Source organism: Polypterus senegalus, chromosome 1 (assembly GCF_016835505.1).
Source record: "Polypterus senegalus isolate Bchr_013 chromosome 1, ASM1683550v1, whole genome shotgun sequence".
NCBI lineage: Eukaryota > Metazoa > Chordata > Cladistia > Polypteriformes > Polypteridae > Polypterus > Polypterus senegalus.
Genome location: NC_053154.1, coordinates 67,003,925 through 67,148,103, shown reverse-complemented (window position 1 = coordinate 67,148,103; position 144,179 = coordinate 67,003,925). Strand labels below are relative to the sequence as shown.

The following is a 144,179-nucleotide window of genomic DNA, read 5'->3' as shown; positions in this document are numbered from 1 at the left end:
ATGTTCTTTTTTAATCTTTCTCTGACAATTTTACAAGAAGACGTGCAATTAAAAGACAGAATCAGGCTAAAAAACAGACCAACTGCCCAGTATTTGCCAGGACTGAATATCTTCTTATATAATACGCTACCGTGGCTGTTCGTTTGTCTGTCCAGGGTTTTAAATCACCTGTAGCTCGTAAACCGTTTCACCTATTGACTTGAAATTTGTTACACATATACTACATGATGTCTACTATGTCCGCTTTCAGGGTGATCATTTTTATTACTCTTTTTATTTTTATTTTATTTTATTGTAGAATCAACTCTCAGCAGTGCGCAGCAGGGCGGCCATGTGGCGCATGTGCATGGGCGCTCTTCTCATTCCTTACCACCTTCGCTAATCATTCTTGAGGCAGATTGTATACTTAAGTGCTAGCTTAAGTGACAAATTAAAGAAAACTTACTAAGTAATTGCAACATAAAAACTAACTTACTCAGTTTTAACACGAAAAGATGCAGACGAAAGAAGTGAAGAAGCAGTGGGCCGCTAGGGTGGAGAAAAGAAGAGCTGCACAGGAAGCAGCAAGTGCATCAACCTCTGAGCAAACAAATGCTAAACAGAGACAGAGAAAGAGGATGAAAACTAGGAATGCTCAAGTCAAGTGTATTCACTGCACGTTATCGTGCAGTACGCCATTACTGGTATAGTATAATTTGATTAATTATTAAGTCAGCTATTAACAAGAATATGAGCGATATATTGCATAATTTAGCTATTGGCTAACCAAAAAAGCCTGATGGTCTGAATGGTCTTCTGTCATTTGTCAAACCTCTTATGCTTCTGTAACTTCTCCATAATATAAACTACACAAATATACTATTACTATATATATATTTAAATGGACCAATTAAGGCTGATATATATACAGTGCATCTGGAAACTATTCACAGCGCATCACATTCATCCACATTTTGTTATGTTACAGCCTTATTCCAAAATGGATTAAATTCATTTTTTTCCTCAGAATTCTACACACAACACCCCATAATGACAACGTGAAAAAAGTTTACTTGAGGTTTTTGCAAAGTTATTAAAAATAGAAAAACTGAGAAATCACATGTACATAAGTATTCACAGCCTTTGCCATGAAGCTCAAAATTGAGCTCAGGTGCATCCTGTTTCCCCTGATCATCCTTGAGATGTTTCTGCAGCATAATTGGAGTCCACCTGTGGTAAATTCAGTTGATTGAACATGATTTGGAAAGGCACACACCTGTCTATATAAGGTCCCACAGTTGACAGTTCATGTCAGACCACAAACCAAGCATGAAGTCAAAGGAATTGTGTGTAGACCTCCGAGACAGGATTGTCTCGAGGCACAAATCTGAGGAAGGTTACAGAAAAATTTCTACTGCTTTGAAGGTCCCAATGAGCACAGTGGTCTCCATCATCCGTAAGTGGAAGATGTTCGAAACCACCAGGACTCTTCCTAGCGCTGACCGGCCATCTAAACTGAGCGATCAGGGGAGAAGGGCCTTAGTCAGGGAGGTGACCAAGAACCCGATGGTCACTCTATCAGAGCTTCAGAGGTCCTCTGTGGAGAGAGGAGAATCTTCCAGAAGGACAACCATCTCTGCAGCAATCCACCAATCAGGCCTGTATGGTAGAGTGGCCAGACGGAAGCCACTCCTTAGTAAAAGGCACATGGCAGCCTGCCTGGAGTTTGCCAAAAGGCACCTGAAGTATTCTCAGACCATGAGAAACAAAATTCTCTGGTCTGATGAGACAAAGATTGAACTCTTTGGTGTGAATGCCAGGCGCCACGTTTGGAGGAAACCAGGCACTGCTTATCACCAGGCCAATACCATCCCTACAGTGAAGCATGGTGGTGGCAGCATTATGCTGTGGGGATGTTTTTCAGCGGCAGGAACTGGGAGACTAGTTAGGATAATGGGAAAGAGAACTGCAGCAATGTACAGAGACATCCTGGATGAAAACCTGCTCTAGAGCGCTCTTGACCTCAGACTGGGGTGACGGTTCATCTTTCAGCAGGACAACGACCCTAAGCACACAGCCAAGATATCAAAGGAGTGGCTTCAGGACAACTCTGTGAATGTCCCTGAGTGGCCCAGCCAGAGCCCAGACTTGAATCCGATTGAACATCTCTGTAGAGATCTTAAAATGGCTGTGCACCGACGCTTCCCATCCAACCTGATGGAGCTTGAGAGGTGCTGCAAAGAGGAATGGGTGAAACTGGCCAAGGATAGGTGTGACAAGCTTGTGGCATCATATTCAAAAAGACTTGAGGCTGTAATTGCTGCATCCACAAAGTATTGAGCAAAGGCTGTGAATACTTATGTACATGTGATTTTTAATAAATTTGCAAAAACAAGTAAACTTTTTTCACGTTGTCATTATGGGGTGTTGTGTGTAGAATTCTGAGGGAAAAAACTGAATTTAATACATTTTGGAATAAGGCTGCAACATAACAAAATGTGGAAAAAGTGATATGCTGTGAATACTTTTCGGATGCACTGTATATATATATATATATATATATATATATATATATATATATATATATATATACAGTACTGTATATATATATCTATACTAATAAAAGGCAAAGCCCTCACTGACTCACTCAGTACGTAGAAAAGAAGGAAGAGCTCCCAAAGAGTGCTGAAGAAAAACGACGAATACTTTATTCGCGAGATACAAGTTTAATGAGAAGACACGAGGTATACATGAGACTTTGGATCACTTTGTAACGGAGTTAAAATTGCTGTAGCAAGAAACTTTTAAGTGCCGGGTCTTAGCTAACATTAAATAAAGCCGTGGACATCGCGAGATTGCACGAGATAGCACAGGCACAGCTCAGAAGCTTCGATGCATGTACTCCGAGTGGCTCACGTGAACTTACTATGAACGCAGTAAGCAGAGAAAGCAAGACCTCTAAAGACCGCGGAGACTTTTGATCACGTGAACGTGTCTGCAAAAAGTGGCGTTTCCTGCACTGCAAAAATACTACAAAAGTCGGGCAGCCGGCGCGCGCGTGCGTGCGTAGCTGTGCCAGCCTTTGAGACACTGACTGCGCTTCTGCCTTAAGTGAAAGTAAACACTTTTAATTTTTTTCCTCCTTCCCATGAGCTATAGCCCAGACAACTGTAAACACGGGATCCCATTTCTAGACTGCGGCAAACTAATATTAAGGCGCTTCACACTTTCTTTTACACGTATACAATTATGAGGTTGTCAGGTCGGATTATGAAGACACGCACAGGAGTGGAGGACTGACAGTGCCATCTCGGCCAGTTAATGGCAAGGTCATCTCTCCTGTCTACACGAGACCACCGTGACGCTCATATCGTCAACGAAGACCTCTCTCTACACTATATAAAAGAAAAAGGCAACTTTCCTTTCTTTACACCGTTTTTTCCTTTTATCCCAAACCAAAGCCTTTCTCTCGTAACACTGCAGAGGACACAAAAATGATTTTCTTTTAATTGCTGGTAATGCCGGTAAGGCACATTACCAGAGGCAGAAATTTGGACGTTCACACAGAAAATGTCATTTCTATACCACAGCCGTCATGTAGCGCCTTTCAAAAGGGATCTACTACCGAGAGATGATCCATATACATTTTAGCTGCTGTTAGTACTACTTACCTGTTGTGTTACACAGTCTTTAAAATGTAGTTTACCCGAAACCACTCCAGTGGTGCTCAATGTAGCTTTACTTCTTAAAACGTTAATGTTTTAATGTTTAATAGTCGTATACACTACATTTTATTTTTTTTCCTTGCACTCAGTGACCAAAGCTATACACACACATATAGACACTTACATATATATACACATATATATACCTGTATATATACATATACATATACGCACACACACCTATCTACATTATATATACACACACATACATACATACTTACACACACACATACAGTATATATAATTTGTGTGTGTGTATGTATGTATGTGTGTGTATATATGATGTAGATAGGTATGTATATATATATATATGTGTATATATATTTATATGTGTATATGTAGATATGTATATAGATATGTATCTATGTATATATATATATGAAGATATGTATGTGTATATATATGTATGTATGTATGTATGTGTATATATATATATATATATATATATATATATATATATATGTAGACTCAAACCGATTATGACAGCAGCAATCCAAGCTGTGAGAAAACAGTAAAAAGGAGGCGTGTCAGACGTCGTGGTACATTTTCTGATGCAGCTACCGAAAACAACTTCGTGACGCTGCCGCCAAATACACAAAACAATTACTTTGACAATCATGTTACGTACAGTATAACAGTACTATATACAGTATAACAATATGATCATTTTTTTCTCAAGAGCCACAAAAGAATATGCCTGATTATGTTCTGGAGTGTGTCGCCCTCTGCTGGACATTTTTAGTAACTAAAGAACACAGAACATCTCCAGCTGACATTGGAAGTCCATCAATCTGAGACCGGTGTATGAAACAAATGCAATCCAACGTGTTACGACATTGAAATCGAGTGCACGTGCTGCATTTCATTTTGGCACAGCTTTATCGTGGCATAATTAAAAACATATCAACTAAATAATTGATTGCTTTTCACTATGGCAAACCATTTTCAATCCAGTTTAGAATGAAATGCAAAAGCATACTGATTTTGAATTCATGTCCAAATATCATGTTTCATACCAAAAATGTAAAAGCAAATTTGTTGCAATTTGCTGAGCGGCCGTTCCAAGTGCATCGCATTTCAATTCAAGACCATGCATTAATCAGGTCGAAACTAAAAGTACAGTAATTGAAAGACTAATCAGCATGAAAAGGAGGGGCAACAAGGAGTCGATAAGGCAACTCATTAAAGAGGTGGTGGTGTAAATTAAGATTTAATTCTGCTGTACGTTGAAAGAAGGGAAAAGCCATATAATATCTGGTTATCACAAAGGGTTATGATTAAAAAAGATAATAAAACCAAGCTCTGTGACAATAACACATGTTTCACTATATAAAACTACTAACAACCCACACCTCAAAACTTTAACCACACTGCTTAATTTAACATTTATTAAAAGAAATAAACTTTAGACAACTTAAAATAAGAGTAAACTTTTTTCACGGGAGCTAACACAGTTTTTTGTCATTTTATTGATCAGTCCGCACGCAGTCCACAGCAATGAAACTTATGTTTGCCGCCAGAACACAGAAATGCTTAGGAAGTGGAAGGCCTCTTACCCTACATGAGAGTTGGTGGGTCACAGTCTAAAGGACCAACAATGGTCTGTCCCCCAGTGGGCCCACCTTCTGCAGGTGGAGCTGTAAGAGTCTGATTCATGGTGGTGGTGGACAAATCTTTGGCTACCACAACTGGAAGATACCAAAATTGGACCCCATTTTTATATAATATGAAGGGGCAAAAAGTGTATTTTTTTTGTGTGTGTGCAGGAAGAGAAGTTGTTACTAGATGTACCCACCAAGTTCATCACATAACACACATATGTATAAACTCATACTGGGCCTAATTAAAGTCACTACTACTGTGCAGGTCTGTTAGAATAAGGGATATTACCAAAACAAAAATGGGGAAAAGGTGCAAAGTGATCAGGTTCAGAGTGGAGGTCTCTGGAGCTGTGACACATTGTTACACCATGACACCCAACAAATGTATCATCATTAAATTTTTTTATGTGCAATTTTCTTTGAGTTTTGTTTCACCAGAAGTGGTAGCATAACTGAAGCTCAGGTAAGATAATTTGTGTATTCAGTTCTATAAAATTAGATTTGTATCATGGTGTGGAGCATGGTGACATGTTCCATGTTGGCAGAATATGCAAGTAAGAATTTCACTGTACTCTGTACACACGATAATACTTTTAATACAAAACCTAACCCAAAAGCAGCAGCTGCTGCAATCGTCCAAGAGCCATGGATGTGATCCAGCTATCTGCAGCCTGAGATTAGCAGAGGGTATGATGAGATACGAGATTTATGGCATCTGCATAGAGAATATCTGTTTCCTATACACTGTGACAGACTGTCAAAGATGCAGCTTGTGGGTCGGGCAAAAAGGGCCACAGAGGTAGCACAAGGGTCACCATCTGTAGCAAGAAAGAACAGTCACTGTAAAAGTCAATCTCTGAAAAAGGGTGAAATGCCTTATAACCATAAAAGGTGTCCTGAAACTGAATACTGTGGGCCACCATACAAAGAGGGGACTGACTGTGCGCTAATCTTAGTCCTCCAAGACACTAAATCATAGCCGAGAGTCTCTTTGTTTTATCATGGAGGTTAGGTGCCATTGTGGGAATTCTATTCTGTGCATACTATGCCTTGTGAAAGTATTCATCCTCCTTGGTGTTGTTCCTGTTTTGTCGATTTACAATCAGAAATGTAAAAGGATTTTACTTAACAATATAGTCCAAATTGTTGAAGTGGAATGAAAATAAAATACCACATGTATATATAAAAAATCAGTAAAAACTGAAAAGTTGTTAGTGCATATATATTCATCTCCTTTGTTATGAAACCCCTAAATCACTTCAGAAGTCACATAATTAGTTCATTAGGGTCCACCTGCATACAATCACAGTGTCACATGGTCTGTCACATGATGTCTTTATAAACTGACCTGTTCTGAAAGACCCCCTGACTAGGCAACACCACTAAGCAAGCAACACTGAAGATCAAGGAGCACTCCAAACAGGTCTGAGATAAAGTTTTGGAGAAGTAGAGATCAGGGTTGGGTTATAGAAAGATCTCCCAAACTCTGATTATCCTATGTAGTGCCATCAAATCCATTGTAACAGAATGGAAAGAATATGGCACCACTTACAACCTGACAAGAAAAGGCCACCCACCAGATCTCACACACTGGGCAAGGAGGACATTGATCAGAGATGCAACAAGACACCAAAGATAATACTGAAGGAGCTGCAAAGATCCACAACTGAGATGGGAGTATCTGTTCCATAGGAACACGTTTAGCCGTACAGTCCACAGAGAGGGGCTTTATGGAAGATTTGCCAGAAAAAAAGCCATTGCTTAAAGTGAAAAATAAGAAAACACATTTGGAATTTGTCCAGCAGTATGTGGAGGATTCCCCAAACAAATAGAAGAAGGTTGTCTGGTTAGATGAGATTAAAATTGAACTTTCTGGCCATCATGAGAAATGGCATTTGTGGCACAAACCCAACATTTCCCAACACCTTGAGAACACCATGCCCATAGTGAAGCTTGGTCATCATGATGAGGAGAATTTTTTTCTTTGACAGGGACAGAAAAACTGGTCAGGATTGAAGGAAAGATGAATGACACTAAATACAGGGCAATTCTTGTGGAAAATCAGTTTCAGTCAGCCAAAGATTTAGGAGTGGTGTGAAGATTCACCTTCTAGCAGGACAATGACCCTAAACGTACTGCTAAAGCTGCACTGGAGTGGTTTAAAAGAAAACATTTAAATGTCTTGGAATGACCTAGTCAAAGCCTAGACCTCAGTCAAATTGAGAATCTGTGGCATAACTGGAAGATTGTTGTTCACCAATGCAACCCACCAAATCTGAAGGAGTTGGTGCAGTTTTGTGTTGTGGAATGTACAAAAGTCCCAGCGGTGAGATGGACTTTGGGGGGACAATGCCTATGCACACTCATGATTTCTGTTTTTTGTCTTAATTATTGTTTGTGTCCCAATAAAAAAATATTTTACACCTACAAAGTGGTAGGCATATTGTGTAAATCAAATTGTGCTAACCCCCCAGAAATTCATTTTAATTCCAGGTTGTAATGCGAAAGACAGGATAAACACCCTCAACGTTCACAAGACACTGTATAAGACAAAAAAAACCAGAAGTTGCATGAGAGCTCTGGTGGTCTCTGGGCATTGTAGATTATCTCCTGACCCAAGAAGTGACTGAGATGGGTTCTGCCAGAAATAAATGCATGAGTAAGTGTTCCCTGTTAATGACCATAGCTTATAGAGTCCCAAGTTGAGCTGAGGGCAGCCAGAGTGAGAGGAAGTGTTGCTTTACTACATGTTTATTGCATGGATTTGTTGTCTAATGTGGGCAATGCTACAGTCAGGCTTGGAATTTGTTATATTTAGTTTGTTTTTATTTTTTTACAACTTCTGTGTTCATCTCTCCCTTCACTTACAGTATGGTGTATTAATTTTGCATATTGATATGCTGCATTCTTCTAGGCTTCATTGATTGAAGGTTAGAGCACCCACAAGCAGACCCCCCAACCCTTTTACGGCATATATTTACGACTAAATGAGCAAAACATAATATGCAAGATTCACAAAATAACGAAACTCTGACTGTCCCAGGACAACCCAAACACCAGTATCTTCATGGAAATGATCTGTTTTGGATGTGATGGCACCTGGTACTTCAGATTTCACTGCCTCTTAGATCACAAGGAGAGCCCACAGCGTATCTGGCAGCACAAGGCAACTAGATGTTCAAACTATTTGGAAATGTATTATTAAATGATCTGTGCATGTTGTGATTGAACAGAATAAATGGAAAGCCTCCTCAGATAGTAGCTAATTTGTAGATTGCAGTGAGATACTGTAGGTGAACATGTTTTAAAAGGGGAGAATGTCAAAGAGCAGTCTAAATCAGGGATACTCAACTCCAGTCCTGGAGGTCCGCGGTGGCTGCAGGTTTTTCCTTTAACCAGATTTCTTAATGAGAACCTATTTATTTACTACTAAAGCAATATTAAGTTAAGTCGCTGGTTACAATTCAGAACCCTTAATTGCCTATTATAGTCTTAAACAGACGGATTTAGCTTTTAGTTTTTGCCCGTTTTCTTAACCAGCTTTTAGTTAATAATGAGGTACAAATGATCACGATTTCATTTAAAATTTGTAATAAACAAAGCGGACAAGCATAAAGGTTCGGGGTTTTTTGGGCCCCTTATACAGTGGAACCTCTAGGTACGATCACCTCTGTATATGAGAAATTCAAGATAAGACAAAAGTATGAGCGAAAAATTCGGATCTAATTACAAGCATTGGCTCGCGTAACAACCCACGAGCCAGGCTGTGGTTAAGCGTGACGCGTTTCCCGATCCGCCTCAACTTGGGGATTCACCCAAGCTGACGCTGCCAGCTCGTCAGCTCACTCAGTGTTCCTTGTTCTCCCGTAGCGTGAGGATCTACGCATTTGTGCGCTTGTGATTTCATTGTTTCGCTGTAGCAGTTCGCTGTATGAGCGTATCCAAAAATATCGCAGACATGCAGACGGAGAATAGGAGACGATTGCCCTCAAGAGGAGAGAGAGAGAGAGAGAGACAGACAGACAGACAGACAGAGAGAGAGGTCTGTGAGCGAGCGAGAGATAAGAGAGAGAGAGCGCGGCAGCGAGAGAGATAAGGAGAGAGAGAGAGAGACGCGTGCGCGATCGAGAGAAATAAGGAGAGAGAGATGCGCACGATAGAGAAGAACCATCAGCTCAGTTATGCTCACATGACGCTCAGCAGACAAAGTGTATCCATACTACTTATATTGCAAGACATCGCTCGTTTTATCAAGTCAAAATTAATTTAAAAATTTAGCTTGTCTTGCAAAACACTCGTAAACCAAGTTACTTGCAAACCGAGGTTCCACTTGTGTATATTATTTATCAGTGTTATTTGTTAGGAAAATTGATTTTTATGTTGATATTTTTGGGGGTGCGGAACGGATTAACTGGATTTCCATTATTTTCAATGGGGAAGTTTGTTTTAGATACGAGAAATTCGCTATACAAGCTCAGTGCTGGAACGAATTAAACTCGTATCTTGAGGTTCCACTGTACTCTAAAGCAAAATAATTCAGCAGTGTTTTCTCACAAGTACAACAGACAGGGAAACAAAGGCAGGTCAGGCAATTTATAGTGGCAGACAGGAAGTGATGAAATGATGGGGAAAGCTGTGATGAGTGATGGGTAATTGATGTCATCATGGAGGGACTGTCGCTACCCGATCTGTGTGCCTACCCGATTTGCGCAAAGTAGGCGTATTAAAAGCCTAACATGCCATAAAGTGTTCACGCATGCGTTAAACAGATTGGGCAGCACCGTAAAGTGTGTGATGACGTAGCTTTTCAATACGCACGCGCATGCAGATCGGGCTGGCAACGGGGACCAGGTAGTGACACACACCACATGCGCTTAATGAAAAAAACATTAAAAACAAAAAAATCCATTTTATGGCATGGCCCGATCGGAACTGTGCATGCAGTACAACTTGACATTACGGTGTATTCATTTTAGTTCCACATTAGTTGACCATAATGAAAATATTCATCTTGCAAAATAAACGAAGCAGCCTTTGTGGTGTAACGTTGATGTCCAATATTCAATCGCCGTAAGAGGAAGCTTAGGTGTGCACAACTGATAAGCCCCAATTAGGGCGAAACACATGCTGTGTACTCTTTGTAGTATTTGGCAGGTACTATATATATATATATATATATATACAGTGGAACCTCGGTTTGCAAGCATAATTCGTTCCGGAAACGTGCTCGCAATCCAAAGCACTTGTATATCAAAGCGAATTTCCCCATAAGAAATAATGGAAACTCAGATGATTCGTTCCACAACCCAAAACTATTCATATAAAAATGATTAATACAAAATATAAAGTAAAATACATAATACAAATTAACCTGCACTTTATCTTTAAAAAGAATCATGGCTGGGGTGAGTTTCTAAACTCATGTAGGATTCCACCCAACGGGACGACACGTGGAAGAGCGTCCCAAAGCAATCGCAGTCTCCCAGCGCTGTAGCAGTTCGCCATATAAGCGCATCCAAAAAGATCGCAGACATGCTATAGGCGCCTGTCGTCAATGGGTCATACAAGGAACATTATAAAGATCCCGCTACAATAAATAACAACGCTGTTGCTGTTTCAAGCTGTATAAAGCTGGTGTTAAAGTACTGAGACTCAGCTTCGTGTTTTGGGGAGCAAGATGGGGACTCGCACTTCACAGAGCACACACACACACAGTCACAATGCTGTAGTAAACAGTATACTCTCGCACGGATGTTGACTATAAGAGTGAGGCACACAGACTCAGACGGAGAATAGGAGACGATTGCCAGAGAGAGGGAGAGAGAGAGAGAGAGAGAGACGGGCGAGCGAGCAAGCGAGATAAAGAGAGAGAGAGAGAGACGCTGGGCGAGCAAGCAAGATAAGGAGAGAGAGACAAGAACCATCAGCTCAGTTGTGATCACATGATGCGCAGCAGACAAAGTGTATCCATACTACTCGTATTGAGAGACATCGCTCGTTTATCAAGTTAAAATTTATTAAAAAATTTTGCTTGTCTTGCAAAACATTCGTAAACCAAGTTACTCGTAAACCGAGGTTCCACTGTATATATATATATATATATATATATATATATATATATATATATATATATATATATATATATATATATATATATATATATTGTGACAGATAGGGGGTGCTATCGCTCCCTTGAACCCTTGTCCATGACTCCAGACACCAGGTAAAAGTCCAATAAGTGACTTTATTAAACTTCCACAGTGCACAAAGCACCCTCTCCTCCACAATACTCATAAACCAACAATAATCAATTACAAATACAATCCTCCGACTCCCAGACGCATTGCCACCCTTCCACCCAGCTCAGCTCGCCGTCTGGGAGCTCCCACAGTCCTTTTAAATACCCGGAAGCGTTCCAATCCCCAGTCCATGTGACTCTCAATCACTTCCGGATCAGGTAAAAAGTCCTTTTCTTCACCCCAAAAGCACGTCATTCCCCTTGTCCATGTGTGCTTCCGGGGCGTAGGGAAAATACCCGTTGTTCCTCCCTGCAGCGTCTCCGAGTGGCCCCCATGGCATCCAGCAGGGCTGCGTATAAAAACTACAATGTCCATGATGCCCTGCTGGTCTTCGGGGAACCTCCATACTGCAAGGAGGGCTCCACCTGGCGGCTTGGGGGTATTGGCGGGGATAAACGGCCGGCCATACACCACAATATATATGTATATATATATATTGTAAACTTGAACCCGGACACAGACAGACGGACATTGTTGGATCCACCACACACTGTTTATTTACAACTATATTTACAATCACATGCACCTCAAACCCCAGTGCCTCCAGCACCGTTTCCCCAATGTCCAGGCCTCTCAGTTTCAATGCCTTTCTCCTGGCCGCCTCCAGTCCTTTCTCCAGCTCCGTCTCTCTTCCACCCGACTTCCGCCATCGACTGAAGGGAGGCGGCCCCTTAAATAGGAACCCGGATGGGCTCCAGCTGCTTCCTGGCACTCCTCCGCAGACATGCCCCAGTGTGGCGGAAGTGCCGGCTGCGCACCCGGAAGCCGTCCTGGTATCCCCTGTCGTCTTCGCCCCAGCACTGCTATGCTCCAGGGATATCCAGGCATCGGGGCGCCGCCTGGCGGTGGCCACGGGTCCTTACAGGGCTGGACTTCCAAGCCCTTTACCCGAGGCCCCCAACATAACCAGGGTGGACACCCCCTTGTGGTCTGGAGGAGGCACAAGCCCTCCTCCAGTCCTCCTGGGAGTCCCGGCCGAATACCACTATATATATATATATATATATATATATACTCACTCACGTAATAAATTGTATAAACTTTCCTTTCTGTTTTTATCTATTGTTGCAATTTCTCTCTTATGAACAAATTGTGTTTGTTTAAAAATATCTTTAGACATCAATTATTATTAATAAAATTGCCATTTGTCTTAAGGCATCAGGTTTACAAAACCTAATGTATCCAACCAATTTTATAGAAATATATGGTTCTTTTTCAAAAAAAGAGAAGAATTAACACTGTGTTGTAAGGCATTGTGCTGACTGTCCCTGTCTTTAGTGCTTTTTACTGTCAACTTATTAAAATTCTTTAATTCGTTCTCAGTTGTGCAATCAGGTCAGATGCTGAAGAAATGAAGAGCATAAAGCCAGTGGTTCAAATCCTCATTCATTCCAATGGCTATTAATCTTACAGAGAAGTTTAACTTTATATCCACAGACTTAAATTAAGGAAGTGAGCAGTTATCACTTGAATTAAAATATTTGATCTATTTTTTAACAGTAAGTGCTTGCTGCTATAGTTCATATTTGTAATTTGTTTGTTCTTAGTGATGAGTTTTTAATGTTATTTCAAGGCGTCTCTGTAAACCCGCTGTGAAACCAACTTACCTATTAATAAAATAAAACTGAACTGAATTTAACAGCTGTAAAATAAAATATTCTTCACTAACTGAGCAGAATTTAAACAGCATGAAATAGTTCAATTTATGATGAACACCATGTGGACAGAGGGTAGTGATATTCTTTCTTACAAGTTTAATCAACATAACACACCGCTGTTTGTGTGCAGGCTCCTCATCTCATGTGAATGGTTTTATTCACACATATTGATACAGAGCCAGTTCATTTTCATAACTTTAAAGAAAGGAAATACAATACACTTATTCATACATTTTTTATTGAAGAAATAAATGGCATGTTTAAAAATAACACAAGTGAAAAATCTGTGAACAATGTTTTTCAAAAAATAATTATACACACACCCATATTTATATGTATATAAATTCAGTAATCAGAAAGATATATAAATAGTAAATGCCTTTAACTAGAACACAACTACAGTGAAAACGGCCAACTAGGGGAGGTGTTAAAAATTATTAGGGAGGTTTAGAACACAATAAAAGTGAATCATTAAATTTGTCAAAAAAGGAAAAATGCTACTTTAGCTTTTTGAACAAGATGTTACTCAGAGTCAGAGTTATTATCCAGCAATATTTCATAAAAAATGTATTCTATTTAAACTGACATTTTTCCTGATCTGTCCCATAACATTTGTTCACTAATAATATTTCTATTTCACCTTTGTTTATAAGTGTAGCTCAAATTGCTCTACAAAAATATACAGTTACAAAGAAAATTGAAGGCATTATAAAAGTAAATGAGAAGCAAATGGAGGGGTCCTTGCCCTTTGCTATAAATACACTGCCTGGTCAAATGGCCAGGGGCAAAGACAAACTTGCAGCCTTTAAGGATACTGGAGATAATAAACCTCGGGGGTCCCAAGCCAAAGCCCACACAGCTCTATCTGCAGATACCACCATACATAATTGTGGCCATCTTAGTCCAATCACAATTCCATTTCATTACGTCATGTGAACTTTTCTTCTATCACAGGCAGTTGAAGTTGATGTAACAGACGGTGGATACGCAAGGGGGCACCATTGCAATAAACTAGAAAAAGACAACAGAGAAAACCACGGAGGTTAGTGCCTAGTGCATCCATCCACTTGCTAACCCACTGAATCCGAATACAGGGTCACGGGGGTCTGCTGGAGCCAATCCCTGCCAACACAGGGCAGGAACCAATCCTGGGCAGGGTGCCAACCCACCGCAGGACACACACAAACACACCCACACACCAAGCACACACTTCAGGGCCAATTTAGAATCGCCAATCCACCTAACCTGCATGTCTTTGGATTGTGGGAGGAAACCGGAGCGCCCGGAGGAAACCCACGCAGACACAGGAGAACATGCAAACTCCACAGGGAGGACCCGGGAAGCGAACCCGGGTCTCCTAACTGCGAGGCAGCAGCGCTACCACTGCGCCACCGTGCCGCACTTAGTGCCTAGTGCAGACCTTACAAATTGTACACAGTACCATTTCTAATCTATTACAACCAATGCAAGTAATTAAGAAAAAGACGAATTAGAAAAGTGGGCTTGTTGAAGTTTTTACGAAATGCTTGACATTTGTAGCCTCGCACTTCTCTATTGGCAAAGCATTCCAGAGTACAGAAAGCTGCCAGTTTTTATGGTTGATCTTGAAATAAAAAGCAAAGCAACGTTTGAGAAAAGAATTGTTGGGAGCAGACACCCAAAATACACGCAGAGTCTAAAATACTCAAAGCTTTCTAATTATTTAATAGAACCTTGAAATCAATTCTATGTGAGACAGGCGGCCAGTGTAATGAGACTGAGACAGTTTTCAGAAGTTAAAAAAAAACAAAAAGGCCAATACCTTGTGATCACTTGGCAAGGGCACAGCACATCAGAGCTGCCTGGCTCATACGCGCCGATTATTGTGTTTAAGCAGAGCCGCTCCCTGTTCTTTGTTCTCAGTCAGACGTGCGTGCTTTACCTGCGCTCTCTTTGTGCTCTATAGCATTTTGTGTGCTTTTGCAGTTAACTATGGCTTCTAAGCAAGTGAAGAGTGGTGAGAAGAAAGTTTTGAAGAAAACTGAAATTGAAGTAAAGAAAGAAATTATTGAAAAGTTTGAGTGTGGCGTTCGTGTTACTGATCTTGCCGCCCTGTACAAAAAGTCAAAATCTACGATTTCGACTATTCTAAAGCAGAGAGAATCTATTAAAGCAGCTGATATTGCAAAAGGAGTTACAGCGTTAACCAGGTAGAGGCTTCAAGTGCTGGAAGAGGTGGAAAAACTGTTTACCAGTTTACTCATTTATCAATTTGAGAACCCTCATGCTTTCAAGCAGCACAATGTAAACAAAGCCAGACTGCCAGTAATGTGGAGGGCAAACATGAAGGGTTGGGTCACAAGGACTTTGTTTTTGAAATGGCTGCATGAGGCTTTCACTCCCACCAGCTAAACAGATAAAAACACCAGAAACCCAAGAAATCACAAGAGAGAAAACACCTGAAGGAAAACATCCCTCCATTGCGGAGGCAGACTCTCCCTCCTCTCCACCCAGTTCCTCCTCACTTCATGCCAGAACTTGACTCATGCAAGGTTAGTTTTCTTGGTGGTTTTTGTATTACAGATTTTTCAAAAGTTAATTTTTCAGTTCGTAGCGTGAATTGTTGCAATGTTACTTTTCTCTTTTTTTAAATGTTCGTTTTTTCCGCTGTGCTTAAAACTCATTTTAAAAAAAAGTGTTTACAGCGATCGGGCTGTAAGGCTAATAGCGTGATCTCCTGCACTGTTACTTTTTTGGTTGCTTGTGGTTGGTTTTTAAATTAAAGTTCAGATTTGTTCAAATGTTCCCCTCTGTTCAGAGAGAGAGAGAGAGCGCATGCTGCAGACAGAGAGGGAGGGTGTGTGCTGAGAGAGGGAGCGCGTGAGCGAGCCAGCTCGTGTAGCTGAGCAGGGAGCCTGGGTGTTGTGTCAGTGTTATTCAATGTTTTTACATTAGTTTACTATTACACTGTGCATTCTATGGTGTAATTAACTATATTTGTGCTTAATCTTTACATATATATTTACATACAGTTCGTACGGTCTGGAACGGATTAATTGTATTTACATACAATCCTATGGGGGATATTGCTTCAGTTCACGACCAACTCGGTTTACGACCAGAGGTTTGGAACAAATTATGGTCGTGAACTGAGGTTCCACTGTACATTACTTCTGAAACTGGAAGCCTCAGTAGTCTTACCTGTAGAAATAGCAAATCTAACAAGAACTGCACATCATCTCGAATTGGCAATCTTAAAAGCAGAAGAAAACAACATCCAATTGTGTCTCAGAATTCGGGCACACTGGCATCTGTTCAGCCAAATGGAAGGCTGGTTACCACCAGGCATCCTGTAGGGCCAAGAAAAAAAAATACAATAAAGGGGCATTGTTTTTCTAACTGTAGCAATAAGAAATAAGTTATTTCAAATGAGCAAGCCTTCTCCATTATATTCAGTTAAATGTATGTGAACTTCTATAAGCTTATAACACGTGACAACAGCAGGTGCCCAGCCTGTCACTGTGCCACATCAGACGCACACCACACTTCTCTGATGGCTTTGGATATACATTTTAAAATTGCCTGTTTTCAACCATGGAATTTTTTTCTACTAAATAAGGTTAAAGAAATCCATTAACAATTTGTAATGCTATTATCTGCATCCTGCTTTCTTGTAATAACTAAGTTGTTGCTATTCTTGTATGTAATTTAGCCTTCATCATTATTGCCTTTTCCATCAATATGATGTTCTTAAAAAAAACTGTACATATAATAGTATAAAGTTCACAGACACACATCGCATTTCATTTCACTCCCTCTTCATTCGACTGGAGTTAAATTTTTCAGGCGACACATCTTCCAAGGCGTTATAGAATTCAAAAGTTGCCATCTTTTCCAGTAACAAGCCCACTTACATACGGAGATAAACGACAACACAAAAATGACTTGCAGGTACAAGTCAAACCTGACGAATGATGTGTGTCGTAAAACATTGAGACATGCGCAGAACAAATCAGGCAGCATCGTGAAATGAATTTTAATTAAGCAGAGAGCGCATGCGCGAGACAAATCGGATGGGGACTTGTGTCGCAAAGTAAAAAAATGCCGATCGGGTAGGGTTCCTGCTTAAAATTCTGCTTATGGTTTATAAAGCCTTAAATAATCTCGCCCAATCTTATATATCGGAATGTCTGACATTTTATATTCCAAATCGTAACCTCAGATCCTCAAATGAGTGTCTGCTTAGAATTCCAAGAACAAAACTTAAAAGAAGTGGTGAAGGCGGATTTCTGCTGCTATGCACCTAAAATCTGGAATAGCCTGCCAATAGGAATTTGCCAGGCTAATACAGTGGATCACTTTAAAACACTGCTGAAAACACATTACTTTAACATGGCCTTTTTATAACTTCATTTTAATCGTAATTTAACTTAATCCTGATACTCTGTATGTTCAATTCATCATAACAACTATTCATGGTGGCTCTAAAATCCGTACTGACCCCTACTGTCTTTTCTGTTTCTTTTTCCGGTTTCTTTGTGATGGTGGCCTGCGCCACCTCCACCTACTCAAAGCATCATGATGCTCCAACAATGATGGATGGATTAAAAGGCAGAACTCTACATGACCATCTTCATCAAGTCCTTCTGTGAGAACCCTAATTCCAAAGAGGACTGTTTCATTTATGTTAGGTAGAATGCCCAGAGGGGACTGGGCGGTCTCATGGTCTGGAATCCCTACAGATTTTATTTTTTCTCCAGCCGTCTGGAGTTTTTTTGTTTTTTCTGTCCCCCCTGGCCATTGAACCCTACTCTTATTCGATGTTAACTAATGTTGATTAATTTTGTTTTCTTATTGTGTCTTTTATTTTTCTATTCTTTATTATGTAAAGCACTTTGAGCTACTGTTTGTATGAAAATGTGCTATATAAATAAATGTTGTTGTTGTTGTTGGTCGTAATTGTAAAGCTCTGTGCATGTGTGCGCAAATCGGGTAGGCACCGCAGATCGGGTAGCGACAGGGACCAGAGTTAAGAAAGGAACCCGGAAGTGAGTTGTACCAAGAGTCTTCTGGGAATGGTTATGGCAGCAGCACTTCATTTTTTCTGAAGGAAGAGAAAAAGAGAGGTTAGTACCCCGCCTTTGCCCCTGGCACAACTTGTCTAGGCACCCTTCAGGTCCTTAAGCCGCTCCCCATGCGCTTGTGCATGACAACTTATATATATGCATCAAGAAGAATCAGAGATAATAAAATGTTTTGAAATAAATGAGAAGCAAAGAGAAGGGCCACAAGGTACAAATCTGTTTTAGACCACAAAACACATTGATATTGTTCTCAGAAAATGAAAATCTGCAATGTGATAGACATTTGTCTTGGAAGAATGATCATTAGCGCTTCATATAATTCAGGGGTGTCCAACTTCTGTCCTGGAGGGCCACAGTGGCTGCAGGTTTTCATTCTAACCATCTTCTTAATTAGTGAGATGTTTTTGCTGCTGATTAACTTGTTTTGCCTTCATTTTAATTGACGTGACTCAGACCCCATAGTTGTTTGTTTTTCCTTAATCAGCAGCCAAACAATAATGAGACACAAAGCAAACCTATAATGAAACACAAAGCTAACCTGAAAATAAAGAAAACTGAAGTGTATTGGCCATGTTGGTCTGCTCAGGTCATCAAAACTTCTTGACGGTGATCTTTCAAAAAACAGAAAATCGACAGTCTGCTGTGGCAGAATGAGAGCAGCAACAAGTCATGATATTCAATAATGCCTTTAATTAACAGCAAGAATTGGCTTCTCATTAAGAAACTGGTTGGAGTGAAACTGGATGGAGTTTGACATTCCATTGGTCACCTGTTGGCTCGTTTCACATCTCATTTCTGCTTGGCTGCCGTTGAAGAAACAAATCAATTTGGAGGACTGACTTCTTAAAAACAGGGCTATTAATTTGAAGGGAAAAGAAGTTAATTAGCAGTGAAAACTGATCACTGATTAGGAAAAGGGTTAGAATGAAAACCTGCAGCCACTTTGGACACCCCTGAAATAATTAAATACCGAGTTTGGTTATCTGCTAGGCCTGGTTGAAACAAAAACCTGGCACCCACTGTGGACCTCCAGGACCAGAGCTGAGTATCATGGTCTGGACAAACGATCTTTCAGTCAACCCAATTCATAAGCAGAAAATCAAATCAAAATGTAGAGCAAAATTGCACACCAAAATCCCTTTAGGGTATTCAGGACACCTTAGTCAAGAGGTCCTTTTAAAACGCCAACATCCTCTTGCTGAATGTAGTAAAATCAAAGAACTGCCACATAAAGAAAGAACTGACTTTTTAAAACCTAAAGGTGTATGCTTTTGTTGTCTCAAACAGGGACACCTTGCTAATTTTGTTAATTATCTGTTTATTTTTTCACTTGGAATCACACAAATTTGGTCATGAGTTATGACTCATTCCTGAGCATGCTGGTTTGTTTTGTAGACATGGTGTGATAACAATATAAACACACTTTATATAGCAACAGCTATGGCATAAACATCCCATGAACAACCGTGCAACAGAACAACAACAGCAGACAAAATGAAGCCATGATGGCATCACAACAAAGCACTAAAATATTGACAGAAATGGGAATTGCAGGTTGGAATACCCAGAAGCTGATCTTCCATTACACTATGTGCATCTTCAGTGAATGAGCAGAATGTGATGTGACTGATGTACAAAACTCGTACTGTCCCAATACAACCCAAACACCAGTAACCTCAATCCAGTATAACTACTTCAATGCTCCAGTCAACTTGACAAATAAATCAAGCTAAATAAACCCAAACAAACTTAACGTGTACACAACAGCAAGGCCAGTGATGCTCATTAGCAAGTAGCTGTTGCAAAGAAAGTTTTTGAAGGACGCCTTCTCTTTGGTGCCCACTTAGCTAAACTGAGCAGGTTATGAAAAAGGACAGATGCATTTAGATAGGCATTTGGAGGACATAAAGTTTTATATGGGTATTTTAACTAGTGTAGGGTTTACATATGTGTAGATTCTAATTCTGAAGTTAGAGTCACATTCCTTTTTAAAAATATGTTAATTATGATTACTGTCTATTTTTTATTTTCCACTATGCCATTTTGAGCTGAGTCACATGACTGTGTTCATTGCGACAATGACATCACAGATTATAACTTATAAAAATGAGTGACCTAAACACTAATCTGTATCCCTCAGTTGATGCATTAACTCCCTCAACTTTGGAGGGTTAGCTGGTTTTCATCCTCAAGTAGGCCCTGTTAGGGTTTTTTACATTTTTGGCTTCAACCCCTTTTTGACTTTGAATTCCAGCTTTTCTTGTCCTTTTGGTTCCTATTCTCCGTGCCATTTGAAGCCCTAGACGGATTGGACAGACTTCACACCTTGTTGTCCATAGTGGTTAGTCGATATCATTAGAATTCGATGACCCTTAAGTAGCACAAATGTGTGTATAACGCAGACTTTATGGAATTCATGCCCCTTGGTGTATGGAGTGTGTACACTTTTACTTTAGTAAACGGTGCCCAGAGTGTAACAGCTCCCACTCAATATCATCAAGAGTTCAATGACTTGCTGGGTGTGTCCCCCTCGGTGTCTGGAGTGTGCCCCCTTAACTCTCATAAATAGTATCCCTCAGGGGATGGCTCCCTAGGTGGCCACCTATGTCACCTAATGAATCTGCCTGTTTTCCTGGTTCAGTTTTTGAATCTCTACTCTGTTCCACTTTGTCTCTTAGTATAGAAATGTTCTCCTGGTGCTTCCTATGAAATGACCAAGGAGGCTTCAATGAACTTTAACAGCATTTTTAATAACTGCCAGCAACAACATGCACTTGAGCATAGACACACAACCAAACTTAGAGCTCGTCTTCATTACTCCCCCAAGTCTACTGTAAAGCACACAGTAAACACACAATGTCTTTTAACTACCGTAAGACACTTTCCTTGCTCCAAACACCTCTGACATCTTGCATGTCTGTAACCCAATATACGTCACATGCATTTGGGCTAACTCTCTTAGAACAGCAAAGTCCTCAAGGTTTAGTATTTCTGCTTCAACAGACAGAGAGACAATATACAGTAGAGATGAAGTGCAAATAGCATCACCAAGTTTCCCCTTAGGACACTGGACTTTTTCTACTGAAGTCCTGCTCTAGAATCACCCTTGGAGTAAATAAGTTCTCAAGTCTTTCTCAATAAGAGCTACAGAGAGCAGAAGCTAAACCAAGACAGATTGAGCAGAGAGCAAGTGCTGACCCTGTTCTATAAAAGAAGGAGTGGATATTTTGGTATTTTCTTCTTGGATGTCTAGGGTCTTGGATGATAGTTGGTGCACAGATCTGTCAGTTAGCTATAGGGTTCCTTTCCTCACTAATGCCTTAAGATGTTGGATATGTTTGCAAGAGTAGCACTCCATTGTGACTGACACTGTCGTATGAAGTTATAGAGACCCAAATGTGTGTTCAGTCAGTTCCATAGAACTCATCCTTTAGTTTCCTAAAGAACTTCATTTGCCATGAGCTGGTTGTGTTGGTGTAAATGTGCAGTCTGCTCTGGAGCTGCAGTGAAATTCTCAAGTGCTGTGCCAAAAAATAAGACAATGCAACTACATCTCTCTATTATAAAAAAAAGATGCGATTTTCTCGGAGAAACACTTATACGTTCCACGAGAATGTTGGCACAGTACACATGCAGAGCAGGTTAGAGGTAATTGAAGTACGAAAATTCAAAAGTCTCAAAAAAAAAAGATCGGAAAGATCGCATTAGCGCAAACAAATGGAAATTATTACTCTGTGAAATAACAGAACAACGAAAAAAGATAGAATATATTGTTTGGATTTAAATTTTAAGTCAGAGAGTTGCAGATCGTCTAATTCGTGTTGCCATCAGGGAAAAAAAAGTAGTGTTTCTTCCCAATGAAGAGGTGTATCCACGAGAATGAAAAGGTTCCAAAAATGTTGGTGCAGTACACATGCAGAGCAGGTTAGAGATAATGGAAGTACGAAAATTCGAAATTCTGAGACAGAGACTTTTAACATGAGATTCTTTCAAATCACACCCTACTTACAACTATTTTTAAACAAGACCACGGTCATCTAACCTCAGTCGTGTGAATGTTTTCGTCAGACACAGTTCCTGTGCTCTCAGCCCTTAGTTGTGTGAATGCTTTTGTCAGACATACTTCCTGTGCTCTCAACTCTTATAAATTTTATCAGAACAATAATTTTATATGTGCTAGATGACATGTTAATGGCTAAGTGAAGAAGAAAGAGCATGGACAAACATTCCAAAAAGTCATTTTATTTATTAGAGAGAAAGAAACGATATTCACTCACAGGCAGTTATACGTTGTGTTGTCACGATGTAAGTTCAAACAAGGATTTAAAATTCAATGTGATCTTAAAGAAAAGTTCATTCCAAATATTGTTTTTACTAAAGTTTTAAAGTAAAAGTGAAAACAATGCATATGTAACAATTCCCATGAAAATAACAATCTCTTTAAATTTTTTATCCAACACCCAGGGGTGGGCAAACAAAAATCCAGTCCCTGGATTAAACCCTTCAAAAGATACCTTCTCAAGATTTTCATAATTTTCTTCATTTTTTTTTGGTCTATTCTTCTTTTGTTTCAGTTAACAGGTTTAGGTTCGGGGCTGCATGCTGATGCAGTGGTTTGTGTGGCTGCCTTACAATTTTATTGATTTTGATGAGTTTGAATTCCAGCCTGTGTGGAGTCCACATGTTCTCCTTCTGTCTGCATGAGAGTTTCACAATCTGGGGTGCCACAGCAAAGGGTCTGAATACTTCCATGCATGAGAGATTTCAGTTTTTGATTTTTAATACATTTCTAAACTTTTCTGAGAGCATGTTTTCACTTTGCCATTATAGGCTATTAAGTGTAAAGTGATGGACAAAAATGGCAAATTTATCCAATTAAATTGAAATCTACAACACATTAAACCTTGCGGAAAGTGAAGGGGTCTGAATACTTTCTGAATGTACTGTAGGTTATTTGGTAAATCTAAATTGTTCACGGATGTGTCCACTGATGGACTGACATCCCATTCAGAGCTGGCTCCTGTGTTGCACCGAATGCTGTGGGTATGTGCCAAAGCTTCCTTTATCCCTTAACTGGATTAAACAGGTTTTATAATAGATATGCAGATGAAGGTGATAATGAAGAAGACAATGATGTTAAATGCAATGCTTCAGACATTATAATGGCTAATGATACTGTATATCCTTTGTGAATGTGTCTATTCCTGGCCTTTGTTCTATAAATTAATAAAAAAAAAATATCCCATGAGGTAGCAGTTATGACACAAAAACTCATCTCAATTTATATTTTTAGGGAATTACTTATGATTCAGAGATTAGATGGAATGGAAACCAGTAACTATTGTTATTCTGCAAGAAGGAGAAGCTGATACCCCCTTAATGAATTAGGTAACCATTTACATTATGATGCAGGGAGGCATACATGCTATTAAACTATGTACCATTAAATCTGACTAATTAGCTTAAAATGTTTTAATTAGGTGATCACAGTAACAGACATGCCTATTCATTAAACTGTGACTAAAGACTGCAGGATTGTGATCGCAGAGGGTGTCTGTTCTTGAATATGACCAGCAGATGTCACTGTCCGGCAGACAAGCACTGCTTCACTCCCCAGACGGCACATGTTGTTTTGTATTTTGCAAGATAAACATGTTGTGTTATATTTCAGACAAGAGCATTTATTTTTGTTCAGTGGAAGGTGAAACTACTCTTCATCTGCTCTTGTGCACCACTTGCCAGCTCATTTGTGGTGTATTCTACGATATCTTTCATACTTTCTGTAGAATATAGAAAAATCTGTTTAGGATAAGTGACATGAACTGCTGCTGCCACTCTCATCCCTGGCCTGTAACGTAGGATATGACAATGTTTCCATGGTAACCAGCTAACCCTTTCTTTTTCTTTACATGGTTACAAGTGCATTTCTTTACAGTGTTAAACTACTGAGCCATAAGAGCCAGTCTCCAAATCATATTTTCATTTTGACCTGTTTTTAGAGGCACAACATGGCAGCACAGTGGGTAACACTGTTGCCTCACAGGTCCAACATCCTGGACTCTGATTGCACTCCTGGGTTGTTGTCTTAATGAAATTTGTAAAATCTTCACTGTTTGCATTTGTTTTCCTTTCAAATTCACAAAGATTTGTTGATAGATTAATTGGGGACTCAAAATTGCCTTTTTTGGTAGTGGTGGCGGAGTTAGTAATGGAAATGTCACGTATGCAGAATACATTGAAATTGTCATTGCGTGTCCTACCAACATGCAACAAGTCACCATGGCAACATGACAAACAAGAATGTAATAAACATAAATTTATTGCAACTAACACAGTGGTTCTCAACCTGGGGGGCGCAAAGTAATAAAAAGGTGGGCGTGAAGATGTGAAAAAAAGAAAACAAGAATCAAAAATATGAAAAAAACATCTTTTGAAACCAAAACAAATGAACTTAAACTACATTCTGATACTAGAACTATAAATATAGAGTTTGATAAATGTCGATAAAAGTTAAGTAGGTATAATAAAATATGCGTCTACATTTCAAAAAAATGTTAGGGGGGGCGCGATTAAAACTGTTATGAAAACTCGGGTCGCAAATATTTAAAGGTTGAGAAACGCTGAATTAACAGAAAACACAAATCAGCTTGCCTGCGTGCCTATTTCCATGCCACTTGTTCCATTACATTCCCAGTTCCCAAAAGTTTTTGAAAAAAAAAACAATGAGGAAAGCTTCAGTATAATTTTTAAAGCCTGACTTTAGCTGAAGATAAAATTCACTCTTGGAACATCGAGAATGCTGGTGTTTGAAGTTCTGAGAATAGTGACAGACATTCCAAAATATAGAAAGGTTCAGAGCCTTACAGACTGGGAGGCAAACGCTAATCTTCTTATATAATACGCTACCATGGCTGTCTGTTTATCTGTCCAGGATTTTGAATCACATGTAGCTTACAAACTGTTTGACCTATTGACGTGAAATTTGGTACACATATACTATGTGACACCTACTGTCCGCTTTCGGGGTGATTGACCTCTGATGTCAAAGGTCAATCGAGTAAAGTTAAATCAAGTGTATTCACTGTGTGGTTGCATGCAGTCACCTGCAGCTCCCAAACCATTTGACCTACTGACCTGAAATTTGGTACACATATATGGTCAACGAAGGTCAAGGGTCAACGGAGTATGGTCAAATCAAGTGTATTCACTGCACATTATCATGCAGTTAGATAACTACTGTTGTGACTGACTGCCAAGACAGAAAGAGTGGTACAAGAGAGTCAGAGGGCCCAGCAGTATGTGCTGTGTGAGCCCTGTGATGAACTGGCACCAAGTCCAGAGTTGTTCACTGCCTTACACTCAGTACTGATGGGACCTATTGTTATGCTGGCATGGATTAAGTGGATTATGTTTTCAAGTTGAAATATCAGAATGTCTCACTCACCCCACAACATTCAACCTGCTTTGGCACCAGCTGACAACCCCTTGTGCAAGCCCTGTTGCCTTTTCTATGACATACTAAGCTATCATAACTGTTATTCATTTGTTTCCATGCGATATCTCAGGCACATGGCTACTTACTTCTGCACTAATGTAATCTTTAGTTAAATACACACAGTCAGAAGGCTCTTTGCATCCATTTATTAAGAACATAAACGGGGTTATGCTCGTACCATTCTTTCCTAAGCACTGGGCTATAGTAAGTGCTAGACGATACATGCAGACTGGGGTCACGACTGCCTCACCCTGTTGTCCTGCAGACCTAATAGAGCTGGTAGACATATTCTGTCAGGCAGGCTCAGCTAGCAAGTCAGCAGAAAATGGAAACACTTACAATGTATTTTCTGCAATGTCACATTTCGAGTGTGTATTTTTCTGAGACAGACTTGCAGAGTGACTACTCTTTCATGTCCATGGGTTTTACGTACAGATCCAGCTGTGATGATTTCATTCAAATCATCTTTGTGCACTTTCATCTTGAGCCGCATCTATCTCATCATAGGAATGTCTTCTTTATTAGCTTCTAGCATCAAATGTGTCTGCAAGGTACTTGGATAACAACACAGAAGCAGAAGAAAACAATACCTTTATATAGTGCATTTCAAGACACTCAAAGCACTTTACATGGGGCAGGGAGACAAACCACCACCAATGTGCAGCATCAATCTGGATGATGTGACGGCAGCCATTTTGTGCCAGCATGCTCAACACTCATTAGTTATTAGGTGGTGAAGGGTTAAGAGAGAGAGTTAGCCTATTAGAGACAGGAGATGGTTTGGTGCCATTTTTGAAGCTGTGGCATTAATATCCACACTCAGACCACAGGGTAAGTACCCCTTGCTAACCTAAGATTTTCCTAGATAGTACTGGCTTAATTTGTAGGACTAAATGATCAAAGACTGTATGATCTAAACCAGCTTACACACCAACTGAAAGGACTGTCAAAGGCTGTTAATGAGAATGGTGTGATCTGTGGCAGAGCTTCTTAAACTATGGGTCATAACCCAAAATGGAGTCACTGCTGATTATATGGCAATGGGTTGCATATTGTTTGTGAAGTGTGTTGTAGAGGGTCGCTGCAGGTTGTTTAAGCAGTCGACATTATTCCACTCTGATGATCAGTTGCAATTCTTCAAGGTTTTGGAGACACTAAGAAGAGCAAGATTGGGTTACAAGAAAAAAAAAAACCATAAGAAACTTTAATCTACATAGTCGAATGTAGTGTTTAAGTCTACCAAAATGTCGCTCAGGGGAGTTGAGTTGATACCTTCTGTCTTCTCAGTTGGGACTGTCAGAACCTGCTCCTATGAGGTGCACAACTCATAAATGATGCAGTAGAGCTCACATTTTCTGCTTTTCATTTCATAATTATGAGTTGTGCAATCAATTGAGTTGAATTAAATCAAAACAAGTCCATTTAAAAACAAACACACAAACAAGCAACAAGTTTATTTTGTGACCAAGAGCATTACATTTCTTGTTATTACTTTTCTTAAGATTATCCCAAAGGGCAGAAGGACAAATCAATAGTTCATCAGCACTGTGCTGATAGCAGTTAATGCAGATGATTTCACTGTGAGCTTGATATCCAGACTCCTCCTGTGGCATTCATTGCAGCCCCCTATAAGGTTTTGCTTCAACTATTTGGTGTTGCCTTGTTATTAAGCGGCAGTGTGGATTTTTTTTAATCCTCTTTTACTGAGTATTCCAAGTGAAAATTTTAGCTTCTCCACCATCTCCAAGGTATAGATCCAGCTCTATCAGCTCAGTCATTGAAGTCTTCTTGCCATGCTCTGTACAATGTGAGAGGTGAGGATCTTGATGTTTACATCAGGGCATAGGTAGATGTGATGCTCACCAAAGAAGAGTCCACTTACCTGAAAGATAATTCTTTCCAAGGTTGACTTTTTTTCTGAAAATGTGTGATTAGAAGTAACCTTAGCCCTTTGTGTCTTTATCTAAGCATACTTGCCCACCTAGCACTGAAGATGCATGAGGATGTAGAAGTAGATGTCCATAAACATTTGAGTGTCCTTGCCTTTGTGTTCAATGGTGTATATACTCTATAACTTCACAGTCCTCAAGATGTAGGCCAGTGTGCAATCCTCATTCTAAGTTTCCTGTTGTAACAAATACAATCAGTATATGAAAGTGCTGGGGCTTCAAGGGGTACACCTTATTCTTTATGACGGATGCCCAATGACCTTATATGACCACAGAGATTAATGGCCCTTGATTTTACATCTCATTCAAAAGAAAGCGCCATGTTTACAGCACTGGTGCATTGGGACCTACAATCAGACCACAGGGTAAGCACCCCTCCTGGTCTCTTCCAGCAACAACCCAATCTTTTTCTTAGATGGACTCCTATCCAAGTTCTGGCTGGGCCCATGCTTAGCTAATGGAGGGTCATTAACAGCTGAGAACTTATAGCTGTTGGTTGAAGAGTCTTTTTTGTCATTTTATAATCTGACAATTTTCTTCAAGCTGTTGTATGAGACAGACATGCGACTGTTGTGAAATTAACTTTCCTTCTCATTCTAAAAGAGAGTTGAAGAAAGGCTGAAGTTGAGAGTTAACTTAAACATTATTTCGGCATGTCTGTTAAAGGGTACATATTGTAACTCTGCTAATAAAAAAACAGAGAAATGATAAAGGGTTGGTGTACCCCATTTAATTGGTTGAACTCAAAAAAGAAAGTAAACGAAACAAAGGAATTTATGTCTTGTGTCCCTGTGTTTTTTGACTTGAAAGGGTTTTTTTTCCACCATGTAGTTGTCTTCGCTAAATGAGCATGGCCAAATAGGCGCCAACTTCTGGTACCTTCACTGTTTATGTAAATCCCCAAACTCTGGTCTGTGGGGAAGTGAGAGGAGGTTGTTCATGATCGCTTTCGCCATGATACGGTGGGTGGTTGTCTTACCTTATCACAGCCAACGAGACACTTGCCAATCACTTGCTAATAACAATGTGAAGCCTTCCATTCATTTCCTGAACTGTCTTATTCCATCACTGAGTATAGGGGGACAGATTGTAACCAGGTAGCACATGGATACTCCACTGCAGTATTTTTCCATTGTTGAACAACACCTTGTAGTGAAATTTCTTTGAGCAGAACAAATGAAATCTGCTGAAATTCACCAAAGAATGTTAGCTTGTGAAGAACAGTAAACTGTGTGAGTATCCATCTTGCGCAAACTTTATGGTACCCATAAGTCATTATGCACTATGCGATGTGCAGATCCATAGCTAATATTCAAATGTGCAGCAACAGCGAGCGATATAATCTGTCAGTCATCTCTGATAAAGTCATTTGCTATGTCGGTATTTGTGTGTGTGATGTTGATGGTCAACCAGATTGAGCTTTGTCGGTTACACTAGTTCTTCCTACTTTAAAACTTTCTAGCCATTCATGAACTTTTCGTTGAGTCGTGATGTTTTCACTTCTGTATTGAGCCCACATCCTTTGGTGAATTTCAACAGATTTCACTCCCTCTGCTCAAAGAAATCTCACTAAAGAGTGTTGTTCAACATTGGAACAATACTGCAGCAGAGAGTCCATGTTCATTTGACCTTGGCTTCAACTAGATTAATGGCAGAATGCTATGCTTTTCAAACTACCCATAAGCAATTGCAAACGTGTTACAGTATATTGCGTCAGCTTCTATTCAATGAGGTATATAATATTATATATATTAATATTATATTCATTAATAATAAAAATAAAAATATGCTATGATTTTTTTTATATTTATTAACCTTTTGCCAAAAGTAGAGTGTTTTGTGTTCTTACATCAGATCTGAAAGAATCTAACATTGGTTCTGTCTATTTGTGAATAGTGGATAGTAGCAAAGTTATGGTGGGATCCTAATAGAAGAAGTTCAGTAAAACATTAATCCCATGCAGATGGAAACTAATTGTGTGTTCTGGGTTAAACAAACATTCATTTTACTGAACAGGCTCAATTGTTAGTTTTATGTTCTTGGAACAGGTTTGGATTTGTGAGTTTAAGCCTCATGAGTATAGGATGTGTGTCAGGAGTTTCTAGAACTGGTAACAGTATAAAATAAAATAACATTCACAATTCCTTTGAAGACAATTGGAGTATTTGGGCGTAAACCAACCCTAGACAGGGTCTAGTCCATCATAGGGCACCCGCATTAGACCATTTGGGAATCACCATGTAACCTAACATAAACAGATTGGAGGTATTGGAGGCAAACCAGCACAGAAACAGACAAACAACTCAAAGATGATAATGTGCAGCCTCCAGACTGAGAACAATCAACAGATCCATGACAGAGCAGCACTGACCACTGTGTCACCATGGTAGCTACACTTGTCTTGGGAGCAGGCTTTAGAACCCAACATCCTGGTAGCTTTCTCTTCATTTCTATTCACTTTTTATCATTCTCCATGACTGACCTCTTAGCTCCTATCAAGTACCTGGAGAATCACCTGTCAAGCAGAGTTCAATATTCTTTGAGAATTAAAAAAAACATACTGAGCTTTTCTGTTTTCTTCTCAATTTTATATCCCTTGGAAGATTGAGAAAGTTGGCCTCCTTATTACCACATAGACCTGGTGTAGGTTCCACTAGCTTCTGGTTGATTTTACAGCTCGTTTTCCTTGTCCTATCTTTACAGTGTATCTTGAGGAGAGAAAAGAGAGTAAGCTCCGAGGGAGCATTACAATGAGACCCCTGTGCCACTAGAGTGCTCAGTCTAAGAAAAACTAGCAATCTGTGACAACATGATATAGGACAGTCTGTGGTGAATGCTGCTCCAAGTAAAGACTTATAATGTAGTTATTTGCATTTATTATTATTATTATTATTTTAACAGGAGAGGCACTGACATGTTAAGTGGTTCACTCAAAGAGACAGTGAGTCAATGGTGAAGATAGAATTTGTAATTTACAGTTCAACACCTTAGCCACCAGGCCACATAAGATGCTACTACATTTGTTTGGGAGGACATCATGGTAAGTCATTCTGAAGTATTTAGAAAGACAATGAAGTCGCTGTCAGCACATTTTATTTATTTGCTGCTATTATCTCCCTTTTTTTTAGAAACAAACTTGGGCAGATTATCCACATTTTTGATTTGTATTTAATGCTAATGGCTGCAATTCCATTTATTTCAGCTCACTACTCATAAGATTAAAACAAGATAAACCAGAAACTATTTTTCGTTGAACATCAAAAACTCTCTCTTCTTTTTAGCTTTATATACAGCGCCTTTAAAAAGTATTCACCCTTAGGAAGTTTTCACCTTTTATTGTTCTACAACGTTAATCACTCTTTAATTAAAGACTCTTTAATGCCAAAGATAAAACCGATCTCTGCAAATTAATAAAGCTGAGCTCTCATATTTTATTTATACATTTAAACTAGTGAACAGATAGTGAGATAGCCAGGAGAAATAGTTGGGACATCAGTCAATGGTGGGCATCTAACCACAGAAATTAATAAAAGCTAAAAAGTGTGGCAACTATCACAGCACAAAAGGATAAAGGGTCTCGCCAGCAAAAGTATCATCTCCATTGGCAGGGGTTCCATAATGATCTATTGGATGCTGCTTGTTTTTATTGCATCCTGACCAGAAGGGGTGAGGTCATCTCAGGGTTGAAGAAGGTGGGCACTAGGCGTCTTCCCAGGGCTACCTATCAGAACTGCGGGTAAAAAAAGAAGATAGTAGCAGTGACAGTGCTCCCTCTCATTGCAAGGTGGTACTGCTTGCCTCAACAGAGCCAGGAAGGCGATCTCCAGGTAACATGTGTGGCAACATACTGCATATGTATACAATATTTATACTGCATATACATATAGTCATATGTGAAGAATAACTTAAAAATCAATCAGTTATTTCAAGAGGTACGAACCATTAGAAATACTAGTAATGTCCTGGCTGTATCTGTCAACCAGTTTAATGGTATCTTGATAAAAAAGGGAATCTTTTGACTAGTTGTGCATACATATGTTGTCATGGAGGACACAGGTTGTTCCTAATGGCATGGAGACTTAAGGCACGCTTGACACCAGTATTCTCAGGTTACAGTGGTGCCCAGGGCTAATTCACCCCAGGGGTCCATTCCCGATAGTATCAGCGTATCGGTGGTGGCCTCTGGTCACTGATGATGATATAATCATCAGTGTGTTGACCATGTAGACACCTTAGTTGTGTTGTAGAAAATGTTGCCAGGCTCGAGGCAGGCAGTCTGTAAAATGATCTTGGTTACGTTTGATCTACTTGCTTGGACAAGATTTAAAGTTATCAGTTTTTAACAGTCCTTCTCAAAGACATACCCTGTAAACTTGTAAGCAAAATAAACCTTTACAGGTGCAGGACATATATTGCAATTAAATTACTCAAAGTGTAATTTTGCCATTTTGACTGAGGGGTCTATGTACAGAGCTAACATGGGCTGAGACATAAAAACCAGCAGTAATATTCACAAAATCAGATTCACACATTCAAAGTCTTTGAATCCTTCCCTGGCTCTTTTTGTTGTTTTTTCTCACGTAAATGAAAGACGAAGCTCTTTCTTCTTCTGTGAGTGGCACTACAGTCCTTGCCAGGCTCTCTTTTACATGGCGAGAATGCTTACTGGGTGTATCCCATGGCTCCTCTAATTGGATGGGCGTTAAATTGAAAGAGTCTGGTCTTAGCTGGTCTAGGAGTAGTGTACCTGACACTTTTAAAGAAGTATTTACAAAGTGAAATGCTTGAAAAAAAAACCATAATGGTACTTGCCCTACTACAACAATTGGGAAGAAAATCATTACAATACTTTGCTTTAGAGAGAGAGGGTGAAGGCTAATGAAAAGGCGTATGCGGAGCTGTATGAGAAGCTAGACAAAAAGGAAGGAGAAAGGCACCCTGTACTTATTGGCAGAGGGACCGAGTGGGGAAGGTCAGGGTGATAAGGGATACAGACGGAAATTTGCTGATAAGCAGGGAGAGTGTGTTGAAAAGGTGAAAGGAGTATTTTGAAGAACTTATGAATATAGAAAATTAGAGAGAGTGTAGGTTGGATGAAGTGGAGATAGTAAATCACAAAGTACCAGGGATCAGCAAGGCTGAAGTGAGGAAAGCTATGAGAAGGATGAACAGTTGAAAAGCAGTTGGCCCGGATGATATACCAGCAGGGGCATGGAGTTGTTTAGGTGAGATGGCAGTAGAGTTTCTAACTAGATTGATGTGTGTAGAGATGCAGTAACTACAGGGGTATAATGTTGATCAGCCACACCATGAAGAAATGGGAAAGAATGATAGATGCAAGGCTGAGAGGAGAGGTGGCGATCTGTGAGTGGCAATATGGTTTCATGCCAGGAAAGAGTACTACAGATGCGATGTTTTCTTTAAGGGTGTTGATGGAGCAGTACAGAGAAGGTCAGAAGGAACTGCATTGCATATTTGTTGACTTAGAGAAAGTGTATGACAGCGTGCCAGGAGAGGAGTTATGGTACTGTATGAGGAATTCAGAAGTAGCAAAAAAGTATGTGAGGGTGTTACAGGACTTGTATGAGGACAGTGTGATTGTGGTGTGATGTGTAGTAGGAATGACAGCCTGGTTGAAGGTGAAAGTGGGATTACATCAAGGATCGTCTCTGAGCCCTCTCTTGTTTGCAACAGTGATGGACAGGTTGACAGATGAGGTCAAACAGAAGTCTCCATGGACTATGATGCTTACAGATGATGTTGTGATCTGTAGTGAGAGTAGACAGCAGGTTGAGGCGAGCCTGAAGAGGTGGAGATACACACTGGAGAGAAAGAGAATGGAAGTCGGTAGGAGTAAGATGGAGTACATGTGCGTAAATGAGAGGGAAGGCGATGGAAGGGTGTGACTGCAAGGAGCAGAGGTGGTGAAGGTAGACAAATATAAAAACTTGGGTTCAACAGTTCAAAGCAATGGAGAGGGTGGTAGAGTGGTAAAGAAGAGAGGGCAGGCAGGGTGGACTGGGCAGAGAAGAGTGGCAGGAGTGATTTGAGATAGAAGAGCAACGACAAGAGTGAAGGGGAAGGTCTATAAAACGGTAGTGAGACCAGCTGTGTTGTATGGTTTGGAGATGGTGGCACTGACGAAAAGACTGGAGGCAGAGCTGGAAGTAGCAGAGTTGAAGATGCTACAATTTTCACTCAGAGTAACGAGGGTAGACAGGATTAGAAATGAATATATTAGAGGGACAACACAAGTATGACAGTTTGGAGATCAAGTGAGAGAGGCTTGATTGAGATGGCTTGGGCACGTGCAGAGGAGAGATGGAAGGTACATTGGGAAAAGAATGTTGAGGATGGAACCAGCAAGGAAGGAGAAAAGAGGAAGGCCAAAGAGGAGATAGGGATGTGGTGAGGGAGGACATGAAGGCAGTCGGTGTGGCAGAAAATGACGTCAAAGACATAGATAGAGGCAGATGGTCTCCTGTGGGGACCCCTAAATGGGAGCAACCAAAAGAAGAAGAGGCTCAATCTTCCCTTCACCGTAATTCCCTTCCCTTCACAGTAATTACAAACATTTTATTGCCAACATTTTGTAGATAAGGATGTGCATGAAAAGTCTGTCTTTGTTCTAGAGGAAAGTCATCAAAATTGATAAGCTAATCACTTCTCAAGTTACCTGTTACTTCTGTTGCTGATTAATTTCTTTCTAAATAAATATGCAGGTAAAAAGAAGCCTATTAGTGAGAATAAATAACATAGAATGATCTGACTTTATTAATTATTATTATTATTGCTGTTGTTGGTGATTGCATTTATTTCACAGTTTTTTATTTATTCTATGCATGCAATACATTTGATTGCTTGGTAAGATGATCGAAGTTTACAAACAAATAGAAACAACAAAATGACAAACTAGCAACATGCTGTATCAAGAAACACCTTCATTAATTGTGAGTTATTATAGTTGGGAAAAGCTGTTAGAAGTCAACATGAGTAATGTGGAGTATCAAATGCTGGGTCTTAGCAGACTGGGACATTTCAGAAAGAAGAGGCATGGAGATGTTTAGGTGAGATGGCAGTAGAGTTTCTAACTAGACTGTTTAACAAAAATCTTGAAAGGCAAGAATATCCCTGAGGAGTTGAGAAGATGTATATTAGTACCAGTTTTTAAGAATAAGGGAGGTGTGTAGGACTGCAGTAACTACAGTGGTATAAAGTTGATTAGCCACACCATGAAGATATGGGAAAGAGAAGCCCCTTTCTCAGCTCAGAGGGGGAGTAGTGATATGCCGGTATTAACATCAATGTCAGCTCTTTTTGGTGAGACTGAGCTAATCTGGGCCTGCCGAGTGAAAGGTGGAGGCTGACTGGTTGTGAAGGTGCACTATAATGGAGAAGGAGGGGTTGATGAAGACCTTTATGTAGGTTTGTGCAAGTGTCTTGAGAGGTCAGAAAGAAAAGGAAGGTAACCTGGATTTAGAGTAGTTGTAAGCTTTTAAGAGTTAACTAAATATAAGAATTTTCTTAAAATTGGCAAATTAGTAGAAATAAAAATCATTGGTTTGCCCAGGGGAAGGCAATGGGATTGTCCAGGAGCTCCGAGTCTAGTTAAGTTGATATCACATTATGTGAGTTCTAGTCTTGCCGACTTTGATTGCTGATCTCATTGCTGGACCTGTCAAATAAAGCTACTGTCTGATGACTTACCAGCACAATTGTGTTTGCCCCTTCTCTGACAGACAATAACGTGCTGTGTGATGGAGCCAGTGCTTGACAAAGGATTAACAGGTATGGCGAGTTCTCTTCACACTTCTATTTTTTTTCATTCTGTTGTTGTATGTAAAACACAAAACATCAGACTGATGAGCCTCTCTTCTGTTTACAACGTCCAAAACACTTGCATTAATTATTCCTCATTGCTGCAATACATTCATTGTTTGCCGCACCCATGCACCACTAGAAACACAATCAGTCTTGTTAGATTTTGTCGGTTCTCATCATGGAGTAGTTGGAGAGAGTCAGTGGCTATGCCAACTGCCTCCAACTCACTAAAATTATACAAATGAAGGCTACGACTGAAATGGGTCACATATCACGCAGCCTTTACACAATACATCTGCTCAATTAGTTATGTTTTCTTACAATTTGGTCATACAGACAAATATTTTTCACTGGAAACAATTTTAATTTGCTTGTAAATGTGGCCATTTCACACTTTTAGTTATCCTTTTTTGTTATGTATTGAAATAAATGTTGTAAGAGCCATTTTCCTAGTTCTATAAAATTCATGAATATTTTACTAGACGATAATGCATAAAATATGGGAGGTTAGATACAATAGAATTGTGTTGGTATTTTCCTTTCATTTTCTAACAGCTTTGAGTGAACAATGTTCTCCAGTTAGTGTCTAGCCTTGCCTTGTGTAAGGTATAGAGGCATACGGTTTTTAACCGTGTTCATGCTTGTGATCGTGCTTGTGCACGTGTCCGTGCCTGGGCACATGCCTATGTGCCAATCAGCCTACGGGCCTTTTGAGAGTGAAGTAACTCGTAAAATAGCACTTTAATTTAAGTGTTGAACCGTATGCTTAAGGCATACAGAAGGAGAAATTAAGAACCTTTAAGTATAGAAAGAAGTAAAGAACTTTAAGTATAGAAATTTCTGGCCTCAGTGTCTATCATTAAATTTCTGCCTTCATCAGCCTTAAATTACTGGACATAATAATTATTGCCCAAGAATGGGCTTGATCTCTTTGCTTGGATGCCTAAAGTATTTCAGAACTTTGACTTGTTACTTATGCCACAGGATATTTCATCAGCCTCTTAAGCTGACTTCACAGTAAACAACATTTTATAATGGGGTTTGTCAGATTTGCAGATCCTGCTTGCTGATCTCATGCTGCATCATGAAAACTCAAACAACAGAAAATCCCAGCCCATGTCACATTTACTGACTGACTTCTGATCTCCCAGCACAGTCAGGCTCATCCCTTTTCCTGGCAGCCAGTAGTGTGCTGCCTGATGGAGACAGCGCTGCACAAAGTGTTAACGGCTGCAGCAGGTTTAGCAGCAATCTCTGTACTCCAATTGTTTTTACATTCTGTTATGGTGTATAAAATACGAGACATCAGACAGACGAGCTTCTCTTGTGTTTGTGAGGTCTACAGCTCCCATGATGCCGGACAGAGCCAGTGCTTTACAGAGGGTTAATAGCTGTGCTGCATTCAGCTTCACTCTTGGCCCATTTTTCATTTTTCCATTCTGTTATATTATGGTATGTAAAACACAAGACATTAAACTGACAATCTTCTCTTCTATTTATGATGTTCAAAACATGTGTGTTCCTTATCCCTCACCACTACTTTTTATACATTTAAAACCAGCTGAACTCTCATTGATTCTCAGTTCTCACATGCAAAGAGGCCGTCCCTTCAACCAAAGAGAAAATCAAACCTGTTTGGTTTCAGCATAGCCAGTCACAGACTAGCTGGTCTCAGTTGTCAGGTATATCACATGTAAAAAGCGCTATATAGCGCCCGACCCGGCACAGACCACGCAGAGGCACGTGTACAAAACACAGGCTTTATTCTTTTTTTTTTTCAGCCGTGGGGCACATCTTCCCCGTGTCCCACAGGCCCAACACAGTCCCCAAAACACAAAGCACAAACTTAAACAAGCTTTCCTGCCACCACCACTCCTCCCAGGCAACCTCGTCCTCTTCCTCCCGATTCTGGCCACGAATGGAGGGAGGTTGCCTGCTTTATAGCCCACCCGGAAGTGCTCCAGGTGCCTGACCAGCTGGTCTTAATTGCACCTCCGGGTGGGGCTGGTAAGTTGTCCATTGTGGCGGCTGGCTCTCCGCAGCACCCCCTAGCGGCCACCCCATCTCCCAATCGGACTGTGGTGGACTCCATGTCCCATGGAGCCACGGGGGAGACTGAGGAAGGACCCACTGCCAGGGAGGCTGCCCCCAGGCGCCCCGGGGGAGGCATTGCACTGTCCATGGTGGCTCCCCCGGGACGTATGCAGCAGTGGCATCCCGGCCAGGCATGGGACCTGGCTGTCCATCACACACATTAGACGTTCGGCTTCATGACAGTGTGCTGCCGACTGTCTCCAACTGGCAAAGATTACGGAAATGAAGGCTATGATTGAAAATCGCTGGAAAAGTTTTTTAATGTGACATAGCCTTTAGAATAATTCTAAAATACCCAAACATTAAAGCTTTCATTTAAGCGTCACAAGGGTTTTTTTTGTGCATACCACTTGCAGCGTGGAATATATGAAGTCTGCTTTCATGTCAACATGATTTAATGATACGCATTATACACATTGCTCTCATGTCCCCCATAGTGTCACACAAATATGAAAGCAGTACTAAGTTTGTCAGCTGGGCACTTATTGAAAAGGTCGAATTAACGGTCAACCTCTTCACTAATTCAATGTGTACTTGGTGGGTTTGATTCTCAGCACACTCACGAAAAGGAGTGTTCATGCCAGCAGTTCTCAGAGTGTTTTCATTTGTGTTAATGTGCCAAACCACTGCTATCTTTAAACAGACCTAGAAATGCAGGCTGTGGATGCACACATGAGGGGATTCCTGCCTTGTGTCAAATGTGCAGGGACAGACTCTGACTCCCTACGAACTTGTGAGGGAGAAAATAGATTCATTGTTGCATTGACGGAGATGTCACGCACTATAAAGTTTAATCAGCTAATGGATAACAAAGTTGTCCTAATTAATTTGCAATTAAAGGTGTCCTGTAGATGTTTGCCAATGAAAGAAGACCACTAAGTCCACTGAAATCATTTGGTTAGATGTGACAAACCAATGTATTACCTGGCAAAAAAAAAAAAACCAACAAAACAAATTGACCACTTGTAAAATAATTTTTCTTTGATTACAATTCACAATTTTCATTACATATTAAAAATAAATAAAAGGCACATTTTTATGAGGAGCTGTTTTTGCTATGGAGCCCTGCATCATACTTAATGCTGCTGGGAGCATTTACAGGTCCTGTCAACAAGTTAATAGAAAAATGTACGGTTATGTATACACTTGTACACCAGACATTACATTTCAATATATTTTAACAAAGAACTCTTCTCATATTTGAAAAATTAAAAAATAAATTCATTTAAATTTTCATTTCAATTGATCATAACCATAATTAGGAATACATTCTTCATTAAACCAGCTTTCATAATTGTAAACATTTCCGCAGGAGTACTTCACAGAGGTGTCCAGATTTTATAATTTGGGACACAAATTGAACATAAAAATATTTTGAATGTGAATTTTAACTGTGAGCAATCCAGACATCTATTTTACCAATAAGAAGCCATTCACTTTGAGATCCCTTAACCTTTACATTAACACAGTCAACTTTGTTTGGAATATTTTTGTCCAGATCGTTCACTTCCAGTTTCCCTTCTTTAAAATCACCGATGCTAACAAACGTTTTACAAGTTCTTTGGTCATTCTCCCCTACCAGCTCCCAACCGATTTCAGCATATCCAGATTGCAGGATGTCAGCTTTGTGCTCCTCTGATCCTGTGATAATCCGGACCTTTTGCAGTTGAACAGATTGACTAAAGATGACCAAAACGTAATTTCCAGGTATCAATGTCTTTCCCCAGAAATACCCAGTTCCATCATAGCATTTTTGTGGTAGGTTTTCTTCATAGATGGTAATATCAGTTCTCAGCACAGCTGGAGGGTTATCTCCAGTCTCTCCATAAAACTCTTGAAACTCGTCATCTTTGAGTTTATTTGGGTTGTCCTGGAATGAAGAGAAGGAGCCCATGTGCTGAAACAATGAAGGTTTGAATCGGATCATTTCCTTTTGTGCCTTGGATTGGTGGAAGTGCTCCAAAAGCCAGTCGCATGGCATTTCATCATAAAACATCAGCAGAAATCTTGCTAACTTGGGCAAGTCCTCATTGTGGTAGAGTTTTCCGATATAACCAAGTTTTGAGAAAGTGATGGTGGCCCAAGCTCCTTGTAATCCGGATACATGCTTTTTAATGCTGGTCAGGAAATTCTTTGAACAATACACATCATCTTCTAAAATTAAAAAATACTGGGACAAAACTGTACAGAAATTGGCTAGAAAAGCATAGTCCGCATTTTGCTTGGATCTGTATTTGACTCTGTCTTCGGGGTCGTTGAAGTTTCGTTTAAGTCCTTCTAATGATGGGTACAGCTCCTTGGAACAAGAGATAACAATAAGTCTATGTGAGTCAATGTGTTCCTGAAACTTGGATGAAATCTCTTTGGCAATTTGAATGTTCACTGATGAGTCAAAATTGGCCAAGAAGACCACAAGCACCATTTCATCTTGCTCTTGAGGACTCAGTTGCTTGAAGACGGATTCAATTGTATCCATTAGGTAATTTTCTTTGTTCCTTTTAATTGAAGATATTCCAATGGACAAATATTCTTTAAGGAAGAAAAAAACAAGGTCATTAATATATTGAAATTCATGTTGCAGCTTATAAGGCATTTGTATTTCAATTTTAGGAAACACCCACATATATAAAGGTAGTAGTAAATATTTGCTATCAATCTGCAGGACATCCACTTGCATCATGTTGATTAATTTTCCGGTTGTCTTTTAATAATACAATGTATTGTACATTCAAAAGTACATTGTCAGCTGCTGGATGAAGATACCATCATTTTTATTTTATTATCTATTTTGAACTGATGGTCACTCAAGTAATCACAAACAGGTTTTAATTGAAAGGTAAGGATTAATTTCCATCAGAAGCAAGAATTAAGAACAACAGAAGAGAGAGAAACAAATGAAGATCAAAGTTCATGGGCCTATATGTACAATATATATATGAAAAAGTTTGGGACCCCCTCTCAGCCTGCATAATAATTTACTCTACTTTCAACAAAAAAGAGAACAGTGGTATGTCTTTCATTTTCTAGGAACATCTGACTACTGGGATGTTTTCTGAACAAAGATTTTTAGTGAAGCAGTATTTATTTGTATGAAATTACATCAAATGCGAAAAAGTGGCTGTGCAAAAAATGTGGGTCCCCTTGTAATTTTGCTGATTTGAATGCATGTAACTGCTCAATACTGATTACTTGTAACACCAAATTGGTTGGATTAGCTCGTTAAGCCTTGAACTTCATAGACAGGTATGTCCAATCATGAGAAAAGATATTTAAGGTGGTCAATTGCAAGTTGAACTTCCCTTTGACTCTCCTCTGAAGAGTGACAGCATGGGATCCTCAAAGCAACTCTCAAAAGATCTGAAAACAAAGATTGTTCAGTATCATGGTTTAGGGGAAGGCTACAAAAAGCTCTCTCAGAGGTTTAAACTGTTAGTTTCAACTGTAAGGAATGTAATCAGGAAATGGAAGGCCACAGGCACAGTTGCTGTTAAACCCAGCAGGTCTGGCAGGCCAAGAAAAATACAGGAGCGGCATATGCGCAGGATTGTGAGAATGGTTACAGGCAACCCACAGATCACCTCCAAAGATCTACAAGAACATCTTGCTGCAGATGGTGTATCTGTACCTTATTCAACAATTCAGCGCAGTTTGCACAAAGAACATCTGTATGGCAGGGTGATGAGAAAGAAGCCCTTTCTGCACTCACACCACAAAACAGAGTTGCTTGTTGTATGTAAATGCTCATTTAGACAAGCCAGATTAATTTTGGAACAAAGTGCTTTGGACTGATGAGACAAAAATTGAGCTATTTGGTCATAACAAAAAGTGCTTTGCATGGCAGAAGAAGAACACCGCATTCCAAGAAAAACACCTGCTACTTACTGTCAAATTTGGTGGAGGTTCCATCATGCTGTGGGGCTGTGGGGCTAGTTCAGGGACTGGGGCCCTTGTTAAAGTCGAGAGTCGGATGAATTCAACCCAATATCAACAAATCCTTCAGGATAATGTTCAAGCATCAGTCACAAAGTTGAAGTTACGCAGGAGTTGGATAGTCCAACAAGACAATGACTCTAAACACAGTTCAAAATCTACAAAGGCATTCATGCAGAGGGAGAAGTACAATGTTCTGGAATGGCCGTCACAGTCCCCTGACTTGAATATCATCGAAAATCTATGGGATGATTTGAAGCAGGCTGTCCATGCTCGGCAGCCATCAAATTTAACTGAGCTGGAGAGATTTTGTATGGAAGATTGGTCAAAAATACCTCCATCCAGAATGTAGAGACTCATCAAAGGCTATAGGAGGCATCTAGAGGCTGTTATATTTGCAAAATGAGTCTCAACTAAGTATTGATGTAATATCTCTCTGTTGGGGTGCCCACATTTATGAACCTGTCTAATTTTGTTATGATGCATATTGCATATTTTCTGTTAATCCAATAAACTTAATGTCACTGCTGAAATACTACTGTTTCCATAAGGCATGTCATATATTAAAAGGAAGTTACTACTTTGAAAGCTCAGCCAATGATAAACAAAAATCCAAATAATTAAGAAGGGTTCCCAAACTTTTTCATATGACTGTATATAAAATATATATGTATACTGCATATATAGGGGTGGCACGGTGGCGCAGTGGGTAGCACTGCTACCTCGCAGTTAGGAGACCTGGGTTCACTTCCCGGGTCCTCCCTGCGTGGAGTTTGCATGTTCTCCCCGTGTCTGTGTGGGTGTCCTCCAGGTGCTCTGGTTTCCTCCCACAGTCCAAAGACATGCAGGTTAGGTGCATTGGTGATCCTAAATTGTCCCAAGTGTGTGCTTGGTATGCGGGTGTGTGTGTGTGTGTGTGTGCCCTGCAGTGGGCTGGCGCCCTGCCCAGGGTTTGTTCCTGCCTTGAGCCCTGTGTTGGCTGGGATTGGCTCAAGCAGACCCCCATAACCCTGTCTTAGGATATAGCGGGTTGGTAAATGACTGACTGACTGCATATATACAGTATATGCCCATACATTCGTACATATCCTGTGGCATGCAAAAGTTTGGCCACCCCAATCAGAATATGTGTTACTGTGAATAATTAAGTGAGTAGAAGCTGAAATGATCTCCAGAAGACATAGTTAAATACGAAACTCTCTTTTCAGCATTTTAAGAAAGATTATTGTATTATTTTGATTTTCTACAATTGTAGAGTGAAAAAAATAAAAAGAGCCCCATGCATAAGGTTACAATAAAATTAATAAAATAAAAAAAGCAAACACTGAATCTAACTACTTGGCTGCTTCAAATGGGGGCTACCAATATTCAGATTAGAACAGAGAATAGCATGATGGTGCAGTGGTTAGCACTACTGCCTCTCAGATGTAGCGTTCTGGATTTAATCCCCACTGTCAGAGTGGAGTTCACACGCATTCCCCTCTTTCTTGTTAGTTTTTATTTCCCAGGTTCTTCGGTTTTCCAGTAACCTGTGCAGTCCTGCCTGGTCTCTGTGTTTTTGTTTTAATTATTAGCATCTGTGTATGTTACATTATGAGTTCTTCATGATGAGCTGCACCGTGATCTCCTAATTATTTGAGTTCTCTGGATTCTGAAGCATCATTGAAGCATTTTTGGCAATAGATGGAACAATCAGCAACTTTTCTACATACATTGAATGTGACAGGCTGAATCATGCTTGCTTGTAATTTATGAAACAAGCACCAACTTGATAGTCTGCCCAAAACAGGAAAAAGTAGCTCTACTAACCTAAATACCATGTATAAAAAGTTTCATTTTGGGCTGCTTGTTTTTACCTTACAGTCAGGACAATGTTATGAAACACCATCGTTGTATGATTCTGAAGAATGAATGCCATTTTCTTTTGACTGCTAGCTGCAGTAGCAACAATAAAATCATTTTGTATGAACTCTAACAAGTCAGAATTCTGGAAACTCGCAGATAATAACAGCTGTTAATGAGCTGTTAAGATATCATCAGACTTTGCAAACACTTCCGTAAATTCTCTGAAGATGCCCCTATTGGCAGAATCTCTGCTCTTATCATGTCCGCTGGAAAATAACTCCTGACACCAAAGTAGTGAAGATGGGTCTACGATACACCTGTACAGCCCTATTGTTCTCACTACTCCATTGTGTTTGACCACTTGAACTTGTGCACCCTTCTCAAAGACACGTTGCACTGTCACCCTGCCTGATATGTACAGTCAAGCAGATGCACTTAAATTAGGGGGTCTTACCCTTTTTAGGAGTCAACCCTTTTTTGGATATAAAACTTCTTACAACCCACCTCCAAAAAAGTGTCTCCCTAAAAAAGGATTGCACTCCTTACTTGAACTAAGCACAGTAAAAAATAAATCTACCCTATTTTACCATCAGTTTCATAATACATTTTGACAGTATCATATACACCTAGCGTGCTTATTGGTGAATTATGTACGCTATTGATCAAAATCAAAACGTTAATCCAAAAGGCAGGCTCAATTATGAGACACAATGGCGACCCATTGGTGGTTGTAGTGAAGAAGAGAATGAAAACAAAACTGAGTGCCATTGTGAACAATGCTACACATCCCCTCTCTGACACAAAAACATGGAGGACTTTCAGCCAATTAATTAATTAGCAGACTTATGTTTAGACACTCTACAGGGGGCTCCTTTATACCAACAGAAATAGGCCTGCATAATGCCTCATTGGGACTCTTCTCTTATCAGAAGTCACAAGTTTTCCTTTTTTATTGTAATCCTTTGTGTTTAATTGAGGGGGGTGTGATATAGCGGGTCTGCGGCACAGAATAAAAGGCCAGTTTTTAAGTAAATAATCTAGAGGGGGCATGGTAGTTTGGCCAGAGCGGTTCTCGGACGTGATGTGCTATGGGCGTTTCCTCACTTATGTGCACAGGTGAGGAATCGTCCACATCCATAATTGATGCCGGGAGCTGCTAATCACCACACCTGAGCCACGTCCCTATTATATATAGTAGGAGCGCGAGTGTGGAGGGGAAAGAAAAAAAAAAAAAAGAACGGAGGCTAAAGGAGGAAGAAAGGGAAGCTGGAAGTGAAGAAGCCGGTGGGTGAGTGAGTGAGAGCTGGCTCACTATAAGAAGGACAGGCAGCTGGGAGAAGTGAGCTGGCATCCAGGGCAGTTTGATTGGGTCGCTCCTGCTGAGCACTTGAGAGGAGCAGGAGCAACTGGAAGATGGTTGGCTTGCCGCAAAAGGCCGCAGGAGTCAGAGATTTGGGATCGGAATCCCAGAGTGAACGCCCTGGCCATTGGTGGAACCCAATTTTCGGTCCTGGTAGTGGTGCTGTATGGAGCCAGAAGACGGAAGGCAACCAGACGTGGAGAAAGTCAGCTGCAGGTAGGGCGACTCCCCTGGTGCATATCCCGGATGGGAGAAGCAGGGGTCCGCCAGCTGAAGAAGACACCTGGTTTTGTTTTTAAAGGAATGCTTCCAGCTATTGTTTTAACCTCATTTTTATTGGAATGATTTTAACCTCCACATTTCACTTGCTTTTTACGGATTTTTTATTTAATGATGTTTTGGAGCACTGCACTTTATTTGAACACTTTGTTTTGGTTTTATTGTTTTTAAATAAAAGCACTTTTGCACCTTTCCCCTTACTTCGTTTGTTGTCCTCATAGACCAGCTCATCCAGTTACATTATTGATGGTGTTGGGTTTGAGAGGCTTCCTGAAGAGAAGTGGGAGCATGGAGCAGAACCCACATTTATCACAGGGGTTTATTGTTTCCTATTTGCTATAATATCCCTTCAGTTTCTGTGAAAATCTAAAATTTCCCCTTGAGACAGATAAAAGTACTCTTTTTCTCTCTCTCTCTCTCTCTAAAGCACTATCTGCACTGAAAAATCCATGTATGAATTTCTGGTAGGACTCTCTACAGCAATGCATTATTCACTGGCTGTTCATTTTTTTTTTCCCTCACAGCTTTCAGTTTATTTCAAATGCTGCTGTAAGAGTCATTACAAGAAATACAAAGTACAACCACATAAGTGCAGTTCTTAATTCTTAACATGGGCTTTAAGGTATGCTTAGGGCTGATTTAAAAATCCTCCTTCTTGCATACTAAACTCAAAATGTCATAGATCTTACTTACATATCTGAACTTACTGAATGAACATTAAGATCTCAAGATTCCAGCCTAGATTCCAAAATTAAAAGGATAGCAGTAGGATTTTGAGCTTTTAACTAGAAGGCCTCAAAGCTGTGGAACAATCTGCCTGCTGATAAGAGGTGTCCCTTCGGTCTCATTTTTAAATCCAAATTGAAGACTCATTACTTTAGTCTTACTTACCCTGATCAGAGCTGCTGATTAGCTGTGCATATTGCATCTGTTTATTGGGACCGTACAAATTATGAAGCATTATATTAAGAATGGTTTCTCTTCTTAGTGTCCTGCTGTGGCACCTGGTGACACTGCTTGACTGCAAAGCCATTTTCCTGCTCATGGGGACATATCTGTGATACAGGGGCCTTGAGGTCCAATGACACAAAGATTCTGTTGTCAGATTAGATGGCCCCACACTGGCTTACTCTGTAGAAGGCCAAGAGGGGGCGGCCGGCCAGTTGGCTGTGGTCTCCAGGAGTGTGACTGTGTTTGACTTTGTCTTTTGACTTCATTTAATAGCCAACTGTGGACCTTACTGGTGGTTGTTGTTTTTTTTTTCTTTTTTCTGTTATGAACTGGCCATGTCTCACACACATCATTTAATTTAAAATGGCTTTGCTTTGTTGTATGTTTAATCTAATTTGTATCTATTTGTGTGTGCTTTATGTAATTAGTAATTTGTATTTGTATTTTACACAGTGCACTTGATTCAGCACTGTGAGCCTGCACTTGGTAAAGCACACTCTGCAAAAATAAACTGAATTGAATTGTAGTCAAGAATTGGTAGACGTTGCCTGGGTGCTCTTTAGGTGGAACAAAGTAGATAGATAGAAGTGAGTCACATTTGGCCATAAGCTGATGGTGAAAGAGATGCATGCTGTCCAGGAGAATCAACCCCAAAGTTGGAGGTATTCATGACCTCACAGAACAGGATGGTGACTCTTATTATGGGTCCCCCAGAAAAAGAGATTTGCATGGGGCACTCAATTATTGGGGGTCTGAAGTCAGGTTTGCTACACGGACAGAAGATCTTGTAGGGTGTGTTGCCTTCCTGTGCCTGTGCAAGTGGGAGACCTCCTGGATGGTTGGATAGGCTACTGGCCAAAGCAAGGGCTGGCACCAGCTGTCATTGTTTACATGGGTACAAATGACATAGGTATGGGAGGGCTGCCAATTAACGAGTTGCGTGATAAGCTGAGGAGCACAACTGACAAGATGCTCTTTTTTGAAATTCAGCCTGTTCTACATGCCTGTCCAGGTAAGACTGAGAAGATTAGAATATTTAAATCATGGCTTAAATCTTAGTGTAGGGCATAGGTTTATAGGACATTGGAACAGGTGGGACCTGTTCTGCCATGACAGGTTAAATTTGAACCAGAGAGGCACCAATGTACTGGGGAGGCATATGAGTAGGACAGTCAAGGATTGTTTCAACTAGGCAATATCCATTTAGTACGGGCCAAGTTTATAACTACACATAATGGAACACACAATTGAACAAACCCACAATAGAAAAGGTTATTTTGAAATTACGAGTCCACAGTTAATAACCAGAAATAAAAAAAAATATGTGTCTTAATGCTGGAAGTATCAATAATAAAACAGACAATTTGGCATTAGAGCTAGACACACATACAGTAATTCTAATATAGAAATAACACAAATCTGGCTAAATCCAAGAAATGGGAATGACATTGATACTGTATAATATTCAAATATTTAACATTACAAAAAAAGCAAAGATTGGAAAGAGAGGCAAGATTAAAAGGATGAAAGTACATCCATTTATACTAAGGAAAAATTGAATGCATGATTGCTTAATAAAAATATGTGGATTGAGCTAAAAAAAGCCTAATGGAAACAGGCCTGATATTAGGAGTGCATTTTAAACCCTAAAGAAGACAATGGTTCAACACACATCTTTTTAATATTAGAAAAGTAAGTTTGAAGGGTTGCTTTGATTGACCAAATATTAACTGTGCCAACCTTACTAACAAAGGAGCACAAGAACAGGAGCTGTTAAGCGTAGTCAGTGACTGTTTTTTTAGCACAGTATGTAAAAACACCAATGACAGGAGAAGCTTGTCTAGATTTATCATAGTGTTGTATTCATTAGGTGATTGAACTCTTAGAATCTAGTGATCATAATATAATACATTACACAGTGTTTTGAAAGAGAATGGTCTGGTACCACTGACCAGCCTTGTAGGAATGTCCGCCCAATCACTCCTTCAATTAAAAAGGCCTCCTGACCAGTTAAGGAACCATTTATCTCAGCCGGGATGTCAGCCAACCCATGATGTCTGCTACAGTGGTATGCTGGTATCAGCTTTCTTGAACTTTTAAGTATCTAGACAGTCAAGGTGCAGTTGTAAAGGCATTTTACATACAATGCAGAAAAGGTTCATCCTGAAATTTAGGAGCAGTAAGAAACTAAAGAGAGCTTCACAGGGGGAATCAGTAAGGAACTTAAAAGAAGTTCCAAATAGAAAAAAAAACAGCAGTGTAAGGAATAGAAGACTAGTGACTCCAGGGTTCACTGTAGCTTATGTAAGGAAGAGAGCAACCACTTAAAAGGATATCAGGGAAGACAAAAGTCATTTGGATAGAAATATTGGAGAAAATGCAAATGATGACCTAAAGAGTTTATTTTGGTATTTTAGTAGTAAAAGAATATTCAAGGAGGTAGTGAAATGTACAGGAAATGGCAAGGCTGAGCTAATACTGTATATATAGACTATGCAAACAGTGAAACAGCAAATCCTTTAAATTCAGATTTTTTCTGATGTCTTCACATATGAAGAAGTCCATAACCTCCCAGCAGTCACAGAGCCTATTGAAGAGTTACTCAGTGATCTTGTATTCATGTGTCATGACTTCGGAGAAAGTGTGGTATGGCAATGGAGAACAACAAAATGGCAGCACTCATAAGGTGAATAAATCAGCATTGCAAAATAATAGTAAAATAACATAACTACTCTTTTAATAAAAAAGGGAAACAAAACAAAAATGAATCCAAAAAGAATAACATTGAAACCCCTAGGAAAATATTAAGAAGTCTAAGAGAAAATTTTCAAATCCTCATAGAAAATGTAACATAATCAATCATAAATGCTGGGTGAGTAACACACACAACAATGATAATATCTGGACACAGTATTGCTTTAAAATGAACTTTTCAACAAGAACACGGGGACATAAGTGGATGTTAAGGGTGAATTTCACATAAATATTGGAAATTGTTTTTTTTTTCCAGACCAAAAACTAAAGATACAAGGAATAAGTTACCAAGTAGAGTGCTGGATTGTCAAAATTTAGGGAATGTGAAATCTCAAATTAATGTCATTTTTGGAGAAATGAAGGGAGCCGAATTGGTAAGTCTAATCTGCCTGAATAGCCAGAACATGGGGGAAGTTTGAAATGGAGCAGTGACATGACAAAGAAGGTTTAATGTTTATACCATATTTTGTACTGAAACACTACATTTCAGCTAAACTGTAAACCTACGGAAATGGTTTTGTAGGCCTAGTGGACAACATACAGAAGTGATTAAAGACATAGAGTCTGCAGTGATGTGCACAAGTCAAGAGACGTTATGCTAAAGGTGTTTTTGGGGTCAAATCTGTGCATAGTCACCATGTAACAAAGTCATTATTGAGAAGAATTCTTGTTTACCCCTAGGGTAGTCAGGAAAGTGAATTTGATGACAGGGTTAGGGGAAGTGCCTCAGACAAGTTTGGCAAGTGATTCTATGCAGGGCTCTCTCAGTCAACCCCCATAGGAAAGCCAGACTGCCTAACTGCCAAGCTTCACCTTAACATATGGTTTTGGGGACAGGTGTGAAGGTTTTCTCTGCCCCATTGGTCTGAAGTATGGCTGTTTGGAATTGCCTTGTGTTAGATTCCTTTAAGTAACATGACGCCCTATTGGCTGTAGGGGTTGGACAGAAAATCTATAAATTTGCTTGCTTTACCCCCCTCTCTCTCTCTTATCAAATGATCATGGAGCATCTCACACACCATGAACTGAAAAGGACAACACAATGAAGAGCACAGCTCGTCAGCCATATTGAGACAGGCATGCGGCCTGTTTTGAAGAAAGCTGACCAAAAATGATGACTTAACTAGAGACATTTTAAGTAACTAACAAATCTGTGTGTCGCCTTAAACTGCACATCAGCATTTATCAGTTTGTATGGTTGCCAATATTCAAATGTATTTGGCATATTGTTATTATTTATGAATATTATCAATAATACTTATAATTATTTAAATTATAACTTAACTCCTGCTTTTCTTTTACTACACCTAATTGCCTGAGGTTATAGATGTAGAAGGGAAGGTGGAGAGAAGTTATATACTATAACAGGCATGTTAAACACATGGCCCGCAACAGAAATCTGTGCGGCCCGCATGACAGATCCTAGTTAGCACTAAACTTGTACAAAATGATTACTATCGTTTGTGATTGAATCATTCTGCATCTTCGGCGTTACTTATTGACTTTTCTTACTTCTGCCTTCTGACAAAAGCACGTTTTCCCATGGCATTACGGTACCGGAAACGTCATCTGCTAGTATAGTTGCAGCCGCGAAGTCGCAACTGAAGTGCTAGGCTGTGGTCCGCAGAGAGAACTGCCAGCAACGGAGACTCACTCAGTGAAGGGCTACAGCAAAAAGGGCGGGGCTTTGCAGTGGCGCAGAAAGAGGAGAGAGACCTCGGTGAGAGACTATTACCACAAAGTATTTTTATGTTTCTGACAGTTTCCCCATATGACACGAGTCCACAGAAATCTCGTTACTACGAAGTACATTCAGCAGCAGATACTTTCATTACAACAAAGTGACCTTGAAATGCTTGAATGAATCATCCACAGAGCAGTTAGTTCTGTAGACACAGCTCAGTTGTGGACATTTGCACAACGATCCCCAAACAGAAACACTGTAAAAAATGTTCTTTCTTCGAACTTTTCTCGTACTATTTTTTGCTGTTTTTGTTTTGTGTGGTTTTAAGTGATACCTTTTCCTTATTGCTCGTCAATATTTGAAAAACATCCATTAGAATTTAACTCATTATCAGCCTTCTATAGAAATGGCATACTTGTTATATGCAAAAAAGAAGAAAAATCTCAGGTTGCAAACGTATGCGAACTGCTGCATTTGAAGATGCTGAAAACCACGTTTTTATGCGGTTGCAGTGATGCTTGCTCAAGAATCATTCATATTAATGTGGCACTCATTCAAGAATATATGAGGTTTTTAAACTCTCTTGGGACCTGGACAAACATTCTCACATGCAGCAATAGCGTTTCGGGACGCACTTCGTCGTGTCGTTCCCGTTGGGTAGGAGGGGATCACAAATCGCAAAAGAGTTCAGAAACCTCACAATATGAAGAAAAAGAAAATATGATTTGGCTTCTGATTGATAACGGTGCCGACCACAACATGCTTCCGCACTTAGATAATGTTCACGTTGAATTCCTCCCACCCAATTGCACGGCAGTGCTTAAGCCATTGGATTTGGGCATCATTCGCACCCTTAAAACGTATTATTGCAAGGAAATGCTGAGAAAAATTCTCGTCAGTATAACTTGTAGACAGGAGAAGATTAAAATAACACGAAAGAAGCTATTGAAGCTGCTTCCATTTCCAACATCCTATCTTTGTGATGCACGTTTTCTGCAGTGATAGCAACCAAAATGAGATTACAGAGTAGACTGAACATAAACAACACACTTCGCGTGTCACTGTCTTTCATCCTCCCCAGATGGGATCGTCTGGTTGCAGGAAAACAAGCTCAGGGCTCTCACTGATTCTGCATTGTGGTAAGCTGTATAATTTCTATTACTAAATTATAACTTAACTAGCCAACCCGCAGCATAGCATACGGCGCATAATTATGTATTGATGGGTGAACACCTCCTGAAAGACACAGTTGTCCAAATGGGGTTGGTTTTGAGGATACGACTGTAGGTGAATGAAAAGATGTAACTCTGGAGAGGGCAACATACAATACAGTGTTTTACACGCTGCATTTAGCGATTCACATTCGCGACAAACTGTTTTACACGCCGCATACAGCGATTCACATCCGCGACAAATATGATTCTTCTTAGATGGTGCTGTCGCGTCCACCCACACTCTCGAAGCATACACACTGCCTGGTAATGTGCCCGCTCACAAGAGCAACTAACAGAGACCCGCCCACCAATTGTAAGACCATGGGACACCCCTCGCAAACTGTTCTACACACCGCATACAGCTATTCACATCTGCGACATGATTTTTCCTAGATGGTCCTGTCGCGTCCACCCTCACACTCGAAGCATACACACTGCCTGGTCATGTGCCTGGTCGCATGCCGCATCCACCCTCGTTCTCGAAGCATACACACCGCCTGGTCATGTGCCCGCTCGCAAGAGAAACTCACGGAGAGCCGCCCACCAGCTGCCTGTGTGTGTGCCTCTGTCTGTCTCTGGCGCTGCCTGTGTGTGTGTGCGGCTTTCTCTTGCGCTGCCTCTGTGTGAACCGGTCAGGCACAGAGAAGGTCAGCTGCTGAGAGAGCGTCTCGACTGTTGCAGGGGCTGCATTGTTAAAGCAGGTGAGACGGTAATGAAACAGAGGTACAGGGCTTATTGGGTTTTAAAGACTGCTTCCTTCATTGTGTTTTAACCTCAGTTTTAAAGGATTGTTTTAAGGATCCCTCTCAAACTGTTTTACACGCTGCATATAGCGATTCACTTCCGCGAGAAACGTGCCTCTATGAACAGTCAACGTGGCTCAGAGTTGCATGTGGACTCTACGACAGACAGACATAAATGATGCCGGTTTTCCTGTGTCATCACGTCCAAGTTGGTGGGCGTGGTTCTGTGAGTTGTCGTCGTATCCAATGGTCTTAGAGTTGGTGGGCGTGGCTCCTTCCTGTGTGCGCCATGGGCGTCTTACTTGTCGGTGGCTTAGTGAATCCACGCTCCTTTCGGCGTGCTTTCTATGGGTGTCCTGCCTTAGTGAATTATATATATATAGATAATAATAGAAATGTAATGTAAATTGTGTATAAAACTACCAAACGAACCCACCCATAATCACCCCATAAACTCCAACCCCCAACAACCCACCGGTCCCTGGAAAAATTTGCTTCTAGTAAAGCGGTCCTTGGTGTCAAACAGGTTGCGGACCACTGGGCTACACTACTGGCTGGGCTGCTGAGGCTGAGACTGGCCACTGGGCAGAACTGACCATCACTAGTAATAGCTTGCATATTTTCACGTTTTTTTGCTCTAGTTTTATGTAGTTGTGTGCTAGTATTGTAACAAACAGTTACTGCAGACTACAGCTGCAGATCTGAAGTGGACGCGAGAAGTTGATGAGTTGTTTATTAGCACATTTTTGTGATTTTGAGTTTGTAAAATTAGTGTAGGTCAGGCGGCTTTTTGCATATCGGCTTATTTTACAATATAAACTTTGAAGTAAACTTAGTAAAGTAAAATTCGATTTTTGGAGGATTTGTTTTCCAACTTGTATTACTGAGCAATGAATTCAGTGAGCGTTTTCGCGATTTCAGTTCATACGAACAGGACTTAGTGCTCTTTACGTCACCATACTCTTACAACGTTGAGAATGCGCCTGAGAATATCCAAATGGAATTGACTGAACAGCAGTCAGATATTATTCTGATGGCAAAATACAATGAAGTTGGTGTGCCAGGCTTGTATGCTTACCTGCCACCCTTGTATGTGCAGATCCATAAGTTGGCATCGAGAGTACTGTCTATGTTTGGAAGCATTTACCTTTGTGACCAATTGTTTTTGTTAATGAAAGCTACCAAAACCCCACATCACTCAAGAATTACTGTCAAGCACCTTTCATCCCTCATAAAAGTTGCAGCTGCACAAGATTTCAAGCCTGATATTGAAGAACTGGTTACTAACAAGAGATGCCAAGTGTTGGGACAAAAGAAATAAATCTCACACTGTAAGAGTCCTATATAAGCAATGAATATAATATAATGAATGTGATATAATAATATAAGGACCTAGCTAAGAGGCTAAGACTCTAATTATATGCTTTTGTTCGGAGATTGTATGGAAATAAATTGCTTTTCTTTAAACTTTAAACTCTAAGTGTTACATTTTTTAAAGTTTTCAGTATTGGAAAGAAAGCTACAATAACTATAATAGTATAATAGTATTTGTTACAGTGCGGCCTGCTGACGCACGTATGGCAGTCGAAGCGGCCCACCAATGGTAGTGAGTTTGACATGCCTGGTCTATAATACCTTCTAAACAGTGGCAAGTCTGTGGGATTTGAGGCATTCTGACAAAGGCTACATATTAATAATACAAAAGGAGAAAGTAGAATAATATATTACTGTACCAAGACAAAACATTAGGTATAGCTGGCATGATTTTGGGGTAACCATGTTATGCACCTTGTTTGCAAATACTGTTTTGATGTATGTGTGTGTTTATGTATGTGAATTTTAGGGCACCCAGGGTACAAATGGGGTGGAAATAAAACATTGTTTGGTTGCTGAATGGAATATAACCAAAAAAAAGATTTGAGACTTCATGTGTGTCACGAGGACACCTGCATGTTTGTTAGTGCTGGTAATAGTGAGTCCCTAATTGGAGTGTTAAGGAGTGATGGGACGTGCATGCGTCATTCATATGCACTTATTCGTTTAGGATCTTTGTGTATGTATGTTTATGTTTGCTTACAGGGGCAAAAGTAGGCCAACCCATAACGGATTTGACAAATTGTATTAGAGTAGCATTGTAGACTCAGAAATGCCTAAATTTATATTAAAAGCAGCACTCTTCCAATGGAATGGCAGAGGCAAGCAGGCTAAAGCTAGGAAATGGAAAACTGTAGTGCAGGTAGAGAAAGCAGAAGCTGAGCTGAGCATGCCACAAAATGGAAGTGCTAGAGCAGGAGTGACTGAGTTGGAAAGAAAGTGCACCAGTTTAGGAGTTGGTTAGAATGAAACAGGAGAAGCCAAACAACAAAGGATGGGGGTGGTGCAGCAGGAAGGTTTACAAGCTCAGGCAGCAAGTCAGGAATGTACAGGGGTGTGAAGGTGCTAACAGCTCTGCTAGGCCCAGCATTAATTAAAAAGCACATACACTTAAGTTCAGTGATTCGAAACATGACTGACCAGTTGTTTAAAAAGACAGCCTATGAAACTCCCTGCAATAAAATGGAGAAAAGTAAGCTGGTCTTGAGTAAAGAACAAAGGTCAGTTTTAGGAGAGATGCTGGATTTGGCACTTGTGTTTTGGAGAGGTTTTAGCCAACACTTTCAGGTAAAGTTACCATACAATACAAAGAGGACTGTTTGACTAATGTTAGGTAGATTGCCCAGAGGGGACTGGGCGGTCTCTTGGTCTGGAACCCCTACAGATTTTATTTTTTCTCCAGCCTTTGGAGTTTTTTGTTTTTCTGTCCACCCTGGCCATCGGACCTTACTCTTATTCTATGTTAATTAATGTTGACTTATGTTTATCTTTTATTGTGTCTTCTATTTCTCTATTCATTTTGTAAAGCACTTTGAGCTACATTTTTTTTGTATGAATATGTGCTATATAAATAAATGTTGATTGATTGATTGAAAAGGACAAAAAAAGGAAAAGGAAAATAGTTATTTCTGTTTCAGTTTTATGACCTTTTGCAATAGTGCTACTTCTGTTGTAAGGTTTTATGGACTTTGGTTTGGTACAGGTAATAAATGGTGAAAGCAATTGGCAGAGTAAAATCCATGCAGGAGACCAGGTTACCTCTAGCACATTGAAGCGGGATGGCACTAGTGGTCAAGTTGTACCAATGAATGCCCAGAAACAAAGCTGAACATTAGCACCAGATTGACAACCAAGAGGAGGGATGGACAGAAACTGCTTTGTCACCTTCCATGTTGCAGACCTGCCTACATAGCGGAACGAATAAAGAAGCTAGGAAAAGACATCACGCAAAGACTAAAGACATGCTGTGGTACAAGCAGAAGACCAGTTGGCCAATTCTGAACTGAAGTGTTTAGCACAGCAAATATGCATATGGTGAGCAAACAACTCTAGTGGTGGCCTACAGGGGGAATGATGAGGGTTGTATAGCTATGATGTCTCATGGTGGTGATGCCAGCCTAAACTGGTAAAAGCTGATGGCAGTCAAAGGGTGCACCATGGGTTGAAAAGCACAAGAGGCAACTAAGTCAAACCCAAATGCGTGAAGAGGTGCCACAAATATTGGTTTGTGAACAGTTTATGCAGTGGCACATGTGCTCTCACTTGGGCAGAAGTGGTTGTACTGGCACCTGTGGTATGTTACCTTTCAAATTTTGATGTTAATTGTACAGGTGCATATGCTTAAATAGGGGTCTAAATAGCAGTATGGATTAAGAAAATAATTCACACAATAGACTTAAATTGCAGTGGGTTAGGTTAGTGGAAGGTGTAGACTTATCTTATTTTGAACCACCAGATCTAATGACATATGAAGACTGAAAAAAGCTAAAGAAACAGTTGTAGCAAACTGGAGCAAATACAAGTCATCAGCAGCACATCCAAGTTCTTCAGATTGTCTTTGAAATAAAGAAGATATGTAATGGACAAATGGTCACGCACAACTATTAACATTGGGAGAGCAAATACTGCAACGCAAAACACAAATTATTCAACAGACTCTTTAAACAATTAAGACTGTTTAATTATAATATAAAGACAATGTACAAAAGATTTATCAGGGTGGAGTGTTGTGGTGTGAAATTCTGTATATAAGTTGATAAATATTTTGTATGTCTTTATTTGTCACTAAGGCAATGAATTGTAATACAGTATTAGTATTTAATTAGTGAGTAGCATTCATGTTTACTCCCTAGGATTAAGTCAGAATAGTGAATTTTACAACAGGGTTGGGGGAAGTGCCTCAGACAAGTTTGGCAAGTAATTCTCTGCAGGGCTCTCTCAGTCAACCCTCCACAGGAAAGCCAGACTGCCTAACTGGTAAGCGTTACCTTAACACATGGGTTTGGGGATAGGTGTGAATGTATTCTCTGCCCCATTCGTCTGAAGTATGGCTGTTTGGAATTGGCTTGTGTCAGAAGCCTTTAAGTACCATGACACCCTATTGGTTGTAGGGGGTTGGACTGAAAAATCAATAAATTTGCTTGCTTTACCTCTCTCTCTGTCTCTACCAACTGATAAAGGACAATCTCACACACCATGAACTGAAAAGGACAACACAATGAAGAGCACTGCTCGTCAGCCATATTGTGACAGCCATGCGGCTTGTTCTGAAGAAAGCTGACCAAACATGAGACATTTTAAGTAACTAATAAGGCTGTGTGCTGCCTGAAACTGCACAGCAGCATTTATCAGGTTGTTTGTTTGCCACATTCAAATGTACTTTGCATATTGTTATTATGTATGAATATTATCAATAATACATTATAAACCTAAATAAATAATACATTATAAACATTGTTAATACATTTAATAAAAATATATTATAATCTATACTAATAAAAGACAAAGCCCTCACTCACTCACTCACTGACTCACTCACTGACTCATCACTAATTCTCCAACTTCCCGTGAAGGTAGAAGGCTAAAATTTGGCAGGCTCATTCCTTACAGCTTACTTACAAAAGTTGGGCAGGTTTCATTTCGAAATTCTACATGTAATGGTCATAACAGGAACCTATTTTTCTCCATATACTGTAATGGACGTTAGCTCGATGGCCGTGGGGGGCGGAGCTGCGTGTGACATCATCACGCCTCCCACGTAATCACGTGAACTGACTGTGACTGCAGTGCGTAGAAAAGAAGGAAGAGCTCCCAAAGAGCGCTGAAGAAAAACGCTGAATACTTTATTCGCGAGATACAAGTTTAATGAGAAGACACGAGGTATATACAAGACTTTGGATCACTTTGTAATGGAGTTAAAATTGCTGTAGCAAGAAACTTTTAAGTGCCGGGTCTTAGCTAACATTAAATAAAGCCGTGGACATCGCAACATCACACGAGAGAGCAGCTCACGTGAACTGACTGAACGCAGTACGAGTGATCACTTCCATGCATCAAACCTGATCAAAAACGCATTACACAATTGACAAGGTGATGGCTTTATATGCCGTTCGTTTATAAAACAGCGGAGAAGCTGTGTAAAGGCTGTTTCACAAAAAAACAGCGGAGCGTCTTATATGAGCAGGCAGTCAGCTAAAGAAGGGAATCAATAAATATCTATAATTGTAATAAACAAACAAAAAATAACGTACAAGCCGCGGATTAAATAAAGGAAATGGGTACCTGAACAGTAAAGTAAGTCTCGAATAGCTACACAATAACTATAAGAATCGTAATAAATGAACAATAAAACAGTACAGAACCGCGAAGCAAGGAGAAACGATGGCCTTATATGGCGTTCGTTTATAAAGCAGCGGAGAAGCTGTGTGAAGGCAGCTACACAAAAAAACAGCAGAGCCACACTCTGAATGTATTCCTGGCATCACCATTATACCCTCTGATCTCCCATTTCAAATGAAATGCCTCAAATTTCCAGTAAGGCTCTGCTTCCTGATGACAATTAATAAGTCTCAGGGACACACCCTACAAAAGGTTGCGATTTTTTTGAGGCAACATTGCTTTCCTCCTGGACAAAACTATACATTGCATTCTCAAAAGTAATCTCAGTGCACAGCTTGGTCATATTACAACCGGACTGCTGAACTGACAACGTGGTATACAAAGAGATCCTTAACAGATAGTTATTGGTATATTTTCCCTCAGTTTAAAAGGTTTTCTTTTCTTCTTAATAAAAATTTAAACTTTATTTGCCATCAATAATTGTTTTGGTAAAGCCATACTCATTGTAATCCTCCTTCCATTTTCTAATTTTTTCGCGACTAGCCATGATTAAATGAATGGTCAAAAAGTAAGAGCAAAGCAAGGGTCACTTATTGAGGCAGGCAAGCGACAGCTCAATAGCTCGCAGGCTCGATGAAGTGCGCGTCAAGTCAATCTAAAATACGCGATCAGATTCGAAAAAATATATCTTTTCAAGTTCTATTTGGATATAAGTAGGTTCCATTTAGTCGACAGAAATATCTTTGGTAGTAATGTAAGTTGAATTTAGTCTTTAAATTTCTATGGTGAAGAAAAATTTATGCAATGATGACTAAATTTAAGTTACATTCCTACCAAACATATTTCTATCGACTAAATAAAAATTACTTATATTTAAAATTTAAATAGAACTTGAACAGATACAATAGTTCATAATACGTACACAGCCCTAAGTGCACGTAAGAGAGGAGTCATCCGTTTTAACAAGCAGCGTATTCCACTGATACGAAATAGCCTGCCCATTTCATTATTTAGGACTGGATAGATAAATTAAGATTTTGTACAAATGTTTTTAATTTTTCTTGCTCGATGGATTCTGGCACCCCCAGCAACAGCTGCTCGCACCCCAAAGGGTGTATATATATATATATATATATATATATATATATATATACAGTGGTACCTCGGTATACGTCTGCTTTGGAATAAGTCCAACTTGGTATACGTCCTGTTTGGACACAAAAAATTTTGCTTGGTATACGACCTTTGTTTGGAACACGACTCGCGTGCTAACCTTGTTTACCTCTCTCAAGACAAAGCCACGATTGCCCACGAGCGTTAGTGCGCCAGTTGCTAGCATTCAGTGAACAACCCGCACTATAACTCTCTGTGAACTTTCACGTGTGTGATATAGCGGGTCCACAGCTCCTGTCAAAGTCCAGCTTTAAAATAAATAATTGCCGCGCTCACAGCTTGGTGAGGGGGCGTGGTGGTGGTTATGTGGCTGAAGGTTGTCAGGGCGATTAGCGATGTGGCCGTGTCTCACCAAAGTGCACTTGTGAGGGACCGTCCGCATTCATGATTGTTCCTGGGGCTGCTTATCTTGATAAACAGAAGCGCGAGTCAGCTAGAAGGGGAGCAAAAAGAAAAAAAAAGATGAGAGAGAGAGAGCGAGCGAGAGCGCGCATGGATGAAGTGGCTGAAGCAGGCAGTGCAAAGGTCAGCTGCAAGTTGGGCGACTCCCCAGTTGGGAAGCAGGCACCTGGCTTCTTGGGGTTTTTTTTTCAAAGAATGCTTCCTGCTTTAAACTCCGTTGTGTTTAAGAAGACTTTTTTGTATTGTTTTTAACCTCCACGTTTCACTTCTGATTTTATGGATTATTTATTGGAACTTTGGAGACTGCACTTTAATTTGAACACCTTGTTTTGTTAATTGTTTTAATAAAAGCACTTTGCACTTTTTCACCATCCCCTTGCTTTGTTGTTACCGATGAGGTTAGCAGTGAGGCACATTACCAACGTTGTAGGGTTCAAGGGCTCCCCGGCAGCAGATGGGAGCATACAGCAAACCTGCATCGTCACAACGTGATTTTGTGCTTTTTTCATGTAAATTTGAATTGATTGTTGAAAAGTATGAAGGTGGCATGCGTATCTGGGACATGGCTGTTTTATACCGGTTGCCGAGAACAACGGTATCTACGATTGTGAAAAACAAAGATGTTATTAAAAAGTAAAGTGAGGTAAAGTTTTCATTTATTTCATCTAATTGCTTTTGTATTTATGTATTTTAGTATTAAGCAGTGTTTAAATTATTTTATACAACCTCATCAATGTAGAATATGCCAACAGCAATAGGAATTTTTTTTTCATGGGAACGGATTAATCATTTTCCCATTATTTCTTATGGGAAAAAATTGTTTGGTATACGTCCTGTTTGGTATAAGTCAAAGGGTATGGAACAGATTAAGGACGTATACCGAGGTTCCACTGTATATATATATATATATATATATATATATTTATATATATATATATATATTGTGAACGCTGGCCCGGACACAGACAGACAGACATCATAATTTCCACCATACACCGTTTATTTACACACTACTATTTACAAGTTTATCGTGCAGTCCAATCCCAGTGCCTGGTGTGGCGGAAGTGCTGGGCTCCAGGGTTCCTGGACGCCGCCTGGAGGTGGCCACGGGCCCCTACAGGGTTGGGCTTCCAAGCCCTCTACCTGTGGCCCCCCACATAACCAGGACGGACGCCCCCTCGCGGTCTGGAGGAAGCACAAGCCGGAGCCTGGCCGGGGACCACACGGGATATTCCGACATCGGGGCACCGCCTGGCGGTGGCCACGGGTCCCTACAGGGCTGGGCTTCCAAGCCCTGTACCCGAGGCCCCCAACATAACCAGGACGGACGCCCCCTCACGGTCTGGAGGAGGCACAAGCCCTCCTCTGGTCCTCCTGGGCGTCCACAATATATGTGTGTGTGTATATATACGTAGATATGTATATATGTAGTTATGTACTCATAACAGTGACAAAACAATTACATTGACAATCATGTTACGTTATTTTCAAAATGTTTCCTTTTCTTTTTCATTACTTCTTTAACACACTACTTCTCCGCTGCGAAGCGCGGGTATTTTGCTAGTCTATACTAATAAAAGGCAAAGCCCTCACTCACTCACTAACTCATCGCTAATTCTCCAACTTCCCGTGTAGGTAGAAGGCTGAAATTTGGCAGGTTTATTCCTTACAGCTTACTTACAAAAGTTAAGCAGGTTTCATTTCGAAATTCTACATATAATGGTTGATAACGGTTGACAACATCCGCCATGTTGAACTTTCTTATTTACTGCCCCATCTTCACGAAATTTGGTAGGCGGCTTCCCTGCGCTAACCGAAACTGATGTATGTACTTATTTCGATGGTATGACACCACTGTCGGCTGCCATATTGAACTTTCCAACGTCATTAATTCTCCAACTTCCCGTGTAGGTAGAAGGCTGAAATGTGGCAGGCTCATTCCTTACAGCTTACTTACAAAAAGTTAAACAGATTTCATTTCAAAATTCTACGCATAACGGTCATAATGGTTGACAACGTTCGCCATGTTGAACTTTCTTATTTATGGCCCCATCTTCACGAAATTTGGTAGGTGGCTTCCCTGTGCTAACCAAAACCGATGTACATACTTATTTCAGTGGTATGATGCCACTGTCGCCGCCATATTGAACTTTCCAATGTCACTAATTCTCCAACTTCCCGTGTAGGTAGAAGGCTGAAATTTGGCAGGCTCATTCCTTACAGCTTACTTACAAAAGATAAGCAGGTTTCATTTCGAAATTCTACGCGTAACAGTCGTAACAGTCGACAACGTCCGCCATGTTGAACTTTCTTATTTATGGCCCCATCTTCATGAAATTTGGTAGGCGGCTTCCCTGCACTAACCGAAACCAATGTACGTACTTATTTCGGTGGTATGATGCCACTGTCGGCCGCCATATTGAACTTTTCAACGGTCTTTGTTACTTATGGACCCATCTTCAAGAAATTTGGTACGCGGGTTCCCAACGCTAACTGAATCCTACTTACGTACATATATACGTCCATAGCCTGCAGCTCGGTCACCGTGTGAGGCGGCGTTGGGTCCCCCATCCCAACGCCTCCACGTTGTTAGCTGCCTGCCTATATAAGGCCGTCCGTCGCTCCGGTCTCTACATTCCCTTCCTTGCTTCGCCACGGGATTCACGTCTCCCTGCTGACAACTACAGCCTTTTTATTTAATCCACGGCTTCTCCGCTGTTTTATTGTTCGTTTATATATATAGTTATTGTGTAGGTATTTTAGACTTACTTTACATTGTTCATGTACCAATTTCCTTTATCCTTCCAACCGTACCCCCATTAACATGTCTATCGAGGTGATCACCATTGATCAAAGAACTGTCACTTACCGAGTGGTTTCCATGCCCGGAGATGGCACCTACCTTTTCCATTCTCTGTGTTACATATTGAACAGCCATATCAGGCTCCTTCTTGATATCCGGAGGAACATCGTGTCTTATGTATTGAATGACTGGGACAGGTTCAAGGTGTGGACTGATGACAGTACAGGAGATAATTATACTACACAGGAGCACTATAAGAGTGAAATGCTTAAGCCCTTCACCTATGGTATTGCATGTGAGTTGATGGCTGGCGCTGAATTGTTTGGTTGTCGCTTTCAAGTGTACGGAAATGGCCAAATATTTTACACCTTTCGACAACCGCCAATGCCTCTTAAACATCTTAGACTCACAGGTGACGATTTCAGTAGTGGACACTTTGATGTTTATGAATGTTTAAACTCTCAAAAGCTGTATGTGAAGTTATCGATGAAACCAGTTATATGCTTACAACGCTTGACAGATGCCGAATGTCATTTCAACACACGTCCTGCAAATACTGTCGTCATTGAAACAGATCATGAAACTCAAACTGATTATGACAGCAGCAATCCAAGCTGTGAGATCTGAAACAAGATTACTGTTCACATGGCCAACTGTACGTTGCATACTCAAGAGTAAGCTCATCGCACAGTTTGGTCATATTACAACAGGAGGGCCGAACTCAAAATGTGGTATACAAAGAGATCCTTAACAAATAATTATTTGTATATTTTCCCTCAGTTTAAAAAGGTTCAATTTTCTTCTTAATAAAAATTTTAAGTCAGTACTTCGCCGCTGCAAAGCGCGGGTATTTTGCTAGTACCTTATAAACAGTGGCAAGTCTGGGAGATTTGAGGCATTCTGACAAATGTTACATATTAATAATGCAAAAGGAGAAAGTAGAGTAATATATAGGGTGGTCCAGATCTAAACATATACTTGGCCAATAAAGCTGATTCTGATTCTGATTATGCAATTTTCATTATGCTATAACTTATTAAGTTTATTACATAGAGAATTCACAAAAAAATCTTTTTGTTGTTAATAGATGGCAGCACCTGCCCTGCATTCCAAAATGGCGTGGAGACGGTTGCCAGTCGAACAGCGGGTGTGATGTGTTTGCCTTTTCATAATTTCATAATTAGATCTGGAACACCCTGTATTACTCTACCAAGAAAAAACAAGAGTTTAAACAAACTACCTCTTCAACTGTAGACTCTCGTTGTAAGGAACACATTAGATAGAGATGTAGTTGAGGTTAGCACATAGAGGACTTTCAAATCTCATCACTGTTTAGAACACATTACCAGAATCACCTTTGTCATATCATGTTGGGATGAATGTACTGCTCAGGTGAAAAGCGGAAAGACAAACAACAATTTGTTTTCAGTATAGTGATGGAAAAATTCAAACTGTAATGCTTACTCGTTTGAGAGGATGGAGGAAGTGAGCCCAATAAAATATTATATGGAATTTTAAGAGGATCTAAAACGTCTTCCTTTGTGGAAAAATGTAAGCTCTCCTTTTTTTGTCGGACGAAAATGTTCTTCTCTTGTGGGGTGCTCGGATGGCGATCGTCAACCTGAATGAAAAATAATAACTTGTTAGTTTTAGAGTGTGTCCAAAAGAAAAGACAAATAGCAGATGAATGTTATACCAACTGGAAAAGCAGAGCAGACTCCTTGCACTTTTACATTATATTTATTCTAAAGTTTGCTGGCTTGTGGAAAGAAAACAGTGATTACTGGAAGTTCCTCAAACCATGCAGAGAAGGATTATAAGAATTTTGTGGTTTTTAAAGCACATCAACCTGAGTTGAGAATTCAGTCAGTCACTCAGAGTCAAGGTGGGTGTACAGTGTTCATGCAATACATTATCTCATATTCTTTAACCCCTAACTTCATCTGATTTTCAATAACGACAGACTTTTAATAACCAATGTCTCCAGCTGCATCATCCCATACAGATAGATACATTTTTACAAAAAAATAGGATTGAAAACATATCAACCCCCACCCCTGAGAAAGAGAGCATGGCCAACGGACTAAAACTTAAAAACAGTAAAAAATTAATAAATTGATGAGTTTATTAGGCAGATACAGATAAATGGAGAAGAAAAAGACATGGGGAGAGAATCTACTTCCTGTGCTTTAAGAGCTTATTCTAAAATATTATTGATTAGATCCTGCCTAAATTGGTTTTGAAAAAGGTCTGCACAGATCCTATAAGTGAGAATTAGATTTTTTCCAATTTCAAATAATATAAAACATCAGTTACCCACTAACTTCTTCCAGTTTAGCAAAATAAGTCTGCGTGCCAAAACTGTAGTGAATGCAATCACAGTTTGTTTGTCCTTCTCTGCTTTAAGCCCATCTGGGAGAACACCAAACACAGCTGTTAATGAGTTAGGAGGGATTGTGACACCAAGGCACTTCAAAGTTTTTGTCCAGAATGGTGTTAATTTGGTGCAGGCCCAAAACATGTGACTCAGTGAGGCTGGAACTTGATTGCAGCGTTCACAGGTTGGATCTTGCTCTGGAAACATTTTGGACAATTTCAAGCAAGACAGATGTGCTCAATATATAATTTTCAGTTGAGTAATTGTGAATTCTCTGCATTGCTACCTTCCACTCCTTTTTTGATATGTTGAGTGAGAGATCTTTTTCCCACTGTTCTCTTTGATCTTTGAAAGGTAGGGACGTAAAATCTTTTTATATATTGCAAAAATGCTGTCTGAGTCCTCGAGAGTGAGCAATATTTTTTCCAGCATAGAGGAAGGTGGGAGATTGGGAAAATCGGGCAGGTACTGTTTGACAAAACAAAAATTAAATTTGGAATGTAATTGTTCATAGGATGCAAAGATATTGTCTATATAAAGATCTCTAAGCAATTTAATCCCAAATGTTTTCCAGATATTAGAAACTGCATATGTTTGCGAGGGTTGAAAAAGGTGGTACTCATGCAAAGGTGCCACAGATAAAAGATTCTCCATCTTAAAATGCTTTCTGCATTGGTTCCATATTCTGAGTGAGTGAAGCACAACTGGATTATTAGTATATTGACGATACCTTGCATTTATTAGGACACAAAGCAGGGAATATAGAGAAGTACTGCAGTATTTCTATTGTGGACCAAGCCTGTGTATGTTCATTTATTTGTGTCCAGGTTTTTATAGCTTGTATGTTTGCTGCCCAGTAATAAAAATGAAAGTTTTTCTTCTGCCTTAGGTCTTTGTAGGGTCGCTCTTTGAATACATGGATGATTTGAGTTCCAAATAAATGAGGTTATGGTTGAATCTAATTGCTTAAAAAATTATTTATTGATGTATATTGGAATGTTTTGAAATACAAAAGGAAGTTTAGGAAGGATATTCATCTGAACAACATTAATTCTTCCAGCTAGAGTGAGATAAAGGGATGCCCATCTATGCAAGTCTTGCTTAATTATTTCCATATAGACGGCGAAATTTTGTTGATAAAGAGCTTTATGTTTACTTGTGATATTTACCCCTAGGTATTTAAACTAACCTGCAATGATAAAAGGGAAAGTGTCCAATCTAATATTGTGTGCTAGAGAATTCACTGGAAAGAGCACACTTTTATTCAAATTAATTCTGAGATCAAAGATCTTTTGAAATTCTGTAAGTACTGTTAAGACTGCAGGCACATAATTTTGTGGGTCTGATATATACAGTACCATATCATCTGCATATAGAGAAATTTTCTGTTCCAGTCCTTCTCTGATAATCCCCTTTATCTGATAAGCATTTCGACAGTGAACTGCAGTGGTTCAATGACGATTGCAAATAGCAGTGGTGACAAGGGACATCCCTGTCTGGTACCCCGTTCTAGTTTAAAGTAGTCTGAGCAAATGTTGTTAATAAAAACTGAAGCTTCTGAATTGGTATACAGTATTTGATCCATACACAAATATTCGGGCAAAACCCAAATTTCTCTAATGTAGTGAAAAGTTAGTTCCATTCAATTATATCAAATGCTTTTCCTGCATCCAACGATAATAGTAAGTCTGGGGTGTTTGACTTTGTAGGTGAATATATTACATTAATCAGGCATCAGAGATTGGAAACTAAGTGTCGGCCTTTAATAAACCCAGTTTGATCTTGTGATATTACCAAAGGAAGCACTTTTTCCATCCTTCTAGCTAGGACTTTGGAAGTATCTTAACATCATTATTCAGAAGTGAAATTGGTCTGTATGATGCACATTGTAATAAGTCCTTATTTTGTTTAGGAAAGATGGTGATTAATGCTTGGCGAAAAGTTTGAGGTAGAATTTGATTGTCTCTAGCTTCTGTAAATGTTGCTAATAAGAGGGGAGCTAGCTGAGTGGAGAATTTCTTATAAAATTCGACAGGGTAGCCATCAGGGCCTGCTGCTTTCCCACTCTGAAGTGACTTTATAGCATCTAGTAATTCTGATAGCGCCAGAGGTTTATCCAATTCCTCTGCAATAAAAATATCTATTTGTGGTATCTGTAATGTATCTAGAAATGCATTAGATTGTGTGTTGTCTTCTTGGAACTCAGTAGAATATAAGGATTTATAGTAGTCTCTAAATATACTGTATGCATTATATTTTTATGGTCAATGATTTTATCTCAGTTCGTGTTGGTGATTGCTGGGATTGCATTGCGAACTTCTTGCTTGTGGATTTGTTGAGCTAAGAGCTTATTAGCTTTCTCTCCGTGTTCATAGTAATGATGTCTTGATTTAAAAATGAGTTGTTCAGTTTCTTTGGTTGTTAAGAGGTTGAGCTCTGAATGCAGAGCCTGCCTTTTCCTATGAAGAGCCTCACTTGGACACCTGGCATGTTCTTCATCTATTCTAGTAATTTCGCTGGTTAGCTCTGATACCTTCTTGGTTTCTAATTTATTTCTGTGGGAAAGATATGAAATAATCTGTCCTCTTAAGAAGGCCTTTAGAGTTTCCCAGAGTATTCCTGCAGAGACCTCTGAGGATGTATTTGTGTCTAGGAAGAAACTGATTTGTTTGGATATAAATTCTGTACAGTTTTCATCTACTAATAGAAGTGGGTTAAGAAGCCATCTGCGAGATGAGTGTGTTGGGCATAATGATTTTAGCTCCAAGATCAGAGGTGCATGGTCAGAAATAACAATAGCGTCATACTTGCAAGATTTAATCGCAGGCAAGAAATTATTATCTATAAAGAAATAATCAATTCTTGAGTAGCAATGATGCACCGGTGAGTAGAAGGAATATGTTCTTGAGTTTGGGTTTAGAAACCTGCAGGGGTCTGATAAATTGTGGTCAGTTAAAAACTGTGTAATTGTCTTTGCAGTGTTAGATGTCATTCCCCCGTGACAGGAGACCTATCTAAGGGTGAATTTAAAACACAATTAAAGTCCCCAGCAATTATAATTTTATGAGTGTTCACATTGGGAATGGATGTAAATACATTTTGCATGGATTCCTTATCATCGACACTGGGTGCATAAACATTTATCAAAATCACTTTACAGTTAAATAAATTGCCCATGACAATCACAAATCTCCCTTCAGGACCAGATACTACATCTGATACCATAAATGAGACTGTTCTATGTATGAGAATTCCCACACCTCTAGTTTTCTTTGTAAAGCTGGAATGGAACATTTGGCCAGTCCAGTCTTTTTGCAGCCAGAACTGATCCTTGCTTAGTAAGTGGGTCTCCTGTAAAAATACTATTTTAGCGTTTAGACCTGTTAAGTGAGAGAATACTTTCTTTCTCTTTAATTCATAATTCAGGCCTTTAGCATTCCAGCTCACTAAGTTAACTGTCCCATCATGGAGACATTGATTCTGAATTTTTAATGGCATTTTGTAGTCTTAACTGGTGAGACAGCTTTAACCTTTATTTCCAATTTTTCCCAAGAGTTATTGCCATGCAGCCTATTTTTACATTGGAAGTTATAATTATAGGGATTAAAAGGATAGATTAGATATAGCTTGCTCTCTTTTTCTACCCCCCTTATCCCGCCCCCCCCATTTTGCCTCCCCACGTGAGGCTGGACCCCACTTCACAAAGTCCCAATCCTCTGACATACCTAGAGACAAAACAAGCCCCCCCAGCAGCAGCATTTGAGGATTAAAAGGTAGATATACTCCTCCTTGAACCGTCACCTTATCGTGGTGGAGGGGTTTGCGTGTCCCAATGATCCTAGGAGCTATGTTGTCCGGGGCTTTATGCCCCTGGTAGGGCCACCCAAGGCAAACTGGTCCTAGGTGAGGGATGAGACAAAGAGCGGTTCAACAAACCTCCGATGAAGAGCAAAAACTTTGGATGACATTTTCCCTTGCCCGGACGCAGGTCACCGGGGCCCCCCTCTGGAGCCAGGCCTGGAGGTGGGGCTCGATGGCGAGCGCCTGGTGGCCGGGCCTGCATCCATGGGGCTTGGCCGGGCACAGCCCGAAGAGGTAACGTGGGTCCTCCTCCCCATGGGCTCACCACCTATAGGAGGGGCCAAGGAGGTTGGGTGCAGTGTGAGTTGGGTGGTGGCCGAAGGCGGGACCTTGGCGGTCTGATCCTCGGCTACAGAAACTGGCTCTTCGGACGTGGAATGTCACCTCTCTGAAGGGAAGGAGCCTGAGCTAGCTGCGAGGTCGAGAGGTTCCGCTAGATATAGTCGGACTCACCTCGACGCACAGCTTGGATTCTGGAACCAATCTCCTTGAGAGGGGCTGGACTCTCTACCACTCTGGAGTTGCCCCCGGTGAGAGGTGCCGAGCAGGTGTGGGCATACTTATTGCCCCCCGGCTTGGAGCCTGTGCATTGGGGTTTACCCCGGTGGACGAGAAGGTGGCCTCCCTCCGCCTTCGGGTGGGGGGAAGGGCCCTGACTGTTGTTTGTCGCGTATGCGCGAACAGCAGTTTGGAGTATCCACCCTTTTTGGAGTCTCTGGAGGGGTTGCTAGAGGGCATACCTTCTGGGGATTCCCTCATTTTGCTAGGAGACTTCAATGCCCACGTGGGCAATGACAGTGAGACCTGGAAGGGCGTGATTGGGAGGAATGGCCCCCCCGACCTGAACCCGAGCGGTGTTTTGTTATTGGACTTCTGTGCTCATCATGGATTGTCCATAACGAACACCATGTTCAAGCATAAGGGTGTTCATATGTGCACTTGGCACCAGGACACCCTAGGCCTCAGGTCGATGATCGACTTTGTGGTCGTGTCGTCGGACTTGCGGCCATATGTCTTGGACACTCGGGTGAAGAGGGGCGGAGCTGTCAACTGATCACCACCTGGTGGTGAGTTGGCTTCGATGGTGGGGGAAGATGCCGGTCAGACCTGGTAGGTCCAAACGTGTTGTGAGGGTCTGCTGGGAACGGCTGGCAGAGTCCCCTGTCAGAAGTAGCTTCAACTCCCACCTCCGGCAAGAACTTAAACCACGTCCCGAGGGAGGTGGGGGACATTGAGTCCGAATGGGCCATGTTCCGTGCCTCTATGAGTGTGAGGTTTTCTATTGCCACTAGTATTCACCCCAGAGTGCCTTGCAGAAGATACCATGGTGTACACAGTTTCAAATCAACAAAGTACATGAGCACATGATTGGAAAATTCCTATGACTCCACAAGTGCAAGAGCAAACAGCTGGTCCACTGCTCCATAACCTGGACAGAATCCATATTGCATCTCCTAAACATGAGGTTTAAATATCACTGTACTCACAGCAAATTGGTCTAAGTGGAGGGGCAAGACAAATAAGAGTCCACAAGCCTCCTAAATTTATTGTGGAGAACTTCACAACCAACATAGATTCTGGAACCCACTCCTGGAGACTGGCCTGGGAATGTTGCTCACCAGCGAGTACTTTGTAGCTGAGTGACCTGCATAACCAGGCCGGGTTCAATATACCCACAAGGCAAAGCGTTAATGCCAATCGGACGACAGGCAAGAGCAGAATGGACCCGGGGATACTAGACCTTGGCAACATCTTGGTCTCGGAACGTGTTAACCGCAGTTACATCATCAAATTCCCTTGATCATCTTTACTAATTCCAAAGAAATTTGCTGTATCCTGAAAGTCATCCATCCATCCATCTTCTAACCCGCTGAATCCGAATAGGGTCACGGGGGTCTGCTGGAGCCAATCCCAGCCAACACAGGGCACAAGGCAGGAACCAATCCTGGGCAGGGTGCCAACCCACCGCAGTCCTGAAAGTCAGCTCCTTAATAAATAAAAGCGTTTCAAATTCTTATAAGCAGCAGCCTTTTTAAAATAACTGTAGTATAGCACATTTTTGGGTTATTTTCCTCCAAATGGTTTTGCCACAGCAGGATTCATATATGTTTGGAGTAACTGGTATTTAAATCTTAAAAACCTCACAAGTAAAGATTTGTGGAAAGTAAAAATGTGGACAAGTTGTAAGCTGCTGCAACTGGCATGAGAATTAGCACCCCAAAATCTGAAGTCATCATCCAGAAAAGAGTTTAGTTTAGTTCACTGCGGATCAGGATTGGGCATCTAAACATAGAGAGTTGCTTACTGAAAAGGTGCATAAATTAACCTTATGAGAAGTCAACACCATACAATTATATAAAAGGAATTCCATCGTGAACCTGGAAAATACAAGGCAGTTGGTTTATCTTCTAAAACAGGTAAATTCATAAAACACAAAAGATGGCATGTAAGGAAGACATGCAGTCATCTGTAGTGAATCTGCTGTGAGGTTTTAGGTGTAACAGTGACCAAATCGTGAATGTGTCTCATTGTTGGCTTCATCTTAAAGTAAAATTATTTTCTTGCTTCAAAGAAAATTGATGGATGGATGGGTTATGTAAGTGTAAGAAGCATTTCGTAAGTAAGTAAAAATTTAAAAGCTTCTAACTTAACATTTTTGTTTGTTTTTTTTAAACTTACTTTAGTGGTCACTTCTGTGGTCAGTGGTGGTCCAGTCTGGTTACCTGAATATTAGACAACAGCTCCCCTGGAGTGGCCCTTATTATCTCCACATCCATGAGCCCCAATTCAACTTAAAGGTGAAAATGTCTTAGGAAGCTCCCAAGTGGCCAGCTATCTTCTGACACCAAGGAGATCTTCATAGCATATCTTTCACTTTGTCAGTCCTCACTCCCAAAAGGCATAGTGGGCCCTACCTCTATGGTGCAATTTACTAGCCTGGAAGCCTTCTGGGTTTTTGCCAGTCCTCTCCCTCGACAGAGTCACGCACCCGTGTCTTTCACTGGGTGACATACCCTCTAGCGTTCTTAGGAAGTCTCAGCTTTCCTCCCCAGACTCAGCTCTCACTCTGATGCTCTATCACCTCCACTGATGTCACTTTTAGGGCACCGAGTACGATAAGAATGACCACCTCCTGTCCTGCCTGCCCACACCAGTATCCAGTGGTGCTCTTGGATTGCCAGTCTGTACCCACTTGCTTTTATTGCTTCTCTTGCAGAAGTTTTGCTACGTCATGCTAGCAGTGCCCTTGTGCTGGGTACTCCATTTAGTACAGAGAAGTGTTTTTGTGTTCTGTTGCATGACGGTGTGTAATTAAATGCTATTTTTGTTTAATTTTTCCTTTAGTAGTGTATATTTGAAACATATACAGCACTCTGATCTTTTCAGTGTCTAATAAAAAATTGTTTTATCTACAAATGCATTAAACTCAACAGATTTGTTGTCCCTTTCCTATAATTTGGGGCTTTGTGGGTAAAAATAAAGAACATCCTGAGGCTGCCTTTTTGAAGTTGGCCATTTTCAAGTGCAATTTGTCTCAAATCTCTTTGCCATTTTAGACACCTAATGAAGAAGGACAAGAATGTTTTCTTTATAACAGTGTCTGTCTGTTACAAATATTAAGTGGTCTGCTATTAATTTCAGAGCATTTTATGTTTGGAGAAATTCTTCCGTATCTTGTGCCCACTTACCTTTTGCCAATGAAAGTCCCCTATCTGTGGTGTGCTTGGTGTCTCCTCTACAATAGAAGTTTTAATGTGAATATAGGTCAGCAGAATAACCAGGCCTAAAAACAGAGCAGCAATTGTCGACCGCCGGCAAAGCCATGCGATTACGAGACGGATGTTCTTGACCATTTTGTTGTTCTTGTTCAATTTTGCATCAAACTGAAAAAAATAAATAAAAAGTGCATCAGAAATGTGTAACAAATGGAGGCCATATCCAATGTGCTGCTGTAATTCAGTTTAAACAACAAACGTGCATTGTTAAATTTTGGACACACTGCTGCCTCTTAGCTCTAGTTTTGACAGCGTAATTATCATTTTTCTCCTGAGTTTACAGCTATTTCTAACTTCTAAGAGATTGGCAACTTTAAATTGTCCTGTTGGGAGGAGTGTGGGTTTGCACTTGAGTGGATCCATTCAGAGATTTGAACCCCATCCAGGAATGATTCCAGCCTTTCACCTGATAATTATGGGATGGATTCTGCAAGTTCAGGAAATGAATGAATGAAATGGACAAGAGCAATGAACTTTGTATCATGAAACTCATCAAAATGGACACTTCTTCTCATCTCAGAAACCACACGAATTCCCCCCAAAGAAACAGATACTTACTTCACCTTTAGAGTTGGAAATGGGGGCTGCGGACTCCCTACCACCCAAAAATACCTGGCAGGCTCAGGAATTAGCTGGATGTGTTCATAAACTTATTTAGTAGCTTCTGGTTTTTCATATTTAGCACTCTTTTACAAAACTGAAATAACAATGCTTCCTATGACTTACTGTTTCGATGAGGACCTCCAAGAAGGTCTCTGCGCAGCCCATTTAAGAACACGTTACCTCTTATAGGTTTTCTTGAAAAACAAAAATCCCATTTATTACTTCTCTCAACCAGGATTAAACCAAGGAAGGCATGGGATGAGGTCAACCCTAAGCATTTTGGGAGTGCTGTGGACAATTGTTATCTAACTATTTACTCCATCAACCAAACCTTGCTTGAAAGGGAAGGAGGAGCAGAAAGTTCAGGGTAGATGGGAACTCAGGAGACTGAAGAGAGAAAACAGCAACCAGCGATATTTATGTTATAAGAAGGCAGGAAAAAAAAGCTGAACAGAGCCGGTTAAAAGGAAGACAGGGCTTTTCTGGATTGTTCTGAGATGTGCTCGATAACCCATGTAACAGAGTGAATGGTAGGGCACTGTTTCTTATCAAATTTAAGCTCACAGTAAGACATTAAAACCTTCCAGCAACATAGAGTAGTGATGGGCCTTTCGATTGACTTACTGAATCGTTTCTTTTGAACTGCATGTTTAAATGAATTGATTCTTTTGGTTTATTTGACTCATTTTTAGAATTAGACACATCACAAATTTATTATTTAACTCTTTCAGGGCAGATGTCGACTTTTGTCGAAATTCAGGGCTAGAGGGTGGTAATCCGCTTATAAACAGCCACAAAACTCATTGTTACATTTTAGTTCGACTTTCTTTGCTAGAAGGAAGGTTAGCTTTGCTGATGTGACCTCGATTCCTTGCACGTGCACAAGTAGCGAAGAGCAAACAACCTCTAAAATGGCATTGACATCTGTCAGAAGACCAAAGTGAAGGCACAGAGCAAAATACCCTGTGGACAATGTTTTGCGTATTATCCCTGAATCAGACTCCAATTTGCCAGACTCAGATTTTAATGCAAGTGATCTGAAGATCGAGATCGGAAACACAAGTGAGGTACTGGCATTGGCTGATTGTGTTGCCGAACACGTTTGTGTAGCTCATGCACCTAAAGCAATGTTCATCAGGGAGGACTGGCACTTACGATGAAATGATTGTGGAGCATTGCGACTGTTGTCACCATTCACCCACCACCAGCTAGACAGCCAGACCGCTGTACATTCCTACTGGATGTCAAGCCACCCCAGAGTCAGAGATGATGAACATGCAGTGCCACGGCATGCAGCAACAGACGTTTTATGTTGATTTCTGTGTGAAACCGTTGCTCTGTGTGCTTTTCAGAAAGTGGAGTTTTTTGGAAAAAATATTAAGCCCTCAAAGAGTTAATAATTAAGGCAGAATTTTGTTTTTAAGTGTTAATGTGCTCATAGGCATGCTCATCTGGGAACCATCTCCCTGGCTCCTTGAAGGCGACATCTCATATTGACCTAATGCTTGTTGAAAGGCCCCACTTAGCCATTTTTGATTGTTAGGGTGAGACAAGTCTCTTTTCTGTTACTCTTTCATGGGCCTTTGTGCCATCCTTTTTTTGTTGTTTATTAGCAAACAGGGTAAACTGGTTGGTACTGCAACCATTTTTTGGAGCAGACTGGTTTCTCTTCGGTCATGTGCATCTTATATATAAGCGTCTACGCATGGAAGTGTGTGTGTCTGTCTGGCCCAGAAGTGAGAGGTGGAGTCGGGGTAAGGAGGAAACAGAAAACTAAAAGTCTATGCATGGAAGTGGGTGTGTCTGTCCGGCTCGGAAGTGAAAGGCTACTACACCATGAAGCCCCAAGTTAATGAGTCGGGAGAAGAAAGTGACTCTCTTGCCAAAGTAAAACCGCCGAGAAAAGAGAGAAACTCTTACGCAAGCAAGACGAGGACGTCAGCAAAATGAAACCTAGGAAAGAGATGCTCAGAGTAGTTTCTTTCAATTACCTGACATGTCTACATTTGATTTTTTTTTCTGACGACTTCAATAGTTTCTAGGCCCCCGGCCCGTGATTTGATATTATCCTGTTTCAGGACACAAAACATAACAACACATTTAAATGCATAATTACATTACAGCAAATGATTATAGTATGACTCGTTCTTGGGTAATGATTCAGTTTGAACTCAAAAGAATCAGATAAAGATACATGCACTGCACAATCAATGCACCATCAAAAAGTGTGCACTAAAGCAAAGTTCAATGCAATTAATTTTTAGAAATTAGAATGAGATTTTTATAAGGTTCAGTTTTGTGTGACTAATTTGTACAAAGGGACATAAATATATTAGTTTTGATATTGTTCATACACTACTCAAAAAATTAATGGAACACTGCATCATCACAGTCTAAACACCAACTCAATGAAACTTCAGGTATATCAGTCTGTCCAGTTAGGAAGCATAAGCGATTATGAATCAACTTAACTTGCTTTGGTGCAAATGAAAGTTACAACAGGCGTAACAGCAAGACAACCCCCAAACAGGGAATGGTTTTGCAGGTGGTGACCACAGGCAATTGCTCTCTCCTATACTTCCTGACCGATTCTTCTCTAGTTTTGCGTTTTGCTAGTGTCTTCGTCACTACTGGTAGCATAAGGGGGTAACTGCAGCAGATTCAGGTTGCACAGGTAGTCCAGCTTTTCCAGGATGGCACATCCATATGTGCTATCTCAACAAAGTTTGCTGTGTCTCTCAGCACAGTCTCAAGAGCGTGGAGGAGATGCCATAAGATGGCTGTTACACGAGGAAAGCTGGACAGGGCTGTAGAAGGGCATCAACCCAGCAGTAGGACCAGAATCTTCTTCTTTGTGAGAGAAGGAACAGGAAGAGTACTGTCAGAGCCCTAGAAAATGACTTCCATCTGGCTACTGTTGTGCATGTTTCTGACCAAACTGTCAAGAACAGACTCCATGAGGGTGGCATTAGGGCCCAACATCCTCTAGTAGGACCTACACTCACAGCCCATCACCATGCAGCTTGATTGGCATTTGCTAGAGAATAACACAGTTGCCAGCTCTGCCATCAGTGACCCATTTTCTTCACAGATAACAGCAGGTTCACACTGAGGACATGTGACAGATGAGAAAGAGTCTAGAGATGCCGTGGTGAATGTTACACAGCCTGCAACATCATGCAGCATTACCAGTTTGGCAGCAATGGTCTGAGGAGTTATAACCTTGGAGGATCACACAGACTGCCATGTGCTAGGCAATGATACCCTGACTGCTTTTAGATAACGGGATGAAATCTTCAGAGCCACTGTCAGACCTTGTGCTGGTGCAGTGAGCCCTGGGTTCCTCCTGGTGCAGAACAATACTCAGCTTCATGTGGCCAGGGTGTGTTCCTGGCAGTTTCTGGATGACGAAGACGTTGATGCCATTGATTGGTTCAACATTCCCCAGACCTGAATCCAACTGAGAACCTCTGGGATGTTAGGTATCGATGCATATGACATTGCCAAGCAGCATCACAGACTGTCCAGGAGCTCACTGATGCCCTGATCCAGGTTTGGGAGGAGATCTCCCAGGACACCATCCACCGTCTCATCAAGAGCATGCCCAGACGTTGTCATGCAAGGCATGTGGAGGCCATACACACTGTTGAGTTACATTATGAGTTGCCATGATGAAATTCATGCAAGTTGGATTAATCTGTGATTTTAATTTTTGACTTTGATTTTCAATGTGATCTTGAATCCAGCCCTCAGTGGCTTGGTGATTTGGGTTTCCATTGACCGTTGTTTCATCATTATGTTCTCAACAAATTTCACAGCATTACTCAGTGAAGATTTTTCACTTGACTATTTTGTTCATCAGGATCAATTTCATGATTTAAATGTTCCCTTTATTTTTTGAGCAGTATATTATCAGTTTAAAATAATTAAAATAATGAATCCTACAAAACAAAACAATTAAAATATTCTGATATAAATGTGTTATTACTGTATTATACTTGTGTGATGAATGATAGAATCATTATTTTCCATGGTATGCAAGGGAAGGACATTACAAATATTGTTCATTTTTCAGAAGGTGCAAGGTGGGGTAATTCATAAAAGCAAAGTTACCTTCTTTGAACTACAACAACAACAACAACATTTATTTATATAGCACATTTTCATACAAATAATGTAGCTCAAAGTGCTTTACATGATCCTCACTTCCTTGTTCTACCTGTTGAAATTCAGAGTTTGGGATCAAGAGTTCAACAGGAAGAGTAGCTGAATGAGCATGACATACATGCAAGACCTAAGAAGAATCATTTTTACTTTGAGAACATCTTCTTCTTCTTTTGGCCACTCCCGTTAGGGTTTGCCACAGTGGATCATCTTTTTCTATATCTACCACCTTCATGTTCTCTCTCACCACATCCATAAACCTCCTCTTAGGCCTTCTTCTTTTCCTCTTCCCTGGCAGCTCTATCCTTTACATCCTTCTCCCAATATACCCAGAATCTCTCCTCTGCACATGTCCAAACCAATGCAATCTTGAATTTCTGACTTTGTCTCCAAACTGTTCATTCCTAATCCTGGCCATCCTTGCCACACTCAATGCAAATCTTAGCATCTTTAACTCTACCACCTCCTGTTCAGTGGCATATTTTTGGTCAGTGCCACCGTCTCCAACCCATATAACATAGTTGTTCTCACTACCATCCCGTAGACCTTCCCTTTCATTCTTACTGATACCTGTCTGTCACAAATCACTCCTGACACTCTTCTCCACCCTACCTGCACTCTCTTTTTCACCTCTCTTCCATACTCCCTGTTACTCTGTACTGTTGATCCCAAGTATTTAAACTCATCCACCTTTGCCAACTCTACTCCCTCACCATTCCACTGACCTCCCTCTCACTTACACACATGTATTCTGCCTTGTTCCTACTGACCTTCATTCCTCTCCTCTTTATACCATATCTCCACCTCTCCAGGGTCTCCTCAACCTGCTCTCTACTATCGCTACAGATCACAATGTCATCAGCAAACATCTCAGACCACGGGGACTCCTGTCTAATCTCGTCTGTCAGCCTGTCCATCACCATTGCAAATAACAAAGGGCTCAGAGCCGATCCCTGATGTAATCCCACCTCCACCTTGAATGCATCCTTCACTCCTACCGCAGACCTCACCACTGTCACACTTCCCTCGTACATATCCTGTACAACTCTTACATACTTCTCTGCCACTCCCGACTTCCTCATACAATACCACGACTCCCATTTATACCATAGCAGAACAATTTGAAGAGGCCTTAATCCTCTTTCATCTGGTCTCTTGCATATATAATAAACTGACTTTGAGAACACATTCCATTAAGTAAATGTATTTACTGCCATGTGTACATAGTACAATGAAATTCTTGCTTCTTTGTCTCCCACTGACAAATGCGGAAGAATATGTGTAAACTTGTAATATTCTCAAAACTATATTTCAACCGTGCTTAAATGGGTGAATCACCTGCCATTTATTTTAAAATTAAATTTACAGAAACTTTCTCTCCAAAACAAAGAGTGAAGCTTTTGTTGCTTCCACACTAGTGGCAGTAATTTAATACTGTGACATGTAGGCAGCTGCCGGTGGACTGTGATGGAGCAGAATGGTTGGCATATTTTAAGCGATGAGGCTGACTTGTGCTAGTGAATGAGTGGCAGAAAGAAATATTTAAAAAGAAAGGAAGAGCACCAAGTTCCAGGTAGCTGGGAAGTCAGAACATTGAAGACAGAAGACAGCACACCCAGCAGTATTTGTGTTATAAGAAGGGAGGAAACATAAACTGAACAGAGCAGGTTAAAAATGAAGAAGTGCCTTTCATTGTGGTCCTGAGATGTGCTCCATAACCCAAGGAACAGATCCAAAGATAGGACACAGTAAACGTTAAAACCTTCCAGCAACACAGACACCTGTGTGGCTTTGTCACACTGGTTATTACAATACCTACAATGGGTAAGAAATGTGACGTAATGTGAAATACAAAATCAGGCAAAAAAACTGTCATGCTGCTGAGTAGCCCTACAACCTGTGATAAAAAGGGTCTCTGAATCAAACACTAATGGTTCTGGATTCCCATGAAGATTTAATAGTAGGGCGGCATGGTGGCGCAGTGGTAGCGCTGCTGCCTCACAGTTAGGAGACCTGGGTTCGCTTCCCGGGTCCTCCTTGCATGGAGTTTGCATGTTCTCCCTGTGTCTGCGTTGGTTTCCTCCCACAGTCCAAAGACATGCAGGTTAGGTGGATTGGCGATCCTAAATTGGCCCTAGTGTGTGGTTTGTGTGTGTCCTGCGGTGGATTGGTCCCTGCATTGTGCCCTGTGTTGGCTGGGATTGGCTCCCCGCAACCCTGTGTTCGGATTCAGCGGGTTGGAAAATGGATGGATAGATTTAATAGTATAGTTTTTAAAGATACTAAATGGTGCTGCCACACCTTAAGTACTGTACATGACCCGTCACACATGTAAAGCTTTTATGGTGTTGACAAACTGCCATGCTGGCCTTGGAGATGATAATCTATTAACTCTGCTAACCAGAACAAAAATAATTTTTCGTTAGATTTCTTTCAAGCATGCCAGGCACTCCCAATACTGCATTTGCATTTTACATTAACCAAATATTTGGAAAGAGATTTAAAACAAATAGTGCACCGTACATCAAATGCAGAATTCAATGGGTGACTGTCAGAATGACCAATTTGGGAAGTTTAAATACAAGGAATGTAGGACACTTTCCATTTGCACCGCCTCAGATCAGAAAACATTTCAACCACCAGGAAAATTTCTCTACCTTTTTGTACTCTGTTGCATTGGGAAATGGACAAGTTTGAGAAGTGTAAAAAGACTACGTGCGAAGAAATGGCATTGTCCGTAGGATTAACAATACAAGGTGACAGCTTCCTAGAAGTAGGATGATATCAGCTCAGCTGGTCCAAAGGAGTTGGAGTCATGAAGAGAGTAAGACACTTCTTGTCTAGGCTTACCGAGAGAAGTACCCTTTGAACAGACACAGCTGTGCTCCCCGATGCCCCTGAGTGAGATGATCACATTTTAGGTGGGCACGTGGAGAAAGAGGTTGGAAATTTTACTTAGAAAAATACAAAAGATGACAGGTTCCTGGAAAGTAAGTAAAAGAAACAAACTCCTTATGGTATATGTCATAGGTTCTCTAAGTGTCATTCTCATTCTTATATTTATCCATCCACATTGTGAAGTAGGTGACCTCAAGAGGGTCATCAGAAAAAGACCAACCCTGGATAAACAGTCAGATCCATTCACACACAGGTTAGTGTTCCTAGTCCACCTAAAGTGACACCCTTGATCACAGTGCTTTCCAAGCCCAGATTCAGGGAATCCAAGTGGTTGCATTTTTTTCTTTGTTCCACCCAGTTTCACAATAAGTGAGTCATTTTACCCCCGGCTGATCTATTTGTCTAATAAACTGGTAGTGACTTCCTTTTTTTCTGCATTTACAAAAAGAGACGCAGCGTGTGATTTAATTTTATAAAAAAGCTACACATATTTACGCCGTTACCGTAGTTCGTAATTCCTTTTTGTCACTTTCCCATCCTAGTAATGACCATGAATAATGTATAAAGTAGACACCAAGGCAAATCAAATGGAATGACAGAAGGCTTGACAGCAAAACCTACAAAGTTATAACGGTAGATGACACAGTCTGAAGCTGTGAGCAGATGGCCATGGAGGAGAGGATGACAAAAAGTCCAGCTGGCTTGGCACCAGTGAAAATCAACCTGCAAGGGTTCAAAGGCCTAATGACTGCCCATCACCCACTAGACATCCTACCAAGCATATAAATGGGCAGAAGTAATGTGTTATTGTTATAATGTGCCATCGTACAAGATCAGATGTGGTGGGTCTTCCAGCACCTACAACGGCTGCTTTGTACTTTGTTCAGGTGGCAGTGGTGCAAGACGTCACCACAGAAAAGCAGAAAGGAAATCAGAATAAGTCAACAGAAAAGGCCAATTTATAGGAAAACGACAGAAGAAATTTAAGAGCTTAAAATTAGGGCAAAAAATTATGTGAATATTTCTAAATTTATTATGAAAGTAAACCTTATACTATTGCTCTTTTCAAAATACAGCATATGAGAATTTTGAGAGTTTCTTTCAAAAATATGAACTGCAATTAGCCATAAAGACTCCACAACCAATAACTAACGATCAGGACATCAGTTGGTGCGGGTTTTACACTAATTCACTTAAACTCCGCTATCTGTGAAAGCCGCTTCAGCCACCTCAAGCCAATGTAGGCTCAGTTTTAACTCCCTGACAATGTAAAATGCTGTTAGAAACCTGACATTTTATGCACAGTACATGTAATTACATTTGAATCTTAGTGTTTTTGTCCAAAAACCACAAAAAGAGGTCAACATAATCGAGCAACATCAGTCTGGGGGACTGTTTGAGAAACAAGTGATACAGGACCAGGTTTCAAAATCGATCACCATAAGTGAAGAGCTTAGAACCAAAATATAATTTGTTATTACAAGTCCTGACAACTAATAATCGTTAAAAAGAAATTCACCAAACAAGAGTCTTCTTTAACACACTGAGGGAGTCAGAGTTTCTAATGTTGGTGGGCAGCTAGCTCATTTCAGATGAACAGAGTTTGGATGTTGTTCATCAGCAGGCCGGAGAGGGTGAGGAGGAGCATCAGATCTCATAAGTGTCTCCATATATATATACGTGGTGACCCAATGACTACTGAGTAAGCAAGCATCAAGGATCTGAACTTAAGATGTGCTGCCACAGAGTGCCAACGTAGTGATCTGAAAAGAAGCGTGTCATGTGTTCACCTCAGCTGGTTGAACATCAGATTTATTCTATTATGACTGCTATTTTTGAATGAAAAACAGAACTACAGTAGATAGATATTCAAAAACATTCTTGGGTTAAAGTGGATGTGTTCAATAAATTTTAAGTCTTTGATTTCACCATTGTACCAATGCCCCATAGACTCCATTTTAAAGTACAAGGACAGACACAATATTGTTTATAATTTATTTTTAAAAAAAGTTAAAATTTTCTATGGCAAATGAACGATTATCAATAAAGTAATCTTAACTTGAATAATGCCAAACTTATCCTTTAATGGTCTATAACATTTTCAACATTTGTTGTGGCCTTTGAGTCTGGGTAGCCTTCAGGTGTACGTCTGTCTGTTAAGTCCTACAGCTGCCTCGTAAGAAGGAAAAGGTCAAACTGACACTGCAGTTGCAGGAATCAGCAGACCGGCCAGCATGGAGTGCTAACACTCAAGTCCAAACAGGTCACAGATAGAGTGCAGATGAGCTTGTCAACCAGGCAATTGTCAGACTGAGACATCACTAAAGGATTCAGCCAGGAAGAAATCATCTATTGAGGTAACACCAAGCTGTGATCCTCAAGAAAGTAGAAGACAGAGATGATGGTATCAGACATTGTCCAGAATGAAAAAGGACCAGTTAGACATTCAAAGCAACTGGGAAGTGTCAGCAGGGCTGCTGGACAACTTCGGAGGATATAAATAACAGAATGGCAGAATGGCCAGAATGACATATGGAAGATACCGCTGACCAAATTCAACTTCCTGATCAACCTGTGCCAGATTCATGGCTCTGAAGCAAAGTACTCCATCTGCAATACTTCAAATGCAAGAATCCATCAGATTCTTTTGAGCCGCTGGACCAATGAAGTGTTGTGAAAGCTAGCAGAGGTTCAAGAGCAAACAAAGGTTACCTTATCCCACAAAAACATTTAACACACATTCTTTAACACACTGAGGGAGTCAGAGTTTCTAATGTTGGTGGGCAGCTCATTTCAGATGAACAGAGTTTGGATGTTGTTCATCAGCAGGCCGGGGAGGGTGAGGAGGAGCATCAGATCTCATAAGTGTCTCCATATATATATACGTGGTGACCCAATGACTACTGAGTAAGCAAGCATCAAGGATCTGAACTTAAGATGTGCTGCCACAGAGTGCCAACGTAGTGATCTGAAAAGAAGCGTGTCATGTGTTCACCTCAGCTGGTTGAACATCAGATTTATTCTATTATGACTGCTATTTTTGAATGAAAAACAGAACTACAGTAGATAGATATTCAAAAACATTCCGCTGGACCGATAAAGTGTTGTGAAAGCTAGCAGAGGTTCAAGAGCAAACAAAGGTTACCTTATCCCACAAAAACATTTAAATTACTTCAGCAAGCAAGAAAGAGCAGCCTAGGGCAACATATGTTACTGTGGTAAAGGGCGTTAGGGGTTTGAGGCAGCGTATAATTTTTAGCCCTTTGAACCCCGGTAGACTATTTAAATAATATATCGCTGTTACGCTACTTACTCAAATTATGCTGCTGTATTCTTAGCTGCAGGTCATTTGGTTTTGTCTCGTATGTTTACAGAAGAAAATGGAAAGAACTGAAGTTGAACCTTAGCATGGGAGCAACTCAAAACAACAGAAGTGCAGGCAGCAAAGAGAGCTTTTGTTTTTCATTTCATTTTTCATTCCTCGCTGAGCTTACCTAGTGACATCTGCATTGTGGTGTGACAGGTGTCCCACCCCAGTCACACACCACACCTGGTAATGTCTCCGGGGTGAGTTGCACCGCGTCTGAGGGAGATTGGGAATTTGAATCAGAAGTGAGAGCCCCATAGGGATGGGGAGACATGGGAGGACTGATTGGCAGTTGGTGGAAATCATGTGAAGTGTTCTTATGCACTGCTTCTTGCACTGAAAACTGTTCTTGAAGTATATCAGTCAAATGTGCAGTTTTGGCGTTAAGTTCTTATAATAGACATTTAGAAAATGCTTTAAACTATGAGAATATAAGTGATAGGGCTTGTTCTGGATATCAATCTTTTGTTATAACACTGTGTCTTATCGTCATATAATAACATTTTACCAATTTTGGTTTTCAGAATTGAAAGGAGGAGGCTAGAGTTATAGTGCTAAAATTTAGAGGAAAGCGAGGTTCAAAGGCTTAAACAGAAACAGTGTGGCTCAGGCTCGATGGACGTGAGTGCACACTGCTGCAAATTTGGGAGGCCGCAAGGTGAACAATGGGGAAATTAGCTGATTGCATGTTCACAAGCAAACAGGATCAGCTCAGCTGGCTTTCTCACTGACATTCCGCGGGTTGTCAAGCAAAGCACCTGCACCCACAAAGGATAGACAGAGATCAGAAAAGAAAGAAACAATGGGAGAGAAAAACAGAGAAGGAAAAATAAGGAACAAAGATTAGGAGTGTGAGCCGGTACACTGGACTGGAGGCAATGGCGATCGGGAGGCCTCTTGTTGAGTGAGAGAAATGGCACTCCAGGAGCAGGTCACTCCTGCTGAGCATTCAAGGAGCATGAGTGACTACTGGCTCCTTGGATTGTCCTATGGGTGTCAAGAAATGGTGGTAGGATGATGGAGCTGAGATTTGGTCATCCCTATGGTGACCAGCTGAGCTGGCCGGGACAGAAGCCGATAGAAGGAAGGAAGCCGTGTCCTAGCCTCACTGAGAAGACCTGATGGGTGAGCAGAAGTGGCAAGAGAGAGTGAGAGAGAGAGACGCACTGGACCCGCCAGTACAAGATAAGAGATTTCCATTATATCCTTATGATCTTATTCTTCATTTTAACATTTCTTTTTGATTTATATATTATTTAAGAGGAGCGCTCTGATTTTATTTTGGATTATTTATCTAGTTATTAAAGAACTGCACTGCACTTTCTTGGACACGGTTTTGATTGCTGTGCAATAAAACGCACACAATACCTGCACCAGTCTTGTTTGTGTCCTCATTGTGCAAGTCCATCCTCAGTTTCATGACTGTCAACACCCTGGGAATAAGAATATGCCAGGCTGTGGGAAACCCAGGGCATCACAGGGGCCAGAAAGGAAAAAAATCCTTGTCCCTGCAAATGACTGGTCTATGAGAATAACTATAAACTGGCAGCTTTAGTTTCTCATTCCCACTTTTATTATCAATGCCAAGGCCATGTTCAGCAACAGAGCGCTCATTATAATCAGGTTGACTATCCCGTGGTAGAAAGGGGTAGAAGAAGTCCATGAGTGGAAAAGCCAGAAATGGTCAGAGCTGAAGGCTGATTGACTGGAGGCAGAATGAAGGCCATCCATCTACACAGCGGTGGTCAAGGCCCTGTGAGAACATTCATCCAACCGAAGCTGAGAGGGGGTTGGTTTGACAGGATCAAAGCTAAAGAAGACATTGAAGGAGTTGGTTGAGGAGGAAGACAAGGCGCAGTTCTTGTTGTGGCCAAGAAGGAGAGATAACGCCTGGGGAACACAAATTTGTGAGAACAAAAGAGGGCTTCACAAGAAGAGCTAGAGAGACTTTGGTGGTAGTCTCGGAGATGGAATAACATCTGGAAGAAATTGACCTTGAAGCCATCTGTAGTGAGGATGCCACTGCTCTGCCACCAGAAGATGTCCCAGGATTAAAAGGGCAAAGCCTCAGTGAGGGTGGCTGCCAGGTGACAATCCTGAAAGCAACAGGCAACAATGCCCAACATGCAACCCATGCCTGGGTTTCTTCCCACAACTCAAAGACAAGCAGGTTAGGCAAACTGCTGCTGCTGTATTTACCCTGATGTGAGTTTGTGTGTGAGTGTGTTTACCCTGGTGCCCTGTCCAGAGAGTGTTCCTGCCTTGTGCCCATTGCTTGCTCGGGATAGTCAGGTTTGGAAGATGGATGGATGGACGTTTAAAGTCGGGGTGCCAGAGCAGTTCCAGTGTCCAGGTTTTAGATTGCATACCCTACATTCTCCATGTGTAGTTTGCATGGTCTACCCAGGTCGGTTTTCCTCCCACATAAAGCCTACATGTGCAGATCAGAGTAACTGGCTGTTCCAAACTGGCCATGAGTGGGCCCTGATCAGATGAAATTATTGAATATGTATGTCTACAAACTGCCTTTCATTTTATTGTACATAACAATTTTATGTTTATATATTTGTTCAAAGAGAAAGAAACTATACAAGAACTCAGTAAAAGTTCATTACTTTGAATTTTATGTAAGAACTGGATCTAATTTTTGAAATCTTTACGGCCACTGGCTTCCAAGGATGACATTCAGAAAGAACATGTGAAAGTTGTCTATGACTGGGCACAATGTACAGTACATCAGAAATGCACCCATCTCATATTGACAGGATGACATTTTTATTGTTCTTTTAAAAAGAAGACAAACGAGTGCACATCAGCCTGAAGCAAGAGGAGCTTACCTGGAGCGTGTCGCTTGTTTTTCCCTGTCCGGCTGTCTCTTTGCTCTGTTGCGCTCTTGGGAATGTTGAGGGGAGTCACATGGCCCAGGTGTTGATTGTCTCACTGGTGGGATTTGTGCACTCAGAGGAGGAGGAGGAAGGGCACTGCTTATCATCACCAAAGACAAGCTAAGGAGATACAAGGGGAAAAAATGCATCTGGTAAATGTGAAAGGCACTTGATTGGTGCACAGTTTTGGGTGGTTCGAAGGATGATACAAATATTAGAAGAATGTCACTTATGCTCACACACATTATGCTCTATTGTTAGAAACAAAGTCAAATTTAATTACATGGCACCTAAAAATGGCTTCACAAGAATTAAACCAAACAGCAGATTAAGACGCAAGAATGGAATATGAAAGGTCGGAATGAAAAGGAAATACATAACCAAACAAAATGCTTACAAGACTGAGCATACAGTTACATACGAAAGCTTACAAACTTAAAATGGCCCGTTGATGCAACTTAAAAGCAAGCATACAAAAAATGCATTTTTAGTGGAGATTTTAAAGTATCAGTCGTGGCAGCTGGGGTTATCGAGAGGGGCACGCCGTCCTTAGGCCTGTGGCCCACAGAGCTTCAAACATGTCCTCGGAACAGACAGAAATAATTCATTCAAAAGACCTGAGAGACGGAGAAGATGAGTAAGCAAAACGGAGGTCATCAGGATAAGACAGAGCTGGCCCGTGTAAAGCTTTACACACAATACAATATTAAAATCCACCCTGTACCTCACAGAGAGCCAGAGAATTGAAGCCAACACACGTGAAATTAGATCTCTTCATTTGGTGCTAGTCAAAACTCATTTGGCAACACTTTGGATTAAGTGTAGGCGCAACAGTCAGGGATGAGTGGTAAACATGGAGGGGATTAACTGTACACAAGTCCAAGCAGGATGAAACTAAAGTATTAATAAGCTTTTGCAAATCATTAAAAGACAGAAATGGTTTAAACTTTTATTAGATATGAAACTGGAGTCAAAAGTGACACCACGGTTTCAGACCAAAGCCCTGACATGTGAGGTTAACGGATCTATGCTGATGATGACACAGCTGGCGGAAGTTGGAAGGCCCCAAAAAGAATAATCTCTGCTTTTGATTTGTTTATTTGGATGAAACTGGATCCAATTCAACATTTAATATCCTCAAGGCAGCTAAAAAGAACAGTGAGAGCAGCCTCATCATCGGATTTCAAAGGTTGGCAGATTGGAGTATCAACTGTTTAACAGTGGTATGGTATGATTTACTTGTTTAGAATACAGCAAAGTGGCAAAGTATGCAAAAAAAAAAATAAAAATGGACCAGGAACAGACCCGTGAGGTACCCCACTGGTAACAGGGGCTGTGGAAAATGACAAGTGACCAGTATTGACACGATCCCCTGAAGTCACCTAAATGCTCAGAATGTCATGATCAGCCATGTTGAAGGCAGCACTGAGGTATGTTATGTGATCTGTGAAGTTTATTTCATGGTATTTTAAATCAGAAACCATCCCCACTAGGCAAGCCAGCCGACAGAGAAAGAAACTGATATTGCCAGGCAAGCAAACTGATAAAAAGACGAACAACAAACAACTGGTCAAAGCTCAGGCAGGCTGTTAAAGGAGAGGAGGATGTCCAGTGGTCTACTGGTCAATTTATGGTGAAGTAACGGTGTACTATTTTCTATGCATGCTAAGCCAACACAAAAATACACCCATGTTTGGAGACTGCATGTTCGAGTTTCAGGAACTTTGAACTGTACAGAATGAGTAAAAACTCAAACATTGCTCTGAACATGGAACCTCACCTATTGACGATGATGCCTGTACTTCAATGGCTTCCTCACTGCCAAAGATAATGAACCCTTTTTCCTGGGACCCCACTCCAGTTCTGAGCTTTGTCAAGAGCTTCCGTCAAGTTATTATTTTTTGCAGTGTAAGCCAACATGAAACAAAAGCTAAGTGATTCTTTGTCTTCTGTAGCCTAACACGACCGCTGTGTTGCTGGGGAGGGATACTGTCATTTCTTTTATATCTATAGAGATTCTGGTTAAGTAACTTGCTGCACTTATTTCCAGGGAGCGTATGCCCCCTGCTGGATACAAGCACTCATACATACAGTAGCATTTAATCAGCTGCGAGCCACACAATATTTGTCAGAAGGCACATTTAGCACCATGAAATGGTCTGAATCAAGAATGAGGCCTATAAAGAGATCGGTTCAGATCTAAAAAGGGCTGCGATTGAGATAGAACAACATTTTCAAAGATTGTGGAAAGATGTGGTAATTTAGAGATGGGATAAGAGCTCAAGGTGAACAGATGTTGAACTATCCCGTGTTTAAAACAAGATCGAACAGAACCTATTATTAAAGAAACAGTTATAATAGACAAAACACTGAAGCAGATTATGTAAAATACTTCTTCAGAGAAATCAGCATTCACACTAAGTACGACATTAGACGTTAAGGATCTGGATAACAGAAGTGGGAAAGTGTAGGAGGGTGAAGAAATGCCTGAACCACAAAAAAAAACAAATGATTATGTTACAAGAGACCTAATGAGAATTAGTCAATGGTAAAATGGACTCTCACTCTCACGCACTCTCTTTTTAATGTTTATAAATTACCTGGATAAGAATATAAATAACAAGATGATTAATTTTGCAGATGATACCACACTAGTTGGAAAGGCTGATAATCTAAAATGAGTCAGATCATGTCAAAAATACCTGAACACAAGATGGTTTGTACATTTTTAACGTAAAGAAATGTGACATTTTCCAAGTGGGAAGAACATCATATTAGATTTCAATATGAAGGGGCAGGTCTGGAACTTATAAGAAGGACCCAGGAGTCATAATCTATACCCTGCCAGTGTACAGAAATACTCAAGAAGGTTAATAGTGCATGAGGTTATATCTGTAACAAGGTCTACACAGTACAAGTCAAAGATAGTTATTCTTAAACTATTTAACAAGATGGACTTCATTTTGGTGTCCGAGCTACAAAAAAAAAAGACATAGCAGCACAAGAGAAAGTCCAGAGAAGAACAACAAGGCCAATTCTAGGACAGCAGAGAGTGTGAGCTATGAGGTAAGCTTAACGAAGCTGAACCTTTTCAGTTTAAGCAAACAGAGATTAGGAGGTGACATGATTGAAGTGGTTAATTTATGACGGGAATTAGTCCGGTCCGGTGGATCCCAGATTTTACTGTAAAATGTGATCGGTCACAACACAGGAACATGGCTGGAAGCTCATTCAGGGTAAATTTTGCACAAACGTCCATAACATTTTTTTTCACACAAATGACAATAGACAATTGGTGAAGTAGGACTGTAGAGTCCTTGAAAACTCGATTTGAAATTATACTGAAGAAATTAAGTGAATTAAATAAGAGATAATGGCTGAAAATGACTAAACAGAACAGTGGGTGCATCATAAACAGGAGGAAGAAGTTTAGACATTATGTTTTCAGTTTTAATAATGAAAAAATGTACGTTTGTGGCAGTTATTAGATCAGATTAATATTGTGTTCTCAGTGTCCTAGTTCTTGATATTTGAGCAGACCGTCGCTTGGAATGTCACTGGATGTCTGTGTTCTTTCTCCATTCTGCTTTAGTTCAGGCCTGATTGAGAGAATGAGTAGCATTGCTAAGACATGGCTGCATTTTTGTGTTTCATTTTCTTATTTTTAGAGGTGTTGTACTATTCAAAATGTCTAAATAATTAAAATTGAATCGACTGAGCAAATCTTTAATGTTAAAATGATGTGGAGAGACTTCAGTCATGCAAGTGTGGAGAGAAGCCAGGTGACCACAAGGAAGTAAACGTTGTAGGTTAACATCAAATACACAATAAGGCTGTGATCAGGAAGGCATGCGTTATTCATTTCAGCATTGAAAACAGAAATCCCATAGGAGGAAATAAGTGCTGCTTCACGTTCACGTTCGTGGGTGGGACCTGAAGCAGGCTGTGTAAGATTAAAAGATTTAAAACAAATAAATAAGAAATTCTCTGACCAGGGGCTTGGAAGGGCAGCAGAAATGAATATTAAAGTCTCTTATGATTAAAATACAGTCAGATTGGTCAAAATTGACAACAAAAAAATCCCCGATAGAAATCCTTGGGTGAACTAGAAAGTCAATACACAAGGGTCCGGAGTGCTGTCCTGAGGCCATTCCACCTTGATCAGCTTTAATAAACAGCCACTGTTAGTAAACGTCAGATAAAACAGTTACTGAACAGCACAGCCAGAACAGAGATCTTGAGAGAGCTAAAAAAATAAACAAAAAATACAGTCGGTGCAGAGAGAGGACTTCAGTCGTCCACATTTAGCCAAGTCTCCATTAAAATGCAAGCAGCATGAAATAAATATGCCATTTTTTGATAAAGGTTAAGGCTCTAGCTTATACAGGATCATCTTAAACAAAGCAGAACCACTGACTGATAGAAGCAAGGAATTCAGCAAGTGAAGATTTCCAAAAACCACTCCAACCCCTACATTGGCAGAACTGCAGCCAGTAAGACTGGAGCAGCAGGTTCACTGTCTGACATACCTCAACTCCAGTAAATAAAGGACCACCAGGTTCTGATGGTGCTCAGAGATGTAAACACGATCAAAGCCAGCAGCACCACTGGACCTGAGAAGCACTTGCTGATAATGCGTGAGGCTGACCTTGCGCCATTACAGTGCTTCAATATAAGGTTTCACCCTACTGTTTTTGACAGATGCCCAGAGATCGTTTATGACCACAGAGAGTCAGGACCTTGGTTTTATGCCTCATTTGAAGGATGGTGCCATTTGAATAGAAGAGTGTCCCTGTCACAGCATTGGGATATGGAGATCCAGACACAGACCACAGGGTAAGCGTCCATTGATGGCCACACCAACCAAAGCTTTTCCTGGTTGGTCTCCTGCTCAAGTACTAGCTAGACCCAAACATGTTTACCTTCAGTTACCTCTTCTGAAGTGTAGGTGGTATGGTTGCCAACATGCTGACATAGCCTTAAAGGACGGGATCTCTAAGACAGCTCCCAAGCTGCCTATCACAAATGGGCCGGATAGTCTTCCCAGTTGGTCACAGTGTGCTGGAACATAATATGTTGAAGAAAAATGACTGGTCTTCTACCCATTTTCCAAGTCTCTACCTCTCGCAACTTGGGATTCTCTAGCCCAGGCTCTCTGTACAGTGGTAATTCAAATGCGATGAGCCTGCTATGAGATAAAGACCCCATGACAGTCAGAAGTCCCATTACTCATTGGAGGGATTGGATTGGAGAGCTGAGAGTCACGTGTGCTTTGCAAACGCTAGAGTCTGTTGAGAGTTGTTGGTTTGTTCTGCGGTGTGAGATTTAAACAAAAAAAAAAAATACTGTACATTTTGCTCTTAAAAACTTGGGTTTTGGTTGCCGCTAAGGAACCGTGTGGGAATTTTTAAAGCTTTTTTCCCTTTTAGAAGGTTTTTTTTGCTTTTTTTTCGCCCGCACAAGAGCAAAAGTAGCTGGGTGTTTGGAAGTGCGCTTGGAAAAGTTATTTGTACTTGTACTTGTTCTTTTTCTTGTTATCTGTATTTTAATTAGCATCGAGGCGGCAGGGTAGAAAGCAGCAGTAACTGATATCGGCATTTGTAAATAAATAACGGCGCCGTCGTAACAGCGATTCCTTAGTTTAAAGGAAAAGGAAAAGAAAAAAAGGCCGCGGCTGACTTCAAAACAGTAAAAGGTGGAAACTCAGTAGTGCGCAGGTAAGCGGCCTGCGTTAAGACACCGTTCAGGCACAAGGAGCAAATAAGGTAGTAAAGTTTTATTTATTTGTTTATTTTAGATTAAACAGTCCTTAGCGGCCCAGAGGCAGAACAGTTAAGTGGGCGACATCGTATTGGTTCATTAATACGGGGGAATACAAACAGTGCGAGTGAAGAGTTTATAAGTAAGAGGAGCACAAAGTTAGGAGAAGAGACAGAGAAAAGTAAAGTTAACCTCATAGGAAGGCAAATAGCAGGCAGCTGAGAGGGAGAACAGTACAGGACAGGAGCTTAAGGGGAAAAGGTGTAAAATATCTGTAGCAGATCTTAGTGTTACCATTTAAGTTAAGGAGCAGCTGAAAGAAGAAGAAATTTAATTTTAAGAAAAAAAAAAGTTAAGGCAGCTTAGTAATCCCAAGTCAAATTTTAATAATGAGACCAGTGCAATGCAAGTCCTGTTGGATGTTGGACTTTTTTAGATGATGGTTTGGAAGAGCCAGTTGTCTATGAGGGCTACATCTGCAAGAGATGCCAGCTGATCCAGCACCTCGAGCTCAGGGTTGGCTGACCTGCGTTGTAATAGAGAATTGGCGGACTTGGCCCAGGTGTCCTTTAGAGAGATAGTGTGCACCCCTAAGGTGGCGCGGGAGGAGATTCCAGACCAGACAGGTAGGAATAGGTGGGTCGCAAGGCGTAAGGTAAAGGGTGCACACTGTCCGGGGGCATCAACCCCAGAATTAGAAGTGTTTGACCGTTATCATGTCCTAGCAGAGCTGGGCGGTCGCTCTGATAATTCTGAGGGGGTAGGCAGGGTTGAGGAGCCCCAACGGGCCACCTTAAAACCAGTTCCCAAAAAGAGAGAGGTAGTGATAGTTGGGGACTCAATCATTAGGGGGAGGAAACAAGTGGATAGGACTGGCGAGCTTTGTTGGGCTGAATGGCCTGTTCTCGTCTAGATTGTTCTGATGTTCTACTCATCTGAGTTCATGGAGTTTTCCTTTGGCTAAACGGACTCAGAAGAGTTTGTAGCCTGTGCAGACCAAACCCAGTGACACTTGATCTGAGCTTCTATGTTATGGCAGCCAATATTCACTTTGAGGCCTCCTAGCACATCAGCATGGTGTAGCATCGGTAGCGGTGGTCAGGTGTACAGAGTACAGCGACACTGTAACTCGCATGTGGTGCCCATCTTTGCTTGTTTCTATAGGTGTGGGTGTCTCTTCTTCCCTTTTCTTTAACTCCCTTGTCTGCCACAGTCCTCCCTAGTAACAAAATGGCAGCTGGTTGATCCAAAGTCATTTGTGAGAATTGAAAATTCCCACTCAGTCCCACAGATAACTTGCAGTGTGAGTCCAAAGAACATGGGTTTTGTTATTTTTTTTTGAAGCTGTAAGTCCTACTAAATTATGAGAGAAACCCACAATACTTGAAAACATTTAATATTAACAAAATATTAAAGTGCAGTAAAGACTGACACCCAATTGTGCTCAGACCCGTCATTCAGCTGACACAACTCTGCACCACTAAATGCTTCTTCTGCTTGGGGGCATGTGGCCATGATGGCCTCACTTTAGATGGACAAGGATTGTCAAGTTACTGCAGTACCGTGACTACTGTTACCCAGGAGCTGCTTCCCGGTTTCTTCCTTCATCCTAATATTGTCAGAATCGGGTGTCCCCCTATCCGTCCACTTGGAGTAAGTGAGGTCTATAGTGGAATGGTGGATGAAGGTTGAGATGGATTTTTAACTACACACAGCCCATGAATTTAGATATCTCAATAGCAGGACAGAAATTACAAGATGGACCAGTTTGGAACAAAATAATAACCACCTTTGAAACTGAAACGAGTCTAAGCAGCAATACCTATAATGTAGGTCAGTTAATAACCCACCACGTCAGTCATGAAACGCCCTTTGAATCTGATAACCCTCCCAACATTCCTAATCTTAACCTTAGAGCAACAGGACTTGCAATGGGCATTTTGTGACTGACCTTCAGAGCATTTTGTGATTTTGGGGCTGCAAACTACAAGGCCTACAGCCTCTCTGGGCAGAACGATTCCGGCAGATGAACCAGTCCTGTGGCATGTCCTGTCTCTCTATGCAAGATGGCCTATCCTGTCCTCAGCACCTGAACCTAGACTCGCTGAGTCCTCAGGTCACTTCTAGCCAAGCCTCAGAATCATTCCAAGGATCAGGGGAGTCTTACTTGTGTAAGAAGATACTCCAGAATCTCTCCATCCTAAAAGGTATTTCGGTTCCTGCTTCTTCAGCCTGCCCCATGTTGTCTGGGATGCCTTCTAACCTCCCCCAAGCTCTTGCATTATAAGGAGGGTCGGTTGACCTTTAGCAACTTGGGGTGGCATTGTCTGTCTCTCTTCTTCAAAGAAGTTCCTGCCAGAAGCTCTTCCAACACTGCATACACCTGGCATACCACCTGCACTGGCAGGACAACACCAAGGTCATCCCTGGCACTGCATACTCCTGCTAGCCCTGTCCACTCTGTAGACCAGGTCACCCATCACACAGAACACAGTTGTAGAAAGCCATACCCTATGCCAGCCTATGTCATGGCAGGACCCAGCTCTTGGTGTTATGGCTGTCTAACTCATTTATTGTACAAGGGAGATTCCTTTAAGTCAAATTTATTGTCGTGTTTATATACAGTACCTATAAAAAGTATTCACCCCTTGGACATTTTCAGGTTTGATTACCATGAGACTTGAATTCACAGTGGACTTAACCTGGCTTTTTTAAAGCGATCTACCAGTTACAAAGCCCACAGCATATCTTAATTCCTTAACCACAGAGGCACAGGACATGCAATGGGCGTTTTGTGACTGACGTTCAGAGCTTTTTGTGATTTCTGGGGCATTACGTGACTGACCTCATAAGTACTGTGGTCGGTAATTACTCTGTTGTTGAAACTCGCAAACACAGAGAACAGATAAGAGGCCAACTGGAGAGAAAAATAAGGACTGCAGTTGGACAAAATAAATGAATGGTGGTCCTCAATCCATGTCAAACATTTTGAGTGATCGAGTTTTGTATTGGCAAGGAAGATTCACAAATAAAGCGTGGTACATTATTACTGTTCTGTCCTTGGTAGTGGCTGTTTTAGGCCAACAGTCTGTACCAAGCTGCTGGGGCACATGCAGGCAAAGTCGCTCAGGGTCATACAGACTCAGCTGGTGGCATTTTGCTGTAAAGTCCATCGCCCCACCGCTACTCCACTCTGCCAGTCTTGTATGTAACAAAGCAAACCCCCAATCCCGAGTTGTCTCACCCTTTTAGATTTGCTTGCTATGCTAAGACACAGCCAGTCATGTTTGGCAGCTTCTTTCACTTGTTGGAGTATGATGAGGGGAAACTAGAGAGGAAGTCATAAAAAAAAAAAAAGACAAAAAAACAACAACTCCAACACCGGTCCATCTTGTTACCAACTAGACGGCAGTTAGTAAAAGAATTTAGGGAATGAGCTGAAACTAGCCAAGGATAGAGACATTCGTGGGGCCAGACTGGTATTACAGGAATGGCAGGCGAGATGTGATGAGAACGTGAGCAGCTTTCATTGTGTTTAGAGGCTTTGGGAGTGGAGCAATTATCCCCTTTACCACCCACTACAAATCCTCTTGTGTCGTTTGAACCTCTTAAGTTCGCCCCATTCTCGTGCTACAATGCTATTATGGTATGATTTGTACCGACGCAGAGCTCCAAGTGCACAAAGACGAACATCAGACTCTGGACAGCTGCTTTTTAAGCATTACAATGGTCTGTTTTGAAATGATAAGTGAAGTATTTCAGTCACGCAGATGTTATCATGGGTGCTGTAGATATTCATACAGGTTTCTGACCTACTTAGCCAGTTCAGGGATGTGAGTTGAGAGAGGTTCTATTGACAGCCCTGATCTCAAGACAGGCTTGGAAAGTCCTGATTGTGAAAAATGTCTGTTACGCCATTAAGCTTTTATAGATTTTAGTTGAGTTTGTCTTTGGTTCTTACGAGTTACTGACACTGCGTGGCCATCAGCTGCTGGTTACATTTTGCTGTGGAATCTTCCCTTGATTCCTTATTTGTCAAACTGTATTGTGAACTTCATATTTTTATATTACTTCATGGTGTTTTCTCCCACATCCCCAAAGGTGTTCACGTTACGTTAGGTTAATCGGTAACTCTAAAGCAGGGGTGTCAAACTCCAGGCCTCGAGGGCCGCAGTGGCCACAGGTTTTCATTCTAACCATCTTCTTAATTAGTGACCAGTTTTTGCTGCTAATTAATTTATTTTGCCTTAGTTTTAATTAACTTGGCTCCTTAGTTGTTTCGTTTTCCTTAACTAGCAGCCAAACAATAATGAGACACAAAACAAGCCGCCACGTGAACAGCTCATCACACAATATCTGAAAATAAAGAAAGGTGAACATCTCAGTAAGGCTGATCTCTCAGGTCACCAAAACATTCTGATGGCGTTCTTAGAAAAAACAGAAAATGAACAGTTTTGGAAATGTCTGCTGTGGCAGAATAAGAGCAGCAACAAGCAAAGGAATTAAATAATAAGTTTAATTAACAGCAAGAATTGACTTCTCATTAAGAAGCTAGTTGGAGTGAAATTGGTTGAGTTTGAAATCCCAGTTTAGCTGGTCATCTGCTGAAATGAAATGGAATTTGAGGCCAGACTCAGGCTGTCATTTATTGGCTCACTTCAAATCTCATTTCTGTTTGGCTGTCATTTAATGAAAAAAAGAATAAATTCAGAGGACTAAATCCTTAAAAAACAAGGCTATTAAAATCAAGGGAAAAGAAGTTAATAAGCAGTGCAAACTGGTCACAGATTAAGAAAAGGGTTAGAATGAAAACCCTCCAGGCCTGGAGTTCGACACCCGTGCTCTAAAGTGACTATGTGTGGGCCTGGCAGCTTCTTCTGGACCTTCAGCTGGATTAAGGACAATTTCAGTGTTTGGGACATGCTTTAGAGTTGATTCCCTATAATAAATTGTCCTGTTGTGGTTGACAGTGCTCCGTCCACGTCAGACTCCTGCATAATGGCAAGGATAGAAACGTAAAAAGCGGGTGCAAAAAAGCAAGGATGGAAAACATTGAACTCCATTTCAAACAAAATGGGGAACTTCACCAAAAAAAAAACAAAAATCCATTGCTGACTCAATTGTGAGCTAAGCCATGCAGTGGTTTCAAATTTCCCCTAACGGCTCGATGTGATCTGCCTGCATAAGTTGCAGTGTTGAAGCCATACTGTTAATGGTTGTCACCTGCACATGATAGAGCACAATTACACAGAATAATGGAGGGGGGCCAAAGTCAACACGGTGTGATGATCTATTAACAGAAATAAAAGGAGGAGTGAAGAAAGAGAACATATAACACATACATGGACGAAACTACAAGGCCTACAGCCTCTCTGGGCAGAACGATTCCGGCAGATGAACCAGTCCTGTGCCGTCTCCTGTCTCTCTATGCAAGATGGCCTATCCTGTCCTCACCAGCTGAACGCAGACTCACTGAGTCCTCAAGCCACTTCTAGCCAAGCCTCAGAATCATTCCAAGGATCAGGGGAGTCTTACTTGTGCAAGTGGGACACTCCAGAATCTCTCCATTATGGTCCCTGATCCTTCAGCCTGCCCCATGTTGTCTGGGATGCCTTTTAACCTTCCCCATGCTCTTCACATTATAAGGAGGGTCGGTTGACCTTTAGCAACTTGGGGTGGCATTGTCTGTCTCTCTTCTTCAAAGATGTTCCTGCCTGAAGCTCTTCCACCAGTGCATACACCTGGCATACCACCTGCACTGGCAGGACAACACCAAGGTCATCCTTGGCAGTGCGTACTCCTGCTAGCCTTGTCCCTGCCTGACAAGAGTTTACTCTGTTGTGCAGGTCGTCCATCACACAGAACACAGCTGTAGAAAGCCATAGCCTATGCCAGCCTATGTCATAGCAGGACCCAGCCCTTGGTGTTATAGTGTTAAGTCAAGTTTATTGTCGTGTTTATGTACAGTGCCTATAAAAAGTATTCACCCCTTGGACATTTTCAGGTTGGATTACCATGAGACTTGAAATCACAGTGGACTTAGCCTGGCTTCTTTTTTAAAGTGATCTACAGATTCCGAAACCCACAGTATTTCCTAATTTGCAAATGTAAAAGAGTAACAGTAAAATAAGAAACACACACCTGTATATGGAAAAAGACATGAATATATTTAACTGTATAATAATGGATAGCTCAAAGAAGCTAAGACAGTGTCCTCAGATGTCGGACAAATTAAGACTCTGTGGAAGATGTGAAAGAATTAAGGGGATTTTTGGAAGCATTAAGTGGGCAGGACTGGCGAGCTTTGTTGGGCAGAGTGGCCTGTTCTTGTCTAGACTGTTCTGATGGGCCAAAATCTAAAGAAATGGCCAAGCTAAAATCCAGCTGATCCTTTCCAAATTAGCTAGTCCGTCTTTACGTGCCATTGTGCCATATCCACCATCCCAAGGTGCAACACAAGGCCAAAGCAGACTTGTATAAAGGATGATCCTTGTGACACATCATGAAAATGGCTGCCTGCTGAAGTGTAATGGAGCAGCCCGGTGAAGGGCCATTGCTGAAGGAGCTATTTAATGTGTGGAGCTAATCAACATTAATTCTGGAGTCTTATCATCCTCTCTGCAAGGACACACGTGGCTTGAATATTTGACTGTCACTTGTCCATCTGCAGGGTTCCTGGCATTGCATACACTTTCTGAACTTGTCATAATGAGAGGAGCATCAAGTCTTGTGTAGCTGGAGGCCCCAGTGGGTCCCCTGTGAAATGAAATTAGAATTCTTATCTGTGTTACTTTATACGGTCTTAACTTAGATTAAAGTGGATCAGACGTCTGCTTATATGCATCCTCAGGATTCAGCATTCTCTCGATGGATGTGCTGCTGCCTCTGGGTGCTTGAGTTCAAATCTTCTCCGAGCCACTTCCAGTGAGGACACTCTCCTCACATCCACGACTTTTCCCAAATCTGTGTCTGTGTGGGTGACTGGGGGTGGACTGGCACACACTGTGCCGCATGTTAGATTAACTGGCAACTGTGAAGTTGTCCCAGTGTGATGGAGAGGGCCCCCTTGATCTCCTGATTTCCCAACCAGATCTGGTTTCTGCCTTGTGCCTGCTGTTGTCAGCATAGGCACCGATCCTCAAGAAACCTGAAAGGCCTCACAAAGAGGAATCTGCTACTGCATGACTTCTTGAATAAGTCATTTCCTACCGAATGTTTGCAGAGGCATCACGTTAAGCATCAGTGTGCCTTTGAAATCTCTTTGTGACGAGTCTTTCCCCAAGCTGGCAGTGCTAACCACCATGTTACTGCATCTCCCTGTTTATCACACAGTGTGTTTTTAATCCTGTCTGCATGGCGGCTTTAATTGAAGTGAGGCCAAGCGCTGAGGGCCGATAATGAGTTTCAGTGGGATGGCAGGCTTATTGACGTAACGAAGCTGCGCTCTGCTGCAGAGCATTTTACTTCTATAGAGACAAATGGCTTCATCTTTAGTTACCTTGGAATGGAATCACAACATGCTTTGAAAGAGGAGACTGAGGAAACAAACTTGTATGATGAGCTTCACAAGCCTGCCAAGGACCTGAGTAATAAATGTCCATCTTGTATGGAGTATAATTCAGTTATGTAGCACAAATGTTCTCAAGTTCAGTCCACAGGCCCATTATGGCTGCTGCTTTTTGTCCTAACCGACTTCTCAATCAGTGAATCATTGGTACCTTGAATTAATGTCATTGCTTAATTATCGGACCTTTTCTCATTTTATATTCAGAAAAGTACAGTAGTGTGAAATTGACATTTATAAGAAGTGAAGATATCCTATATGAATGCATAATGCTGTTTTATCAGTCAGTCATTTTCCAACCTGCTATATCCCAACACAGGGTCATGGGGGTCCGCTGGAGCCAATCCCAGCAGGTACAGGGCGCAAGGCAGGAACAAATCCCGGGCAGGGCGCCAGCCCACCGCAGGGCACACCCACACACACTAGAGACAATTTAAGATCGCCAATGCACCTAACCTGCATGTCTTTGGACTGTGGGAGGAAACCCACGCAGACACGGGGAGAACATGCAAACTCCACGCAGGGAGGACCTGGGAAGCGAACCCTGGTCTCCTTATTGCGAGGCGCTGTTTTATCATTTTCTTTCTAATTCACATTCTTTTTTTCTGTGGAGTTTTCTCTCTTAATTGTATCTGACAATTAAAAATAAGCAGAGTGGCCACCGGTGCAACTGAACACTGAATGCTAGAGGCCAGAAGATACTTCAGTGTTATCCACTTGTGTGCTTATTAGCAAATGGTGGCTTCAATAACCTAAAGAATAACAAGGAAGAAAATATGAAACTACAAGATAGACAGAATGAATTCATCCCCACCTAACACACGTAAATGCTTGCTTCATCCCATAATCATTTAACAAAAGCAGATTGTGATTGTGGAGTAACGTAGAAATAGAGAGAAGCAGGGAGTCCAAGTGAAATACAGGCGGCCGCAGGCCTCTGCTCTAGGACACTTGAAGAAAACCGAATTTGAATGCAAGCCAAACTCTGACATCTCCACATTCTCACCATTTATGTGTGCTTTCCCTTTTATGTGTGGCAATGCCACCTGAGGACTTCCAATGACTCCCACTAGCGTATGTGCAGAGAACATGCAGATTTCACATGAATTCGAAGCCAAAATATTCATATCCAAGAGGCAGCAACACTAACCACAGTGCCAGGCTCTGACAAATAAAATCATTACTGAGATACCGTAACTATAATATTTACATGAAATACACCAAACAGTGCCCATCCATCTGTTTCCTAGAATTATTCTTTATAATTTAATGTTGTAGGCAACCAGAGAAGCAATGGATGTCGCACAAGAGCAAGAAGCCGCTTCATTATTCACTGTCATTCACCATTACTCTACAAAAATAGTCGGCACAACAGTCTACTGAACAACACATAATCTGAGATAAGAGGACATCTGTTTATCCATTTCCCTAATTCAAAACATAAAGTTGTGTGAAATCTGATCCTGTAGCAGCGGGCAAACCACTACAGGACCCACTAAGTGCCACCATGACAATATGGAGTCACCAGTGAACTTACTCGTCCTGCAGGTTTTTGCAATGTTGGAAAAAAAAAATAAAATATCCACAGAAAATCAACAAGGTGAGCTCCGGGACTTGAACCCAGGACCCAGGGAAGAGGCAGCCTGTCAATTGGCATTAAACATCACGTCACCAGCTCAGGGTCATGGCCAGTCACTGTGGACATCCTCTGACTTGTGTATCGTCCTTAAAAGTCATTCTTGACTTTTTTTTAATAATCACACCCTACTTATTCTTACAACAACACCACCAGTAGCACAAACGTTAATGGGTGTTGCCAGGTGAATGTGGTTCTGTGTGGAAAAAAAAAAAATACTTTCAAATTTCACAGGCAGCCATAAAGTTGAAGCTGACCATGATTGAAGCTTGAAAATCTAAAGAAATTTGATTTAAAGCAGCCCTGTCACTGAAGAGAAATATTAGTTCTTAGTTTCTTAAACAGTAAAGACAGAGAAACGGCCGCTTTGCAAATGTTTGAAAATGTTGAGACAGCCTGGCATGGGACAGCTTAAGCAGCTACGGGCGGGAATTCAGGCACAGGCTTCACGAATCGATGCCAAATAGAAAAATCAGAATGCCATGGGTGTCTTGCCGTGAAACACAATGTGTCTGTGGGACTTTCAATGCCCTTTATTCATGGTCTTTGCCTGCATTACTCATATCCACCCATCCATTATCAGAGTCCCTTAATCCAGCTCTGGGACCTGAGAGCCGAAGCTTTTTCCATCAGCACCGGGTATAAAGCAGAGTTGACTCTGCATGGGGCGCCAGTGACTTACTTATTTCCGCCTGATTCTTGATTCTGCGTCGTTTTGCTGAACGTTTCTGATGAAACAGTAAACATACCCCAAGGTGCCAGAGCTATTGACAGTTTACAGTACACTAACATGTGGAAAAAGCCAGGAGAACACTGTCCTCTTAACGGCAGCGCTGGCCTAAAGGCAAAGGATGAACAGAGAGTTTGAGTCCTACAGGTAATTCTATCAAAAAAAAATGAAGGCTGTCGTGCTTCTCTTTAGTGTTGAAAGTAAAATCAAAATGAAGCTAAGCTTTTACTGTACCTCTGAGGAGAGCACCGTCCCGCTCCTGCCACCCTGACGCCATGCCACAGGAATAGGTTGCCTCTGATCTGTCCCGCCGAGTCCCCACACAGCGTGCTTCCTCCTGCTCCTCTCGTACGTCTGATCAGGAAGAGATGTGACCAGCCTGCCTTGCCTGGAGGGATGAGTGGGTGGGGCGGCTGCTTTGCCTCTCGGCTCACCTGGCTCAGGTTAACTGCTCATTTCGCAATGGAACTATTAGGCTGCTTTATTAGAAAGTGCTTTTTTTTTTTTTTTATTAGTTTCAATGTCTACACTGGTAAGTTCAGATAACATTCCAAATAAAGGAAACCCCATTTTTAAATTGATTATTTGGTCCCCAGCTGCTGCTAAAAGACCTCCACTGCACCTTGATTCCAGAAGTGTCTGAAACCGCACAGAAGTGACACAACAGCACCCATCATTTGTTGTTTTGCGAAAAGGGATGGACAATAGTGTGTCTGGTGTCACTCCACAATCTCTGAGAAGTGTTCCTTTAAGATCTGGTGACTAAGACTGGCATATGATTTGTATCCATACAGTATGCAATTCTACGCCGGGCTCCTTAGACTGCTCACCGGCCGAGAGCAGTTCATTCCCCCCGTATAAGAGGTGACAGTATCCCTCTTGAATCATCCTGCTTTGGGTCCCCCACAGAGCTGCATGGGATTTGAATTTTTAGAAGCACAAATCTGTCAGGGTCCTTTGGTGCTGCTAGATGGTGCTGCCAGTAGAGGACCTGCTCGGTTTTCACACGACCTGGAATTACTCCCAACAGGCCATCTGCCGCCTTACTGAAGAGTGTCAGACTTGGGAGGCAGCGGGTGACCCTCACTAAAAGGAGAGGGAGAGGCTGAAGAGAGCATTCATTCGATTTATACTTGTGTCAGTATTGACTGTGTTCACCTGAAAGGTATTGGTGACAAATAAGTATCCTTTATTTGAACCCAGGACTGTGTTGGGTCGGATTGTGTCTGAGGTGCTGGGCTCAGTGGCACCCCTTGTGGTTACAATATCTTTTCACCTTGTCCACATAGGCTTTCTTTGTCTGCTCAAGTAATTCACACCACTTATCTCACAAAGGTGCATTTTTAACGCACCGCAACCCGACCACATCATCACTCCCTGAAGTGGGACAGGCTACTATGCCCTAAACTAACATTTTCAGTCAAATGAACCCAATTTTTTTTTTTTTTTTGCATTTTGAGTCAGTTTATGAAAATCATAGTCAAAGAGTTTGCACCGCAGATGGCTTTCCGCGAGGGTCACCTTCACCATTACTCACACAGTTGGAGACTTGCTAAGGGTAAATTTTCTTCAAATGTTAGAAAGCTTTATTCACACAGAGAACCATAGACACATGAAGCGAATTAACAAGTAGTGTGGTGAAGAGCAGAATTTTAGAGACAATCAAACCTTGACTTGATGTCATTTTGGAGAAATTAGGAGAACATTATTGGTGAGCTTTGCTAGGCTCAATGGCCAATTCATGTCAAGATGTTTGTAATGTTCTGATGTTAATTAACTTAGAGTAGAAGAACCTCAGTTGAACATAATATCTTGTATCACATGTGGGTAAGTTTAATTCCAATTGAGTGAGAGTGTAGGGAGCGTGAGAGGCCCTTGATACAGACTGACGACTTCTTCTGCCTTGTGCCCAGTGCCACCAGAAGGCCAAGGACCCCTTGATCATGAATTGATGTTAAGTGGTTTTAAGAGTATTAGATGAACTCCTTTAATTTGTTAATTACCTGTTGTCTTCTTCTTTTGGCTGCTCCTGTTAGGGGTCGCCACAGCGGATCATCTTCTTCCATATCGTTCTGTCCTCTGCATCTTGTTCTGTTACACCCATCACCTGCATGTCCTCTCTCAGCACATCCACATTCTCTTAGGCCTTCCTCTTTTCCTCTTCCCTGGCAGCTTTATCCTTAGCATCCTTCTCCCAATATACTCAGCATTTCTCCTCTGCACATGTCCAAACCAAAGCAATCTCGCCTCCCTGCAGGTAAATTTAACCAGCTTGATCGATTGATCAAATTATTAATAAATTTACAATTTATAAATATTAACAAAGCAACATTGATCTCTGAGGGACATCGCATTAAACGTCACCTAATTCTAAATAAGTTTCCCCCACCATAACTTTTTACTTTGGGTGTTTAACCCAATTTTGTACCCTCCTACACTTACACCTTGAAATCCCACTTTTTTTAGTTTGATCACTAACCTCTCATGCGGCACCTTAACAAAAACTTTCTGAAAATCCCGAAAAATAAAATCATACGCACCTCTCTGATCGTATCCTTTTGTTGCTTCCTCATAGAATTCCTGCAGATTAGTAAAACATGACCTCCCTGAACCCGTGTTGAATGTTCCCTAACACTAATGTCACTTGACCTGTGCTGCTCCATCCTTTCCTTAATAATTCCTTCCATTAGTTTACCCATAATGCACATTCATTTTATTGGTCTAGCATTACTTGGATCATCCCCATCACCCTTTTTTACAAAGGACATTCAACACGTTTGCACACTTTTATATTTTCGTTGGAAACGGTTAAGACGGAGGAAGTAACAATTGGCCATTAAAAAGTTGGTATGACGCTGGGAAAATTGCATCGCAAAGGAAGGTGACTAAGTAGAAAAGTGCTCGTAATTTGTTTTTCAAACCTTGATAAATAGGGTTAGAAAAAGTGAATTTTTTGTGAAAGTTTGAATGTCCCTCGTATATAAAGGGGCAACGGTTTTCAGTCTTAAGCTATTTCCCAAGAGGGCAGGGTTTTTTGAAACACACACATCAAGGTTTTATATATAAGAACTCCAGCATACGTTGTATCAAGTCCTAATGATTTCTTTGATTTCAGCCTTTTTAATCCTAGTAACACTTCTCTCTCTCTTAAATTTTGAAATTGTTCAGTATCTCTCTAACATTCCCAGTAGCAGCCATGGTCCCTTCCACACTAGCATGTTTTCAGTTAAAAGCATAACAATCTGTCTTTGTTTTCACGTAATACCCACACTACTTTGCTGTTTTCAACACATACTCTACAGTGCCGGATACTTTTAATAGCGGCAGTGCAGTGTTTCAGGTGAAAACAAAGATTTCTGAAAACGGTGAATCCCTCAAACTCTGATTTGTTTGTGCTTATTGAGTGGTTGTTCCTTGATTGGTCACTGTTTACAAAAGAAAACCATATTCCGACCGAGCAGGCAGAGGAGAGATGCTTTCGTGTGTTGCTCACCTTCAGTTTTGTGATATTTCTAGAAATTGTGGTCAAGCGACCAGTCACAACGCTGCACGATAGGGCAGCCAGTCGTATATATCGTACTGTATGTGCTTAAACTGCAGGTGCATGTTAGGTGCAACTGACATGCTAGGACATTGGTGGCCAGAATTCAGGTGTACAATTCACACTCACTGTGGTCACTGCACAATGAGTTTTGAGATATTTGATGGTTCAAGAGACTGCTCACGTTGCAAGACAGCCAAATGAAATTTCTGACATGTTAGAATTGTTTCCAATCATGTGACAACCCAATTATAAGATGCAAATGGGAATTGCAAACCCTCTCATACTGCATCTGAAACAACGGCTGATAAAGCTGAAATTCGAGCTGACTCAAAAAAATCGGACTTAAACATATGCCAAAATCGCACAATGTGCAAAGACGCGCACATGACCAGAATAGGCGGACGATTGCATCCTGTGGGTCTTCAGTCATTAGAAAATGGAAGAAAAAATGTTTGTGAACAATGTGAAAATTGTTTAAAAGTGCAATTTATAAATGAAAATGTAGCAGTGTGCACAAAACCCAACAGGTTGCTGACACCTTCAGATGTACAAATTTGAAAAAGAATGAAATACGTGCACTTGCTCTTTGTTTTTCTGTAATTTCATTTCCCCTCCTCACTGTTGTAATTACTCTTCCTTGGCTGTGCATTATTACAATATTTAATGTATTGATGACATTGTCAAAGAAAAATGTATGAGAATTAATTTTAAGAAAACCCAACAACCTTGGAACGGCCACAGATACCAACTCATAAAAATCAGATACAGTATTTCAAGTTTTTTTTTTTTCAGATATTTGGGGGCTGCTACACTATAACATCTGGATATGCTATATATTCTTAAATATTCTAAATATTCTTACAGTAATAACGGTCTGCTGAGCCCCTAGGTTTTCTTTTGCTCCCTTTTCTTGCCACCTTTACCTTACAGTAACATGAGAAGCCAGAGGAATGCCAAAGGTGCCTTCTTTTGTGAGGTGAGACTGTCCCTGTTCCATGCAATCCCCTCTTTTTCTTGTTTTACCAGTTGCCTTTCACATGTTAGCCATCACCTGTAATTCAAGTAGATATTGTCAAATGTTTTCCTCAAAGCCACACAAGGTGTGTCCTCAGTCACATTAATCCCTTTGGTTTCTATGAAAGCCTACACTTTACCTAACTGTCACGATAATCCTCCCTGCCGCTTTACTCCATGCTAGATCAGCCTTACTACCCCACAGTTAATGTAAAGACATTCTCCCCACTGCTTCATCCATTTCAAAGCAACAGCTTTTCCCAGCACCATCAGGTACTATCCCTGGACTGGACACCACTCCATCACAGGGCCCATGCACAAAGCTGGCATCTTTGATTACACTGACCTATATATGTTTGGGGACATGGTGTTGGAAGGAATACCCATAAAGGGAGAACATTTACACTCCACACAACAATATGCAACATTTGACGCTTCATTAATGAGGCTGCAGCCATGACTACTGTGCCATCGTATTGTTCAAGCCTAAAGTTTTGTTTCCTCTGTTTTCCCTCACCCGGGATTGGAGGAGAACCGAAAGCCTTGATTACTCCTACCAACCCAAGGGATGGTTGTATCCCATGTGGCCTCACTTGTCTGTATAGCAGGTCTTCTTTCTGTAGGGTAACCACAAAATCTTTCCCATTTGGTTTCAGGTGATACATTAAATTATTTCCCAAGTGACATTTCTCTGTCTTGGTATAAATTTACGGAACCCTCCTTTCAAACTCCAGAACTTGTTTGCTTTCTCATTCATTTTTGACAAGTTTTGCCAATCACACCTGTAACGCTTCCAGACTTTTCCACTTGTTGCTCTAAGAATATTTTTGATTTATTTTAATTGGTTTGGTTTTTTGAATGGTTAGTGCTGCCACTCTCGATTCTACATTCCTGGATCCAAATCCCAGCATAGTTGCTGACTGTGTGGAGTATAATCATTCTTCATGTATCTGGATGGGCTTTGATCAGGTTGTTCTTCTTCTAGCTCAGAGACATGCAGGTTAGGCTGAACTTTAAACTGGTGCTGTATTGGTGAGTGTCTTCTGCAATGGACTGCTGATCTACCCATGGTTGGTCCTTACCTTGTCCTCTGTGCCTCCCCACGGCCCTGAAGCTGGAGTAAGCAAGTTTATGGATGAGTGTTTTTGAAGGTACATTAGTAGAATAGTTAGCACAGCTGTCTCATAGCTCCAGGGATCTTGGTTCGACTCCTGCAACAATCACCTTGGAGTTTGCATGTCCTCTATATGTCCATAACGATTCTCTGGAAAGGTTGCGCTGACCGTTTAAGCACATAAGAATCGACTCCTCTGCTCCAGAGTTTTAAAGTTGTTTAATGCAAGAACTGGAGAACCTCCAAGGATTTCTGCTGTGTTCACATGTAATGGAGATGTAAGGACTAGGCGAGAGGGGGCAGCAGCACTCCCACTCTATGGCCAGTTTGAGGATTGACCATTCTGCTGATGGAACAGTATATTCACACTTGATCCTCTGCTACTTTGGTTTCACTTGCAGGTTGTCCTCCCTGATGTGGTTCTTGCTAGGTTGATGAGCAGAGCCCATGTAGGCTTTAATATGTCTGCCAAGGTATGGAGTTCCTTTTCTTTTATACTGTAAGTCTCCAGGTTTGAATCGCTCCAATAAGCTTTTGGTTCTGTAGCCACACTGGAATTGCAGATACAGTATCTTCTGGGCCACCTGCTGACCACTTACACCTTGAAAACAGATTCAATGTTATATTACTGTTCACTGTACAGCTTCTCATTAAACCAATCTTGGCAGAATAAACCCCACAGGGCAACTTATTGGGTGGAGATTTGCCTCATGCCACTTGGTAAAGTAATGACGACAAAATAAGTCCTCTCACACATAGTACGGCGTATTTGTGAATCTCCATTTAGACTGCCTGTCTCCACATTCCTAACCCTGCAGGAGGTTCCAGAAGGTCAATAGAAACTCTTTTACCTATTATTCTATTCCTATGCTGGCGGAGCAGAGTGAAAGAGTATCTCCATACCATTTTGACAAGGACAAATAGGCCAGTGCTTTGATGACTTTAATGTACAGCTCTAGCTAAAACACACGGTGATGCAGGAGAGATGACCTTCAGGTAGGATGGCCTTCTATCCATCTATCAGGTAGGATGGCCTACTGGAGGGTTATAAAGCTTGACCTGCTTTGTTCCATGAGAGCACTGACCCTTCATGCAAGTCATTCAGCTGGCAGGATCTGACCTCCTTTGTCAGTAGATTATTATTCATCTCAAAGGTCAATAGCCCCCACATAGCCACCATGAAGTCTAACTGCTTCTTCTTCCTATTTTTTTGCAATCTCTACATGTTTGACTGGGTAGGGATAGTAGTAGAGACCAGAGGGCTGTTCCACAAAGCGAGCTTATAAAATCGAGGATTATTTGTAATAGCCTCACTTGAGTTAGCCTAACAGTTCACTTCAGGCTCATTGAGTTCCATGAACAAAATTCAGGTGTATTTAATCTCCGCTAATTCAAGCCAAGCTTGATAAGCGAGGCTCGTGCGCGTCCACGCGATATAAAAGGCAGCCTTGTTAATCGATGCTGGATAAGTAAGAATGGAAACTAAGGAAAGAGCTGCGTTTTTTTCGCAGGCGGAGCAAGAATTATTATTACAAGCCTATGAGGACTACAAAGCTATAATAACTAGAAAGGGGAACACGAGCTGTATTATCAAAGCTCGTGAGGCTGCATGGCAGAAAATAGCTGACAAGTTAAATGCATATAAGAACATGATTTTAGTAACTTTTGTGTTAAGGATGTCAAACTATTTAACAACTAAATGAGAACAGTTTCAAGCCTTCAAAATGTATAGTCATTAAAATTTCCTTTTACATATGCATTTTGTTACCAGTTGTAAGGTACTTTAAGGTTATTTTAACACATTGATAAACAGGACAGCATGTTAATTATATGGGTTCATCTTGGATAAAAAGTGATATATAATTGTAATTATTAATATAATTATTAATAATGCTTGGTTTCAGGAGCAACATGAGTGGAACGAAAAGGTCCTGGCAGCAAGTGAAGAATGCGTCATTATTGGCATACGCTCCTGCTGCAGTATTGCCACATTATGCAAAACTGCACAGGCTACTACAATGTCACACGCTCTGTCTGGTGTAACTCTGAGATGCCGCAGGCAGTTAAACCTGGATTTTAACTGTCCAAATGTCATTTCAATGCGTGCCCTTGTCTTACAATGGGCATGGTTGAAATGTCTTTCTGCTTGTGTTGCAGGATCTGTATATGGTGTGAGAAGAAACGGTAGACATGGGTATCCTCTGTCACCAAGCAGCACACCAGGAAAAATTCCTATAATGGAAAGTAGACACATTAGACTGTAGTATAATAAACTATAGTATATTTGTGAATTTTAGTTGACTTGCCTTGTCTGAGGCTTTGAGCCAGTGAAGACTCATGAAAAATTCTGGCATCATGTACTGATCCTGGCCATTTTGCCACAATGTTTGAAATTAGATGTTCAGCAGTGCATACCATCTGAAACATTTTAGGAAATGGTAATGACATACATTGCTAATGTTGGACGACTACACTTTCACCTCTTGTATATAAATGTGAGATATTATCAGTACTTACCTGTACATTAATACTGTGATATGATTTGCGGTTTATGTAATCAGGCTCTGTTGGACCTGCTGGAGCCTTTATCCTCACGTGTGTACAGTCAATGGCTCCAATGACGTTAGGAAAGCCTGACAAATTAAATTCAGTTACTTATCAGGTAATGATTTATGTAGATGTAAATGAGTAGATGTTTAAAGATTAAGCACCATTAATTCCAAAGAAAGTTTCCTTAATGGCAAGAATTCCTCGGTGGCCAGGAAAGGTAATGAATATATTTAAAAGGACTTTAATGCAACGCAAACCTTCCTGATTTCACGGCACACTGTAGCTTTGCTTAAATGTTCAGCATCCCCCACACTGTACAGAAATGAACCACTGGCAAAATAACGCAAAGCGATACACAAAGACTGTGCAACCGTAAGGGCTTTAGAGCGACGTGTGTTTTTAGAAATGTAAGGTTCCAATAACTGACACAAATATGCAATACTGTGTCTACTAAATCTATAGCGCTTGTATAAATAATCATCTGCAAAATGCAACGGATCTATCCTGGGCCGAAGTAATTGTGGAACCTGTTGCCTTAAAGCTCTACGAATGAGCCTCGCTCCCTCATCAACTGGATTATGAATAAATGGGCACGCCATGGTTATTCATGTAAAAGCCTTCAATGCACTCCTTGTCATTTTATACTTTCTAAGTAATTAGAATCGCCTGCATGTAATCTGTAATAATTTTATATTGGAGGGTCGATGTGTGCGAAAGAGGGAGTGAACAGCAGCAGAATAATCCCAGCCCCGCAGAATGTCGTGCTGTGACATCACATGGCTTGTCCAATCATATTCATCAAGCTAAGCTAAGCTTCACAACTAACCTGCCACGGAGCAGGCTTGTCCAAGAGCATATGTTGACATAGTAATTAAGCGGAGCTTCAGGTTAGCCTCGTTCGTGGAACCGAATTTGGAGAAATTAAACCGGGATTATCGAAATAAGCCTGGATTTTGAGGTTAGCTCGCTTCGTGGAACAGCCCTCAGGTGGTTTAACCCATCTGATGTATCTTAAGTGGATCACAATGCTCTAGACGTTATGATGACAAGTGCTCTATATATAAAGTTATATTGAAGCTAGAAAGTAAGCTGCACAAAAAAGAGCCAGGTAGCAAAGTCAGCTCATTGTTGCCTGCTGGCCGACTGCATCCAGAAGTGTTTAAAAAAGTCAAACAGGATACAAGAAGACTCGTAGTATTTGTGAAGCTCCATTTAGACTGCCGGTCTCCATGGTCCTAACCCTAACTTTACAGTCCAGCAGACACAAGGAGCACGTATTCCAAAAATCTCTGTATTTACATTAGGCGTTAAATATCTTCTGTCAGTGAGGAAGTCATGCTGCCAACGGGTTTGAAGAAGATACATTTTTAAGGTTGTTTGTTTTTTATGAATGTGAAAAAACGAGTTTAGTGGCATCTGTTGAGGTGTTTCCTGAATAGTTAACAATTGATCAAAATGCGGTTAAAATATGTAAGTGTCTTCGATTCAAAAGTTTAGCGAAACTCAAAGCCAAACCTTCACACAGAAATAAGAGAAAAATTGACATTACACAGAAATGGATAGTTCTTGCATAAGATGTTCCGTCTAAGGCTTAAGTGCCTGGGTTATATTTCTTAAAGTTTCTATATGCCATCTCATGCACTAGGACCATACTAACAGTAACGTATATACAGAACGGTCGGTAAACTGTACGCCCTTAATGCCTCTCTGTCTAACAGTTCATGTTTCTTTCTGGCTGTCTAACTACCATCGGATATGCACTAGCTGAATATTAAGAACATTCCATTTACTTGTTAGCTTGTTATTAAAAAAGAATCTTCCATTATCTATGTAAAAGATACTTTCTGTTCAAATTAAGAAAAAACTAAATATACCACAACCTTAATAGATTTGGCTCTTATAAAAAGGTTGAAGAGATAAAAGTTGATATATCTAGGTGTTACGGTGATGGCAAAGACAGAAGGACAGGAAACAATCATCAGTGCAACAAAAAAGAGTCACTTGGTGTGTCTTGAGTTCGCAAGAGAATCAGAATTCGAATCACATCTATTGGCCAAGTATGCTGGCGTACAAGAAATCTGAATCCAGGTATTTTGAGGACTCTCCAAGTGATACATAAGAGACACACACACAATTGATAAGTACTTGCCTGAGAAATTCAATACAACAAATGTAAACATATGCATACAAAGTGGAAGGCAGTGTAGGAAATACTGAAATAAATATTGAATTACACACCAGATAAATGTAGAAAACATTGCAAGATATGGCTTGGGGGTGCCTAGCCTGAACAGGACAGCAGACTTAACCATTTGTGAGCTTGATGGCCTGTGGAAAGAAACTGTTCTTAAATCACTACTACAGTAGTGTAGAACACCTGGCATATGGGAGATGTTCCAAGAGATTGTGGTCTGCATGTGAGGGGTTGGTGATGGTTTGACTCTGCAGTAGTACCGGTGCTGTAAGGTGGGAAGACTAGGGTGACCAGATGGGTTCAGCTATAAAGGAGGACATCGACAGCCAAAAAGGAGGACAAAAATGACCAAATATATTTACCAACTTCAATCAACTGCTAACCGCTGTCCGTTGCACCGTCAGGCGGAAATAGAATATAAAACAGTGTTGCCGCTACTTGATGTTATAATTATTGATAACTTGATAACGTAACGTGATGTCATGCAGTGACGCGGATGAATGGAGAATGGCCGAAGGCTGCTCATTCTCGGTATATGTCATATGTAATCAGTCAAAAACGGTCAACTCTGTTTGTGATTCTGTGAAAGGAGGACATTTTACTAAATTTTTGGAATGCCTGGAAGACGGAGAAAATCATGTTAAAAAAGAGGACATGTCCTCCTTTCGGAGGACGTCTGGTCACCCTAGGGAAGACTAATGCCAATGATCTTTTCAGCAGACCTGACTATTCTTTGTAGCCTGTTCTTCTCATAAGTACATGCTGATCCAAACCACACTGTGATGGATGAGCTGAGAAGAGACTCGATGATTGCTGTGAAGAACTGAATCAGAAGCCACTGTGGTAGACTGAGCTCCTTCAGCGGTCACAGGAAGCTCATCCACTGCTGTGCCTTTTTGATAATGGAATCTGAGCTAGTCTTCCATATCAAGTCCCAGGTTATGACAGATTCCAGAAACGTGAAGGTTTTCACAACTGACACATTATTGTTAAGTATGGGGGGTATGGGTAATGTTGGGGGACCCCTACTGAAGTCCTCTGTCATCTCCACAGTTTTGTGCTTGTTTAGCTCCAGATTTTTCTGGCCACACCAAAGGGCCGGCTATGCATCGTCCCTTCTGTTTAATCCCGATGTGTCCATCAGTTGCATCATCCACATTTTGGAGTTTGACTGAGGGGTCTTTAGAGGTTCAGTAATCAGTATAGAAGGATGAGAGCAGTGGGGAGGGCACACATCCCTGGTGCTCACCAGTGCTGATCGTACAGGGGCTGACAGGTAGAGGCAGAGACAGTAAGCTGGGCGAGTTTGACGTGGTGGAGTTCAGAGATGATTGCGTTAAACGCTGAGCTGAAGTTTGCAGATGGAGCTCTTGCAGAGGTGGTCAAGGTGTTGCAGAATGTAGTGCAGACCTATGATGACTAGCCTGCTTGCTTGGTGGTCGAACTGAAGAAGGTCCTAAAGGGGAACAGTGATGTTCTTCAGGAGAGCTAACACCAGTCTTTCAAAGGTTTTTATGACCACAGATGTCAAAGCTACAGGTCTGTAGCCATTCAGTTGTGTTATGTGAGATTTTCTTGGAGACTGCTATGGTTGGGGCTTGTTTAAAACATGAGCGAGCTTCACACAGCTCTAATGATTTGTTGGCAATCCGAGGACAGTCAGGGGCTAGTTGATCCACACAAATTTGCAAGATGGAGGTTGAGACACCATCTGGACCTGCTGCTTTCTTGGTGTTTTGTCTTTTGAAGTGACACGTCACCTACGCTATTCACAGATACTTAGTGCATGTGTGAAGGAAAAGGTCATGATTGTTTGTATACTGGGAGGGATTTGTGTTTGTTATCTTGGGCTTTTCAAACTTGCAGTAAAACTCATTCAGCTCTGTCAGTCAGCTGATTGTACGGCGACGGTTTCCTGTAATCGGTGATATCTTGCAGACCTTTCCACACTGGCTGAAGATGTATTGTTGAGCTTTTCGGAATGGCTCTTCTGAGCCAGTCTGATTTCTTGCGTCAGTCTGTTCCTTTTCGGCCTAAACTGTGTTCTGTCCCCACTTCTACAGGTAGCTTCCATAGCCTGACAGAGCTGCCCAAGTTTAGCTGTGAACCATGGTTTGTTGGTATTAAAGTCTAACCAGTTCTTGGTGGAGACACACATGTCCTCACAAAAGCGGATATACTGTAGGATGTGACTTTTAGACAGTGGTACCTCCTCTGACATTACTTCTGATCTGAACAAATGGTGAAATAACAACAACCTGTGTAATGCTGTCATAAACAGATGGAACAGGAGCAATACGGCTGGGATGAAGGTACCCCACACTTCTGGAACTGATCCTGTTATGCATCTAATGATGGTGGGCAGAGCTGCTGAGGAGGAGTGAAGTGATAGGCCTGGACCTTGTGCCAGACTCCAAGAATGGGTCTCAACTGGTCAATGCTCATTCACACCAAACCCTCTCTGAATCTCACTGTCAGCACTTAAACGGATGAGCTTCATTGAGTGACTGGTGCCACCATCTTTGTGACTTGTCCGCATGTCCACTGACACAATATGAGCCCCTTCTACATTTTTTATCTTCCTCTAGTTGTTCTCAGGTTTTTTAATATTAAATTTGGTATCTAAGTTGCACTTTATTTTTTCAAATGATGTTTAGAATTATTGTATAGCATGCTGGGCGTGGAAGTGGAAGTGCACTTAATGAGAATGAAGTTTTCACTTCCATGCCCGCTGAAGTAGTTCAAGGGTAGATATCGAACCCTTCTGATTATATATAGTGCCTTTCTATTGAAGACAAACACCCAGCACTGTGTCTGCCATGCTTCTAAAGTCGAAGAATGGCCATGAGAAGTGACACTCGGTGCTTCAGACTGGGAACTGATATTTGTGGGTCTGTTTCAGGGGTGGGCAGTATCAGTCCTGGAGGGCCACAGTGGCTCCCGGTTTTTGTTCCAACCCAATTTCTTTAATGAGAAGTCAGTTCCTGGTGATGAGGCACTTATTGCTCAATTCTCTTTTTGATGATTCATTTTAGTGGTCTCGCTTATTAAGGTTACCCATCCCTTAATTGCTTATGTCAGACTTAAATGTTTTAAATGGCTCCTTAATAAGAATAAGATACAAATGAGAAAGGAGCCAGCAGTTCTTCTTCTAACTTGTTTTCATTTAAACCTGTGTGTATTCATCACATACTAATCCACAGTGGAAAAAGTGGAGTGCTCCATCCATTAAATACTTAGTACTTAGGTCCTCCTGTGCCTTTGGGCATATTAGGCAGTAAGTTGGCACCATCTTTTCCAATTGGCTGCTACTCCTTCAGCATCCTGCCAGAAGATGTTGATTTGTTTCAAGTCATTGTGGATGTCCTGCACCATGTGAACTTTGGCCTTCCTTGTTTCCGCATCCCTTCCAGTGGGGTACATTTCCTGGCTGCCTTTGAATGCCGGTATTTGGGGATAAGGCCAGCCAGCCTCATTCGCCATTCCACAACAGCTTCAGACAATGGACATGCCTTTGCCCTTCTCCAGATGTCTTTTTTGGTAATGTGGTCACGCCAGATTATCTTCAAGATCCTCCTCAGGCATCTCTGGTGGAACACATTCAGCTTCTTTTCAGTTCTGACTGTACTCTTCCACTCTTCATTGGCATGGTTGGTTGGTGGTAGAACAACGCTGTTGTAGAGACGGAGTTTCATGTCAATGGTAATGGTGGTGATCCATTTTTTCAGCTTCTATCTGGTTAACCTGGATGGCCATTGTGGTTTGATTGTTGCTACTATCCACCTTCATTGTTTTTTTGGGCTGATTCTCAGTCCCGTTTTCTCAGCATTCTGTTCTAGATCTGAATTAATAAAATTGTGACAGACTGAAAGTGGTCCATTTTAGGTTTCAAATCATTTGGATGATATCCTAGGAAAGGAAAAAAAATCTATGATATAAGAACATTACACTGCATTGGGCTGGTGCCCTGCCCGGGGTTTGTGTCCTGCCTTGCGCCCTGTGTTAGTTGGGATTGGCTCCAGCAAACCCCCGTGACCCTGTAGTTACGATATAGCAGGTTGGATAATGGATGGATGGAAGAACATTACATTGGAGATCGATAAGGCAGAACATTTTTAAGGTTTAACATTGGCAAGGATTGGTTTCTAATTAAGCATTTGGGTTGGAATGAAAACCTGCAGCCACTGCAGCCCTCCAGGACAGACGTTGCCCACCCCGGTCTATGGCACTTGAAAGTAACAGTTGAATTATTTTCCGTGGCTTTTCCAGGGTCACACAGAGCAGCACTGTCTGTTCACAACTGTTCACAACTGTTCACAGCTCCCAGCACTTTGAAAAGCTGACAGAAGATTTCCAAATTGCATAATAAGTCAAGTTAGTTTAAAAGCAGTTCTTCATTACGGGTGGGGCTTACGCCTGGCCTTGCATTGGGGTAGTTAGTCAGTGAAACATGTCATTTTTTTCAGGGAAGATAGGACAGAAAGATCTAGAAGGTGCAGGCCAAGATGTCTTCTCTCAAATGGAGCTCAGTGGGCAGCAGCAGCTCGTGGTCTTTGACATTCTAAAGCGGTGACAAGCTGCTTCGGCTTGAGTGACTTTTTTTTTTTTTGTCAAAACCTGTTCTTCTGCACCCACTGAACAAGTCATGAGTTTTGTTTTCTATGTATTAAAAGATGGAATTACTATAAATGCAAGTGTTGGCAGTTGGCATTATCTAAAATAAGCAAACCAACTGAAGGGGATTGGAGCACTTGGCCTAAGTTTGCATTGCTGTTCTTGCTTTATTAGAAATTATTATTATTATTGCTATTGTTCTTACAGCAGTTCATGAGGCGTGAACTCCTGTTGAGCAATTTGTGTGTCTGCACTGGCAGCCAGCCACCTTGCGGGATCACTTCTTTTACAGAAATGAAACTGAAGCATTTTCCAGTTTGCAAACCGGGCCACTCTTTTGTCTTCCTATTCCGGTGGGAGGGCAGCGTAACAACTGATCTGCAGGCGTTTCATGTTGGGACCTGCACTCCAGCTGTTGACGTGGAAAAACTCTTTTCACTGAGGCGTTAATATCTGAGGATCTGAAGCGAGCGAGCGGTCGTTTGGGCAGAAGAATGTGGGGTGGGGGTGCCTCGGAAGCAGCCCAGGATTATCAATCTTCACAGCACTTTTTAATCTTTAAGGCGCTTTGTTAATCCACCAATTTATGGCTCCCCTTTGCCTCCATTATATCTCTTTATACTTTACACAGTGGTTACTTCTGTTGGCTCAAATTCCAATGTAGAGAGGCACGTTTTCAGGGTCTGCACAAACACTTCCCCTATTATTCTGTTTTTCCACCTAAAAAAAGTACATTTTAGATTGAGCGTAAGTGTGAGTCCTGTGATTGACTGGTACCATGTCTACTATTGGCTCTTTCCTTGTGCCAGCTGCTTCCAGGACAGGCTCCAGTCTCATGATCCTGAAGGGCAATGTGAAAGTGTTACAGACCGGGTTAGCTCCACCTTCCTTTGTCACTTCCAGGAACCTCTTGAACCCATAACCATTGATAGTCATAAACCAAGATGAGCCTGGCATATGAGGACACATACATTCAGCAAGGGGTTGGTGAAAAAGTGTGCAGTGGTTTTAAGATCAGTCCACAGTGGAAAAAGTGGAGTGCTCCATCCATTAAATACTTAGTAAGAATGTAGCAGGGCTACATAATAATAGTGTCAAATGTTAGTACTGAGTGCGTCTTGTTTCCATCGTCCCGTTTGCTGTTTGTGTGCGCCAGTAAATGTTGTCCCCGTAAATACAAAGGGGGATGGATGATGGAAGGAAACCACAGTCCCAAACCTGGAAAACACCTGTTAACTATCAATCAATTACATCCAGCACAGGACTATTTAAGCAAACAGGAGGAAATAAGGAGGAGAGAGGAGAGGAGAAAGAAGGAGACCATTTTTTCAGAACCACGAAGCAACTTACCTGCTGTTTTTTCACATCGCGCTTTTACCCTAGTTTGTTTTTCATTCCACCGGACTGTCTCCCATCCCTCATCTGCAGAGACCCCGGGGTGGGATCATCATCCACCACGCACCGAGGAATCACGGTGAGGTTGCTCCAAATTCAAACAACTCACTTATCTCTCGTACAGTCATCCGTCTGCAGGACAGTTTTTATAACCGGATTATAATTCACGATCATTCATTCCGTTTATCATTCATTGTTGTTATTCGTTGTTTGTTATATGTTACAGGGACAAGGGAGGTTTTGTTGTATTTATATATGGTGGTGTCACGTTGTTGCTGTGGTGGAGGGTTACATATATATATATTTTTTCTATTTATTTATTTTGCATATTTCTTGTTGTTGTTTCATTTAATACAATTAATCAGTTTAATTTTACATATCTGCTTTTCTGTTGTGCTTGTATTTACACCATCGATTGTCGGGAAAAAGTTTATTTGTTAGAGGTACGGCTTGATATTTAGATTCAACCTCAGTAAATTATCCAGGCCACAGGTCTTGGAGGTGTAGCTGCCAGCTGGGAAAGGGGTCGTCCGTTACAAGTTGGCACCATCTTTTCTGATTGGCTGCTACTCCTTCAGCATCCTGCCAGATGATGTTGATTTGTTTCAAGTCATTGTGGACGTCCTGCACCATGTGAACTTTGGCGTTCCTTGTTTCCACATCCCTTCCAGTGGAATACATTTCCTGGCTGTCTTCCTGATGGTATTTGGGGATATGGCCAGCCAGCCTCATTCACCATTCCACAACAATTTCAGACAATGAACGTGCTTTTGTTCTTCTCCAGATGTCTTCTCTGGTAATGTAGTCATGCCAGCTTATCTTCAAGATCCTCCTCAGGCATCTCTGGTGGAACCCATTCAGCTTCTTATCAGTTCTGACTGTAGTCTTCCATGTTTCATTGGCATAGTTGGTTGGTGGTAGAACAACGCTGTTGTAGAGACTGAATTTCATGTCAATGGTAATGGTGGTGATCCAATTTTTCAATTTCTATCTGGTTTACCTGGAAGGCCATTGTGGTTTGATTGTTGCTACTATCCATCTTCATTGTTTTTTTTTTTTTGGACTGATTCTCAGTCCCGTTTTCTCAGCATTCTGTTCTAGATCTAATGAGAGCCTCCATAGGCCTTCATCATTTTTCAGCCAGTAGGATGATATCATCGGCAAAGTCCAGGGGCCTCATGTATGAATGGTGCGTATGCACAAAAATGTTGCGTAAGCCTGTTTCCACGCTCACATTGCGATGTATAAAAACTAACCTTGGCGTAAAGCCACGCACATTTTCACGCCAGCTAAATCATTGGCGTATGCAAGTTCTCTGCTCGGTTTTACAAATTGGCAAGACCCAGCGTCAAAGCAGTGCTTTTGTTCCAGTGTGGTTCCGCTTTCTTTTTAGATCCACATCCCTGATGAGGCTTTATCATATATACTGAAATTAACCGCATATTGTTTATTAGTTTAAAGCATCTGATTGTAATTAACCTGTAACAATATAATGGTCCACAGAATGGTCAAACTACTCTAAATACCATAGCTGCTTTAGTGTTTTTATTCCCAGTGTACCACTAAGTATTTAACCAATTGTATCTGAGTGTGGAATCACAGCTGTACAGCAGCTGATCGGATTATCGGTATACAGCATCTTGCACACGCTGTCTTAGCCATGCTGTCTATTTGAACTGTTCCCATACGGCAAACACTTCAAAGCCTTTCCTGTATGGACCTCACAGTTCAGAAACAGTTTCATCCCAAGAACTGTAAACGCACTCAAACAGTCCATCAAGTGTTCCTTGTAGAACTGTTTGTACTTATAAGTACAATTACCTCACTGTAAACTTGCGATACAGTTATAATATTGCACAACCCGAGTCACTTTATAAAATGCATATTTACATATGATGACGACTGGCTTCTAAATCGATTTAGATTTCCAAGCGCTATCTTCTTGGAGCTCTTGATATCATTGTTAAGATGAAATGCAGTAAAGATGTTTATTACATTATACAGATAAGTTTTAAACTTCATTAAAATAATGTATATTGTTAATAATTAAACATGTGAGGACACAGTGGCGCAGCGCTAGTGACGAGCTGACACCCCTTTCAGGGATTGTTCCTGCCTCACGCTGTATGCTTTCTGGGATTGGCGTGACCCTGGATGGATAGATGGATGGAATAATTAAACACGTACTACGAAGATATTTCAACGTTTCATAAACGTTTTGAAGAATCGGTGTTATAAGCTTACAGATGGATTGGCATCGATTACAGAGCAGATCGTGTGGCGATTTGGTATTTGGAGAAAGAAAAGGAAGGACAGAAATTGGGGTTATTTGAGAGAGACAGTACTGCTGCAATAAATTATTTCATTGAAGGTCGAGCACGGCGCAGCAGGCATCTTGCAAGATGAAAGAACAATCTCTGGATAAGGCGCCAGCTCGTCACTATCACTGCACCACTGTGTTCCCATGTTTAATAATATGCTTTAATTCCTATCATCATGAAAATGATATCAAGTATACATCTTAATATTTAAATTGTTCAGAGAGCTGTAATATCATAAATGTAATGTAAGAAAGACTGTTTAAGAAGCACATACTGATTCACACACGTTAGTGTACATAGAATACGAAGCATTTAACATGCTACTTTAGTTACGATGGGATTTTAGAAACTATTAAATTAAACAAATTTAAGATGAAGTTTATGACATTCTACGTTAATGACAAAATAAACTATGTGATTAAAATGGAAATTTCAAGATTAAAGTTGACATTTGGACATTTTATCCCCACTGTATCCCCATTTTGTTTTTCTTTTCTCTGTACCCTAATACGCTTCTTTATGACACTCAGATGGTGGGCTATGACTCGCCTTTTCACAGCAACTTGAACTTTCGAGTTTCACCGCCACTCTATCAACTTCCTTTTGTTGTTTATATCACTGCTTAAACCAACAAATAGTAAGTTTTTCCTTGCCTCCACTTGGTATTCGCTGAAATTCTTCCATTCCCCCCGTGCTTTTGCCATTGTCTTTTCACAGAATGCTGAGCTTAAGGGCTATTTATATTAATTTGTATATTCAAAGAGGCGTAATTCTGGGAGGAGTTGGTGTGAGGCAGCAGGTGCGTGCATTACTTTTCACGCTGATCGGGATTTATGAAGCTAAGAACGGGGAAGTTGGCGTACGCACAGATTTCTGGACTTTTACATTTCTGCTTGTCTGTACACCATGTTTTAGTGTGAATTCTACACACGGCATTATGCATGAGGCCCCAGGTCTTTCAGCCTTGTTTGGTATTTCTATGGCATACCTTGGGTGGGCCCACTTGCCCTTTTCCTGAGAACAAAATCGACTGCTAACAAGAAGAGAAGAGGGGAGAGGATACACCCTTGTCGCACAGCAGTAATAATGGTGAAAAAGTTTGTTCTTCCTGTTTCTGTCTGTCATACAGGCTTCTAAAAAAATGTTGATGCAGCTCTGGGAAACGGCGAAAGACCTGGCAATGCTCCAGAGGGACTCTCTGCAAATTTCTGAGAATGAAGATCTGTTCTGTGCAGGAGCGATTGCTACTGAAACCAGTTTGTTCTTCCCATAGTACTATGTCCACAGTTGTGTGCAGTCTATTCAGAAGCATGGTGCTGATCACCTTGCCAGAAATAGACAGCAATAGAAATAGAGTGATGCCTTTCCAGTTGTTGCAGTTGAACAAGTTTCCTTTTCTCGGTAAGTTCACTATTGCTTCATCCTGCCAGTCCTGTGGCACCTTTGGTTCTCACCCTCAGCGTTTAATCAGCTTTGTCAGCTCAGTTACTAGGTTGTTTCCACCATACTTAAGCATCTCTGCCGTGATTTCATCCAGTTCCACTCCTTTTTTTATTCTTCATCGCTGCCTCTGTCTTCTTTTCTGTGACAAGTTCTACACTCATGTCCAAGGCTACCTTAGCAGGCACCTGATCGAAGCTGTACAAGGCTGCTGAGGTTGGTGGATTTAGTATTTCTTGGAAGAGCTCCATCCACCACTGATCTTGCTCCTCTGCTGTAACCAGAACCTTTCCCAACTTGTCTTTCACTGGCACATTTGAGTTTCTCTTTGATCCTGTTAGTTCCCACACAATATGGTATAAGGTTTTGGCATCATTGCACCTAACTGCTTCTTCCACCTCTGTGCCTTTCTTATCTAGCCAGGCTTTCTTCTCATCATGGCAGTTTCATTTCACATGACGATCAAAGTCCTCATATTCTCTGACATATCTTTCCTTCTCTTCTGCTCTTCTTGCACAGTTTCTCTTGCTTTTTGCCATTTTCCTGTCCTTGATAAGCTTCCACGTCAGTTTCCAAATCCATTGTTCTCTCTGTGACCAACTTCTTCTCCCAGTTGGTCTTTCTGCACTTTCTGTCACTGCCACCATGAAGTTTTTCCACTGGTCTTCCAAATCATGTCCTGCCTCCTGTAACCGGTGGAATTTGTTCCATAGCATTCATTATCTGGTACTGCTGTGACCCAGCCAGGTCCGTCAGTTTATCATTCACAAAGGGTTTGATCGTCTCCTGTTTGGTGAGCTTCTTCAAACGTACTGTAGCTTCACTTTGGCTCGTAGAAGGTTGTGGTCTGAGCTCACATCTGTGCCTCTGCACACTCTGACATCAACTACAGCCAATCTTCAACACTGGCTGATGCAAACATTGTTGGTGGTGCCATCAGGTGATTCCAGGTCTTCTTGTGAATGGTATCGTGCTGGAAGTAAGTGTTGCCGATGGTAAGGCTGTTGATGCTGCAGAAAAGTGCACTGATCCAAAAGGTCCAACAACATCCTCCATTCCTTGACAGCTGTTGTCAGTCTGTGCATTCACCTCACCCATTAACAATTTCACATCATGCCTGGAAATATTGTTGAACATGTCCTGCAGCTGCTCATAGAATTCTTACTTCAATTTTATTTGCCTCTTCCATTGGCACGTACACTTGGACAATGGTCATGTTCCCATGCCTTGACCAGAAGTGGGCTGTGATGCATTTGTTGACTGGCTTCTAACCAACAAGCACTGTGGTAGCCTCTTTTTTCCAATACAGTGATCCCTCTCTATATCACGCGTCGACTTTCGCGGCTTCATTCTATCGCAATTTTTTTCTCATACACGCTTACGTCACTATGCATGCGCTTTCTGAGAACTTTTATCTAAGCCCTACGATGGCTCCTAAACGTGCTGCTTTTTCTAAGCCTTCTGACAATAAAACTAAGCGTTGGAGGAAGATGCTTACTATCCAGGAGGAGGTGAAACTCTTGGATATGATCAAAGATGGGAATACCCTACAAAAGCCTCCTCACGCATGTGAAAAGACAGCGCCAGCTACTGCCTATCAAGATGTTCTTCAGCCGCGCACCCAGACACCCACTGCCTACTCCTAGTACTCCTTCAGCAGAAGAAGATGACGATGCACCTGATGAAGATACTGCACCACCTGAAGACTCTCCTACTGAGGTCGTGCCTTCATAGGTTAGTGGTTGTGTGTAAGAACTGTGTGTGTTTGTGTGCAATTAAATGTACAGTACAATAATCTACTATATAAAAGCGGTCGTGATTGTCCTTCCGTCCCATGAGTGCAAAGCGTAGTGGTATTCCGCTTATTACAGACTTACTACTTGCGGCTTGAGGTACAAAGCGACGCGATGTGAGCAGAGTTCCAGTGCTCCCATCATCCCCTTGCTTTTGTGCGCGATGCGCTGGAAAAATAGACAAAATTATGTCTCTGGAAATAATTAATGTTGATGGAGTACAAATGCCTCACCGCGTAGTAAATATCAGGGGAGATGGTGCTTGCTTATTCTCATCTATAGCTTATTTAGTGCATGAAACTCCGTCTTTAGCGGTACAGATTTGGGCTGACATTGTACGACTTTGCACAGGCTGATGTACACATGGAGCGCACAAAAATTGAGGATAAAAGTCGGTCACCTTAAAAGGCGAGTGCGCCTAGTAATATGATATTTGTAACGTCTAATATGTCTTATTTTCTCTTATTTTGTCTAATGTATTGGGTAATACGAGTGTAATGGGGACTAAAGGGTGTTATTTCATGTCTAGAGGGCTCTAATAATGTTAAAAAACGTATTTAGAAGGTCGTAAACAGGTTTTCTATACTCTAACTGCGAAAATATTCGATTTATAAATAAAGAATCCTACTTCGCAAAAATTCATTTATCACAGTAGAGTCTGGAACGGATTAACCACGATAAACGAGGGTTCACTGTGCCATGCCAACTCCTTGGGTGTATTTCTCTGAGTAGAAAATTGTTTTACCATCGCTACACAGTTTCCAGCTTCCACTCCATCACATCTCACCAATTCCCACCATACTGAGCTGGTATTCTTTAAATTCTCTCAGCAGCTGTGCCATCTCTCCACTCTGACAGAGTGTCTGTACATTCCATGTTCCGATCTTTGTTTTCATTCTAGCACTCAGAATCCAGCACATCGGGATACTGACTTCCTTTTGACTTACATTAGTGTTCATCATTGAAGAGTCTTATCTGTTGCCTTTTTCCTTGTGCCAGTCTTCTTGTTGACATTCACTTACTGTTTCTGCAGCAGTTAAAGTGTTTTATGAGACCTTATGAGTTATGATTTTTTTATGGCAGCCCTGCGCCCACCCTGATTAAAAAGCAATAATAAGTAATCCATTAAAACAAGGTTAAAATACAAGGTCTAACATGTTCAGACAATCTTTAATCGAGCTTGGGCCCCCATTGCCAGGCCGTCAGTGTTTACAGGGCACCATGCTTTGCTTTGCTCCTTGCTCCCTCTCTTGATGCAGTCCTTTGGGCACTTGGTCCCTCCTGCTCCAAGAATGGCATTACCTTCCATCTTTTAAATTTTTTCTGTCATCCTTCATGAAAACATGAGCTTACCACGTGAAATTCTACTTATTGTATGTCCAACCCTTTATACTGGAATGCTAAAATTCAGTGGGGATTTTTCTATCTATCTATCTATCTATTTGAAATGTTAATGACATCCATTCATAAAAAACACAGAATGTGGTAAGTATTATGGTCTAGACACATACTAGGAAGGAAGCAAGTGCAGGCAACTTTAGAGTAAGTTAAGCAAATGAATGCCTAGAAGCACAGCTAGGAATTGATCAGAGAAAACGCCACTTAAATGAGATTAAAGATTGGGAAGTCAGACATGCAGGATAAAGCGATTGCGACAAGAGCAACCTGTGCCAAAGAAAGGAGCTTCTTCACTGGTTTGGCTTCAAGCAAACTGATAAAGAGCTAAGGACATTATGGAAAGCTTCTGTCAAGTAACCTGTTTTATCAGCACAGACCGTGCCAATAATCACAATAGTAAACGCTGGAATGAAATAACAAATTCAGTAATGGCGTGTTAATGCAAAGAGCTGGTTCCAATTCAACCCATAGAGAGAGATGGATTGAAGGGCATGATAAAAACATTGCTTCTCCCATTGCTCAGCATAAAAAGGACTCCTGCTTCTGAAGGCTTTTGTAATCAGATGTCACGGGTTCTCGGCTGGCCACCAACAGTTACCACAGCGCAAATGTCTGGACTGGGACACATCACGATGTGATTCCACGATAGAAACCTCAACACAGTAAGGATGGAACTGCCTAAAGTTGTCGACTTCTCTGCAGCAGCTGACATGTGGTTTAGCTGTCCTTTGGAACCATATCACAAGCTTAATTGTACACCTCATTAGTGGCGACTAGATGTTGGTCTGTTTGCATGCATCACGTTTTCCGAAAGACACTGTTAGAGAAACATTTGAACAAAGCTTACCAGAGACATTAGACTCCTGTCAATTGAGAGGGGAGAGGCTGCTGTCCATCACTACTGACAGTGGAGCCAACATCATGGAGGAAGTTCTGCTGAATGACTGCAGGAGGCGTCAGAGTTTTGGACTCAAAGTTCAGCTTGCTAGTGGAAAATTCAAATATTAGACTTTTTGAAAAGAATGGGCCATTCAGTCCAAAAAGGCTTATCAATCCTATCCACCTAATTTCTTAAAAAAAAAAACACATCATTAACTTATCCCAGGTGTCTGTGGTTCTCTGTGTCAAGAAAAACCTCCTAATGTTTGTGCCTAGTAAGCAGGGTCTGTACCGTGTTAGCCATTATGGATGCAATGTTTGTGTGAAATTTACCCTTAACAAGTTTCCAACTGTGTCCCCGTGTTCTTGATGAACTCATTTTAAAATACAAGTCTCGATCCACTGTACTAATTGCCTTCATAATTTTAAACACTTCAGTCATGTCACCTCGTAATCTTCTTTTGCTTAAACTGTAAAGGCTCAGCTCTTTTAATCTTTCCTCATAATTCAACCCCTGTAGACCTGGAATCAGCCTAGTCGCTCCTCTCTGGACCTTTTCTAGTGCTGCTATGTCCTTTTTGTAGCCTGGAGACCAAATCTTCACACAGTACTCAAGATGAGGCCTCACCAGTGCTTTATAAAGGTTGAGCATAACCTCCTTGGACTTGTACTCCACAGATCGTGCTATATAACCTAACATTCTGTTAGCCTTCTTAATGGCTTCTGAACACTGTTGGGAAGTTGATAGCTTGGAGTCCACTATGACTCCTAAATCCTTCTCATAAGGTGTACTCTCGATTTTCCGACCGCCCATTGTGTATTCAAACCTAATATTTTTACTTCCTATGTGTAATACTTTACATTTACTGACATTAAATTTCATCTGCCACAAATCTGCCCAAGCCTGTATGCTATCCAAGTCCTTCTGTAATGATATAACAGATTCCAAATTATCTGCTAATCCACCTATCTTGGTATCATCTGCAAACTTAACCAGCTTGTTACTTATATTCCTATCTAAATCATTTATATATATTAAAAATAGCAGCAGCCCTAGCACTGACCCCTGTGGAGCATCACTCTTAACATCGGCCAGTTCTGATGAGGTTCCTCGCACCATCACCCTCTGCTTCCTGTGTCTGTGCCAATTCTGCACCCATCTAAAAACATCACCCTGAATATTCTCATGAAATAAACTCATTAAGTGGTTTTGGATAAGCAATCTGATTGCATATAACCACATTCATGTTGCAGGAAATGCGCACTATAATACCAGTACTCCTTCTTCTCAATAAAACCAGTCTCCAGGATTGTGCAGATGACACACAACTGACCTACCTGAATGAAAAGTACTCAGATCCTGTCACATGGCTTCACTTCTTGAACCACACCTCCACAAAAAAACAACATACATCAAGAATGAAAAGGTGGATGGCATAAAGCCAGAGCAGCAGAAGGTATCAAATCTCTACTGACTGAGCAACAAAGCAAACAAAGGGGGCACTTCATCCACACCCCCACCCACCACACCTCAGCCTGGAGTCAGTGGTTAAAAGAAAGAAGAATTTAGCCAGCAGACCTGGGCACAGCATTTCTCTTAGATGAAGAGACTATTCAGGTGGAGCTGAGAAACTACTGCACATGACACCCTGAAGGTGGACAATGACACAGACCCTTCAGGGTGCTGGAAATGTCATGAAATAAGTGTTTCTGCATGTAGTCAGGAAACGTTCTTGCCATCAGTGCCCCAAGAGAGGGAATCGGCACAGGCAGAAGCTTTGTCTCCTGCCACCAGAGGGTGTGGACAAGCTGGCTTTCAAAATCTGAAATGGGTTCTGCAGTGTTTACAGATTTCCTGACAGTGGGCTTCAAGTTCTGATAACCTCTGATGAGGCAGTCAACATAGACGTTAATTTCTTTCCTTCTCGTTACAGAATTTTTTTTCTTCATATCCACATAGCTGTTTTAGAAGGCAATATTAAAGCAGAGTTGGGTTTGTTTGTTTTTCACTCGGTGAGCAACCAAAGGAATTGAAAGAAATAATGGTGATGGGCCTTATTAGCAGTGTGGACGAGTCAGCTTACAGAATGGACAAACAATGATTGGTTGACTGGTGCAAGTGTAACAATCTGCCTCTTTATGTGGACAAGCTGAAAGAGAAGATTGTTGTCCACACCCTTCTGGGCTCTGCAGTGAAACTGGTCAAGAGCACCACATTCCTTGGTGTGCACCTGGCAGTTGACTTTACTTGGACAAATAGCACCACCTCCATTGCCAAGAAGGCTCAGCAGCATCTCCACTTCCTTCAGTGCCAGAAGAAGGCAAGACTAAACCCCATTCTCACCACATTCTACTAAGGGCCCAATCAAGATCATTCTGACCAGCTGCATCACTGTCTGGTTTGGGAACTGCAGTATCTGTTGACAGTAAGATCCTACAATGGATCAGGCACACAACAGAAAAGATCACCGGGGCCTCTCTGCCCTCCATTAAAGACATCTTTACAAGGGGTGATCAAAAAATATGGTGAATGTCTTAAAAAAGAAAAGCTTATTGCAGTAAAAGATTTACAACTAATAGCCATCTTCAAAATACTGTCCTCCACTTCGAATGCACTTATCCCAATGTTCCTGCCACTTTGCGAAGCAGTTCTGGAAGTTTTTTTTCCAGAGTGTCTTTAGTTGGGCTGTCGTGGTTGCCTGAATGTCCTCAATGGATTGAAATCGTTTGCCTTTCATGGTAATTTTCAATTTAGGGAACAGCCAGAAGTCGCATGGTGCCAGATCCAGGGAATAAGGTGGATGCAGACACAGAATGAAACTGTTTCAACATTTTCCTTGGTTATCGATGTTGAAGGACGTCCTGATCTTTTCTTGTCTTCCACTGAGTCAGATCCATTACGAAATCGATCAAACCACTTGTAAACAGTCTTAATTGTCGGTGCAGTGCCACCATAAACCGATTTTAACATCTGATGGGTTTCCTAAGCTTTTTGCAATTTGAAACAAAATTTCATGTTAATGCATTGCTCAATATCCATTATTAACGACAAACTTGAAAAACACACTTGAACTCAACAGTGGCTCACAAATGACTGACAGTATCAAACAAGTTGTCACCAACTCAGCTCTAGGAATGGACGTGTCAGAACCTGCATTGAATTGTTTTGCGTTGCTCTTGGGATTGTGCTCTGCATCCACATTCAGTGTACTTTTTGTTCACACCTCGTATATTGTGATGCATCCACAAAGCCTATAGCATTGTGACGAACCTCTGCCATCCCTTCCATGGTCTCTTTGTCCCACTTCCATCTGGCAGAAGGTACTGCAGCATCTGAACCTGTTCTGTCAGGTTCTGACACAGCTTTTACCCCTTGGCTGTGCAGACTCTGAACCCTGTTTTGCCCCCGTTCTCGCTGACCCCCACCTCAGACATTTCAACATTCCTACCCACCATCATTCAGTTTCTCGTGCCCTCTCTTTTCAATATTGTATTTCTAGAGGAATCAATCCAATGAATGTCTTTTCCTCTCCATCCATCATGCCACCTTCTGGGACGCTGCTTTGTAAATAAGAGATCTGGTAGGCTCTCTGCCGACACACCTCTAGTTCCTCAAATCAGACAGGTTTAGTAACAAAGCATCGCCATTGCTGCTCGTATATCAATGAAATCAAAAAATCCCGTGGATGAAATAGAATTGAAGCAACTTTACACATAGTGAGGTCGGACCTCTTCTTTCAGAGAATGAAGGCAAAGTTTAAGTCGTCAGACTACTCCATAAACATGAAATGACTGGGAATGAATAAGTCAATTGTGGTGTCTTATTCAGGATTATCAACAAGATCTTTCACACTGGAAAAAAAAAGACAAAACCCACCCTTACACAATCATGGCATAGTTTTGAATTCTCTTTCCACATGGCATCATCACATTTCAGGCTTCCTTTCCACTTACCCAATCTTGATGATGCCTCCTACTACTTCTTCATCTGTTCTCATTTGATCATACCCGCCTCATATGAAGGTCACTCCTGGGTAGGGCTGCCAACTCTCTTTCCCTGGAAATAAGGACATTTGGGTTGAAAAATGAGGACTTTTGAGGGCACCTTTCCCTTTGACACCATAATACTCCCTTTATACTGTCCTATGTTTTTTAAAAATTATATAAATGTTTAGGATCAGTTTATCACTATAATTAAGATATGACGACCACAATCACAGTCACTGGCAAACTAATAACCCATTAAATATTTTGAATATGTCAAACCTCTTAAATAAAAAGACTTCATCTAGCTTCATCTAGCTTAGCTGTCATAAACCATAACGAATTTACATTTGTTCAATTTAGTTTATTTGCATTTATATTTTTCCACTGAAGCTGTTTTTCTAAGTAACTCTTATGCAATCAGATAAAACAAGGATATTTGTTGTTCAAGTAGTCTGTGAACTTGCACTTTCTTTTTGGCATAATGGGTATTCCTGAATTTATATAAATGAAAGAATTATGAAAATATGATTCAATTATTTAAAGAAGTGACTTATTATTTGATCAACTGATATATAAATGCAATATTTTTTAGGTATCAGAATAAATGTGTGATTTCTTTTTCTTGCATTAACTGAAATTTTAATAGCATTTACAATTATAAATCCATTTGGGAACAACGGATGGTAATAATATTTTCCATTAAAATATTACAAAGCAGTACTCATTCACACTTAAATACAACGTACTGTACCTGGATATATGAAATTTCTTGTTTAACCAAGCTGCTGAAAGAAGAATCGCAAATAAGATCTTGCATACAAAGCGTGAAATTGTAATTTTGATTTTGAATAAATTGACTAAGTTATGGTGAATTAGGATTACAAATAATTAAGGAAAGGAACAACATTTATATTGAACTGTCTACTCACCGAGAAGATAAAGCTTAATTCAAAAGATGAAGTGAAAAAGCCAAGTTGGACAGACAAAAGGCAAGAACTTGAAAGTTGTTTCTATTCTCGTCAATATCTGCGTTGTTTATTACCGGAACGGAAGTGAAGATTCTGGGGAATCCGGCCTGTTGCTCTGACGTCACATCTGATGAAGACCATGGAGCGGCTGCTGCTTCACCACCTGAGGCCACAGGTCCGCCATGCCCTTGGCCCCTTTGCAGTTCGCATACCAGGAGAAGGTGGGAGCGGAGGATGCCATCATCTGTATGCTACACCAATCCCTCTCCCACCTGGACAGAGGCAGTGGTGCTGTAAGAATTATGTTTTTGGACTTCTCTAGCACCTTCAACACCATCCAACCTCTGCTCCTTAGGGACAAGCTGACAGAGATGGGAGTATATTCACACCTGGTGGCATGGATCGTGGACTATCTTACAGACAGACCTCAGTATGTGCGTCTTGGGAACTGCAGATCTGACATTGTGGTCAGCAACACAGGAGCGCCGCAGGGAACTGTACTTTCTCCGGTCCTGTTCAGCCTATATACATCAGACTTCCAATACAACTCAGAGTCCTGCCACGTGCAAAGGTTTGCAGACGACAATGCTATCATGGGGCTGCATCAGGAGTGGGCAGGAGGAGGAGTACAGGAAGCTAATCAAAGACTTTGTTAAATGGTGCGACTCAAACCACTTACACCTGAAAACCAGCAAGACCAAGGAACTGGTAGTGGATTTTAGGAGGCCCAGGCCCCTCATGGACCCTGTGATCATCAGAGGTGACTGTGTGCAGAGGGTACAGACCTATAAATATCTGAGAGTACAGCTGGATAATAAATTGGACTGGACTGCCAATACTGATGCTCTGTGCAATAGAGGACAGAGCTGACTATGTTTCCTTAGAAGGCTGGCGTCCTTCAACATCTGCAATAAGATGCTGCAGATGTTCTATCAGACGGTTGTGGCGAGAGCCCTCTTCTTCGCGGTGGTGTGTTGGGGAGGCAGCATAAAGAAGAAGGACGTCTCACGCCTGGACAAACTGGTGAGGAAGGCACAGAGCTGGACAGTTTGACATCTGTGGCAGAGCGACGGGCACTGAGCAGGCTCCTGTCAATCATGGAGAATCCACTGCATCCACTAAACAGGATCATCTCCAGGCAGAGGAGTAGCTTCAGCGACAGACTGCTGTCACCATCCTGCTCCACAGACAGACTGAGGAGATCGTTCCTCCCCCACACTATGTGACTCTTCATTTACACCCGTAAACGTTAACATTATACAAAATTATTGTCTGTTTTACCTGCATTTTTATCACTCTTTAATTTAATATTGTTTCTTTGTATCAGTATACTGCTGCTGGAGTATGTGAATTTCCCCTTGGGATTAATAAAGTATCTATCTATCTATAGATAAGGGATTTTCCACATTTTTAGGACCCAAAATTCTGGATAGTTTCAAAGTGTTATAAATTCTTCCCAGACAAGTCCATGGCACGTAACAAATGAGGACATGTCTGGGACAATAAGGACAGTTGGCAGCCCTTCCACAAATCAACTAACTTCATTGATGACTGCAACATCCTTTAACTTAAAATAAAACTGAATTAGCTCTTGGGGTATCATCTGAAACACTCGAGAAACTCAACTTCTATTTAGCTCTGCCCATTTTCCCCACACTCTTTTCATTTGTATTTCCGTTTTTAGCCTGGACTTTGACTCCCACACTTTCCGTCGAATATTGTTTTGTCAGCTACAAAATATTGGCTCTCTGGATAAACTGGGGTGTACTGTAATTCACTCTGCTTTATTACCTCTCCCTTGGACCATGTGAATCGAAGTATGGCTGAGGCAAAAGAATTGTTGGGGAGCCAACCCAGTGATTCCCTATTTCAATCTGAAAACACAAAACACAAAAGGGTTCTAGTAAAGTAACATAAATAGTATGCAATTCAGTTATGTAATGGTGTGTGGGTCACCTCCACGCTACTGGCAGCCTCCAACACCGTCGATAGTCATGACCAGATGAGCCAGTCCGGGAGTTTAAAATCCAGATTATAAACAAACAGCCATCAGGTCCTTCAAGTCTTGCCTGACAAGCCCAGAACCTTCCCAATTCCATCTCCCCAGCTTACCTACTCCTCGCTCAGCTGGTGGAGACATTAGCAGCTGCGGTCCACACTTCTCGACCCCCGTCTTAGCCTGGAGCAGCTAAGTTAAACCTCTTGGGCCAGTTGTACTCCTGTCTTCCTTCTCGTTCCATCAGCGTACATCGGATCCAAGGGAAAGTTGCCACCTTGATTGCACTCACTCCTTGAAAATTTATGAATGGGAACAATCTGACTGTAGGACGTCTATCCTTCGCTGCCTCTCTCTGTCTTGTTTTTTCTCCCTTCTCCATCCTAACACTGGCGATCCCCTTTTTAAAGTGGAGTGAGATGCAGCAGTGGCAATCACAGCTCCAGGGCCAATGAGGGACATGGGCAATTCTGCACGTGTGCGAGAAGTGCAGGGTTGTCTGTTCCCACATCTTGCACTGAAGCCGCTCAGACCATGTTATCACACCCCACCCAAAGATGTAAGTGTTTCCACTCTTTATTTATTTAAAATTTGCCAACTAGCCATGGCCCGGACATTACCACAAATTAACATCTATGAGAAGAGCTCTGTCTCTCTCTCTCTCTCTCTAATGGGTCCAAATGTCAACCATGATCTCTAATTGCCCCATTTATATCTGCCCAATTCTGGCGGTGGCGAAGGTCAGCCATCATTCCCTGTGGATGGCCAGGAAAACCAGAAATCTGTTTATCGTCAGGGCCCCCTCCTGGCCGGTGGTGCTAACATTAATTTACCTGAGCCCTTTGGGAGATCCTCAAGTGTGCATTGGGTAGAAAAAAAAGTCTCTTTTGCTGTGTATACAGTCCATCATCTTACCTAATCAGCATTCAGGTCTTTTACTACCAAAAATGTCTGAAATTTACAGGAGATACAATAATCCTTGGCACTGATACAAATGCTACCAAGAAACCCTGATTCAATAAATCCCCTGCATCGGTAGGTCCTGAGTATGACATTAAACTGCATCTGGCCCTGCGAGTGGACTTCCAACTTGCAGGGAAAACATTTGGTGGCAGGATTGACACTTCAGTCATCAAAAAAATCTTCATGTAGCTCCAAAATGGCAGACAAGACTCATTTCTGCTCTCCACTGGATGGCTGCTTGCATTATAAAGGGAAGAGAATGCCCTTGGGAAACTCATCTCCAGAAGAGTCAAAACTGCCAGAGAGCCATTGGGGTCAGGCCCATTGGGGATCGGAACTGGTGTGGTGCTGAGGCATCGGCCACTGCATAGCAGAACTTAGGTCCAAATTTGAGGCAGCCAATCCGAGTAGGCATGTGGAATGTCTTTTTTCTCCTACATGACAACTATCTTTGTCTACTGTTGGAAGAGTTTTGTGAACTTCGCATTTCAGTGGCAGCACTCTCTGAGGTGCACAGAGTTGGGATTGGCCAGATCTCTGTAGGTGGGTACATCCTTTATCGGTCTGGTCACTCTGTTGGCTGTCATACTCAGGGAGTAGCTGTTGCTGTGGCACATTGGTTCCTTCTGATGGTGTCTAATGTCATTTAACAAGCGTATTATGAGACTCAGGCACTCTCTGGATGTCTTGTCTGTTTGCCTCAGTGTATGCTCCAATTGCGGTGAGTGATGTCTCCGTGAGGGAGACATTCTATTAGCAACTTCGCTTGGTGGTTAATGGGTGTCCGTGAAGTGACTCTCCTTTGGACAGGATTAGCTATGAGGAATGTATCGGTCCCCATGGGTATGGCGATAGTAGTGAAAGTGGATTAGTGTTCCTTGATTTTTCAATAGGCCAGGGCCTGTAGATTGCTGGATCCTGGTTCCAGAGCCCTGAGCTGCATTGTTGGACTTGGTACTCCAATACTTGTGGTGCAGTGAAGGAGATTGATCACATTCTTCTGAAGGTTGGTGTTGCCAGTGTTCCCAGAAGGAGGTTTTTAATCTCGCAGGGCACCAAGGATGTTATCAAGAGAAGTCACATTGTGCGGCTCGAATTGGGCTCGGTCTGTACCTGGAACTGAGAAGGATGTCTGTGAGGGCAGATAAGGAGGCATTTGTTAGAGGAATCTGTGAGTGACTGACACACCAATACTACTTAGAGAGGAATTGAAGCATTACACACATCCAAATCTGTTCTTCAGAAAGCCGCAGTCAGGTTTGGTGATGGAACAATCCTTACAGATGTTGCTGCAATTTTGACCTGCTGGGTTGACAACTTTGAGCATCTGTATAAAGCTGATCCTCTGGCTAGGATGTTGGATATCTCTGGGTTCACGGTTCTTGAGGCTGACCCTCCAATTAGCTGTGAACCATCCAGTCTTACTGATATTGAACAGGAGGTGAACCAGCTGAGGGTAGGGAAGACTGCAGGGATTTACAGAGGTGTGAAAAACTATTTGCCCCCTTCCTGATTTCTTATTCTTTTGCATGTTTGTCACACAAAATGTTTCTGATCATCAAACTCATTTAACCATTAGTCAAATATAACACAAGTAAACACAAAATGCAGTTTTTAAATGATGGTTTTTATTATTTAGGGAGAAAAAATCCAAACCTACATGGCCCTGTGTGAAAAAGTAATTGCCCCTGAACCTAATAACTGGTTGGGCCACCCTTAGCAGCAATAACTGCAATCAAGCGTTTGCGATAACTTGCAATGAGTCTTTTACAGCGCTCTGGAGGAATTTTGGCCCACTCATCTTTGCAGAATTGTTGTAATTCAGCTTTATTTGAGGGTTTTCTAGCATGAACCGCCTTTTTAAAGTCATGCCATAGCATCTCAATTGGATTCAGGTCAGGTCTTTGACTAGGCCACTCCAAAGTCTTCATTTTGTTTTTCTTCAGCCATTCAGAGGTGGATTTGCTGGTGTGTTTTGGGTCATTGTCCTGTTGCAGCACCCAAGATCTCTTCAGCTTGAGTTGACGAACAGATGGCCGGACATTCTCCTTCAGGATTTTTTGGTAGACAGTAGAATTCATGGTTCCATCTATGACAGCAAGCCTTCCAGGTCCTGAAGCAGCAAAACAACCCCAGACCATCACACTACCACCACCATATTTTACTGTTGGTATGATGTTCTTTTCTGAAATGCTGTGTTCCTTTTACGCCAGATGTAATGGGACATTTGCCTTCCAAAAAGTTCAACTTTTGTCTCATCAGTCCACAAGGTATTTTCCCAAAATTCTTGGCAATCATGGAGATGTTTCTTAGCAAAATTGAGACGAGCCCTAATGTTCTTTTTGCTTAACAGTGGTTTGCGTCTTGGAAATCTGCCATGCAGGCCGTTTTTGCCCAGTCTCTTTCTTATGGTGGAGTCGTGAACACTGACCTTAATTGAGGCAAGTGAGGCCTGCAGTTCTTTAGACGTTGTCCTGGGGTCTTTTGTGACCTCTCGGATGAGTCTTCTCTTCGCTCTTGGGGTAATTTTGGTCGGCCGGCCACTCCTGGGAAGGTTCACCACTGTTCCATGTTTTTACCATTTGTGGATAATGGCTCTCACTGTGGTTCACTGGAGTCCCAAAGCTTTAGTAATGGCTTTATAACCTTTACCAGACTGATAGATCTCAATTACTTCTGTTCTCATTTGTTCCTGAATTTCTTTGGATCTTGGCATGATGTCTAGCTTTTGAGGTGCATTTGGTCTACTTCTCTGTGTCAGGCAGCTCCTATTTAAGTGAGTTCATGATTGAAACAGGTGTGGCAGTAATCAGGCCTGGGGGTGGCTACGGAAATTGAACTCAGGTGTGATACACCACAGTTAGGTTATTTTTTAACAAGGGGGAAATTACTTTTTCACACAGGGCCATGTAGGTTTGGATTTTTTTTCTCCCTAAATAATAAAAACCATCATTTAAAAACTGCATTTTGTGTTTACTTGTGTTATATTTGACTAATGGTTAAATGTGTTTGATGATCAGAAACATTTTGTGTGACAAACATGCAAAAGAATAAGAAATCAGGAAGGGGGCAAATAATTTTTCACACCACTGTATGGTATCCAGGACAAACTTCTCCAGGCTGGTGGTAAGGCTGCCCTTCAGCATTGTAAACAATCTTTGCTTCCATTTGGGAAATGGGTGTCATCCCAACTGACCAGAAAATAGGTCTTGTACCTGGAAAGGGTAGGGTAATCGCCTGGATTGTGATAGCTACAGGGGAGATAACACTGATCTTGGTGCCGGGTAAAGTCCTTAGTAGGGTCATTGTCAATAGGGTCCGTGATCACTTGCTCACCTACTAGTGACCAGAGAAGTCTGGTTTTATGCCTAAGAAGTCTACCATTGACTACATCCTGTCATTGAGGGTTATCATCGAGCACAAACGTAAATATTGGCAGAGTTTCTTTATAGCCCTTGTTGTTTTTCATAAAGCGTTTGACTGAGGGACATCATGAGACATCGTTGGATTCCCCACCCCTCCATAGATGCTGGATGTCATGGTTGGCCTATACACCGGCACTGTGAGTGTTGTCCAGAGTGAAGGCAGAACCTCTGCATTTTTCCTAATTCATTATGGGGTTCATTAGGGGTGTGTCGTTGCTCCTATTCTCTTCAATGTTTGCATTGACTTGATGTTGGCAACTCCAGCAGCTGTGGGACATCTGTTGGTAAAGAGAGATCTTGACTTTCCCCGACGATGCTGTGATCTTCACAGAGTCAATGGAGATAGCACTCTTGAGCAGCTACATGAGTGCATAGGAAAGTGCAGGAGGCAGCGGATTCTGGAGTTGAAGGTCTTCTTTCTTTTGATGGTAGTTGCCATGGCGGCCTATAATGCTGCCTACCTGGGTGGACTGGGCTTTCTCACATCACTCCAGTGCTGAAAGACAATCCCATTCCCTCATGACCATCCTGGAAACCTCCCCATATCACAGTTACCATAAAAGTTTGGTATTTAAGTCAAAGTTATTCACAATCATATTGGTTTGTCGTGTGGTGTGTGCTCCTAACCTCATCCTCATATTAATTTACCACATAAAAAAGAATTCTAAAGAGAGGCATACTTCAGAAATAAAAAAGGCAGCCTGCTGTTGTGTTAAGATGGAGCAAATGGGTATCTGGATCCCAATGTTCAATTTAAAAAAAAGCTTTAAAACTTACAGAATACATCTATTGGTCAAGCTAAAAATATTACTGGGTATTGATCCATGTCTTTAGATTACACAGATTTCAGAATGGCATATCCATAAAAAAACAAAACATTGATAAGAGATTGGGGCAGTTTAACCAGAGAGCAGGTGTGCACTTCACTTTGCTCTTCGTCATCCTCTGTGGCACTTTTCAGGACCATGAATGTGGATTCACCTCACAAAGTCATTGGTAAGCGGCGTTACTGACATTGTATGCCGATGCCCAGATGTGATGTCTCTGTTCTAATTAGTGAAAGTCACTTGCCTTCACTCACAGTCACTACACTGAAGCTTATTTCACATTTTTGCAAAGATACTGCTTGCTGCTGCTCGATAGATAATGCATGTGTGTGCATTGATGGTCTAATGACAGAAAGACCGAGTAGCATACAATCAAGTGATAAGAACTGAACAGATATTATAGGCATACATTTAGTTTTAATCAGATTGAAGTTTAGTACAGATGTTCGAGCATTGGCAGAGTGGAATCATAGAACTGTCATTCCTGCTCCTAGATGCCAGGGATCTGCATGAGTTTTACATGTTCTCCTCGTGTATTTATTTTAATTGGTATCCTCAAGTTTCCTCACTTAAAACACATTACCTTTAACAGGTTCCTTACATGGGACAAGTGCACTGAAGATGCAGTGTAGACCACTCATGTTATGTATTTCTATGGCTCCGTATCTATCTAATTTTGGTTTTAGGCTGACAGCATTCTAACAATCTTTCAGGTCTCCAGGCCCAGAGTTAGATACCCCTAAACTTACTTGTATTGATTGGCTTGATCTTGTTCTACGTCATTCATTTTCCTAATCTGCTCAGTCCGTTGGAAGTTTCTAGAGAGGCAACACTCATTCTGGCAGCATTAGGTTCAAAGCAGTAACCAGCCCTGCATGAGAAGGCAGTTACAATGAATTCCCTGATGGTGGGCAGAGCTCCCGGCACACAACAGGTAAACTTCTTGGACGCTAGTGCACTTACTCACCTGACTTTCATTTTAAGTACTCCTTGGGTGAATATTTCTTTTCTTCTGTCCTATTAAGTTATATAGGCATATATCTGGGCCCACCAGTTAGCATGTCCAGATGGTCAAATTGGTGCTAGAGTTTGTAGACAACAACATGGGTATACCCTTAATGAAGTAATAGAACAGAGGGTAGAAGAAACCTTTAAAGAGTTAGGCTATAGTCCCCACTGTAATACTGGGTCACAATGGAGAAGGCATACAGGGCACATAAAATTTATGATGGGGCAGTTTAACTTATTTTTAAATGACAGACAACTCAACAGCAAGATTAATTACAAGCAAGTCTGATGCACCAATAGTGAAAGAGAATGAAATACAAACTCAGTAGCCAGTGGATTCAACCAAGACTGAACTTAAGAGCCAGTCTGTAATACTTCAGTCCTTGTATTTCATTGCTATGTAGAGTATTTTTGGTTTACTTTGATAAAACTGATCAATGTCTGAACAGTGCTGTCTATCCCCTTCTCTCACCTACTGCTTGCTACAGTTCTGGGAGTTCAGCCCCTTTAGAATGCACAAAGACTCTCAACATACTTAGCTCACATATGATCTACATGAGCAGCCTACATTCCTTTTTTTAGGCTCCTTTTTTAATCAAAGAAAGAATATTTAGCACACATGAACTGGCTTAACACCTGTGTGCAAGTTGAAACAGACCTGAAAAATGTGCAACTTAGGCTAATCAGCTATTCAGAATTGCCCCTGCTTAAAAAAAACTTTAATTACGAAAGAGGAGAAAAAGTCTTTAATAAAGATGCAAATTATAATTACTTTCCATCACTGAATTTTTGTTTCAATGCTTTTAAAGAATTAATGTAGTGTACAATTTCAAAGGAAAGATTTCCCTTCCTTCCTTCAAAACAGACCAGAAGTACACAGCACATATCATACACAGTTACTTTGTGGCAGACAAAGATGTGCAATGTTATTAGTAATATTCACCATGCAACATTCCAAATAAGGCCATATGAACATCATGCAAAGTAAACAAAACCAGAGGTGGGGAGGAAGAAATCCATTGTTTAAAATTTTATTTGTCAATTTATATTGTATGCATACAAAGTTCCTAGAAAGCTACAAAATGTCTACCACTTTATCATGAAGGCATCAAAATGTGTTACTTAGCAAAGACAAGAACATTTGCAGTAAAGAACACACGTGTAGCATTGTTTATTATTATTTTTTTTTTTTTGAAGTGATGAAGTAATTGCACTTTACTGTCATGGATATTAATGTAATCACACTTTTGTACCGAGAAAGCCAGGATAATTTTTTTTTCTCCTTATACACAGCACCTTAAAAATCTTTTCACACAAACCATATACTTTATGACACTATCTGAACTAAAGATAGGTTCATATTAAAGCCAACATTTAAAATGGTCATGAACAAAAAGGTACCAGTACCTACACACTGACAAGAAACTGGAAAAAATGGTACTGCTGATATGTTTGTATTACAATTCCTTTTGATTATTAAAAAAAGGTTCATATTATTAACATATTACAATTCAGATACTTTAAAATTAAAAGACAGCCTATTATCCAACTTTAAACAAAGAGGTAATAACATGCATCAAAATGGAATTCAGTTAACAAAGTTACCAGCAGCATTTCAGTAACAAATTCACCACTGACCATATCTGAATATGCATCACAAAACCATTTTATACATAGAACACAATAAAAAATGAGCAGAGTTAATCTTCTTAAGTTACATATAATTGCAAATACACAGGGTAAAAAGGTGGTTAACACTAAACAAAACCAAAAAAAGAAGAACAAAAAGATTGTTTAAAGTAATACAAAACATCATAGTCTGACTTCAGGCACATTGAGTTTAATCAGGTGAATATTCTTAAGTGATAAGCACCCTTAACATCCTTTATAGGGCTTACTTTAAATAACAATAAAAAGCCAAAAATCCAGCTGTTTTACATTTAAAATATAAGAGAACTTTGATACTGGGATTAAAATGATCACAACATAACTCACTGAAAGTTGTTTAAAATAGACCATTTCAAGATTAGGAAACCGAAGAGCAAAATCCCCCAAAGTGAATTATAACCAACTGCACGCAACTTATTCAAGTCAGTGGTTTCATGTGGCAGTAGTTTCCAACTTGTTTACATTCAAGATCCTTTTCTTATGTAATCCATACCACCCAACTATCATTAACCATTCCCTTTAAAAGGTAAGTCAACTACCTTTCCAATTCCAATATAAAGCCCTTGCAGCAAGTCACTCTTAATGCCATGCTATATATATCCCAAGACTTGGTAATGTAATAACCCACTTCTAATACATTCTGCAAATGTCTTAAAAATATGTATAGTTTTATCAACAAAGAGTAGCCATTTATTGAAGTATACTAAATAAATATGTTCAGCAGGCCTTTCAATTCAACTACCAACTAGACAGAATGCTGCAGTCCATGAAAAGCAGTGTTACAATGAACAAGTAGGTTTTGAACTTACCATTTTTCCCCTAGAGCAAAACAGTGAGTGAAAATGGACACAGGCATTTTACAATTAAAAGCTGAATAGCCATGCAGCCTTATCACACTAATAAAGGTATTTGGGAGGAGGCATTCCTTTTAATATTCATAGTTTGCAGATTTATAAACTAAAAGGAAACATAACAATAAAACCCTGAAAGACACCTTTGAAAGTCACTCAACGTGACACACAAAAGGTGCAATTAGTGTCAAATGTTTTTTTCGTTCTTTGCATGCAGAATGATTGGGTAGGACAGAATGGAGATCATTGGCCAAGCTTTTCTAAAACAGACAATATTTAAATTATCATTAAAAGATAAGAGCCCTAGCTGTGGTCATCACATGAGGAGAGAACAGGAAAATGAGAAGATCATGCTAACTTAAAGTACCAGCTTAGTTGCAGGAAAAGGAACACAGATCTGCTTCTCTGCAATACAGCCATGAACAACAGTTAAAATAAAGTCATAATTAATAGTCCAAACCCCCTACATATTGTTAAACAAAACAAGGAACTTCAAAAGAATAGAGTTTAAAAGTTAAAACTCCTTTTCTTGATGTATAAATGGAGACCTCCACTTAACATTCTGCCATTAAGCCTATCATCAAATGAGTTTTTTTTTTTATGTAAAAGTAAGACCCCATGTTCAGATTAAGTCACATTTTTTGCTCAAACATCAAAACAAAAAAGGATGTATCATGGAAATAATTTCAAAATAAATTCCAAGCTTTAACATGGGAGTTAGTTCAAAAACATCCCAGTGATGTAATTAATAAGGCAATTTGAGAATGCTGCTTTGTAAAACTACTCTAGTAGTCACAAAAAAAAGACTAACATCTTGCAGCCAATGCGATTTCAACATAAAAGTAGTGGATATCACCCAGTTTAATAACCAATAATACAAACGTGACTCCACATAGTCAGCAAACTATACTGACACCTAGGTTGTTTTCTTAAATTTCAGCCTCTAGCTCACTGTGTGATCCTGAGCAAGCCGCATAATCTGCCTGCGCTCCAGTTGTTAGAAATGTGTAATTTATGCATCTGTACTAGTAAAGTGCCATAGGATGGTGATCACAATAAAAAGGGGATATACACAACAAAAGTCTGTTGTTTGATTACATGTCCAAAACCAAAAGTTTGTAAGATACCTTTTTTATTGATGTCAATCATCAGAGACTGGAAACAACAACAAAAGGATTCACTTTCAGTGCAACATATATTTCCGTTTCACTCTGAATCAACCTATAAAACTCACTTTGGAGGAAAAGCCTTCCTGTGCACAATTATTTAACAGCCATACTTTTAAAGTCAGCAATACCGGACATGAAAACAAAAGGTGCTGTTTTGCATTTTCCCAATATTTACTTTGCACTCTTTCTCAGTACAGCCAATAATATTGTGTTTAAAAATGAATACCCACTTTATTTTTTTCTCTGAAACACTAGCTGTGCCTCACTTTAACACCAAACTTAAAAAAGGCATTGTGGTGATCTTTTATTCTCATTTTTTTGGTCTTGCTACAATTAATACTTAAAATGGATTGTGTCTTTTCTAAGCTGGAAATTGCAAACCAAAGGCACTTTCATGCTACAGTGCAGGAAATTGCAAATGATCACTTCATTTCTATACTTTTTTTGGTCATTTAGATATAAAGGCAACTTTTATTAAAAGTATTGTGTATAAACCCTGTTTAAAGAAAAAAAAAACTCTGCAAAAGTTGTGTATATTAAGTGAAACTGTAATCATATGCACATTGTGTAAATCACAGTATGTAAGCATTTGTAGCAGGACTACGACGAAACAGGAAGTGAAAAAACAGCGAAACTGATACTCCTACTATTAGAACTAGTCTATGTGTTACACCAAAATGGGAGTTATATTTATTACAGGCATTACAACATAAATCAAGGCACTGTATACTATTATGCTTTGGCAGTTCTGACTGGAAAAGTCCTACAAAAGTCAACAAGAACAAGAAAGTATTCCAGCTTAGGAAAGAGCTCACAGTTTTAGTGGCATCTTTTGGAAATCAGACCACCAAATTTAAGGCTTACAGTAATACATAATGAATGATGCAGGCCGCACATCCTAAGACT

At 41.0% G+C, this 144,179-nt stretch overlaps 2 protein-coding genes across 11 annotated transcripts in view; both read right to left on the bottom strand.

The window, feature by feature from the left end:
- Window positions 1-38,643: 38,643 nt before the first annotated feature.
- LOC120526991 (alpha-1,6-mannosyl-glycoprotein 4-beta-N-acetylglucosaminyltransferase-like) lies at window positions 38,644-102,519 on the bottom strand. The gene is made up of 5 exons (XM_039750060.1): window positions 102,390-102,519; window positions 86,418-86,585; window positions 72,462-72,656; window positions 63,999-64,155; window positions 38,644-40,213 (listed from the first exon to the last, which is right to left on the bottom strand). Exons 3-5 carry the CDS (start codon window positions 72,624-72,626, stop codon window positions 39,072-39,074), a joined length of 1,464 nt encoding a protein of 487 aa, XP_039605994.1. The 5' UTR covers window positions 72,627-72,656; window positions 86,418-86,585; window positions 102,390-102,519; the 3' UTR covers window positions 38,644-39,071.
- A 38,081-nt stretch (window positions 102,520-140,600) lies between these two features.
- Window positions 140,601-144,179, bottom strand: part of tead1b (TEA domain family member 1b) — a 171,036-nt gene continuing 167,457 nt past the window's right edge. For all 10 annotated transcript variants that reach the window (XM_039750034.1, XM_039750027.1, XM_039750056.1 and 7 more), the window contains one exon: window positions 140,601-144,179. This exon is cut by the window's right edge and continues 1,826 nt beyond it. The gene's annotated coding sequence lies outside the window, so the exon portion shown is untranslated.

Bases quoted from the DNA above. Each gene is read 5' to 3' on its own strand.
- LOC120526991 (XM_039750060.1), bottom strand. From the start codon at position 72,626: ATGGTCAAGAACATCCGTCTCGTAATCGCATGGCTTTGCCGGCGGTCG. The intron at 64,156-72,461 runs GTAAGTGGGCAC...TTTTTCATTCAG, and splicing joins GGGACTTTCATTGGCAAAAG to GTTGACGATCGCCATCCGAG. The intron at 40,214-63,998 runs GTAAGCATTACA...TCTTCCTTAAAG, and splicing joins TCCTCCATCCTCTCAAACGA to AATATTTGTCCATTGGAATA.